The 144,179-nt window shown below is 32.0% G+C and overlaps 5 protein-coding genes across 12 annotated transcripts in view; 3 read left to right on the plus strand and 2 right to left on the minus strand.

Moving 5' to 3' along the window:
• Positions 1 to 5,306, plus strand: part of LOC115891724 (sodium/hydrogen exchanger 9B2-like) — a 16,093-nt gene extending 10,787 nt beyond the window's left edge. The window contains 3 exon segments of the mRNA XM_030912263.1: positions 13 to 283; positions 975 to 1,105; positions 4,458 to 5,306. Coding sequence (XP_030768123.1) covers positions 13 to 283; positions 975 to 1,105; positions 4,458 to 4,742 — 687 coding nt within the window. The 3' untranslated portion in view covers positions 4,743 to 5,306.
• A 7,153-nt stretch (positions 5,307 to 12,459) lies between these two features.
• On the plus strand, positions 12,460 to 69,580 carry LOC115891725 (advillin-like). 3 transcript variants are annotated; one of them, XM_030912265.1, is made up of 20 exons: positions 12,460 to 12,655; positions 18,176 to 18,529; positions 19,135 to 19,368; positions 19,487 to 19,727; positions 24,155 to 24,425; positions 24,501 to 24,631; positions 56,916 to 57,011; positions 58,632 to 58,745; positions 58,924 to 59,123; positions 59,399 to 59,612; positions 61,518 to 61,793; positions 61,954 to 62,176; positions 64,439 to 64,686; positions 65,321 to 65,501; positions 66,470 to 66,706; positions 66,897 to 67,025; positions 67,136 to 67,291; positions 68,765 to 68,871; positions 68,937 to 69,128; positions 69,194 to 69,580. In XM_030912265.1, the coding sequence occupies exons 1-20, from the start codon at positions 12,624 to 12,626 to the stop codon at positions 69,305 to 69,307; spliced, it is 3,750 nt and encodes a 1,249-aa protein (XP_030768125.1). In that variant the 5' UTR covers positions 12,460 to 12,623; the 3' UTR covers positions 69,308 to 69,580. The 3 variants fall into 3 exon arrangements, with proteins under 3 accessions (XP_030768125.1, XP_030768126.1, XP_030768124.1); XM_030912266.1 differs by lacking the exon at positions 12,460 to 12,655 and adding an exon at positions 14,500 to 14,790; XM_030912264.1 differs by lacking the exon at positions 12,460 to 12,655 and adding an exon at positions 15,735 to 15,930.
• On the minus strand, positions 28,413 to 40,564 carry LOC115891727 (tetraspanin-7-like). Of its 2 annotated transcripts, none has more exons than XM_030912268.1 (5): positions 40,280 to 40,564; positions 37,293 to 37,481; positions 32,810 to 32,986; positions 31,138 to 31,272; positions 28,413 to 28,648 (listed from the first exon to the last, which is right to left on the minus strand). In XM_030912268.1, the coding sequence occupies exons 1-5, from the start codon at positions 40,355 to 40,357 to the stop codon at positions 28,493 to 28,495; spliced, it is 735 nt and encodes a 244-aa protein (XP_030768128.1). In that variant the 5' UTR covers positions 40,358 to 40,564; the 3' UTR covers positions 28,413 to 28,492. The 2 variants fall into 2 exon arrangements, with proteins under 2 accessions (XP_030768128.1, XP_030768127.1); XM_030912267.1 differs by lacking the exon at positions 40,280 to 40,564 and adding an exon at positions 38,729 to 38,901.
• A 6,511-nt stretch (positions 69,581 to 76,091) lies between the features above and the next one.
• Positions 76,092 to 99,989, minus strand: LOC115891728 (rho-associated protein kinase 1). Of its 2 annotated transcripts, XM_030912269.1 has the most exons (13): positions 99,756 to 99,989; positions 99,383 to 99,620; positions 98,815 to 99,182; positions 98,550 to 98,760; positions 96,673 to 97,055; positions 92,082 to 93,057; positions 90,180 to 90,481; positions 87,624 to 88,376; positions 87,428 to 87,569; positions 85,559 to 85,727; positions 85,156 to 85,457; positions 82,875 to 83,100; positions 76,575 to 76,665 (listed from the first exon to the last, which is right to left on the minus strand). In XM_030912269.1, the coding sequence occupies exons 2-13, from the start codon at positions 99,561 to 99,563 to the stop codon at positions 76,575 to 76,577; spliced, it is 4,104 nt and encodes a 1,367-aa protein (XP_030768129.1). In that variant the 5' UTR covers positions 99,564 to 99,620; positions 99,756 to 99,989. The 2 variants fall into 2 exon arrangements, with proteins under 2 accessions (XP_030768130.1, XP_030768129.1); XM_030912270.1 differs by lacking the exon at positions 99,756 to 99,989 and having other exon boundaries at positions 76,092 to 76,665; positions 99,383 to 99,563.
• Positions 99,990 to 100,307: 318 nt separating this feature from the next.
• On the plus strand, positions 100,308 to 120,113 carry LOC115891730 (BTB/POZ domain-containing protein 6-B-like). 4 transcript variants are annotated; one of them, XM_030912271.1, is made up of 9 exons: positions 100,308 to 100,403; positions 100,547 to 100,814; positions 100,874 to 101,078; positions 101,139 to 101,337; positions 101,512 to 101,759; positions 101,874 to 101,894; positions 107,962 to 108,162; positions 111,924 to 112,112; positions 118,992 to 120,113. In XM_030912271.1, the coding sequence occupies exons 2-9, from the start codon at positions 100,549 to 100,551 to the stop codon at positions 119,238 to 119,240; spliced, it is 1,578 nt and encodes a 525-aa protein (XP_030768131.1). In that variant the 5' UTR covers positions 100,308 to 100,403; positions 100,547 to 100,548; the 3' UTR covers positions 119,241 to 120,113. The 4 variants fall into 4 exon arrangements, with proteins under 4 accessions (XP_030768131.1, XP_030768133.1, XP_030768132.1 ...); XM_030912273.1 differs by having other exon boundaries at positions 101,139 to 101,304; XM_030912272.1 differs by lacking the exon at positions 101,874 to 101,894.
• Positions 120,114 to 144,179: the final 24,066 nt, after the last annotated feature.

Below are 144,179 nucleotides of genomic sequence, written 5' to 3' on the forward strand. Positions count from 1 at the left end.
ATCTCCTTTCAGACTCACCTCAGAATCCTACTCCTGTTCGTCGGTTGCTCTGTTTCCGTTTTCGGAAGCGACACCATTGGATACGGAGGTGCCGGACCTCTGGGCTGCGTCATCGGTGCCTTCACAGCTCTGGTACTGTGGTCCAAGCAGGGTTGGAGCGTCGAGGACAACCCGGCCAATGAAGGGTTCGAGATACTGTGGATGGTATTCGAACCCATCCTCTTCGCGGTTACTGGTGCCCAAATCAAGCTGAACGAATTGGACGGACATATTTTATTGTTAGGTAAGCCAATGACTGTAGAATAAATAAACATACCTTCCTTAATACACCTTGTATAGAGAACTGGTTCAGAAACTATACTATTGGTTCTACAAATTAATATTAAGAGTCTATTTCGATGTACTGCTCGGGTCGCTCTCGGGGGTCGGGTAAAGCTGGTGTGTGGCCGAAGGAAATATATATTATATTTCAGAAATCTGCCTAAAGCTTAGCCCGATCCTGTCGTGTTCGTGTTAAGCCACATCCAAAATTCCAAACACACGTGCTTGGATTAGGGCATGATTAAGGCTTGCAGAGCTTCAGCATTTGCCATAAAATAGCGAGTAATTTGTTACAAAACTATATAAATTGTATATCACTGTAATCACAAAACTTCAATCTATTTCTCTATTGTAACAGAATTTTCAATTATATCTTTATTTTCGAGAAAATTTAGTCCAAACATAAGGAATATTTTGTTGATGTTTGACCATCAAAATCTTAAAAATGAAGAAGTTATCTAAAAGCGTGCTATAATAGCGACATAGTATAATCCTTTATCTTTAATTTCTTTCTTCATTTGTGTAAAAATACCTAGCCAGTTTTACATAAAACGTTAAATGCCGAACGCTTGTTTTGCTACTTTTTCGGATTAGTAAAATGGACCCTTGATTCATTTAAATGACTGATTCAAGTTTCACTGACTATTTTTCAGGTTTTGCAATTTTGTCTACCGGTATCATTATCAGATTGGCCGGAACCATAGCTTTGGGAATAGGATGCAAGCTGAACTTGAAAGAAAAAGTATTCGCCGGATTTGCCCTTATGTCTAAGGCCACTGTACAGGTACGTATCTATAGAAAAACCAGTAAAAGTTAGAGTCTGGTTCACATGAACCATTTTCATAAATATAACACTATTTAAAAGCAGCCATGTGTTGGTTTTCTTAAAAAAAAATACGATGTACTTAAACAGCCGTTAAACGGTAGCCTACTAAAATGCCGTTAATAGATATTATGACGTCGTTCATGTCGGCGGAAAGTAATGCCTAGCTATAAGCTTTATGCAAGAGCACCTGTGGCTCCGTGGCAGAAGCTATCGCTTCGTGAGCGAATGATCCGTGGTTCAAATCTCACGCCGACCAAGACTTTTTTATATATTTTTTTTGCTTATAGCGTGATCTTATTGCATTGGTTTCACTCTTTTTGGTTGGATTTTTTTTTAGAGTTAAGTTATTTGGCGGGTTGGTTAGCGTGGTTATTTGGAAGGTGTTAATTCATTGGTTAGTTGGTTATTTGGTGGGATGGATAGCGTTGGTTAGTCCTTATAAAATTCCTATATTTCATAAAGCCCTCAAGTGCGTCACATCAACGACGTCATACCTATTAACGGCATTTTAGTAAGCTACCGTTTAACGGCAGGTAAGTACAGCCAAAAAAATATTCACACATTTGTAATTTTCGGAGAATATTAAAAAATTTTACTCGAAATGGTACATGAACCAGACTATTAGTTGTGATTAATGGTTGCCACGGTTAGCTTTTTTTGCTTTGACTTTTGACAAGGGTCAAAAAAAATTTGATGATTAATACACAGTAAATTCTAATTAAATGGAGATATTAGCTAGTTTTCTCAATGGAAGCTCAAAAATGGAAATGTTTAATTGGTTAACATTAGTCTTCAATTTTTGTGAGATTCTATGATAGTCTGTAAACGGATATTGAGCGCAGCTGAAATATCTATGCGTGTAGTTTCAATAAAACCAGCAAAACTTAAGCAACAATATAATTTTTTACTTCACTAACACTGTTTAAGGGCAAAGGGGGCTCGCCATGATCTTTTTAGTAAGTAAAATTAGTGAAAAATATTAAAAAATTTGTTAACATTTCCTACTAATTGACATTTACTACCACTAATTTTGACGTTCTAAATGTTTACATTGATTAAAGGAACACACTTCTACACTAACTGAAATCACTAATTTATTCCACTTAAGCTTCATTCAGAACCTCGCAATTAGTAGAACAAATTAGTGGTTTTAACTAGTAGTAGTTTGTTCCTTTAATTTCAATGTAAGCATTCAGAACGTCAAAATTAGTGATAGACATTCTCAATTAGAAGAAAAGTTTTCAAACTTTTAACTTTTCCACTAATTACACTTCAAAATTTGCGAGAAATGTCATTTTGGCCTACCACCTCTCCTGTATATCCTTTATACAAACAATCTCTGCGAACTAGCATTAAATCATTAAATGGCATCATATATGGATATGCCGATGATACATGTTTAGTATATACAGAAACAGATCAGAACATCCTTGAAACAAACATCAACAAAGACCTGCAAAAAGTGCAAACATGGTGCTACAACAATCTCCTAACCATAAACGAACTAAAAACAGAATATATGATATTTAAAACCACAAAACAAAAATTAAACTTACAAATAAAACTACAAAACCATATTCTACGAGAAACATCAACAATCAATTATTTAGGGTTAAAAATACAAAATAATTTGAAATGGGATGGTCATGTAGTAAAGCTGAAAAATGAAAATATACGCACCATTGCAGCTTTAATAAAAATTCAAAAATTGATACCAAATAACATGAGGAAACCTTATATCACGCACTGTTTACCTCCAGGATGAACTATTTAATGAATATATGGAGTAATACGACCGAAAATAATTTAAACGCATTGCAACGTCAACAAAATAAAATTTTAAAATTAATATATAAATTACACAAAAGAACAACAACACACATATTATTTGATACAGTGCAAGAACTAGATATAAAACAATTAATACTTTTTAATAGCTTGCTAAATATTAAATTAAATAGAAACAAGGAAGTTTAGAATTACCAAACAAGGAAAAAGTCACATATTATGAAGTAAAAAATAAGACATTAACACAGAGACTAACAGCAAAAACAATTCAAACATTCAATAGTTTAGCAGAGAAGGTAAAAAAATTGAAATTTATACAATTCAAAAAGAGGATTAAATGGTTAATATTAAATAGAATCATACACTAAATCCAGAAATCGACGATAGAAATAATTACGAAAAGAATGCCTTCGATACCATCTGGCCAGGATCTGGTACCAACAGTAGGTCACTGATGCGACAGATGAAAAAGGACGACACCTAGATCTTCTATGATATGTATATGCTGTGCATTATTTATGTGTTGTATATATGTTTTATATGAGGGAATAACTAAATTGATTAAAAAAAACACAAAACACGTTAATATACAAAGAAAGGCAGTTGATGAAACAGAAATCTCAAATGGATACCCTCCTGACAGATATGTATGAGAGTAAGCATTTGGAGAATTTTTAGTTATCTAGCCGATAGCAAAAATTCTTTAAATCGCTCTCAAATGGATACTCTCTTTGGAGTGACTATCGACAGTCACTCGCACGAATTACTCTCAAATGGACACTTACCTTTAGGCTTTCTCTATGAATACAACTGACTACCGCAAGCTGTTGCTAGGATATTCTATTAATTTTAATTGAGTTTTTTAAATATTGTGAATTATCGTAAACTAATAGTTATTTTTTATACAAGACGATAAGATGGTATTTTATCGTCGTGTATAAAACAATATTTTTTTTTCCATAGCCGAGTTACGTTTTAAAAAAATATTCAGAAATTATTATTTGAAGGAATTTATTACGAGTAGAAAAAATATTGTGCTGGATTGGCGTTGATTTCTATGTAATTTGACAAATAAATAAAGCTCTCTCTTTATTTGTCAGTTTTGAGTCAATATTTTTTAATTCTTTTTCGTGTCGATTGCTGATTGAATTAGAGCCAGAAATGGCTCAAAACGAGATAAGTAAATTATCAACAGATATTCAGGCTGAGGCCATGTCCAGAATACTTCCATTTAAATCCCGAATAACTTAACTTAAAATTTTCAAAAATGGAAGCAATTAAAAAACGTGCGAGAAGAAATAAATAAGTTTTTAACATATCCCCGCTGTTAAAGTATCATTTAATCTACCCTTGCGGTTAAAGTACTATTTTATCACTATTTTTGATAGATATTAGGCAATTTTAACAGTTGCTATGGAAAAAAAGTATAAAGTGTAACTGAATCTACTAATTTATTCCACTAATTGCGAGGTCCTGACTGAAGCTTAAGATTTAATAATTTCTCTTATTGTATCTATTCCAGGCTGCCTTAGGCCCAGTTCTTCTAGTCCTCGCCACAGACACCACCTCCCCCCAATTCGAATACGCCCAGAAGGTGCTTATGGTGTGTATCCTGTCCATCATGATGACCGCTCCCGTCTCTGCAGTGCTCATGACCGTCCTAGGACCGATCCTGCTCCAAAAGACCACGACCCCCTTCAGAGCCGACGCCAGCCTCGGAGCCTCCCGCCACTCGATCAGAAGCCTCAGAAGTTTGACTGTTGAAAAGGACGTCGAGAACGATTTGTCTTCGCTGGAGGGGAAATAAATCTGTAGAGTTTTGTGATATTACCTCGTAGTTAGTTTAAGTGTAGTGAAGTTATAAGAAAAATGTCAATGTATTATTTGATTTGGTCCGAAATCTAGCAATTTTTGGCTAGAAGTAAAAAATATACGTAGTGTTTTACGGCGATTGTAGGTTAGTCGTTATGAAGAATCAAGGATAAGACTTTTTTGAAAATTTGAATTTTAAATAAATCTACTTGCTGCATCTATATCACATTTTTGGAAATTAAAGACTATTAAAGAAAATTTTAAGTACTTTCCTATATTAAGCCTAGTTCAGACACGCCTAGTAATTTGGTCGAGTAGCGAGGAATTTAGTAATTTAGTGCGTGCGGACGGTAAAAATTAGTAGAGTAGTTTAGTGTAGTAGTTTAGTCTAGGGGTCGTCATTTTCTTGACAACTTCTTTATCTTGTCTTGATTTCAAGACAAGATCAAGACAAGAAATGATTTTTGGTTTTCAAGACAAGACAAGAAATTACTTGTCAAGATGAAGATTTCTTGACAAGAAATCAAGAAAATCTTGAAATTTCTTGAAAATATAAAATAAAAAAGAAATACTAATTTACTTAGGTATTTGTATATTATATCCATTAATTGATGGATAAAAAAATTATTAAGCAAAAAATATTTGTACGAAGCGGCACTTCGTTTGATGTCCAATGTCCAAAGTTGACATAATATGTACGGTACTGTGGGCCAAATTAAATTGGAACCTTGTTTAATTCCTAATAATTTTTTAATCTTTAAATGTTTTTTTATAATTTTTTGGATATGTTGTGGCCTACGATATTAGAATAAAAAAAACTCTGCAAAGCGGGTCTACTACAGTGGCATACACACTTTTTGAATTAACGTAAAACTTTTAAAATAAAAAAAACATAATACATTTTAATGTACGCCACTGAAGTAGAGTAACTTTTATCATTGTTGTTTTGACTGTTTTTATCTGTAGTAGTATTATCACCGTCACTACTGTCAAAGTCACTAATTAAACTTCTACGTCCAGGTGTCTGAGGTGGTAGGTATTCTGAACCAGATTCAATTACGAATGGCTCAGATTTGCTGCTCAACGAACCATCACAAGCACCCATTTTAATGTTAGATAATAATAATAATAATTAACAAAATTATGTAAATCTGATGATTTTGGTTACTGTAGTATGAGCCAAAAGTTTTTGAATTTTTTGAAAATTAGATGCCTAATCCTCGATTTTACGCATAAAGCATAAACATCACATTAACCAATCTCACCGCGACTTTTAAACAGGGAGATCCCTTTAATAAACGAATTTTAAACGGGGGTTCCCCTGTTATCAAGATATCAAGAAATTTCAAGATTTCTTGAATCAAGACAAGAAATCAACTTTCAAGAAATGGTCAAGACAAGATTTTTTTTTAATTCTTGAAAATATTTCAAGACAATTTCTTGTCTTGTATTCTCGGCAAGATTTCTTGTCTTGCCGATCTCTAGTTTAGTCGACTGGATCCATCCGATTCTATTTTGACGGTCGAGTAGAGTCCCCCACCATGTGCTACTAACTACTAAACTGCCACTAAAACAAGTATGAACACGAGTGTTTAGTTCATTGTTTAGTTAAGTAGGTACATTAGTTGATGAAACTGTCGAAATGTCGCGTTTCTGATATTCTGATTGCATTACAGTATTCTACAGGATCTTCTAATTGAATAATTCTAATTCTCTTCTATTGATCCATTTTCTGACCCATAAACGCTTGAGTTTTTCAGATATTTCTTCTTCAATTTCTTTCAAAATAATATTTATTATGTTTTTTATAACCTTATTTAATTCCGTACGTCTTTTCTTGTCCATTTTAACAGTTTTGTCATTACTATTGCACTACTAAACTCAATTTCAAAACAGATATGAACGATAATCGGTAAGTGGGTACTCGCTACACGACTAAATTACTCGCTACTCGACTAAATTACTAGCCGTATCTGAACTAGGCTTTATTGATTGAGTGAGTTCTGTTTTTTTTTCGGCTTTTACTCATTTTTTCTTAAACTTTTCTCAGTTACGATCCCTTTAATTCCATTCCTTTGGACTGTTGAAATTTCTATTTTTTTACGCTATCAATTTGTATTTTACATATAGTGGAGTGCTTTAAGCCTTTATGGGATACAAAGCTCGGAATTCATTTACCTACCATTCTGTGAACGAATTTTTATAAAACTTTTTGCATTGTATTGTTAATAAGATATATATTACAAAGTTTATCCATTTAAATTCGTTGCTTTCACTTTAGTATTTAAATAAACACACATATACAAATGCATACATACAAGATGGCTCCGTATTCCGGAAAAGCTCTGTATCAGGATTCCTATTTGAGATTTTCACTCCAAACCTTTTACAAAATATGTGTTTAATGGTAGTTCACATTTCAAAAATATTTTTAGCGATATACAGGGTGAGTCAAATATATATCTATATTTGTTTAGTTCAGTAATTTTGCTATAAAATTCCGGTTCCAAAAATGTGTTTTTGAAAGTGGTTTTTGAATTATGACTACATCAATCTAGACGTCCAGGAACCTTCGTATGAGAACTTCTAATCAAGACGATCGACTTATTGTAAGTTTATCGCTAAGAAACTGCCGTTTGCCAGTCTACATAATTTTAGAAAATGCTTTAAATTGACTTACATAAACTCACAACATTTCACTTCAATACAAACTTTTGTTCTGTTTGCAAAAACCGCGTCGTATATTATGACGCGCCATCCTGTATAATTCGTTTTGAATCAAAATTTCAATGATTAGAATATAAGCAGAATAGGTACAGCTTATGCATTAGATTTATTTATTTCAATAAATTTACTTAGAAAAAGAATTAAAAAAATCAAAAAAATTTAGTAGAAAATTAAAAGCAACGAAAACAAATGGGTAAATATTTTAGTATTTTATCTATAAAACACAATACAGAAGGTTTCATATTAATACATTCACGGTAATTGAATTCCGAAGTAAAAGTCTCTGGGCACTCCACTAATAGGAATATTTTAGTTACTAATAGGAATATTGTTTTTTTTGTCAATTTTATACACATTTTATTTTTTATCTTGAAAGCTTTTAGAGATGGGTATAAGAGTTTCTAATAGAGAAATATTATAAGAAAAAAAGTAGTTTTTAAAAATATTATAATATACTGGGTTTAAATATCAGATATACTACTACTTTTTAAGTAACACGACTGACACTGATAACACTGCTTAAAAACACTAAAAATAATTTATATCGATGAGGCAGGTGCCTTTAAGAAAAATTTAACATAATAAAAATTTAATCATAAACGTCTAACCTACGATCACCGTGAAACACCCTGTATATATTAATATTATTCTAGATCTAGGGCTCAATATCAAGCTGACGAATCTATAGTATTATTTTATGTTTAAATAAATTAGATTAGTAAAGATCGTTAATGTTAGAATTGATACACATTTTTAGATCTTTGGTTATTACTGTGACAATTAATACAAACAATTATTTTGATCTCGTTAAATAACCTGGTCTATACAGAGTGTCACACAAATAAGTGCAAGTATTTTAAGGGGTAACATATTTTCTCTTTATTATTTTTAAAATAAATTGATAATAATCGAGTTATTTAACTTTGAAAATTTAAAAAAATAATGGCAACATTTTGAGAGCCGCCGGCAGCCATCGATAATCAGCCGCAAATACCAAACAATTACCAGAATCTCAGCTTGTTTGGCGTCAGTGTTGACACATCGACTAGAAATATTTAAAAACGACTTAGAAAATTCAGATTAAAAGTAAAAAACCTACCTAACATTAGAAAACGGGATGATAGATAGCAGATCGATGTAATTAGGTTAGAGCATCGTTTTATCACTTTACCTAAAACCGAAACTCTACACTTAACAACAGTTCATTCCACTGCAATTCTTGACAGAACTACCCTTACACGTGTATTTGACACAAAATACATTTATATGCCATCTGAATTATTTAGGAGTATTTTTTGAGAATTTAAACTTCGCTGTTTTTCTATCTCACACTCTTATCTTGTTTTTGCGTGAATAATAGTATATTATTGAACGAGCAATTTATGCTAGCCATTATTCGCGCAGGGTGAAGTTTGTCCACTGTTGGCTTTGTCCACATTATAAATTATAATAATTATGAGGGGTGTTTGAATTTGTATTTGTAATGTTAATCTTACTATTAATTATTGTATTCATATTTTAGTGGAAAATGTCACTATCTACTTAAAATTTGGCAATTTCAAACGTCAAAATTAACTAAAAGATAATAAAAACGTCAATAGCATCAGTTGCTATGCATCGAGAGTCGCAGTCATCTCGAACTATTCTATTACAGTTAATTAATAATTAATTTAAATATATGGGAAGTTTATTATTATGTGTTTTACGACATACCTGTATATTAGTACTTATTTCTACCACCTTTAGTAAAATAAATTTGTTGAAAAATGATAGATCGTACCCCAAGCAGCTGATTTTTTGTTGTTTTGTGTAACTAAAGTTGGTAATTTGTGTTTTATTTAAAGTTATATATGTATTTGAATTTTATTGATATTTTTTCAAGTTCTTTGCATGAAAATATCGTACCAACATTCTTTAGTCAGTCAGGAGATTGATTTTTGCTCCGTTACCAATGGCAACTAAATATACTAATAACACGGATTCGGTAAACGAATTTATGCCTTTAGCAATCCTCCAGTCTAGAAAGTTTTTATAGGTAGACATGTAATTATCCTTACACTTTTGTGGTAGCAATCCAAGACTGAGCAATCCAAGATTTGGCCGCCTCTGCTATCTTTGGTGGTGTACAGGGCTCATTATCATTCTCATAATTCATTTTTTGATTTTAAACGAGTTCTTGATATGCCATTTAATAATCACTACCTACCATATACAAAGTACTACCTACTTAACATTTGACAATTTTAAACGTCAAAATTAATAAAAAGAAAAGATAAGAAAAACGTCAAATCATCCACGCCGCGCATCGGGATGTTGTGAGTGTCACGTTGGCATAGCAACAAATGTAAAGTAAATGCAAAGTGTGATTTATCCATTTTTATTCATTGGATTTATCATAATTCACTGTTATCAGCTGTTATATTTCACTCTATTACAAATATGGGCACCATATTCCTTCAGCTAGGAAGTAGAATATTGATTTATTATTAAGTGGTCGTAGACAAACACCAAAATAATTGATATTTCTATTTGAATAATAAAAGTATTTTTACAGGTTTACCTTACATTTGCCTATTTTTTTAGTTTTGTCAGAGGTTTATTGTTTTGAGTAAAATCTCAAAATGGATTTTATAACCTAAAAATTCAATCTGCTGATCTGTTTAAATGTAGGTCAAACGTTGACTATTTACATAATAAAGAGCATTGATTTTAAAATATAAAAGCTGCTATAATTGCTCATTATTTAGTTTTATTATTTCACTTTACTAAACTGTAAAAAAGGTATTTAAAATATAGTAGAGGTTGCATTATACTTAGTAGTAACCTACAATGATTAAAAAATCTACAGTGAATAAGATTAATTTAATTTTCGGAAAAATTTTAAAATGTGGAATTATAAAACTTATAAACATAGAGAATAAGGGATGACGTAGGAGGTGGCAACATTGCATCTTCTCGAAGCACTGTAAACAAATTTCCGGTAACTGAACAAGCGGCACTCAAAAGTTTTTCAATATTTTCCAGAAAATGTTCAATGCCCGTGATTTTTCGCAAAAAAAATCACGGGTGTGTTTCTGGGGTCGAAATATACTACCATTTAAAATACTTGCACTTATTTCTGAGATACCCTGTATATTATTTCTGTATTTCTTCAGCGATACAGAGATATACTATTGAGATATTATGATTATTTTGCATTGTTGCGAGTTTTTATACCGAAATAAGTGATAGAGATGAACTAAATAATAAAAAATATTACACAATATTATTATTACAAATAATAAACATATTTAAATAAAAATAATAAAGAAGTGTATCAATTCACAACGTTAATTACGAGTACTATGATTAAAACGATCAATATTGACAAAAAGATACAAACAGTATGGTATTTACAGGGTGATTAAACAAAACAGTACAAAAATAAACAGAACTAAGCACGGCGTCTGTGAAGATAGACGGTGCATATTGTATATTTTCAGATTGTCTGATGGTAAAAAAGCAAATATACTTAACTATTAGCACCTAGGTATTTTATGGCGAGAAGATAGTAATTATTAGCATAAATTTATTTTTGTCATACGCTCCCAAAAACAGCTATTTTACGGACTCATTTCAGTCCGTAAAATGTTTCTTTTTCGGCCTAGGCCGTAAAGGTCGTCATGGCAACCTTTATGGACTAAAATGTCTAAATTGTTGATGAATTTGATTTTTGTGACAAATTTCGAATGACATGTCAAAAATGCGATGAAATAAACAAACTCGTTACTAAGATATGAATTTATAAGCCAACTTTTCTCCAAACATTATAATTTCAAATATGGAAAATTTGCAAATATGCGTTCTAAAAAACTGTAAAAAGCGTATGACAAAAAATAGTGTATGTAACACGTACCTAAATTATGTTTTTTAGGACTCATCTACTATTTCGTCCTAAAAAACATCATTTTAGGTACTAGTTACATAAATAGCTATTTCTAAACAGTATTTTGCAGTTTTTTGTATCAATAAGACGTATTTTTTAGTTTATTTTAAATCTTAATAGCATATAGTTGAAACTATTTTATACTAAGATTATATGGTAAGTGCATTGTATTTTTTATATACGTATTTGTTTATAATAAACATATATTTGTTTTAATTCTCCGTAACTGCAGTGTAGTTTCATTTCTACCCAAAACACGTTTTATTTATATCTTTAGTAAGGATATATAATCATACAAAAATGATATCTTATTTCAAACAAAACAGATAAGTATTACTTATACAGGGTGGTCGAACTGTATTCCGGAAATTTCGACAGCATATTCTACAGATAAAAATAAGTAAAAAAGTTCGTATAAATGTATGTTCTAAAATGCTTAGTTTTGGCGATACAGGGTGTGAAGTTTCATTTTTATTTCGTCTACCAACTAAGCATTTTAGGACACTTAACAATTACACGAACTTTTTTACTTATTTTTTATATGCAAAACATGCTGCCGAAATTTCCGGACTCAGTTCTGACCACCTGTATGCAGGTGTCAAAAATAGTGTATCTAACTTTGTTGGATACTTCTACAGATACAACAAAAAGTTTCTCTTAACATATCCCCTAAAATGATTGCCGAAAAATTTAGCCCTCGAAAGCGTAAATAAAAATAATATTATTTTGTTATTACAATTTGGCCCGCCCTGGTATATTAAATTACTTGTAAAATAAACATGAATTTATCTTAAATAAAATAAAAATAGTATTTTACAGACTTCTTCATCAGACTAAGAAGATTCTTTTATAGGGCAATCAATATTATCATTTCTTATAACTACTCCAGGAGAGAATTTATGCCAAAATTAGACGTAGTTATTATTTGTTTATATTTTAACTCCCTGTATCTGGACATAGATGAACAAGGACAGAAACACAAAAAGTTTATTTAAATGACATCGACACCTGTACTATAGAGACAGATTATAGTTCACTGATAAATATTTTTTGAGGTTAAGATTATTTTGAGATATTTTTGCACGCAAAATGTCACGCGATCTAGTTGTTTAATTAATGTACTTAAATCGAAATTTAATTTGTTTATTTAAAAATAGTTATAAAGCCTGGTTACTTAAACGGTATTATTTAGTTTGTTTGTAAAGAGTTCAAGTGCTTAATCCAATGTCAGCGCACGATGCTTTTTTGGAACAGGAGTAAGTGTAGTGCGAGAGCAAATGTTCTTTGAAACTTTGAATTAATACAGAGTTGTTCCCCACATACGACACGGAGTATTGTAACTAAACGATTAGATTTTTACAAATTGTAAGTTTTGGATTCGTTGAAGGACTATTTGAGCTACAATTTAAAAATAATTTTACAAGATACAGAGTGTCCCAAATAAGTAAAAAATAAAATAGTTGTTTTTTTTAAATAGAACATCCTGTATATTATTCTATTTTTAGATTCTACGATTGAAATAAAGGTAGATCAAGGTTTATCACACTTAAACCTTACCGTTTTTGAAATATTTTCAATTTTATGAAATTGTAGTAAAAATTTTAAGGTCTCATTTCTCCAAGGGTATCAAATTTTTTAATACTAAATGTTTACTGAAGATTATTTATTAATCAGATTTTGTGTTGCCATAATAAAAATTGTACTACCTAATACAGAGTGTCCAAAAATTTATATTAAATAATTACTAGCTCTAAACGGCAATAAATTGTTTAATATAAATGGACATCCTGTGTTTTTTAGGTGAATCAGATGCAAAATTTAATTGTCTATCAAATTGTATTGTCAAGGTGTATGTGGCGCTAAACTGTATTACTGGTTGCCTACCTTACCGCAACGTGTCAAGAAAAATGACGCATTCGCCAGAAAGTAAAAGAATATTACAGAATTCTTTAGAACGTTCCAGAAACACTCGCCAGAGAGTATATAAAGCCCGCGCTTGGCAGTTGGAAATTGTGAATCGGAAAATTTGGTGAAGGAATTTTATAAATAGTTAGTTATTGTGTGTATAAAGTGAGATAATAAATTCGTTAAGTATTTTATCGTGAGTTTAAATTAGTGGACCCACGGAATCCGTAACAGTATTATACCATTTTTTACTTATCTCTACAATTTTTCATAGAAAATCCATGTTCTTACAATTTAGACCTTATTAAAATCTAAAAGGTCAATATTCCATGGGTATAGTGATATACCCATGGAATATTGACATTTTAGATTTTTTTAAAGCTGTTAAGCTGCTTTAAAAAAATATACAGGTTGTAAAAATAATATTTTAAGCCCATATGTTTACAAATAGAAAACTATTTAAATCTTTGTAAAAAAGTATACCAATTAAATATACCACCATTAATTCCGGCGAAAAATTAGTTAATTACATTGGTACTTAATTGTTTTACTTAACAAATTATTCTAAATAAATGTGGATTTGACTCAGAAATCAATATAATAATAAATTATGATTATGAACGTCTCTGTTGTTATAAATAAGCATTCGTCAAAAAATGAAATTTATAAGGTGTTACTTTTTACCACACTGTCTAACACACATACAAAATTCAGTTTTTTAATATTTGGGTCAATTATAATCAACATAAACAGTCAATTAATGTAGTTCTTAGTCTTTGAAAATTTGTCACATCTTTAAAAATAATCTAAAATGTCAATATTTCATGGGTATAGTATTAAATGAGGTCTAAATTATAAGAAAATGCATTTTCTACGTAAACTTGAAGAGATAGGTAAAAAATGGTATACAATTTGATAGACAATTAAATTGTGCATCTGATTCTCGTAAAATATACAGGGTGTTCCATTTAAATTAAACAAGTTATTGCCGTTTAAAGCTATTAATTATTTAATATAAATTTTTAGACACTCTGTATAAGGCAGTATTTTGTTTATTATTGCAATACAATATCTGATCAATAAATAAACTTCAGTAAATATTTAGTATTAAAAACTTTGATACCCTTGGGGAAATAAAGCCTAAAATTTTTACTGCAATTTCATAAAATTGAGACAAAAAGATACAAACAGTATGGTATTTACAGGGTGATTAAACAAAACAGTACAAAAATAAACAGAACTAAGCACGGCGTCTGTGAAGATAGACGGTGCATATTGTATATTTTCAGATTGTCTGATGGTAAAAAAGCAAATATACTTAACTATTAGCACCTAGGTATTTTATGGCGAGAAGATAGTAATTATTAGCATAAATTTATTTTGTAAACAGTATTCTGCAGTTTTTTGTATCAATAAGACGTATTTTTTAGTTTATTTTAAATCTTAATAGCATATAGTTGAAACTATTTTATACTAAGATTATATGGTAAGTGCATTGTATTTTTTATATACGTATTTGTTTATAATAAACATATATTTGTTTTAATTCTCCGTAACTGCAGTGTAGTTTCATTTCTAGAAACACGTTTTATTTATATCTTTAGTAAGGATATATAATCATACAAAAATGATATCTTATTTCAAACAAAACAGATAAGTATTACTTATACAGGGTGGTCCGAACTGTATTCCGGAAATTTCGACAGCATATTCTACAGATAAAAATAAGTAAAAAAGTTCGTATAAATGTATGTTCTAAAATGCTTAGTTTTGGCGATACAGGGTATAGAAGTTTCATTTTTATTTCGTCTACCAACTAAGCATTTTAGGACATACAATTACACGAACTTTTTTACTTATTTTTATATGGAAAACATGCTGCCGAAATTTCCGGAATACAGTTCTGACCACCCTGTATACAGGGTGTCAAAAAATAGTGTATCTAACTTTGTTGGGTACTTCTGCAGATAAAACAAAAAGTTTCTCTTAACATATCCCCTAAAATGATTGCCGAAGAATTTAGCTCTCGAAAGCGTAAATAAAAATAATATTATTTTGTTATTACAATTTGGCCCGCCCTGTATATTAAATTACTTGTAAAATAAACATGAATTTATCTTAAATAAAATAAAAATAGTATTTTACAGACTTCTTTATCAGAGTAAGAAGATTCTTTTATAGGGTAATCAATATTATCATTTTTTATAACTACTCCAGGAAAGAAGTTATGCCAAAATTAGACGTAGTTATTATTAATCAATTTTTACTGAAGTAATACAATTATTTTGTTTATATTTTAACTCCCTGTATCTGGACATAGATGAAAAAGGACAGTACTTTACAGAAACACAAAAGGTATATTTAAATGATATCGACACATGTACTATAGAGACAGATTATAGTTCACCGATAAATATTTTTTGAGGTTAAGATTATTTTGAGATATTTTTGCACGCAAAATGTCACGCGATCTAGTTGTTTAATTAATGTACTTAAATCGAAATTTAATTTGTTTATTTAAAAATAGTTATAAAGCCTGGTTACTTAAACGGTATTATTTAGTTTGTTTGTAAAGAGTTCAAGTGCTTAATCCAATGTCAGCGCACGATGCTTTTTTGGAACAGGAGTAAGTGTAGTGCGAGAGCAAATGTTCTTTTGAAACTTTGAATTAATACAGAGTTGTTCCCCACATACGACACGGAGTATTGTAACTAAACGATTAGATTTTTACAAATTGTAAGTTTTGGATTCGTTGAAGGACTATTTGAGCTACAATTTAAAAATAATTTTACAAGATACAGAGTGTCCCAAATAAGTAAAAATAAAATAGTTGTTTTTTTTAAATAGAACATCCTGTATATTATTCTATTTTTAGATTCTACGATTGAAATAAAGGTAGATCAAGGTTTATCACACTTAAACCTTACCGTTTTGAAATATTTTCAATTTTATGAAATTGTAGTAAAAATTTTAAGGTCTCATTTCTCCAAGGGTATCAAATTTTTTTAATACTAAATGTTTACTGAAGATTATTTATTAATCAGATTTTGTGTTGCCATAATAAAATTGTACTTACCTAATACAGAGTGTCCAAAAATTTATATTAAATAATTACTAGCTCTAAACGGCAATAAATTGTTTAATATAAATGGACATCCTGTGTTTTTTAGGTGAATCAGATGCAAAATTTAATTGTCTATCAAATTGTATTGTCAAGGTGTATGTGGCGCTAAACTGTATTACTGGTTGCCTACCTTACCGCAACGTGTCAAGAAAAATGACGCATTCGCCAGAAAGTAAAAGAATATTACAGAATTCTTTAGAACGTTCCAGAAACACTCGCCAGAGAGTATATAAAGCCCGCGCTTGGCAGTTGGACCAGTTTGAAGTTTGAATATACCGCGTTTGGAAATTGTGAATCGGAAAATTTGGTGAAGGAATTTTATAAATAGTTAGTTATTGTGTGTATAAAGTGAGATAATAAATTCGTTAAGTATTTTATCGTGAGTTTAAATTAGTGGACCCACGGAATCCGTAACAGTATTATACCATTTTTTACTTATCTCTACAATTTTTCGTAGAAAATCCATGTTCTTATAATTTAGACCTTATTAAAATCTAAAAGGTCAATATTCCATGGGTATAGTGATATACCCATGGAATATTGACATTTTAGATTTTTTTAAAGCTGTTAAGCTGCTTTAAAAAAATGTACAAAATGTACAGGTTGTAAAAATAATATTTTAAGCCCATATGTTTACAAATAGAAAACTATTTAAATCTTTGTAAAAAAGTATACCAATTAAATATACCACCATTAATTCCGCCGAAAAATTAGTTAATTACATTGGTACTTAATTGTTTTACTTAACAAATTATTCTAAACAAATATGGATTTGACTCAGAAATCAATATAATAATAAATTATGATTATGAACGTCTCTGTTGTTATAAATAAGCATTCGTCAAAAAATGAAATTTATAAGGTGTTACTTTTTACCACACTATCTAACACACATACAAAATTCAGTTTTTTAATATTTGGGACAATTATAATCAACATAAACAGTTAATTAATGTAGTTCTTAGTCTTTGAAAATTTGTCACATCTTTAAAAATAATCTAAAATGTCAATATTTCATAGGTATAGTATTAAATGAGGTCTAAATTATAAGAAAATGCATTTTCTACGTAAACTTGAAGAGATAGGTAAAAAATAGTATACAATTTGATAGACAATTAAATTGTGCATCTGATTCTCGTAAAATATACAGGGTGTTCCATTTTAAACAAGTTATTGCCGTTTAAAGCTATTAATTATTTATTATAAATTTTTAGACACTCTGTATAAGGCAGTATTTTGTTTATTATTGCAATACAATATCTGATCAATAAATAAACTTCAGTAAATATTTAGTATTAAAAACTTTGATACCCTTGGGGAAATAAAGCCTTAAAATTTTTACTGCAATTTCATAAAATTGAAAACATTTCAAAAACGGTAAGGTTTATGTGTAAAAAAATTGTGTAATATATATGTGTAAACCTTAATCAAATTTACCTTTATTTCAACTGTAGAATCTAAAAATAGAATAATATACAGGATGTTCCATTTAAAAAAATAAAACTATAATATTTTTTACTTATTTAGGACACTCTATATCTTGTAAAATATTTTTAAATTGTAGCTCTAATAGTCCTTCAACAAACCCAAAACTTAGACTTTGTAAAAATCTAATCGTTTAGCTACAATACTCCGTATCGTATGTGGTGAACAACCCTGTATTATTTCGATCATGAAATATTTATTACCAAATTTTAACCTGCACCTTAGTGCGGGTGTCACATAGATTAATAAATTAAATTTACAGTTCAAACATCAAAGTTATGGAAGACCCACCTTGGCAACCAAGCTTCTGGCCAACAATATGCCCCTACCGTTTCTGTCCAACCTACCAAAAAACTGCCAGAGTAGTGGCCTTGATACTTATAGGATTGGTCACGTGGTACACCCTGTATATTACGGTGGGTGAGACGATGGCTCCACCTAGGGGTCGCCTGTTCCAAATCATCCTGGCCAGTGGATGTTCTATGCTAGCAGGATGGCTGGTCAGCTTGACCAATCTGCCTGGATTGATAGGGATGCTTGTGGTGGGGGTGGTTTTTCAGAATTGCGGAATTGTCGATATAGATTCGACTTTTGCGGGGATAAATAAGTTCTTAAGGTAAAAAATGAGTAGTTATTAATGTACAGGGTGTAAAAAATAGTGTGTACCTATGAAAAATATGCCCTAAGAGGTTTTCTGAAGAAGTTACAGCCCTCGAAAGTGTTGATAAAATAGTTATTTATGTATCAACGGAATTATAAAGGCTGTTAATTGCCGAGGGCAAATTTACTGTCCCGAGGGACAATAATTATTGTCCGAGGTTATTTACACTTTATAATTCCCGTGGTACATAAAACTATTTTTAATTTTTATCTGAAGTAATGAAGTTTGGCACTTATTTTTATCTGCATAATATGCTGCCGAAGTTTCCGGAATACAGTTCCGACCACCCGATATAATAACTTAGACATTAGAAAATTATTTTAATATCTATATATGTAAATGTTACGGTTAAAGCCTGATATCCGGTTAATGTCGACATTAACAGGTTAATGTCTGGGTTTGGTTATGTTTTTGGTTGTTTTGTTGTGTGTTATTCTCGTGATTAACCGGGTAATGTCGACATTAACCTGACATCGGACCTTAACCGTTACATAAATATGTAGAAAATATACAGGGTTCTACTTACTCTATAATCAAATTTATTATCTGGTACTTTTCAGAGGTGTGGCTTTACTGATAATCCTAGTAAGAGCTGGCTTAGGATTGGACTTAGGAGCGTTGAAACAGTTGAAATTTGACGTTGTCAAGTTGGGATTCTTGCCGTGGTTGGTTGAGACAGCAGCAGTGGGTGTGATGAGCTACTACTTTTTGTATATACCGTGGACTTATGGTTTTGCTTTGGGATTTGCTATATCGGCAATATCACCAGCAGTAACCATACCATGCCTACTCAGGTATATTGAGTCTCTATTTTTTAATTCCTAGAAAACTAAACACGTAAAAAACTATTTTTACGCGTAAAAACTTTACTCCATATTAAACACTTTACAACTGTTTTTCTTTTAATAATAGGCTAAAAGCTGAAGGTTATGGAGTGGCAAAAGGAATACCAACCCTAGTAATGGCTATAACAACTTTATCAGACGTTTTCTCTGTAGTCTGTTTTGGAATTATACAGAGCTTTATTTTTTCCACGTCAACATTTACCAACCTGATTCTACAATTACCTGTCTCCATCTTGGGAGGAATTGGATTTGGACTAGTTTGGGGATATATTTGCGGATATTGCCCAGAGAGTCATGATCCAATATCAGTAAGTAGTGTCTCCAAAAAAAGTCTTTGTAATGGAACGCCCTATACCGGGTGCGTCTTAAAAGGGGCTTTCCCCTATAACTTTTAGATAAAAATAGGAGATTTGTTATATTAGTATATGACATAAATTAGGATTGAATGACATATTCAATTGTTTTTGGTTACTTCCCGTTTCACCGGAAATGACTACAGCTTTTGATTTTTAAAGGGCATCCTCGGTATTTTTTGACTTAATTTGATAGAAAATTACATTCTGAATAGAATGGCATATCTATATTATATACATATATGTAAACTTTTGACATTCATATCCATTCCATGGCCATGTTAAAAACACTAATTCTTAATCAAGGAGCCTTGGAAAAATAGATTTGATCATCTAATGTTTTCAGTGTCTTATCCTGGCCAGTTAGAAAATGCTCAAATCGTATTTTCAATCATATCTCATTTTTTTTCAAATGGAACGAGGGTGGCTCATTAGCATATTTCGGAAAAGCATTTTTTAAGAATAATTTGATACCACACACTTGGTATTTTGAGTCAAATGTTTGAACCGCAAGTTATAATTTCAAATAAACCATATGCGAAAATATCAAAACACACATATGATATGAGAGTGTTATTTTCTCTAGAATAAAGTAAAAAAATACCGAGAATTCCATTTAAAAATCAAAAGTTGTAGTTATTTCCGGTGAAACAGGAAGTGACCGAAAATAATTGAATGCGTCAGTCAACCCTAATTTATGTCATATACTAACATACCAAATCTCGTTTTCTTTAACTGAAAAAATAAAAAAGTTATAGGGGGTGAGCCACTTTTGAGACGCACCCGGTAGTATTAATTGATTTTTTGATTCTATTAAAGAAATAAAATCTAGAAAAGTCTTCATCTAAAGGATAGGCAACCTTAATAGTATTTTGAAGAGACATGAATTCTCCATTGAATGTCGGAATAATATACTGGGTGTTCCATTTAAAATGAAAGTGTAATTGCTTTTAAAAGAGACCAATGTTTGATATTAATTTCTCATCGACTCTTTTCTCGCCCTGTATGACTTTTTGTTTTATTTTAACTGCACAAGGTAAATTACAATGTAGGTAGCTTCTACTAAAATTTAAAATGTGTACTTCATTTTTAGAAAATGCTGAATATGTTAAAAAGTTTACGTTTTAGTCATATGCATTTTTATTTAATTCAGTTTTATTTCCTAGAATTTGAAAATCAATAATTAATATACGGGGTGAGTCTTAAATAAGTGCAAATATTTTTAGGGCTACTTTCGACCCCTGAAACACGTCTATGAGTTTTTTTTGCTAAAAAAGTTTTGAAAATTTTGAGTTTTTTTTTAGTTTTTATTCATGGGGATCCTTACCTACCCCAGAAACCTGATGCATGGGATATCCCAAATACACCTGCACCATGCAAAAGGGTCTTCCGCCACAATCACAAGACTCTTTGAGAAAAACCAATATGTAATGGTACTAGCCCAGGAACCCTGGGTGTACCAGGGACAAATTAAAGGGTTGTCTGGAAAAAATTCCAGTGTAATATATGATAACACGCAGGAATTTCCCCGAGCCTGTATTCTTATAAGAAACAACATTAACTACACATGTGTTTCAGAATTTACAACCCGAGATCTTGTTCCAATCATGGTTCAACTTAATATCGAGGATTGTAGCAAAAATATCGTGATTGCCTCTGCATACTTTCCGGGTGATGGGCAGACACCGCCTCCGGAAGTAGAGGAGCTCGCGCGATTTTGCAGCCAACGGCGACTACCCTTCTAAAGAAGGGTCAGGAAATAGCTACACTCCATCTATTAAACATTACAAGAAGCAGCTTAGCGATGGGATATATACCAACCATCTGGAGATGAGCGAAAGTCATCTTCATACCCAAAATAGGCAAAACTGACTGGGCTAACCCCAAATCATTTAGGCCTATTAGTTTCACATCGTTCATATTAAAAACGATGGAGAAAGTAGTGGACAACCATATTAGAGTAAATCATCTACAGGTTAAACCACTGCAGGATAGTCAGCATGCATATAGAGCGGGCAGATCCACAGAAATTGCTCTGTACCAGTTAACTGAGCTAATAAAGGCAAGTCTGGATAGGAAAGAAACAGTACTTTGTGCCTTCTTGGACATTGCAGGGGCGTTTGACAATATACCTCAGAAGGTGGTCAAGCGATCTCTTGAAACAAGAGGGGTGAACAGTACTATAATTCGCTGGTTTTGGAAAATGCTCACAACACGAACAGCAGAGGCTGAGATAGGTACCAAAACTGTAGTTGTTAAGACAACGCAAGGAACTCCACAAGGTGGAGTGACCTCCCCCCTACTGTGGAGCTTGGTAGTAGATGAACTACTGGAAGAATTAACTCTAGCGGGAATACACTGCATAGGGTACGCAGATGACATAGTCATCATTGCACGGGGGAAACATGAAGGCACCCTGTGTGATATTATCCAAAGAGGATTCCGCATCGCTGAGAGATGGTGCAGGACTGTCGGGCTGAGTATTAACTCAGATAAAACCGCAGTAGTGCCATTCACCAGAAAGCGAAGTTTGAAAAACTTGAAAAGAATCCATCTAGATGGAAAGGAAATACTGCCATCACAGGAAGTGAAATATCTGGGAATAACCCTGGATAGTAAACTTCTCTGGAACAGGCATATTAAGAACATTACCAGCAAAGCCACAAAGGCTCTCATGATATGCAGAAGACTGGCGGGAAATAGGTGGGGCTGCGCCCCTAACATTTTGCGCTGGATGTATACCATGATAGTAAGACCCATGATTACTTATGGAGCAGTTGCTTGGTATACAAAACTAGAGCAACGTACAGCAAGGCAAACCCTGTGCAAAGTACAGAGACTGGCATGTATCTGCATCACAGGTGCCATGAGAACATGTCCAACAGCAGCAATGGAGGTCATTCTAGACCTAACACCACTGCATATTGTCGTCGGTAGTTATGCCAATGCGACAATGATTAGAATGGTCATTGACGGAAACAGTACTGGGAGAATTTTCAGGTCAGGGGCTTGGAACACCCTCAAAAAGAAAATTCCACTTCTCCAACTCCCAGTGGATGACATACCAAGAATTTACAACTTTGAGAAACACCTCACTGTAGTATTGAGTAATAAAAAGGATTGGAAGAAAGAAACGCTTACTCAGCATATAAAAGACCATACCATCACGTGGTATACTGATGCTTCCAAAACCAAAGCAGGGACAGGGATAGGAGTATTTGGGCCGAAAACTGAATACTCCGAACCAATGGGCACCTACCCCAGTATCCTTCAGGCAGAAATTTGCGCTATCGAAAGATGCGTACAATTTATCTTGGATAGGAACTATCGAAAACAGGAAATTGCCATCCTATCCGATAGTCAAGCAGCACTTAACGCGATCAACTCAGTAACCATCAATTCGAAGTTGGTCAAAGAATGCCTAGAGAAGCTCAATAAATTAGGCAAAGAAAATAAAGTCCTCCTACTCTGGGTGCCTGCTCACCAAGGGATAGAAGGCAATGAAAAAGCAAATGATCTAGCTAGAAAAGGAGCGAACACTACACTAACTGGACCAGAACCGTTCTGTTTTCCAAACGGGAACCAACTGAAAGCGGAACTGAAGAATCTCAACCAACGGTCTAAGACACTCGAAAAAGTTCCTTAGAACTTATGACCGAGAAAAATCAAAGGTTTTCCTTGATTTAAGTAAAAACAATCTTCGGATTGTCACGGGGTTTCTAACAGGACAGTGTCTCGTCAACGAACACCTCAGTAGGCTGAAACTGAGAAACGACGGCGAATGCCGATTTTGTGGGGAAAATGGGGAAACACCGGAACACCTTATCACTGAGTGCGCCGAGACGACGACCATTTGTGCCATGAACCTTGGTACGTCTGATGTCGAGGATGGAGAGCTGGCCTCTGTGGATCCGTCTCAGATACTGGCTTTTCTTAAAGCCCTGAGACTATGATGAGTTATAACTCGTTATAACTCAAGAAAGGGGAACACACAATAGATCTATAAGGTCGCGGTGATTAACTCCCCTCCTAAACATTCTACATTCTAGTTTTTATTCAAAAAACATAATCTATAATATCGCAACATAGGTAGTAGATTAAATTTATCCAGAAAAAATCCAGTGGTTCTCAAAATTTAAGCAAAAAATTATGTTTTCTTTTAATTTTTAAAGTAAAATAACTCAGTTATTTTGGACTTATTTGAAACAGTGAAGAGAAAATATGTTGTTTTTTTATCGAGATCTACCAACCCTGAAAATATTTGGACTTATTTAAGACTCATCCTGTATAGGGTGTTCCATTACAAAAAAATATGTTAGAGCAAAATTTGTCTTTTTTGTAATGTTTAAGTTGGTCCGTTACAATAGTTACTTCTTTTTTAGGCATCTCTTAGAATATTTCTACAATTTGCTGGAGGTATTTTGTCAGTATTCGCCAGTGACGCTGTTGGATTTGGAGGAGCAGGTCCCCTGGCCTGTGTAGTAGCCCCATTCGTGTCGGTCCTATACTGGACCAAGCAAGGCTGGAAACTGGGAGACAACCCTGTAGCTATTAGCTTCAGAATCCTCTGGTTCATATTCGAACCTGTTTTGTTCGCTATAACCGGTGCTCAGGTCAGGATTACTCAGTTGGATGGGAATGTCATGCTTATAGGTAAGTTTAAAAAAGCGACAGACAAAAGATTTTTCTATTCCTCAATTGGCATTAAGGTCTGCTTATTTTTCACAGGTTCTGGAATATTATTGGCTGCATTATTTATAAGGGTAATAGTAACAATCATTTTGGATTACGGATCTGCTATGAACTATAAGGAAAAATTATTTTGTGCAGTAGCCATGTCTACGAAAGCCACTGTTCAGGTAAATTCGTTTTAATATTTGTTTTTTACTAGCTTCAGAATCAAAATATCAAAATGTGTTTTTTCATAATCATAAAAAAACATTAATACATTTTATTCTAAAAAGGATTGGTCATAAAAATTTCGTGTGTTTTATGGAATGTCTCGTTTATCAGAAGAGATACAATGATGCGATTTCACATTACTTTGCTCCTTATTTATGAAACTAAATATGCTACACTTATGTTTGTCCTAACCTCCTTAGTTCCAGAAATACAGGGCGAATTTGTGATGCGCAATAGTGAATAGATGTTCAATACAGATAAGATGCACAGTAGGGAACGCAACGTCTACCGGCAGCCAGACGATACGCACGCTGTTCAGGAGCATAGCAAAAGATATATTAAAAAAAAAGCTTTCTTAAAATTCATCCTCGAAAAAGTTGCTAGCTCTTAGACTACAAGTAAAACAGCGAAATCCTTATGGAAATGAAAATATAAAATGACACCAATCATCAGCAAATCGTATATCCGATGAACGAAGGCATGAAAATTCAATAAATTTAAAAACTGCGTAATTTTTTAACCAATCGAAGTCTTTAAATTCAACCAGTAAAATTAATATCGTATCATCTTATCGTCGGATAACGGATGCATGAAAATCAAGCTTTACGCCCACAAATAAATGAACCACTGGCATTATCATCAAAATCATTAAGAAAAAAAATCGTAGATAGTAAAAAAAAGAAAGCTAAAAACTAAATTGGAGTTGCTTGCTTTGCATATTATGAAATGCTTGTTTTTATTTCTGACTGCAAAAAAAATCTAATTTTTAGGCTGCTTTGGCTCCAGTACTGATCGGTTTGGTACTCGACACCAAATCGGATGAATACGTTTATGCAGAAAAAGTAATGATGATCTGCATACTGTCCATCGTACTCACCGCTCCACCTATGGCGATATTCGTGGAAGTTTTTGGTCCAAAACTGTTGAAGAATGACACGAATGAAGTAGTCAAAAGGGATGATTTGGGAAATTCAGTCGAAATCAGAGATGTATACAGACCAGGACAAACTGATGTTAGTTGACACGATTTATAGTAGATAGGTATAGAAAAAAAGTACTTAGATTCTCGAATACCTCGATATTTTGATGTTTTAGTAACTAGGTGTAAGTACTTGTAGTACTTTAAGTGCAAGTTTTGTTCAAATGTCGTAATAAAGTAATTTATTTTGATTAGCAATAGTTTATATGTAACAATACCTGATAAAGAATCATCAAGCTTAGTTATTATATTCATGTAAACATTAAAATTTATTTATTAATAAAAATGCAAAATTATCTTTATCTATATAGAGTGAGTCTTAAATAAGTGCACATATATTCAGAGCTGGTAGATCTCGATAAGAGAAAAGCATTTTTTATTTACTGTTTATTTTTGAATAATAAAAAAATTGTTTAAATTCTCAGAACCAGGTACTGTATACTGTATTTTATTCTGGATTTTAGTTTCAATAAATTTAATATACCCGTACTATCTACCGGATGTTTCTCAAAAGTGGCTCACCCCTACAACTTTTTTTATTTTTTCAGATTAAAAAACGAGATTTGATATATTGCTATATGACATAAATTAGGATTGATTGACGTACTATTCAATTGTTTTCGGTCACTTCCTGTTTCACCGGAAATTACTACAACTTTTCATTTTTAAATAACACCCTCTGTATTGTTTTACTTCATTCGATAGAATAGAAATTTCTCTGAATAGAATTATTAGATATCATAATATGTCAACTTTTGACACTTTTGTATATGGTTTATTTGAAATTGTAAAATGCGGTTCATAACGACAATTTGGCTCAAAATACCAAGTGTGTAGTGCAAATTCCTCTTGTTCCGTTTGAAAAAATTGCGATATGATTAAAAATACGATTTGGGCATCTTTTAACAGGCCAGGAGAAGGTACAAAACACATTGGAAAATCAAATCTATTTTTCCAAGGCCCCTTGATCAAAAATTAGTGTTTTTAACACAGCCATGGCACTCTAGATTGAAATTTAATATACGATTTTTTAAGCGAAAATGTTGAAAGTTGACATGTGATATGTCATTCTATTGAGAGTGTCAATTTTCTATCGAATAAAATAAAAAAATACCAAAGGTGCCATTTAAAAATCAAAAGTTGTACTCATTGAAACAAGAAGTGACCGAAAACAATTGAATACGGCAAACAATACCTAACCTAACCTAACCATACCATATTTCGTTTTTTTTTATCTGAAATTATAATAAAGGGCCAGTTTTGAGAAACCATCCAGTATATTGCCAAATTATCAAGATATTATATTTAACTTTGTTTGATTATTGCTTCAACTAATATTCCTCTAAAATATAGCAACATTGCAAGATAGAAATTCAAACGTGATGTTTGTAAACAAGCATTTTGAAACGCCTCTTGGTTTACTTATTTCTCTGAAGATGAAAATATTTATTTAAATGTTTCTTACATTTTTTTAGAATTCCGATACTCACGGCATTCTACTTACCAAAGAAAGAGAAACAAGTTATGGAACATTCCAATAAAAAAATAGGACAATAAATAACACCATTAATTTAGAATAAAGCTTTTTTTAATTTTTCACAGTGTTTTTTATACATATACATAATATTATATTCCTACCTATATATTAAAACAGTCAAATACTCATAGCCTTTTTGTTAATTTAATTTGTTTTTTTCTTAATTTTTAGGCATCTTGATATATAAATGTGCGTGATATAATATATTTTTTCTGTGATATTTGATATATTATTCAATGACACATAATACATTTAATAAAAAATATTTTTGTTGTTTTTCAAAAACAATATTTACAGTATAATATATTATCACTTTTCTTTAACAGTAAATATATACTACAAATAAATTTCAAGAAAAAATATCATTTTCATATATTTTTTTCTATACTATTATGATTAAAAATCGCTATAAAATGAGCGTATATATACAGGGTAAAACACTGTTCTAAAAAAGAACTAATTTTTTTCATAAGATTTAGTAACCACATTAAGAAAAGTAGTATATAGTTGTAGGTTTACCAACCCAAAAACTACGCTAACATTGTGTCCAACTAAGTCTAATTTAAAATTAGACCTTTCTCGGCATAATGGTTCACCCTGTATAGGTGTATAGTAGTTCAAAGTTGTTAGAATAAATAGAATTTATAGAAAGATAATAATAACTACTTAGATACGTACTTCTTTCTGAAAATACAGTATGGTAAAAAATAAACGGCGTCGAGGTAAGCACAGAAATGACTATCGACAATAATTATTTTGTACGGGTTTGCAACTAATTTATAAAATTTTATATATAAAAAGGTTTATGTTTATCAAGTATAAAAAGTGTAATCTTAACTCGTAATAATAATACCTCGACATTTTTTTTTAATAAACAAGCCTGTCAAACTTAAACAACTCCGTTATTTTGGACTTAAATCAAAAGCGGTGAAGAGAAAATATTTTTATCGAGATCTTCCAGCCCTGAAAATATTTGCACTTATTTAAGACTCACCCTGTATAGTACAAAATAATCTAATCTTAACTCCCAATAAAAATGCATTCTCGACATTTTTTTAATGAACGGGCTTGTCATTTCGGTGACTACCATAACGCCGTTTTTTGTACCTACATACTTACTCTATGTAAAGGTTAGATACATTAAGAGTTGAAATATTCTTATGTATAAAGGATATAAGATATATAGGACAAAGTAGAAGAAACGTTGTTCTGAATATTTACCTATGTCATAATTATAAATAATTGAGGAATAAGTTGATGACATAGGTATATGGATAGAATAATGAATTAGTGCCTATTTGTTTATGCCATTTGTTCGTATTTCGTTTTGTTGATGATGCTGGCTAGGCAACATGACAGAATAACGCCGACCAATGGAAAGAACGCTATGCCGACAGCTGCTCCGGCAACTATGCCAATGTTGGCGTCCAAGAAGTCGATGACTTTGTTGTAGCAACCCTGAAAATAAGATTAATTAATCAAAACAAAATATAAAAAAAACAAAGTTATTTATATTTATTATTTTATGACGACAAAGAAAATGACAGAAGCCTAAAGAAGCTGAATAAATTAGGCAAAGAAAATAAAGTCCTCCTACTCTGAGTGCCAGCCCACCAAAGGATAGAAGGTAATGAAAGCATAGAGCACATAAAGCACTGCAAATCCACAAAATCCAAGGCTGGTGGACAACTTTAAAGCAGCCAGCAACACACTTCGAAGAAACCTGCGTCAAATAAAGGAAAACTGGTGGTCACAAAAAGCTCATCAGATTCAAGAGTACGCCACGCATCACGACTATCGTAAATTATTCGAGGCTGTAAAAGAAGTATACGGCCCAACCAAGAAGGTAAACTGTCCAATCATGGCACAAAATGGCGAACTTCTAAAATTGGGAGAGTAAATCAGAAACTGCTTGAAAGAATTATAGCCATATCCTTAATCAACAAAACAACCCCAATATGGAAGCACTAAACACAATGCCTTAGTATGACAGCCTCGATGTATTAGATACCCCAATATCAGAACAGGAAATAAAGGCATCCATAAAACAGCTTAAAAACAACAAATCAGCTGGCTGTGACACGATTCCGGTGGGAATCTATAAGTGTGCAAGTAAAGAAATTATTGGTTATATACCTCAGGACATTTGCAACGCGAATATAGTGAATATATTTAAGAACAAAGGAAGTGCATCAGACTGCGAAAACTACCGGGGAATTTCACTACTGGCTATCGGAGAAAAAATTCTTGCAAACATTATGTCAAACCGCCTGCACCCACATATAAAAAAACGAGTTTTCGCACGAACCGCGGCAACGTCGATTCCATATTCTCCGTCCGCCAACTACAGGAAAATGTAAAAGAGCAGCAGAGTAAACTTTATGTTACATTCATCGACCTAAAAAAGCCTTCGACTCTGTGAACAGAGATGCACTTTGAGCAATTATGAAAAAGTTCGGAGTACCCAATAAATTTCTTACAGTGTGTAAAAGCCTATATAACAACAAGTCAAGAGTGTCACTGAGCGATCCCTTCCTAACAAATACAGGAGTTAGGCAGGGATGTGTCTTAGCGTCTCTCCTATTCAACATATTCATGGCAGCGCTCTCCATTATAGTGGAATAGTGGACAACAAACTGCAGGAAAGAGGATTGGACATTAGACACAGATACGACGGTGGTCTGTTAAACATTAAAAGACTCAGGGCGAAATACGTATAAAATTCATCACAGAACATCAATACGCTGATGATTGCGCTCTAGTTGCAAAAACGATACAGCAATTACAAGAAATGTTGAACACATATACCTGGGCATACGAGGCTTTGGAACCTAAGCTGAACATCGATAAGACTAAAATCATTTGCATTCCCCGGAAGATCACAACAATGCTATAAAAATCGGAAAAGAACTATTGGAATATGTACCGGAATTCAATTACCTCAGCAGTTTGATTTCGGAAAAGGCCAATATCGACTCTGAAATTCAACACAGGATTAGCAGTGCCTCGAGAGCATTCTGGAAATTAAAAGACAGGGTTTTCTACAACCATGACTTGAGCACAAAAACGAAACTTGCAGTGTACCGAGCTGTAATATTCCCCACCATGTTATATGGAAGCGAAACCTGGGTGCCGTACCGCCGACACATGAACGCATTAAACAAGTTGTAACAGAGACACCTTAGACAACTCTTATGAATCAAATGGTACCACCATGTCTCAAACGTATCGGTCTTTGAAAAAGCTAGGTGCGAGAGCATTGAAGTCATGATTACAAAATGCGATGAAATCATGATAGTCATGATTACACAAGCGATGAAATCGCGAGTGAATTAATTTCGGGAGACGATAACGCAATTTTATCGTCGTGTATAAAACAATATTTTTTTCCATAGCGAGTTACATTTTAAAAAATATTCAGAAATTATTATTTCAAGGAATTTATTAGGAGTAGAAAAAATATTGTGCTGAGTTGGCGTTGGTTTCTATGTAATTTGACAAATAAATAAAGCTGTCTCTTTAGTTGTCAGTTTTGAGTCAATATTTTTTAATTCTCTTTCATGTCGATTGCTGATTGAATTAGAGCCAGAATTGGCGCAAAACGAAATAAGTAAATTACCAACAGATATTCAGGCTGAGGTGACAAACGCCATATCTAAACTATTTCCATTTAAATCCTGAATAACTTTTCAACAATTTTCAAAAATGGAAGCAATTAAAAAACGTGCGAGAAGAAACAAAGTTTTTAACCTATCCTCGCTGTTAAAGTATCATTTAATCTGCCCTTGCGGTTAAAGTACTATTTTATCTACTATTTTTGATAGATATATAAAGGCAATTTTAACAGTTGCTATTGAAAATTAGAAAAAAAACTACTATAAAGCTTAATTTTGATCATTGAATTAATAATTCAATGATATTGATAATGATGGCGCATTAGTACCCACCTGGGTGTAAATTTCTCCTCTGTCCACTTCCGTGTTGCAGCCGTCCTTGATGCAGCAAGATGGCGGGATTGGCAGAGCGTGAGGCAGCTCGAGCTCGAGCCAGTCGCTGGCCTTATGATTTCCGCAACAGTGCAGCTGGAATTTATTACAGAAAGAAATTGTGAAGAGTTCTAACACGCTTTTTACGCATTTTAGTCTGAAACATTCTGAATACAAATTGTTTTTTGTGAAAGCGTTTCGAAATTGACAGTTATTTTTTTGAGATTCAAAATGACATTCTTTTAGGCAGTAGTACCTAAAAGTGACACTTGTTTAGGAACTAGTGCCTAAAGGTAAAAAATGAAACGTTAGAAACAATGAAAATATTTATTATAAATCTTAAAGGTACAATTATTTAAATTATTAAAGTGAATACAAGAGGCATCCAACTTTTCGTCTCTAAGAGAAATGCAAGTTGTAGGAGTCGGAATAAGTAAATTTCTTGTACTGGCAATGCTGGTAGCTTCTGCTTCTACGTGAACTGCTTTTAATTTCTTATTTGGCGTATCTTTCTGTCCCATGATTCTTTTTGCTATTTCGATTTTCTGTTCAATTGAATTTTCAATGAAACCTTCAGCAACCGAGCTTGATCGCCAACCTCCATGTCGCTTTAAAACTGTTATGTCCTCTCCTGAATCTGCCAGCATTGTTGCAGAGCTGCGCCGGAAACAATGACCAGTGTATTCAATGGCGTTGGAGAGTCCAAGAAACTCCGCTATCTTTTTTGACATACCTCCAATTGTATTGATTCCAACTGGCAGGGTACAGCATTGATTTTTTCGATACATCAAGAAAAATCGCTGATGTGTCACATTGAGTGGTCGAAGTTTTGCGTACTTACGAAATACATGTAAGAAATTGATACCATCTATTGGTCCCTCAGTAATCGTAAACATTCTTGGAAAATGAGTTTTTGTGTTCGGAATTTTCACACTAATAAATGACTTACAATATTTATTGGCATCTACGGTCAAAAACGTGATTTCTTCCCTCCTATAAATACTCCAACGATTAAAACAACTTTAGCTAACAGGAATTCTTTGTCATCGACTTCTTTCATAAAGCGTTCTCTTTCCAGTTTTGTAAATACTTTTAATTTATTTGCCTGATATCCGGTAGCTTTTCTGTTTAAAAATGCAATAAGATTTGTGAATTTGCTAATATCTACGTTTCTGTTCAGGTAAATCATAGTGCGGAGCATCGAATATTTACACCACAGAGTTGTCTAGGTTTCAAAGTTGTTGTAGGTGGTCTCGTATAAGTTTTTCGACTTTTTGGGCACTAACGTGGATAGCGCAGTTTCAGCAGCTTGTTGAATATCCAAGGACTCGTCTGTCATTCATTTTTTCACAAACTTTGTAGGAAATACTGCGACGTTTAAACCTGACAGAACTTTATCATTAAATAATGCATAAGCAATGCCTTAGAAACCGATTACCAGAACATTTTAAAAAATGTTTAAAAATAGATAATAATAATAGCATGAAAATCTCAAATTATCCGCTTTCACAAAAAATCTTGTATGAAATTCGTTGCGAAAAGTGTGTTTTAAGCACTCGACGTCCCGTTTTGCGTCCCGTGCTTAAAACACATTTATTTCGCAACTTGTTACATAAATAACTATTTTACTTACCGTACTTTGGATCAAGTCAAGATCGGACGAAACTTGGGAACTGTTGGCATTGTGGTAGTTCATCATGGCTCTGGTCAGACCTTTATCGAAACCTTCCGTCAGTTTGGTTCGGTAGGCAAAGATGGAAATCCCAGCTCCCAGTTCCAGGACAAAGACTATAGCCAGGAATGCGCCATACTACAAATAAAGTAATATCTTGGTTATAAAGAACTAGCGTGTACCCGCGACTTCGCGCCGAATTAATCATTTGTAATGGTGATGATAAAGCAAAGCAAGAATTTCCATTAACATACTAACTGGATAAAATTTTCTCACATTTATGTCAGCATGAGAAATTCGTCGTATTTTATACGTCGACTTGACGAGTGCGTCACCGCAAATCGCTCCGCCCACTCATTTTATTGATGGGACGCGGCGTCTAATTTTTTACGAAAAACATGGAGAGAATATCGTTTCCCCTCTCACGGATAACCCGTAGCTACAGAACGAACAGACGTACTGTAATCACCATTGTCTTTTAGCTTCAAACCATTAAGCTGTTCATTTAGAACACAGTATCGTCTTAGGTATCCCATCACAATCCGGAGATTGTTCTCACTTAAATCAAGAAGAATCTTTGATTTTTCTCGGTTGTAACTCCTGAGAAACTTCTTCGAGTGTCTTAGACTGCTGGAGAGTTCCCATTCCAGGTTACGGATGTAGCCTTCCAAATTCTTGAGTTCCGCTTTATCTATACCATTTTAACTCAAAATTTTCTTATTTATTTTTCAAATTTCTACAGATGAAGAATATAAATAAAATAGACAGACGTTCATAAATACAGACCGTTGAACTCGTCCATAGTGAAACGTAAGTCGCGCTAAGATGAACAAGGTAATTAGTTCGGAATATCTGAGCAAGCCCCATCTTCATCCATGCGGAGAAAAATTACACGAAGTGAATTATCTATTAACAACGCCTTAAATATCGATAAACGCTCTGATTACGGGCTGCTATTTTAGTATTGAAAATACTTCTGGGCGCGTTTATATGGGACCCATCTTTGAAAAAGCGACATGCTAGATGCGATGTGGTACGGCCGAGTTCAATAACCTGCCTAATCATCAACTTGTCAACACGTAATAGTTTAGCCGGCGTTGCAAGGACGTTCGAGGGCCGATGCCGGAAATGAGGTCTTATCAGTGGGCCAACTATTTTATGGATATGGATGTTTAGTATGGGTCGGCGGATAAAAAAAGCCAATATTATGATTATGCGTCAAGGCATATGGATTGTAAGGTACAATTTGACTATTTTAATCTAACTCTTTCTGTATGCGAAGCAAGGGGCAAATTATACATGAAAGAGCGGACTCACATAAATAATAAATTTAGACTAATGCAATATTTTTTCTCGGCGCGTAGGATAGATAGGTAAATGCATTAAAGGGAATAATTAATTAAATCATGAGGTTCCAAAACATAATAACTCGGGTCTCATCGGATCTGCTGATACATTTTTCTAAAATTTAGGTTATTAGGACTTATATTTTTTATGATTATTATTTGTTTAATTAACAACTTAGGACAAAGAAAAAGCTTGCATGGTATCCACCGCCAACAGGCGTAAAAACAAATGAAGCCAAGGCGTTGCCAAATATTTATTGGGATAAATTTTTATTGTTTGAATATTGTTGTAAATAATAATTATCATTTAATTAGTACTAACTTATGAAAGTTCACAACACGGCGAAATTTCAACAAAATCGGCGAACGGATCTTTGAGATATTAATAAAAAAAGGTCTATTAGAAAACACCTTGACACCCTGTATCTTTAAAATTATACATTTCCGGACACATGTTTATATGAACTTTTTACCTTAAAAACACTCAAAGAATCACCTCCTGAAGTTTGGCCAGATACTTAATTAACGACCTGTATTTAAAAATGGCTAGCTAGTGATTTAGTAAGCTATGTTTATTTTAATGGGAAAAAATACATTTCATAAAAAATAAAAAAAAACTCATAATACAAATACTATACACTAATTAATTAATTTTAAATGTATCTAAATAGGCACTTTAATAATTGAAAAATGGACAGGAGTACTTAAAATCCCTTTATAGAATATACCAAATATGCAAAAAAACTCCAATAAAAAACCCACAAATGGCACATTAAAATCTGCATTATCTGAAATCAAACTATACCTAAACATATCCTAGACATCGATAACGCGATGAGCAGTTTTTAACAATTATTCCGAGTTATTATTACATAAGTTGTTTTACAATTATTGTAATACAGTAGCATTCCTTCAAATAAATTTTTATTTAAGTATTGTTAATGTAGTCCTATTAATGATTATAGCCCGTATGATATCTAAAATAAAAAATCAAGCGTGTTTTTATCAGAATTATTAAATGATTAAGTAGAAATAGTTAATATTTATTAACTTCGTAAGTGTTATATTTTAATATAATTATGGATTTTAATAATTAAATAATTATCTTAAGTTTAAATTGTGGTAAACTTGTATGAGTTTTAATCATTTATATTTAAAATTTTAGAGAAGACAATATAGATTTTAGGCAGGAGAACTCAAGGGAAGGACTCTGTAATTAGTAATTAAGACGTTACAATTTTTTTTACTTGCCATTTTTTTTTGTTGTTCACGTTGCACTTTAACTCTTTGTTGTGTCATACATAATCTGAATTTCGGATATGATATAGAACTGATAAATTGGACCAAATATATTTATTGCAAGGTATGCAAAGATATATTTTTGTTAACTTTGCAAATACTTAAGGCATGCAATAATTTTAAAAAAATTTGACGTGAGATTACTTCATAATTCTTGAAAGTTTTGAATGATAAAGATTTGAATTATTATGGGTCTGTTTTGTTTAAGAAGCTAACAAATCATTTCAAAAACTCAACTATCAAAATATAATGGTAGCAAATTTTTAAAAATATGCATAGGTATAATGTTCTATATTAATTGGACATACTGAATGTAAACTTTGTAAACTAAGTGTAGGGAAATTAAAACAACTTTGGGAGCACGTCATCAATGACACCATGCGTCGTCTTATGGAGTTTGCTGGTGGTCGTATTATGATGTGCAACCAAAGTTATTTTAATTTCCCTATAGATGTAGTTGTTGCCAATCGATAATATATTTTGCTGCTTATTTTCATCATAACAAAATCCGTTATGATGAAACCGTCAATACCGGTACTCATATTATGGGCACCTATGTATCTTAAATCTCATAATAATGTTTAAAAATACATAGGTACATACTATGAGTAGTGGTTGTGATGGTTTTTTATTAGGTATGATGAAAAGAAGCTGCAAACTAAATTATCGTTGAAGCCAATTATATTTTAATTTATTTTTATCTACAGTAAATATGCACGGTAGGGGTTCAAAATATGCCTATAGGTACTGTGAGGCAACTCAATTCGAGTATAAATTAACATTTACATTCCAAGTATCTTCTTGGTCTACCGGCACCCCGTTCACCCTTATTTCTCATCCGTTCACCCTTATTTCTTCATCATTTCTATAAAAAAATATTATGATTTATAACTTTTAATTTTTATTGTGAAAATTGGTGAAAAGTAATTTTTTTGTACGGCGAATTTAAATTTTATGAGCCATCCGTAAATTACATCTTAAGTTCGAATATTGGTTAAACCTAGGAATACCCAGGTAATAGCCCGAAATATGCAAAAGAGGGAGTGAGTTTAGGTTAGATTAGAATTTGGTTTTAGTTGGTTTTGCATTAATAAAAACATAGACCTAATCTAAACTTAATCTAAACTGACCCCCTTTTTTGCATAATTCGGCCTCCTACGTGAGTAGGAGCCCGTCATAGTGTCGTGACCGTGATCGTGACCATTCACGAATCCGCACACGTTCATCTCCATCATTAATAATTTCCTAACTAAATTCTTCACTTTTACAAAAAAGCCATTACGATAAAAATCAAATTGCGTTGCGAACGGTTTACTTGTTCATTATACGTATCTGGAATATATTTGTGAATGGCGATTAGCGATACGTTTACGTTAGACTGCCGGAGTGCTGACGTCACGAATATCAAAGTGCTTTCCAAACAAGGTTTAGTTCTTTTATATTTCTATTGAGCTCTTCCAAATGACGTCACAAGTGAATATAAAATGTAAAAAAACAGGTGATTGCCGGCAACCGCCGACTTGTGTCTGGTATTTTCAATACGCCTATGATGGTTGCGCATGTTGCAAAATCTGTGAATTTTTTCATCTCAGTTCTCTTTTAACTTAATTTACTTGTTTTATATTTTATGAGATATATTTTTACTGGAAACAGCTGAACAATTCGCCACTTAAAATATCTTAAAATTTTGATGATCGGTAGAATTAAAGAACTTTGACTAGAGATAATTCATAAACTTTATTTTTAGATATATTGGCAATTTAGCCAGTTATAGTATGTCCTCTTTTCTGGGTACTTACCACATAGAGAAGTACAGGTTGGCCTTTTACAGTACAACAACAAGCCAAAGAACCAATGAGTATGATAAACGATCCTGTACCAATCAGAACATAGGGTGCCGTACCACTAAATGCGGTACTCATTTCCATGTATTTATACAGTTCCACTTCCATCCATATTCCAATGGCCAAAATAGCAATACCAGAAACCTAGAAACAGTAAAATTTTACGTATGGTTATTTATAAAGAATTTCATATAAGTATAGTCACAAACTTTAGTTGTGGAAATTACTATATAAAAAAATATGTTCTTCTGTTTCAATACTAGTTATTTTTTATACAAGACGATAAAATGGTATTTTAGAGAAGATAATGGAATTTTATCGTCGTGTATACTTAAAAGAATATTTTTTTCCATAGCGAGTTACGTTTTAAAAAATATTCAGAAATTATTATTTCAAGGAATTTATTACGAGTAGAAAAAATATTGTGCTGAGTTGGCATTGGTTTCTATGTAATTTGAGAAATAAATAAAGCTGTCTTTTTAGTTGTCAGTTTTGAGTTGATGATTGCTGATTGAATTGGAGCCAGAAATGGCTCAAAACGAAATAAGTAAATTACCAACAGATATTAAGACTGAGGCGACAAACGCCATATCCAAACTACTTCCATTTAAATCCCGAATAACTTATAATAAGGAATACAAAAATTTTCAAAAATGGAAGCAATTAAAAAACGTGCGAGAAGAAATAAAGTTTTTAACCTATCCTCACTGTTAAAATATCATTTAATCTACCCTTGCGATTAAAGTAGGTACTATTTTATCTACTATTTTTTGATATAAGGCAATTTTAACAGTTGCTATGGAAAAAAGAAAACTAATTAACTCAGTTTACTTTATAATAAGACATAAGTATTAAAGGCAATATGCTTCACTCAATATCGTACAGTAAACATTGCCTTGACATTGAGAAATGAGCTTTTCTCGAAACATCGGCAAAACATCAAATTTTTCAAATAAAAATTGATATAATATATACGCTGTCCTAAATAAGATTACATACGTACAGGGATCTACAAATGGTTTAAATTAGAAAAAAATTGCGCCTTGTTGAATCTTATGTCATGATTTTAAATCTAAAAAAATCCGATTACTGCCGAAGATATCCGAAAAAAAATTAATTTTCAATACAAACTTAATATTTCTATTACTACTGCGATATTCATATACAAATATACACCTTGTATATGAATTATTTTACCTATAAAAAAACCCTGTATATCAAATTTCATAATGTAGCCACCTATCTGACAGTAAAGCAAATAGTAAGAAACTCAAATATAAAATATTAATACGTTAATAGTAATAATAAGATTATTTTATTAATAGATAATTATGACATTTTAACAATAAAAAAAAATTACAAAATATATTAAAAAAAATACAGACACTTACCGAGAATATAAAATCAAACAACATATGAAATGTCTTCAAACATGCCATAAAAGCCATATTTTGTAATAATTTCTTTTTCATTTTTAAAAATGTTTAAATTAAAAAAGGGTTTATTTAAGATATTAAGGAATAATGTTTTAATGACAACTGACAATCTAATGGTAAACTATATAACCTACCACCTCTGATAGAAAGCAAAATTAAACATATGTATATTATTTACGCTTTTTTGCTGATGTTTCAAATGAATATATTTTATTTATATTCTGATTTAATTTGTTTAAACTAACAGTAAACATAATTATAAATATGGGAGCGCAAATAATTTGTTACAATACAGTTGTACCTATTTATTTTATTTTCCTGTAGGTCAAATACAAGGATGATTTGGTTAGGTTAGGCTAGGTTTTTTTGAAGAACTTGTTAGTCAAATAGTTAATCTAGTGGTTATATACCGGGTGCGTCTCGAAAATGGCTCACCCTCATAACTTTTTTTTTAATTTTTCAGACAAAAAAAACGAGATTTAGTATGTTAGTATATGACAAAAATTAGGATTGATTGACGTATTCATTTGTTTTTGGTCACTTCCTGTTTCACCGGAAATGACTACAACTTTTGATTTTTAAATGGCCCCGTCAGTATTTTTTTACTTTATTCGATAGAAAATGACACTGAATAGAATAACATATCATATGTTAAATTTTGACATTCTCGCTTTAAAAAAATCGTAAGATCGACATTTAAAGAAATCTAGAATGCCTAACCATATGGCTGTGTTAAAAACACTAATTTTTAATCAAGAAGCCTTGGAAATATAGATTTGATGATTAGCATATTTAGAAAAAGAATTGTTTTACGAATAATTTGGTACCACACGCTTGGTATTTCGAGTCAAATTGTCGTTACATTTATGGCCATAGCACTCTAAATTAAGTTTTAAAATGCTATATTTTTAATTGAAAATATCAAAAGTTGACATAATATGCTATGTCATTTTATTCAGAATGTCAATTTCTGTCAAATGATTTAAAAAAATACCAAGGGTGTCATTTAAAAATCAAAAGTTGTAGTCATTTCGGGCGAAACAGGAAGTGACCGAAAAAAATTGAATACGTCAATCAAATCTAATTTATATCATATACTAAAATACCAAATCTCGTTTTTTTATATGAGAAAAATAAAAAGTTACACACCAATAACTTTTTATTTTTAAATCCACAACCACACCAAACCAAACCAAGCCACTTTTGAGACGCACCCGGTATAAAATATTAGATAAATACACAAAATATACTAAAAAATAATTGCAGTAACTATTAATTAATTACCTATAGGGTATTTATAATAATTTATACATTTTCTAATAAATATAAAAGTCGGTTACTGAAATAAAAGTAATGAAAATGATTTATATGTTGGCATATGTTGACTATGAGTTATTGAAAAAAAAATGGATGTGACTGAAACCACAAGGACAATTTAATGTATAATAAACATGATTAATAAATAGATTGGCATATTATATTGACATTAAAATGATAAACTCTTACCCAAAAGATGAAATTGAAAACCATAAGGAAACTCTTCATGCACGCCAGTGCAGCTACGGTTTGCAGATGTTTTCCCATTTTTCTCCGATTTTGAATAGTTATCACAAAGCAAAAACGTTTTTCAAAAAGACTGAGCTAGAAATTGACTTTGTTTCTTGATAAAATGATGTTTTAAGGTGGTTAGCTTTTACTACGACTATCACAATTTGTTTCTGAATGTTCGTTTGCCACAGAGTAATGTCGGGGTCTATCCAGTATCCAGACTTACTGGCAAAGGCAGGAGAGAGATACGTTTACATGGAGTTAAGAATTGATTTTTTAATTCTGGCACGTCTGCGTACAGTATCATTTTAAGATTCAAAGATTTAAAGACATAAATGACTTGGAAAATGTACGGCAACAGATTCTACTAATAAAAATACTTGATTCTTAAGTGGACTGTTCAACAGCCGGCTATTGTTAATAAAATAAAAATAGTTTGGGTACCTAGGTCGACCTTAAATGAGTACTTGGGATTCACAATCCTGAGGTAATAATAGGCGGTTGAAGCGTAGTGCTAGCCACATTACCTGCTTTCTTATATACCGAACGGATCTAGCATGGCAAGCTGTACCTTGCTACTCCTAAGGCGTTAAACGCTATATACGGGAGCTATTATTACATTATAACTCATTATACAGCCTCAGAGCTTTGACAAAAACCAGTATCTGAGACTTTGCAATGGCACAGATTTTTATCTAAGTTACATCTTAAAAGATGCTTCTAACTAATGAAGCTTGATTTTCATGCATCCGTTATCCGACGATACGATCTATTCTTAATCTAAGGATACGATGAATTAAATTATTCTGGGTGCCGGGCCACAGCGGCATCCAAGGCAACGACAAAGCCGATGAGCTAGCTAGGCAAGGATCATCGGCATCTTATCTTGGTCCAGAGCCAGTACTGGGAATATCCAAATGTATGGTCCGTAGTTCATTTAAACTCTGGATCAGGGAAAAGAAGAATGTCCATTGGAGAAACAGACAGGGGCACAGGCACAGCAAGGCTTTTATCCAAGGACCTAGCTCTAAAACAGCAAAAGAACTGCTAATGCTTAGTAGGAATAAAGTGCGGATTACAACAAGCCTATTGTCAGGACACATGGCTGTCAAGTGTTACCTGAACAAACTCAATCTGTATCAAGGAAGTATTTGCTACAGACTTTGGGATAAAGATCCTGAAACAGCGGAGCACATATGTCATTGCGAGGCTCTGGACCGCAAGCGACACTTTTTATTTGGGAAAGCTAGGCTAGAACCGGCGGAACTATGCTCCCATCCTATCAAGGAACTGCATAAGTTAGTGCAGGACACCGGGATAGGAGAATGGGTATAGATAGAGAAAGGGGACAAACACAATAGGTTTCACAGGTCACAGTGTTTCCGGCAGAGGACGGCCACTTGTTATGAAAAAAAAAGGATACGTTGATATGATATTAATTTTATTGGTTGAATTTAAAGACTTCGATTGGTTAGAAAATGACGAAGATTTTAAATGTATTGTATTTTCATGCCTCCGTTCATCGGTTATACGATGATTGGTGTCATTTTATATTTTCATAACGAATAATTTTGATTTCAAAAAGACTACAAATGCGAGAACGACGTGTAAACGATTTTTTCTCCAGCCAATCGATCTGTCTCTCTACAGGTTGCAGTGATATGCGTACAAAGCTTTTCAGCGCTTAACAAACTACAGGATGTTTCGCAGATAGTTATTGTTGTTCTTTATCCGTAATGAACAGTTTATCGCCTACGCTAAGTACACAATCATTTATTTCGGTTTATATTAGTTTATTTAACACACTTGGTATTATATTAACTTATATACGAGTATATATTTATTTGTAATGCAGTAATAATTCAGATAATTCTACATAAAATATAATTCGTTGTCTATTTTCATATTTTGAGATTTGTAGTAATCGATTAAATGCATTATTTTAGAAAGACACTATACAGTGTGGTCCGAACTGTATTCCGGAAACTTCGACAGTATATTCTACAGATAAAAATAAGTAAAAAAGTTCGTATAATTGTATGTCCTCAAAATGCTTAGTTTCCGAAATACAGGGTGTAGAAGTTATACTTTTATTTCGATTTTTTCGAAATAATTTCTGAAGTAACGTCAATATTTAGATGAAAATTTCACACCTCTACTTTTCAACCAATAACATGCTTTAATGTTGACTAGTTACCATGGCAACTGAAAAAATTTCCGGAAATTTTTTCGAGGCGCCACGAAACTTTAGTGGAAATTTTTTGACAGTTGAAAAGGTAAACATAAGATCTACAATCATAATGTGAATGAACTACAATGTCTATATATTGAAATATTATCCATTTGAGTTTTAGCAATACCTTGGCCAACTTAACAAATTGAAATTATTTTAAAATGTCATGTTGGATTAATATTTTTTTTTTCAAATTTAGGTGTGAAATTTTCTTACCGAATACCACGCAAGCTTAAATTATTCCTGGAATTATTCCTGGCTCTTGTGATATTATAAGTGAAAATTCGTCTCTGGTAATTTTTTGACATGAAAAATTTGATTTTGATGTCAATATGACTCCCATTTGTAGAGGGCGCCACCTACATGTGTTTTAACTGTTTTGAAGAGTAATAACTTTTCGTCTGTACCTGTATAAAAGTACTGAGTAAAAAAATATATATTTCCGTGACTTTTTACGTAAAAAATTTCTCTTGATAAAAATCGCTAGGAGTAACCATTCTCAAGATATTTAGAATGGAAATAGTCAATACATGTCATTATTGACAAAAAATAAACGCCTTGAGTAGAGATAGTTATGTGACTGAAATAATAAATTTCGGAAATTTTTATTTTTTTAAATTAATTCTAAATTTTTCTGTGAAGAAATAATGATAAAACAGTTTCTATTAAACTGTTGGCACAAAAGCATTTCAAATTTATGATTTCAGTGTAATAATTATTGTTTTTATTAATTTATGTCAATGATGACAGGTATTTATAATTTTGATTCATCTCGAGAACCAGTAATTGTAGCGATTTTTTCCAAGAGACTTTTTTTATGTAAAAATGTCGCAAGTGTATATTTTTTTACTCAGTAGTTTTATACAGGTACGGACTAAAAGTTATTAATCTTCAAACAAGTTAAAAAATATATAGGTGGCGCCCTCTACAAGTAGGAATCATAATGACATCAAAATCAAATTTCTCATGTCAAAAAACTCCCAGACACCAATTTTCATCGAAATATTTACCTTACTCCATAAATTATTTAGAAAAAATTGAAATAAAAATGAATTTTCTACACCCTGTATCTCCAAAACTAAGCATTTTAGGACATACAATTATACGAACTTTTTTACTTATTTTTATCTGCAGAATTAGCTGCCAAAGATTTTTTTTTCAAACGTCCCAAAAGTATTCACTTTTGCGACCTGATTAACAATATCTATAAAAAAATAATAAGTAATTTTAACACCTAGGCATAAAAATAAAACACTTTAACGCCTAAACATAACTACAAAAATATATTATTAAACTGACATAAATTGTCAAATTCAACAAGCAGAACCATAGTTTCTCGATATACTTATAATTACATACAAGGTATGACCTTTAAATCTTTTTATATTATTTGGAACATTTGAAATTGTTTAAAAAAATTATTTGTGGCGTTCAAAAAAAAATAGCATGTTGTCCTTCAAATCCTCTAATTTAATAGCTGTTGTTTCACTTCAAATGTGCGCACATAGTGCACAGACAATTTTTTTTTAGTTCAAGAGCTGTGTTGGTGGCATTTTTTATACTTTTTTGATGGGATCACGACATTCTAAACATACTTCCTGCATTATCGAGAATTTTCTCTTGCCCATCATCGACCCATCGTGAGATAAATTCAATTTTACGCTCCAGCGCCCCCTAGGCGTCCATTCATCACCGTTCTACTTTCCAACGGTTTCCTACGGTTTGCTGACTTATTAAAACTGCAAAATCGAACCAAACAAACAATGGAAGAAAGAGAAGTGGCTGTAAAATGCAAATTTCTTACTTTTTTGCCAGGCTTCCGTTGTACCTGAGCTAGTAGTGATATCTCTATCCGATGCGCTGTTAGAAATGCACTAATTACAATATACACAGTGATTTAACAAAATATAAGGATATTAACAGAGATGTGACTTATTTCAGATACAAATATTTGAAATACAGATATAAGATACAAAATATATAAGAATGAAGATTTTTTGTTGTCTATTTGCTAATGGGACACAGGGCACAGAATAAATTTTAATAACGCCAAAATTATAACGAAAGAAGCGATAGCCTCTAAAAGAAAAATAAAAGAGGCTTTTTTAATACAATCTAATAAATATAAATGTATTGCTCATGCATCTGTAGATGGTAGTAATGTATGGCAATCGTTTCTTTGATTTTAAAGAACATAACATAAATAAACATAACATACCTACGTAAAAATTAAAAATAATCATACAGAAAGTTTGGGGCTTTTTGGTTTTACCTTATTAAGTAATTATTATCAGGTAGGTAGTAATTGTTTAAGAATAACTTGATATAATGTCATTTTAACAGAACGTCAACGGTTTTTTGTAGACGTATCTGTTTTAAAAAACTAAAGTGTTCTCGAATAGTTGAATTTAAATATTTTAAATAGTTTTTTTTGTTTATCCTTGTATTTTTTTTTTGGTTTGGAGTAATAAAAAGAGTAATTGATACAATTTTTAAATTAAAAAACGTAAAAAACAAGCGTCGTTACACAATGGAAATAAGATTATGATCATAGATTATGACCATAGATAAAAGAAAATAATCTTCTATTAAATTATGACATATTTATGATTATGACAATATGATGACAATGAAAAGTTGGTTTCCATAACAATGTATAATTTGTACTTTCTAAACCGTATAAAATTGTGATTATTTTGAAAATACGTGCTTTAACTCTTTTAAAAACTTTTAATGCGCATGCGCAAAGTAATGTCCTCGAGAAAGACAAACCTATGGAACGTTTCATAAGTGCAATAAGAAGGTTTGAAAATGATATGTCGTGATGTTGGAAATATATATTCTAATGCTAAACTTATGGCGTTGATTTATCCACGTAAATATATATGATCTAGGATTGAAACACCCTGTGTATATAGAAAACTATAACAATCACGAATTAATAACAACCGACTGCAATCGCATTTAATAAATAAATTAAATTAATGCACACAACAAACTAATGATCGTTTTTTTGTTGTTGATTGTTAGGTATATGGCACCGTTTTCGCGTTGATTTTTCTCCATCGGCCATTGTGCAAGTCGCTTCGTGATGGTACTACCCGCAATTGCCCAACGAGTACCGTACCCATCTGGCGTGGTTCCGTTCCGAACAATACGGTTTGACGGAACAAGCACTAAAATTATTATTATTTTCCTGTAGATTATAATCTATGAGAACTGCTGCCGATGTCACGGGCGACACAGAAAAAAGTCGCGTTAATCTGTGAAAAAAGAAAAATATTGTTGTTAGAAACTATTGTTGTTTGGTGAGAGATGCCGAAAGATCCAGCACTGGCAGTACCAGTAAGTCGATATATTCTTATTAAGTTATTTGGGCAAAATTCAATTCACATTTTTTTTAAATTAAATTGCACAACATCTTTAACAGTACAGGGTGTCCCATTTTCGTGTGTGTTTACAGGGTTTCTCGTTTACGAGTAGAAATACAAAGATGCGGTTTTCACATAAACAAGGTGAAAATGCATTATTTAACTTTTTAAAATCGGAACCCTGTTTAAATTTCAAAATAATCAAATTATTTCATTCATGGAAATTGGATTGAGGTCGGGACTGCAAGAAGGCCATTCTAATCTTCGTAGTCCTACCTTGTCCACATACTCGTTAACTACTCGTATTTATAACTCGTTACTTAGCGCAATGTGGGTCCTGGCATTATCATGCATCAGTATAAACCAGGGTTGGAAAAAATCATGATTTAAAAAAATAAATTAAAAAAAATCAGATTTTTTTTATTTAAATCAATTTTTTTTTAATTTTAATTCAAACAATATTTAAATCGGATATCCAAATGGCTAAGACTTATTCCCAAAAGTCCTATCCTAAATGGCTAAAGTCCTATTCTAAATGGCTATATCTTTATAACTCTGCCCGATACCGATAACATTAACAATTCTACGGCGCATGTCAATTTTCCACATCGGTCTCCTGTATATTCCGCAAAAAAGTCACTCGCTTCAGATCAAAAGGATTTTTTTCAAACATCTCAAAAATATTAAGTTTTGTCATTTTAACGGCTAGGCATAAAAGTAAAGCACTGTTGTTACGCGTAAGCACAAAAGTACAAAAATATATTATTAAACTGATATTAATTGTCAAATTCAACGAATGTAGAACTTGTTGCTTGATTACTGGTCATATTATTTGTAATGTTTTAAAAGAAATAGTATGTTCTATTCGGAGTAAAAATGTACTTTTTGTGTCTCCCTGTAAATTCGGGATAGCTTTACGATGGTCCTTTAAAAGGTAAAGAAAAAAAAAAGTATAATTTTTACTCCTAATAAAACAATACACTATTGTTCGGAAATAGTCTTAAATCGAGAATGAAATTAGTATATATTATCTAATGTCAAAGTGTAAAGTATTTACTGCAGATCAAAATGTCGGTAGAAATTTGGAAACATATGAAAAATATAATACAATACCTTTTCTGACAATGATTATAGATTCTCGGGAATGAAGATATAGTCTCTATATCAGAAGAACCTAGTTCTGCACTAAACTGTGCGAATGATATGTATTCGAAAAGGGAATTTTTGTCACTTATACATAAATTTTAAAATAAATCGCTGCGTTTAGCCGTATAATGGATTCACACGAAATTACTTCAAAAATCGATCCAACCTTTCAATTGATGAATACATATTTTTATATAGTTTTATAACATTTACAATTATTTTTCGATTTATTATCTGTTATATCTGTTATAGAAATATTTTTTCTAGTTTTCTAGGGCACATTTTTATAAGTTTTATAGTTATTTTTTTATTTATTAAAAAGTTCCAATTTTTTTTTATTTAAATCACATAATTAAAATTAAAAAAATAATTCATCAATCAGATTTAAATCATGCCAACCCTGGTATAAACTGATTTCCAATGAAAGAAGCAAATGGAACAACAACTTCTTGGTGGACCTCCTCAATATAACGGTGGGCATTGAGAGCTCCATTTTCAACAAATTCAAGACTGTAAAAATATGAGTACTTTATTTAAAAATGTGTAGCTCATAAAAGAATAGAGATAATAGGATAATTAAAAAAATGTAATGTTAGGAACACATCTAAGATTACAGGAAAGTGTTTTTTATCCAGAATGTCCATCCCATTTTTTCTACAGGGTGTTTTGAATTTATTGCAAAAAACAAAGTTTTGATTTACCCCGGTAGAAACCTACCTAACCGAAATATATAAGACATTAAAATAATAAAAAATAATGCCAACAAATTTATTTACAAACTAATACTATAATCATTAAAATCGGATTACAAATTCAGAGGTTATGAAACATCAAGCGGAATTTTGTTCCGGAGAGTTTATATTTTACAGTTTTTTTTTACTCATTATAATCAGAAAACACATAATAGTATTTTTATATTTTTGACCCAAAGAACACAAAATATTTTATGGACATATAGAAAACCACATAGAACTTTTATAAAGTTGATGATTTTCAGTTAAAAATGTTTATAAACTGGGGTAATTTTGTCCCTATTAAGAAAATTAATTATAAACCTACTTTCTTGAAAGCTATAATTAGGTTTTAATTGAAATCCTTATTTGAGGCACTTGTAATTATGTATTAATTAATTACACTTGCAATTACGGATTGATATAAACTGGTTTACTGTTTTGCAGGCACCGATGTTTGTCGTAAATAATTTTAACTGCAATTTTTACTTATATTGGTTTAAAGCTTATTTTGATTAATTTTTATGAATCTTACTAAATCTCACGTGGGGGGGGGAGATTTTCTCGGCATGTATTACCGTAATTTTTTTCGTTTTTTTGTAAAAAGTCGATATCGGGTCGAGATAAATTTCACGATATGGAAGTATCTTATTAGTGCTGGAGGGGGTAAAAATCATCAAAAACGCATAATTTATGAAAGGCTACTAATATACAAGGTGTCAAAAAATAGTGTATATAACTTCGGTGGATGATTCTACAAATAAAATAAAACTCAGTTTTTAACTCAGTAGTTTTATACAGGTACGGACGAAAAGTTATTACTCTTCAAAACGGTTAAAACACGTGTAGGTGGCGCCCTTTACAAGTAAGAGTCAAATTGACATCAAAATCAAATTTTTCATGTCAAAAAAACCTCTAGACACCAATTTTCATTTAAATATTTACGTTACTTCAGAAATTATTTGGAAAAAATCGAAATAAAAATGGACTTTCTACACCCTGTATCTCCGAAACTAAGCATTTTAGGACATACGTTTATACGAACTTTTTTACTTATTTTTATCTGCAGAATATGCTACCAAAGTTTCCGGAATACAGTTCGGACCACCCTGTATATTCTAAAATGCTTCCCGAGGAAGTTACAGTCTTTGAGAGGTTAAATAAAAATAATATATTAATTATTATTTTTAAGAACATTGGTAAACCGTTTTTCTTGAAATTTGGTATTCTTACAAACATTTTAATGCCAAAGGGAATGGCGATCATGTAAAATTCCGTAATAGCCCTGAAAAACTGCTTTCCATTAGGGTAGAGAGGTGGTACTACTGGTGGTACTTATTTTATCCTTGTAGATACAGTAATTTCAACAAATGAAATAAAAGCTAGGGCTTTTTAAGCAAAAAAAGGTGCTCCTCATTTAGTTCGAAATGGTCTTGAAATGGTGAACGGTTTTCGAGATACACACACCGGAAAAATCTAGGGATATCATTTTATTAAAGTAATAAAAATAAATGTTTTGAATAAACAACCACATATTTGTAGGCCGATTCTTTCTACTTCGATTGAAAGGAAGTAGTCACACTAGTTATTTCTAAATTTGGGATATTTGCAGAAGCGTTTCTGCATTTTTTGTCAAATGTATAAAAAGCACCTAGCATCAATTGTTCGAATTTAACCTGTACTGGCTATGTTTTTATGATAACTGGCCAGAATTCATTCAAATAACTCTGTTTAGTATTAAACGACATTATGGAGCGTAAACATCTTAACAGAGACGAAATGCTAAGGGCCATGGATATGCTCGAAGGTGGAATGCGCCAAATCGACGTAGCTAGAGCATTAAATACAACGCAAAGTGTAATATCGCGATTAAGTGCACGCTACCGTGAAAGTAGTGATGTTGCTGAAAAGCACACAGGGCGACATCGCATTACTACCCTTCAGCAAGATCTTTTTTTACAATTAAATGCTCGACGCCGACCGACTCTTACAGCACCAGAGCTTAGTTTAATTCTCCAGGAAACACATAATGTAACCGTTAGTCCTGACACTGTTCGCAATAAATTAAGAGAGGTCAACTTAAGAAGCAGACGACCCTGGAGAGCTCAACCCTTAACGAGAGGAAATCGAGAGGTACGATATTTGTGGGCTCAAGATCATGTTCAGTGGTCGAATGGACAATGGGCCAATGTTCTCTTCACGGATGAGTCACGCTTTGGAATTCATCCGGATTCGAGAAGGTTTAGGGTAAGGAGAGAACTGGGAAATTTTATTCGGTTGGATCATGTTCAGGAAGTGCACCCTTATCAAGGTGGAACAGTTATGGTCTGGGGAGGAGTCCAGTTAGGCCGAAAAACCGATCTCGTTTTTCTTGAAAGGTTTCTAACAAGAACCAAATATCGTGATTTAATTCTTGAGCCTGTCGTGTTACCGCATGCCAATGATTTAGGGAGAAACTTCATTCTCATGCATGACAATGCACGGCCTCATACAGCCAGAGTGGTAAGTGAGTTTATCAATGCTCATCAATTAAACATCTTACCCTGGCCGGCAAAATCTCCTGACTTCAACCCCAACGAGCACGTGTGAGACGCGGTCCAAAGAAGAATTTTGAGAATGGGTATGCCTCGTGAAACTCGTAGGGATCTGGTTCGGGCCGTGAATGCAGCGTGGCAGGCTGTACAATTTTATTATTTGCATTTCTGATATAATAAAAATAAAATAAACAAATAGTTTACAGGACGTATTGGAAATAAAAATGCGAAATTTACCGAATTTTTCAAATTTACCTTGATTCTTATTGAACACAAAAAAATACACACATTTTTTTTTTGTTCTAAACTGTGAATTAAAAAAAAAAGATAAAACATTTTTACTTAATAAAGGGTATGGCCTCCTCTACTGTTCATTACAGCCCTACATCGTCTCTCCATGCTCCTAATCAGGAACAGTTTAGAACAAAAAAAAAATGTGTGTATTTTTTTGTGTTCAATAAGAATCAAGGTAAATTTGAAAAATTCGGTAAATTTCGCATTTTTATTTCCAATACGTCCTGTAAACTATTTGTTTATTTTATTTTTATTATATCAGAAATGCAAATAATAAAATTACTGACGATGGCTGGATAAAATTGTAATATCCCTAGACTTTTCCGGTGTGTGTATTTGTGTTTAAAAGTTACGATCGATTTTAGTATTAGTAAAATGATAAAATTTAAAGAAATTTTAAATAAATTAATCTCTTGAATTTCGCTGAAGCTAAAATCGATGCATCGGAACTTAAACGCAAATATCTCGAAAACCGTTCACCGTTACGAGCTAAACGAAGAGCACCTTTTTTACATAAAAAAGTCTTAGCTTCAATTCTCATTTGTTGAAATTACTGTATGTATAAGGATAAAAGAAGTACCACCAGTAGTACTCTCTACTCTAATGGAAAGTATCCTTTCAGGGCTGTTACGGAATTTTACACTATCGCCATTCGCTATCAATTTTCAAGAAAAACCGTTTACCAATGTTCTTAAAAATAAACAAAATGTATTGTTTTTATTCACCCTTTCGAGGGCTATAACTTCTTCGGAAAGCATTTTATGGCATATTTTATATTCATGAGAACTTTTTGCATTATTATAAACAGTCCATCTAACATGTGACTTTGTTTTATTTTATTTTTATTTAAATATAAATTGATTCATGAAATAAAATATAGCAGTTCTTTAGGACATAATATTTAAAAAAATAAAACAATAACTGCAGTGACAGAAAAAAACCATACTGTTCCGTTTCCCGTACAGCTGACGTCCGTCGGAAACTAAAAAGTACCCACTGAGTTCTTTTACTTCAACGATATACATAAGTACTCAGATTGGTGGGAGAACGACTTCTTCCTGTACCACCTCGAAGTACCGCCGCGCCGTGTCTTCAGTTCTTTCCCATAGTACCTAGTGGTTTTCTTAGCGGTTTTCTTCGAGTTCTTCTATACCATCGCGTTATTTAATATCACTTACAAAAGAGAAAAAAAGTTATATTGTGAAGTGGATGTGTGTTGTAACAAGATGCAAGTGTTCGACCTGTCAAACGATAATGTAATTATTTAATTTTAGTCTTTTCCTTAGTAATTTTAAGTGGCTTAAAAATGTTTTTGTCAAATTTCTCACAATTTTTATTTTAAAATTGCGATATTATGTTTGTATGTTGTTTCAAGGTGCTATAAAATACAGAGTATTCGTAAAATGCACGGTCAAATTTCAGGAGATAATTTCTCATCAAAAAATATGGAAAAAAGTTCCTATAAATAAGGGTCCGAAACAACTAAAGTAAAAAAATAAAAAACTTGATTACAAATTACAATTATTTAGGTATATTATTAATGTTCAGTGCTACCAAGGTGCTACCTACAGCAAATTAAAAAATATATTTAAGAAAATTACTTTTTTTAAGTTTTAACATCCTGTATCTCTAAAACTGTGCATTTTCGAACTCATGTTGAATTGACACGATTTTTCAACCCTCTGATCTTAGCTTGGTGCATGTCTTAAACATCCTGTATATTTTTTGTATTTTCGCAGTTATTTTTTTAAATATTTGATTATTTGGTTTAGTAAAATGATTTCAGTTTTTTTTTCTAATAAGAAAATAATATACAGGGTGATAAAAAAGTATGTAGTAAGATGTATTTCAGAAAAATATTTATAGAAAAAAAAATTAAAAAATATTATATTAACTTTTATAGGGTGGCTCAAAAAAGTATTAGCAGATCAGGTTGATTTTTTTAAATGGAACACCCTGTATTTGCATTTTTGGCTTTCTTTGAGATCACTTTACATAACTCTAAGATATGAGAAAATATTTTTTGATAGTTTCAGAGATATTAATAAATAAATAAAACATACATATTTTTCAGCTTTTCATAAAAAAATATTAAAAGCACAAGACCAGAAATCAAAACTATACATTAGGTATTTACTTTAGATGGACTGTACTTACTTTGCTATAAACCTCATAATCTTAGATGATACAGGATGTTCAAAATTCTACGCCAAACTTTCTAAAATATAAAATAATTTTTCTTCGTTTTTTTAAATGGAACACCCTGTATATTATTTTTTTAATAGATGGGGAATTAAAAAAACGAACATTTTTTGTATATTTCAAGAATATTTCAAAATTTGTAACGGTTTCGCAGATATTGGCAGTTTTATATTTTATGTGGCCCAATGATTTTTCTCTCGTATTTTACTGTTTAAAGAGCTGTTTGAAAAAATTCCCCAAGGATCTGCGAAACTTTTAAAAATTTTGAAATACTCTCTCTATTAATTGTTTAATTCTCTATCTAATAAAAAAATAATTTACAGGGTGTTCCATTTCAAAAAAAGAAGAAAAATTATTTTGTATTTTAGAAAGTTTGGAGTAGAATTTTGAATACCCTGTATTATTTAAGATTAGTATATTTATGGCAAAGTTAAGTCTAGACCATAGGTATAAAGTAATACTTTTGATTTCAGGACAGTTTTTGTATTTGTAATAATTTTTTTAAGAAAAATTTTTATTTATTTATTAGTATCTCTGAAACTAGGATTATATAAAATGATTTGAAAGGAAGCCAAAAATGCAATAATACACAGAGTGTTCCATTTAAATAAAATCATTCCGATCCATTCATACTTTTTTGGTCCACCCTGTAGAAGTTAAAATATTTTCCTGAGATACATCCTAGTACGTTACTTTGGGTTTGCACTTAAACAAAATTCCCAAGTTTTTTACTCTACAAGCTACCCTGTCGAAAAAAAAATGATAAACTCATAAGAGAAGAGGATACCTAACTCTGATAACAGAATTCATAAAAATGTGGTATCTACTAAATCACTTAAACCTGTTATTCTGTGCTATAAAAAGAGGAGTACCATTAGGTTCTCTAAAAATCAAAAGGAATATTACTTAACTTACTTAAATTTTGAATGTCATCTACACTATATGGTTTAAAACAGAGTTTAAAAAACAGTATTTTAAACAAAATCCCGATTTGCGAGACATAATCATGTTTAAAGCAAATAAAAAAGTGTTTTAAACCATAAAATATATCTGTTTTTATTAAAAATAAAAAAGCTGCTTTTCTAACTCTGATAAAAATTGATTTTCTGGCATCAATTCAAAGAGATCATTCATAAAAATGTTTTTATAACTACAAATCTCTCCATCTCCTCTTCGAAATCGATCTAGAATAGATCGAGCACAGAAAATCAATTAAAAAACTATAAAATCGATCTGAAAATATACCTAGCGTTACTTATTTATTATCATTACCGTTTTAGCTGCACTGCTGACATTTAATCAAAAGATTGTGAAAAGAGAGCCATTTTTTCTCTTTATTTCATTATTTTTTTAAACTTTTTATACTGGGTTCTTTTCTTGACGATGTGGTAATTATGTTATGGTACTTATTATGTTCTTTGTACCGGATGTCGGACATTATGTTACGGGCTATTAAACAATTTCGTTGTTTCTTGTATTCGGGTTAAAACACGCGGTGGTCCAAATTATGTAGTTTGTTGTTAAAATTTCTGGCTTGTTACGCATATACCGAAAAAAATATTCCTAATAAGTTTGTCCTTATAACAATTAGTTGATAATATCGCAATATACATAGGTAGTAGATTACATTTACAAGGAAGAAAACCCAGAAAAGATCCAGTGGTTCTCAAAATTTAAGCAAAAAATAATTTTTTTCCATAGCAACTGTTAAAATTGCCTTATATCTATCAAAAATAGTAGATAAAATAGATACTACTTTAACCGCAAGGGTAGATTAAATGATACTTTAACAGCGAGGATAGGTTAAAAACTTTATTTCTTCTCGCAAGTTTTTAAATTGCTTCCATTTTTGAAAATTTTTGTATTCCTTTTCATAAGTTATTCGGGATTTAAATGGAAGTAGTTTGGATATGGCGTTTGTCGCCTCATCCTGAATATCTGTTGGTAATTTACTTATTTCCTTTTGAGCCATTTCTGGCTCCAATTCAATCAGCAATCGACACGAAAGAGAATTAAAAAATTTTGACCCAAAACTGACAACTAAAGAGACAGCTTTATTTATTGGTCAAATTACATAGAAACCAACGCCAAAACCCAGCACAATATTTTTTCTACTCGTAATAAATTCCTTGAAATAATAATTTCTGAATATTTTTTAAAACGTAACTCGCTATGGAAAAATATATTGTTTTATACACGAAGATAAAATCGCTTTATAGTCTCCTGAAATTAATTAACTCGCGATTTCATCGCTCATGAATTAATCTTTTCGGTCGTCTTGTATAAAAAATACCTATTTTTATATTTAAAACTTAAGACTTATTTGAAAAACGGTAAAGAATAAATAATCTGTTTGTTTTATCGAGCCCTGAAAATATTTGCAGTTAATTAAGACTCACTCTGTATATACCTACTATATAACATAAACAGCAGAGATTTAAATTAATCAACAAAATTGATTGACACTGATCTTTTCAGTATTTCAGTGGAGCTGTTTCATCTTATAGACAGAGAGCTGGCTACATAAAAAACTTATCATCGTTACATGGCTAATTTTTCTTTTGAAGTATCCTTTAATGTAGCCATTATGAAATAGTCATGTCGGCCAGCGCGATCCCGGGGCTTAAAGCGGGGGCGGCCAATCGAAAGGGTGAAATTTTGACACTAAAAATATTATAAATTACACAAGTTGCCAAATAGCTTTTATTTATTATCAAGAAACGTGGAAAATTGTTTGCAAACATTTTTCTCGTGGCTAAAATGCCGGCAGACAACGCGAAAGAGGCATGAAATATTGAAAAAAAAAATGATGGAATACCGATTGGTGGAATGTTATATTTATTTACTTAAAAAGCCGTATGCAAAAGGGCAGACAAAAAGATTGTGGCTCAATCAGCGGTAGACAGTTATCAAAAGCGCGATATTACTCTACAGGGTGAGTCTTGAATAAGTGCAAATATTTTCAAAGCTGATAGATCTCTACGAAAAGAAACATATTAATAGAAAAGAAACATATTACTCTTTACCGTTTTCAAAATAAGTCCAAAATAACCGAGTTATTCAGCTTTGAAGATTTAAAAAGAAATTAATTTATTTTTAAATAATTTTGTGAGCCACCTGTTTTTTTCTGTATTTGCATCCATTCGTTTAGTGTCGTAACCATAGAGTAAAACCGTAAGTATGGTAGTTAAGAAAGATGCTTTTGATAACTGTCTGCCGCTGATTTAGCCACGATCTTTTTGTCTACCCTTTTGCATACGGCTTTTTAAATAAATAAACATGACATTCCACCAATCGGTATGCATTTGTGCGATAATTGTTTTTTCAAAATACCATGCCTCTTTCGCGTTGTCTGCCGGCATTTTAGCCACGAGAAAAATGTCTGCCAACAATTTTCCACGTCTCTTAATAATAAATAAATACTATTCTCGTAATTATAACTCGTGTAATATTTTTAGCGTCAAAATTTCACCCTTTCCATTAGCCGCCTCTGTTTTAAGCCCCCTGATCGCGCTGGCAGACATGACTATTTCATAATGGCTACACAAAAGGATACTTCACAAGGAAAAATAGCCATGTAACTATGATAAGGTTTTTTATGTAGCCAGCTCTCTTTGAGTTGTTTTAATTTATTGGTAGTGCCTTACCCAAGTTTATAATTGACGTTCTTTATAAAAGTAATTAACATAACGTTTTTAATGTAACCAAAATGTACCTAATTAACTTTTTTAGCGTTACAAAAAATGATTTTATGTTTGTTTACCGTTAGTCAAGAGATAAGCGATCATTACCTTGAAGCGTAATAATTCATTAATCGCTTTTGTGAATCCTACCAGAAAGAGATAATTTTTGCCGATTAGCATATTATAATTCGGCATAATGTAATACATTTTTCGTGATTTAGTGCAGAAAATTCTTGGTTTTGATGGAATTTCGGCATACAAAAGAACGAGTCAAGCATTACTTTAAAAATTTATTACTTAAATCAAAAATATCTTAAAAATTTTCTTAAAAAAATTATAGAATAAATATATTCTATAATTTTTAATTAACAAATAACAAAAACGATTTATCTGTTTTCAGGATGAAGGGCATTGCAATGGTATCAACGGCAATGTTGACATTGCCTTCAAGAAAATCAACAAGAACTACACTGATTTCCTTATGTGGAAAATTGAAGTAAGTTTACTCAAATATATCTCTCAATATATCTTTTTTAATTTTGACCTTTAAAGTGACACTTTTCTTCATACTTTGATATGTCATTTTGCAACAAGTGATGAAATAAGTGATTCTAATTAATCTAATTATAACCTTAGAGTAAATTGCAACTCTTGTGAACTGGTCAAGATGTATAAATTTAAACAAAAACAGAGAATTCAAAATTTTTAGGAATTCATAAAATTTATCTTTTATCGGAAATATTTTGACTGCAAATGTATTTTTTATCTCGCCAATATAGGAGACTTCTGCACAAAAAAATGAGAGTTACGAGACATAAAAACCAAACCAAATTAATTTGTTTTCAGTTCCAAACCATGAATACGCATTGATAAATCTATTGTCACTAGATAAGTTCTATTTGATGTGGTTTACCTGTCTGAATCTTCACAAAAATTTTAAAATATTAAATACTGCATATTATTTTGATACAAAAAATAAAAATTAGACATTAAATTAGACAGGTTCTTTGGACGAAAAAAATTGTGTTGTTAAATTTCCCTAAATTACTTTCAGGAAAATAATCTAGGTTCACTTTTATTTCCAGAAATCAATATGAAAAATAACTTTTTTAGTCTAAATATAATAGTATAGACTAAATAACATAGACCAAAAAAGTAATGGTATTACTATTGGTAATTTTATAGTACTAAATCATCCATATCAATTTCCCCCATAAAATAAAGTCTGGAAATATTATACAGGGTGAGTCTTAAAAAAAATATCTGCAGAAGTGGCATATCTCGACCCCAGGAACACGTTTATGAGGTTTATTTCGCAAAAAAAGATGTTGAAAATCGTGCATTTTCTTTTAGATTTTCCTGTATATTTTAGAAAACGTTTTTAAGTTCTGAGAGTATTTGTTAAGTGCTTAGTAAAATTGCCTGTTTACCGGAAATTTGTCTACGGTATAATTTCTCTGATGGTCACTATGGTTACGGCACTAAAAGGGACGCAAATAGAGAAAAAAAAATCCGTTGGCTCTTAAAATGTTTAAAAAATAAATCATTTTTCTTTAAGTTTTCAAACTTGAGCAACTCGATTATTTTTAACTTATTTAAAAAACGGTAAAGAGAAAATAAATCATGTTTCTTTTATCGAGATATACCGGCTCTGGAAAAATTTGCACTTATTTAAGACTCATCCTGTATCAACATCTCGCTCATACTGTAAAAGGTAATTTACCGAACTTATAACGTAAATATCTATTAAATCACTCTTTATAATATCTAGTAAAATGTGTTTAAATTGTACTCTTCTATATTTCCGGCATATTTTATAGAAATAGTATACCTAGATATGGAGCTTTTTTCGTACACTATATAGTTCATGCTGTATGTTGATTTATTATTGTTAGTTTTAATTTTAAAGAGAACGTCCATTTAGGTATTCAACGCAATAATTTTCAGGCAGTTTTTTCTTTTATTTAATAATTAGCTAAATTATACGGTTAAATGTGAATCACCTTACTGGGTTACCTTTTACTGGGTTCCGGTACAATCACCTTTTATTTATTTTTTTCCCAAGCTCTCTGGTTACAGGTGAGAATAAAACAAAAATAGATTTTTTTAATTGCAGAACATGAACGTCGTGGCTCTCACCAAAGAACAGTACGGGACATTCTATGATACAGAATCGTATATAGTCTATGCAGCATCCCAATTTGGACAGCCTTCTGGAATAGACTCTGTAGTAAGTAGTGTTCACCTACTGCAGTTACCCTTGTATCAACGTATCTTCGAAAGTTATTTTTATCCAATTTTGCTATCATTATATCCAGATCATATCATTTAGTCTTTTTATTGAATGATTTGAGCTAACTAATAATTAATAATTATTTATGGTAGATAAAAAATAATTCTTGTTTCAGAAAAGAGATGTGAAAGGTAAAGCTATCGAGTACCACGTCCATTTTTGGCTGGGGAAAAATACCACTCCAGAAAAATCAGGTGTAGCTGCCTATAAATCTGTGGAATTGGATACACTTCTTAATTGCTCGTCAACACAACATAGAGAAACTGAAGGCAATGAGAGTGACAGATTCTTGAGCTATTTCAAAAATGGATACAAGTAAGAACTAACTAAAATATCAGTAATGTCTACAGGATGTTTCAAGAAATATTTGCTATCCCTCGCGGGGATATTTCTCACGTAAAAATTATATTTATTTTTCATATCGACATAGGTTCGATTCTGTTATGTTTCGGAAGCTCTTCTTTTTTTCGATTTATTATCATTATTCAATTCATTACCTACCAAACCAAATAAAAACTTGACTGAAAACTTCAAAATTTGTATTTTTTTAATGAAGCTCAAGAAAAAATAAATAATTTGTTATTTTTCAGAATATTGCAGCCTGAACTGATCCAAAACAACAACCAAAACGAAGTAAAATTATACAGGGTGAGAGGAAAGAACATTCCAGCTTTGATACAACTGGATTGCGTGTCTTGGACACATTTTAGAAGTTCTGATGTTTTTATTGTGCAGACAAGTCAGACTGTTTTTGTATGGGTCGGTAGGGCAGCCAGTGTTGAAGGCAAAAGACACGCCGCCAAAGTAAGTGTCGCTTAATTTTTGATTTGTGTCATTAGTGTAGTTATAGCGGTATAAACAGTAATAATAAACACATCATCATTTTCAGCTTAATAAAACACTAAATCACCACAATACACCTTTTGTGTATTTTTTTACACATGTTAGCATCATCAGCAGATGATCAAGACTTTTTATACGATGTACTTAAACAGCCGTTAAACGGTAGCCTACTAAAATGCCGTTAATAGATATTGTGACGTCATTCATGTCGACGGAAAGTAATGCCTAGCCATAAGGCCTTAAGCATTTTGCAAGAGCACCTGTGGGTCAGTGGCTGAGGCTATCGGTTCGTAAGCGAATGGTCCGTGGATCAAATCTCACGCCGACCAAGACTTTTTTATATATTTTTTGCTTATAGCGTGATCTTATTGCATTGGTTTCACTCTTTTTGGTTGGATTGGCTTAGTTATCAGTGTCGAGGTTAATTGCGTTGGTTAAGTTGGTTATTTGGTGGGGTGGATAGCGTTGGTTAGTCCTTATAAAATTCCTATATTTCACAAAGCCGTCAAGTGCGTCACATCAACGACGTCATATCTATTAACGGCATTTTAGTAAGCTACCGTTTAACGGCAGTTTAAGTATAGCCTTTTTTATATACTCGCTCAGTGGGTTCCGAGTGGGCGTGGCAAGGTCTAGCCATGTGTTCTTTATCAACAATATGTTCAGTAACGCAAGATTTATCCGGTCTATCATATCTTATCTGAGCTAAATGTTCTTCAAATCTAGTTAATATTGATCTTCTAGTTTGCCCAACATACTTCTGATTACAGTCTTTACAAGAAATTTCATAAATACCCGACCTTTCCAGTGGAGGTGTTTTATCCTTTGGATTACCTAATAATTGTAATTTATTATTAGCACTATACACAAGTTTATAATTGAGATTTCTAAATAATTCCTTTTAGACCACGGGATAACTTTCTATCAAACGGTATTGAAAAATATTTTGACGTATCTTTCTCCACATGAAAAGTCGAATTTTCAAAAATGTAAAACTTATATCTACGTTTTCTAATTATCAACTAGTAAAGGACAATATCCATTACACTCAGCTACATTCCTAATGTATCTCTTTCATATCTTTCGTTGGTGAGTGGAAAACTAAGCAGTCTATGAACTAAGAAATTCAAACTAGCCATTTTATGTTCAACACTATGATATGATTCATTAGGAATATATTTGCGCGTAGTGGTATTTTTCCTATAAATATCAAATTCCAGGCAATTATTAGTATTTCTAATAACTAATACATAAAGAAATGGTAATCTGTCGTTGTTCATGTGTAAGTTTTAATGGAAGGAAAACGATTATTTCACTTAGAAATAAAATTATCTATGGTGTCTGAATGAGTGTCAAAAACAGCAAAAATATCATCCACATACCTAAACCATACTCTTGGAAAATACTCAAACTGACCCGCTGTACCTTCCCGCTGTTCAAAAAAGTTGTTATTAAATTGAAAAAATTTTGTTTCAGACATAACGATGTAAGCTATATATATTCAATCACCGTTTTGTTGTCGAAACCATTTGCGTTCAGTAATTCCTTCAAGTAGCATGTCGAATTGGAACACTTGGGAACAACAAAGATACATCAAAGGAGACCGAAATGTATTGATTGATGTATCTTCGTTGTTTACAAGTGTTCCAATTTCACATACTTTAGGCTACTTGAAGGAATTACTGAACGCAAATGGTTTCAACAACAAAACTGTGATTGAATATATTGAGCTTACATCGTTATGTATGAAACAAAATTGTTTTCAATTTAATAACAACTTTTTTGAACAGCGGGAAGGTACAGCAATGGCAAGAACTTCTCAAATATTGTACTGTAATAAATTAAATAGTGCAAATCTCTTTACAGCTCTCTCAAGACTTGAAAGATCGCCAAAAAATATCAAACGTTGTCTTCATTGATGATGGATATGAGAAAACCATTAATTCTGATACACTGAAGGAGTTCGGCAAATACCTACCCTTAGAAAAACGTGTAATTTTACCCGAATCTTCGCAAGAAAATGGAAAATCTGACAACAACAGAAACATTTTAAGGCTGTACAAATGTTCGGAAAATAGCGGTAAATATAGGGTGGCCGAAATAAAGAGTGGACCGATGTTTCAAGCGGACCTTACATCAGAGGTGTGTTAAAAAAAATATTGCATTAAAAAACATATTGGTGTTAAAATATTAAATAATAAAAAACCTGGAGGGAGCCTTATAGAGCTTGGTCTGTTTTTTTTTAAGAAATCTAATTCCCATATAGTTCTAATTAAAAATTTGATATCAATTTATTTTTTAGGATGTTTTTATTATCGATCAAGATACCAAAGGTATATGGGTCTGGGTTGGAAAAAAAGTAAACGAGAGAGAGAAAAATGAAGCTTTGAGAAACGCCAGAGGATTCGTCAAAAAGAAAAAGTACCCTAGTAACACTAGAGTAACCCGCGTCGTAGAAGGCCTTGAACCGGTGGAATTTAAGATGCTGTTCAAGTCATGGAAAACAGAAACTTCAAATTCCAAAAGTAAGTCTTTTTTATCTAAGGAGAGAACAATATTTTGCTGTTATCTTTTTTATCAAAAAATATAATAGCTCAAATTCTACCAAAACAAATTCAGAAAATACTTAGATAAAAATACCAGACTGTTAACAAGAAGCCAACTTTTGTTTGCATGGCCTTTTTGGTTTAGTGGCAATATTTTGAGATTAGCATCAAATGTTAGGCTACCTATTTATTTTGCTAGCCTTTTTGGGCATTTTAGATACCTTATTTGAATTTGAGAATCGTTAAAGTTTATAGCCTCTGCACAGATTTAATCTGTGGTAACGAAATACAATTTTGTTGGCACAAATCGTCGCATCTGTGTTTGAAAAAAGCTAATCTTCATCCATATGTAGAATGTAGAATGTTTAGGAGGGGGGTTAATCAACGCGACCTTATAGATCTATTGTGTGTTCCCCTTTCTTGAGTTATAACGAGTTATAACTAATCATACAGTCTCAGGGCTTTAAGAAAAGCCAGTATCTGAGACGGCTCCACAGAGGCCAGCTCTCCATCCTCGACATCAGACGTACCAAGGTTCATGGCACGAATGGTCGTCGTCTCGCCGCACTCAGTGATAAGGTGTTCTGGTGTTTCCCCATTTTCCCCACAATATCTGCATTCGCCGTTGTTTCTCAGTTTCAGCCTACTGAGGTGTTCGTTGAGGAGACAGTGTCCTGTTAGAAACCCCGTGACAATCCGAAGATTGTTTTTACTTAAATCAAGGAAAACCTTTGATTTTTCTCGGTCATAAGTTCTAAAGAACTTTTTCGAGTGTCTTAGACCGTTGGAGGACACCCATTCCAAGTTACGGATGGAGTCTTCCAGATTCTTCAGTTCCGCTTTCAGCTGGTTCCCGTTTGAAAAACAGAACGGTTCTGGTCCAGTTAGTGGAGTGTTCGCTCCTTTTCTAGCTATATCATTTGCTTTTTCATTGCCTTCTATCCCTTGGTGAGCAGGCAACCAGAGTAGTTTTATTTTCTTTGCCTAATTTGTTGAGCTTCTAGGCATTCTTTGACCAACTTCGAATTGATGGTTACTGAGTTGATCGCGTTAAGTGCTGCTTGACTATCGGATAGGATGGCAATTTCCTGTTTTCGATAGTTCCTATCTAAGATAAATTGTACGCATCTTTCGATAGCGCAAATTTCTGCCTAAAGGATACTGGGGTAGGTGCCCATTGGTTCGGAGTATTCAGTTTTCGGCCCAAATACTCCTATCCCTGTCCCTGCTTTGGTTTTGAAAGCATCAGTATACCACGTGATGGTATGGTCTTTTATATGCTGAGTAAGCGTTTCTTTCTTCCAATCCTTTTTATTACTCTTCTTCATCCAAATGTGCATTATTATTAATTTTTAATCCATTACAGAAGGTGCCCGGTGGCGTAGAGGTACAGCGCTCGTCTACCAATCTGAAGGTTGTGGGTTCGAATCCTACAGCCGGCATTTCATCAGCCTATTTTTAAAATAAAATAACTATTTTAAAATAAAAATAGTTTGGGTACTTAGGTCGACTCAGCCTTAAATGAGTACTTGGGATTTACAATCCTGAGTTAATAATAGGCGGTTGAAGCGTAGTGCTAGCCACATTAACTTCCTTGTATACCGAACGGCTCTAGCATGGCAACCTGTACCTTGCTACTCCCAAGGCGTTAAACACTATGTACGGGTGCTGTTATTATTATTATAATTCATTACAGGCCTTTTTAACTTGATAAATAATCATCCAGATCCATAAAAAAATATATTATATCCATTCACTTATTGTACTGTGTTCTTAAATTCATAATTACAATTCTAAACTTAGTTTACCCTAATATAAACTATAAAAAAACATAAGCATATATATGATCAAAGACGGGAAAAGCGGAACAGCAAAGAAACAAACGGTATCAATGAAATAAGGTTTGGGCAGGCACTCCAGCCGGAACAAACTATAAAGTCTTACTTAATAAGTCTTACTTACTAAATAATTAATGACGTGTAGGAAAATTTGAACGATTCAGGTGAAAGATTTCTTAAATAGTCAGGTACCAAATTATAGAGTTTGTATATGTTATAAGTAAACGACCTCTGGATGTTCTATGAGCAGGAGGCGAGATGCGACCTCCAAATCGAAGGTTGAGATTATGAATGTCGGTCCTATATGATATTTTCTGTTCTCTATATATTTTCTTAAATCCCTTACAGTATTATATTTCAGCATTTTCTTAAATGAATATCATCAACAATTGATTAATTCTAGATACGAAACTTCCTATGCTTATAACAAAGTTTGACCCCATCACTATGGAGGACAGACTTAGCCTGGCTGCTGAAACCCAACTGATCGACGATGGAACAGGAAGAATGACACTTTGGAGGATCAAACACTCAAAAATCGTGGAGATTCCGAAAGAAAGGCATGGGTACTTCTTTTCTGGAGATTGCTACATCGCATTGTATAGTTACCAAACACACCACGACGAAAAACATCTCTTGTATTGCTGGATAGTAAGTATTTAAAAAAATATATTTAGTCCCCTAAAGGTTTATAAACATAAACAATTTAGTATATAATATATACTAATATACTGTTTTATTAGGAGTAAAGGTTGAGTCTCACTATACCTTCCGTATCAGATCCCCTCCGTTTACATAAAATATTATATCATGTAAATGAATAGGACAATGCACACTATCCGATCCATATCCTTTCCTACCATACATTTTTTTTTGACGAACGGACTGAAGCGTATCGGAAACAGCATTGTCAAGTTCTTATATTTGTACCAGCTCTGTTAACATTTTGCTGATATTTGTTTATTCTTTCACATCTTAATTAAGTCTATTATCTTTTTCAAAAGATACAAATTTTTAAAATAAAATTTTCGTAATGATATAAATTGTAAAATAAAAAGTATGGAACTGATACGGAACGGAAACTAACGTATAGCGTCAATGCAGTAAAAAATACGAAACGGATATGGAATGGATATGGAATGAAAACGGAAGGTATAGTGAGAATAAACCTGAAAAATTACACTTATTATGCACTTATTGGAGCGAGGCTGTACGTTTTTGCAACTTGACGCCTCATATGTATTTTTACTTTGGTGTAATAAGCATAAGTATATTTTTTTTCAAGGGATCCGACGCATCACAAGACGAGATCAACATAACAACAACCAAACTGGACGAAATAGATGAAGAACTGGGACAATTAGGGTTCCAAGCCAGAATAATTGAAGGTCACGAGCCAGCACATTTCCTGCAATTGTTTAAGGGCAAATTAACAATATTTAAGGGCAACGGAACGGACTTTGATGGTAATAATCCTTTAAAAATATCATAGCTCCTTGACAAATTTTTAATTTGACCCATATTAATTATGATAAACTGTCACTGTCATATATTGTCTCGTTAGGCAGTTAGGCACACTATGCGTGTATTCCGTTGCTGATCTTGGTTATGGTTTTATGTTCCGTTTCTATCGGTTTCCTAAAAAAAATTTTATTACGGAACACAGTCATGGAACACGGTTCCTGAAAAATTCGGTTATAACTGTCACCCTGTCACCAAACTAATCAACGCGAGAAGGCTGGTTTTTCTGGTCTTGTTTGTCAATCATTGTCATTTATATGACGGAAATCAAGCAAATATTGGAAGTTCGAGTGAAATTCTCATTTAATTTCTAAAATTTGTAATATTATTTTGTATTTACATCCAAAAGCAATGGAGGTAGGCAGTAAAGGTAAATAAATTTCATTATCTAAATAGAATGACTTTTTAGGACCATTTAAACAACTTAACCATTTAAACAAGTTAAACTTATCATGCAGCCATTGTTTCTTAAGTCAGGAACATTTAAATAAAACATGAAAAACAAGACAAGTAATCGTAAATGTTTTGTAAGCTATAAAAATATAAATATTGATTAGATTTGTTTATTTATTATTGATCTGTTTTAATATTGGACCTACAAATCTTCACTTGAGCTGTCTAACCAGTTTAACAGTTATTAATAAGGTACTTTTCATTATTGAACTCCATTGAAAAGAAGAAGCAAACGTAAAATCAGAGAATTGGTACATTAAAAATGCATAAAAGATAAATTTTATAATAGAGGTATTGAAATTTAGAAAACGTCAACATTTGACGTTTCCAGTATTTTACCAAACCGTTCCGTATCAAACCGATGTTTTTCAGGAACCGCTCTTTACCGTAGTTTACCGGTCTGGTTCGCCTGGTTTTGCAACGGAATACAGCCTATATCTGTAATTTACCATAATTTCAGAAACGGGAAAGAACCTGAAAATTCCACACCAATACCTCCTGAGAGTGTATGGATCGACAACTTACAGTGCCAAGGCCGAACAAGTGAAATTAGAGAGTTCTTCGTTGGACTCGAATTGCTGCTTTGTCCTGAGGAGGGGCAAGAAGTACTTCGTGTGGTGTGGGAATTATTCGACTGGAGATCAGAGGGAAATAGCCAAAGGATTTGCTGGAAAGGATTTCGAATTGACTTTGGAAGGTATTAGAAAGAAATATTAAGGTATCACTAACTAATTATGACGGACTGTCCGTTATTTAAACGCAATGTTTATCCCCAATATTTGTCCGTCAAAAGATCCGTCTTTCAAAATTGTTCGTCCAAGTATCCGGCAATTGAATTCAATCTTTTTTGAGCTTTTGTACTATATGTATTTCTTTTTTTGATAAAGGCAAAGAAAAAGAAGACTTTTTCAATCTTCTGGGAGGTCGTATGTCTTATTCCACTAGAATGGTGAGGAATGATCAAGACAAAAAACCAGCACGATTGTTTTTTTGTACACCAAGTCAAACAAATACAGGTAAAACAAATCCTACTAGTTATTAATTTACTACTTAATCCTACTAGTAATTAAATACAGTTAAAACTAATCCTACTATAAATTTATAAACTTCTTCGCCTAAATTTTAGTTCAAGAAATCCCATTCTTCCAACAGAAAGATCTGCTTCCGGAAAACGTAATGTTACTCGATACGGAGGACACCCTGTATATATGGATTGGTAAGCTGAGCTCCAGGGAAGAACAGAGATTAAGCATACAAGCTGCTTTAAATTATTTACAAAATGGTATGTTGAACAAACAATTTCTCAAACAAATATTCTGGTATTACTGGTATTAACTTCCCAAGTAACATTTTCACGACTTGCGACCACATGTTTACTAAACACAACGTTGGATTAGTTATAAAAAATAGTTAGCTCCCTACCTTGGGTATTAAAATAAATTTAAACGTTTTTATAACGTTGTGCCGACGTTGGACTAGTACTACAGCAAAGTAGAAGCATCTGCGACGTCGAATAAACGTTGTCTTGTAACCTTTTTTGCTTAAGTGATCTTTAGGTGATTCGGACAACGTAGTTACAACGTTCGACAATATAGAGTTTTCCGACGTCAGTTTCAGGACCTATTCCAACGTTATGCAAACGTCGTCTGTTTTACTAATTCCAACGTTGTTTACATTTCCTTATTCTTACGTTGGTAGGACGTCGAGTCACTACCTTTTTGCAACTGTATTGAACCATAACCTTAAATTTTAAATTTTCACTTCATTGTTCTGTTCAGTCAGACAGTTCAGTGCTGTTTTTGTTTTTATAAAAAAACTTAATTAAAATGGGACATAAGAAAGGTACATATAAAACTAAATTTAAATATACATCGACATATATTACCGATAGTTTATCCACTCCCTCGTTTATTTATATTATAGAGGGCGGCACAAGCTAGACTCTAGGATGACTAAATTAGGCAATCTTGCGACTAGTATACTACCTGTTAAGGTCGAACTGCGACTTTATTAGTCCAGTATGCGACTACTCCATCTTAATCTCCAAAACAACAAAGTGAAAGCCGCCATGTTGTTAAATAAGAAAATGTTTCGTTCCTAAAATAGCAATTCCTGCTTTTTGAATACATTAACTTGAAATATTTGACCCTAAAAAACACGCGGAAACAATTTTTTCGACTGCGAATAAATTATTCTCATTTTACTAAAAAAAATTCAAGAAAATTTTTAAAACTTCTTTAATTTTAAGGCCCATTAGTATTTTTCAAAGTAGAAACAATACATTTATCAATAAAGTTGTTTGCGTTTAACTTTTTGCCTTGGGTAACGAGTTACAGAGTCGGTTAAAGTGTTTCAATAATTATGATCTTCAAACATCCTCCACACTTAAATACTTTTGTTTTGTTTTCCTTCACTGCCATCTAACATATGTCTCTAACTAAATCATAAAAAATAATATTTTTACTATAATTATCCCAATTTAGGATAAAACGTGACTTAGACGCCATATTAGTTTTGTATTTCTGTGAATTAGGATTTTAAACAACGTTGCAGTTTGTACTAAATTAGGCTTCTAGCCAACGTCGGTATCCAACGTCGTTTCGACCCAAAAATTATTCTCCAAACTAGTGCAGACTAGGGTTGGCACGAGGTTGTGCCGACGTTGCGCCCCGACGTTTGGTCGCGTGACACAACGTTGTCCCGACGTCCAAATGCTGCTTGGGTTCTATATATTATGTATATTCTTACATTCTAGACCCATCCAGCAGAGACATGAATATGACAGTAATCCACATAAAACAAGGAAAAGAACCACCAACTTTCAAAGGATTCTTTCCTAATTGGGATTCTAAATTGTGGAAGGTATAATACATATTTAAGACAGCTATATCTGGCTGCTAAATGATGTCATTTAATTTTGTTTTTAGCATTATAAAACGTTTGACAAAATCAAACAGGAAATCCAGATGAATAATACCGACCAAAAAACCCACAACGGGCATATTATTCAGCACAAATCGGAACACAGTGATTTCGATCACTACGAAAAGTATCCTATTTCGACACTAAAAGAACCTAATGATCGTTTACCATCTAGAGTAGATCCGCTCAACAAAGAGGTAAGTAAACATCTTAGATTATATTATATAAAATTTTAAACTACACTATTTTCTATTTCTTTTAGCTCCATCTCAGCCACGACGACTTTATATCTCTCTTCCAAATGACGTATGTCGAGTTCGAGAAGTTACCGCGCTGGAAGCAGCAAGAGATGAAGAAAAAAGTTGGTTTATTTTGAAGATTCTTTCTTATTTATTTATATTAATTTAGTAAATAATTGGCTTTAACCCCTTCCCCCCCTAAAACTAAAATATTATTTATACACCTAGTGTGAAATAAACCTTCCCTAAAAAAAAAGTTCCCATCAAAAACAGAATGTAAAAAAATGCCAAAAGTCTCGCAACACAATTCTTCCACTCTATAAAGTTGTGAGGTCTCATGTAAAATCAAGTCAGTTTATTTAGTCTCTCTTTAAGCACCTATTCAACAATTTTGTTATAATTTGTTAGAGTCAATATTAGTCATCTTTATTTCTGTAATAATTATTGTTGCGGACCCGTGTGGACTCGACCTAACCTAACTATATGTCCCGCCCTCAGATGACCTTAACATCGCGTTAAAGAATAGACACCGTAATTATTCATTCGAAGTTTCGAGAAGAATCGAGTTCCACTGGAATGGAGTAGTACATATGAGAACAATCGAAACCTTCTCTATGCACCTAACGATCTATTCGAGAAATCTTTAGCTGTGGGTATAAAAGCCGGCGGCTGGGGCCTAAAGAGGACAGACATAAATAGACGAGTACAGTTTACGCGCTAAAATTCAAAATAAATTCTTTGTAGATAAATAGTCATCAATTGTTTGTAAATAGTTCTTTAAGTCTTTTATCGTTATTGTTAATTAGTGTTAAATAAATTGTATTTAACTAAATTGTGACTTTCTATCCACACGGAACCGAGGAAAAACGTATTATAATGACTTGGCAATTGCACAGCACCAAAATTAGAAAATAATAATCTACCATCTCGATTACTAAGAAAATCTAAACAGTGCTCTTAAAAATAAAGTTTTTTAATTAGAATATACTATAATATCGTGCAATTGCCAATTCATTATAATTATTACAGAAATAAAGATTACAGATTTTTAATAAAAAATGTCTATATCTATTTGGGATTCATCTCTCCAAAAAATCCTATATGGGTATTTCGCCACTGCAAGAAAATCTACAAAATAAAATAGTTATTTTTTGTAAACACTTTTGCGTTAATCCAAACCTTTGAATAATAATCCAAACCTGTGTATTGTTATCATTGTGTCTATGATTTGGGGTTTGTATTTCGTTTAATGTAAAACTTTTGCTAGAGCAGCGCCATCTTAAATTAGTAGACAAAAAAAAACACAGCAATGCAATAAATAGAACAATTTATTTTGGAAAAACCTGATTTATATGTATACATATAATCGTAAAATATACAGAATCACCGTGATAATGTCGCTTATGATACAAGGTTTTGATATTTTCACAGACCTATAAAAATACAAGGCACACATCAACTAGGCGTCAAAAACATAAATCAATCTTAAAAAATATCAATTTTAAAATGGGGTTATGTATGATACAGGTCGAGAAAAAAAACATATAAAACTACTTTGTACAAATAATAATTATAATAATAATTAACAAAACTAATCCGAACAATGTTTTGTTGTATTAGTAAATAAAAGGAATGTCGCATGTCAAAAAAAAAATAAAAATAAAAACAGTATTATGTCAGCTTCTTCGATGTTTAATAATAATGATAATAATAGAGAATATAAGGTAAAAATTATACCTATATATATACCACAAGATTGGAAAATATTATTCCAGTTCATCACAGATGTAGTGATTTTTTTCAGTATACATATATATACAGGGTGATATTTAAGTATATAATAAAAACTTCAAGATTTTTTGAGCGATTTTAATAGAAAATGATTATTAGAAAATAGGTATTAAAAAATAAGAAATGCTTGCTTTTAGATATACACAGCGTGTTAATTTTGTTTAAATTAATCGTTTTGTTTTTCGTAAATATCCTAAAAAATCGTGCACCACTGCTTTTTAAATTCCTTTATTTTTCCCAGATTGAGCAACTAAAAAATGAACTTTTTGTCCCCTTTAAAGATTAATAAGATATTTAAGAAAAAAATATATATTTTTAAAAATTTAAAACCCTGTATATTAAAAAGAAATATTTTCTGACCTATACTAATATAAATTTTTCGTCTTAAAATCACCTAAAAAGAATCAACCCATGAAGTTTGACCACGTCCTAAAATAACACCCCGTATGTTAACAAACTTCTGGATATACCTAGTAATATTAAAAATTTTAAAATCCATATCTGTCAAAAAAATTACGTATACCGGGAACGTCTCAAAATTGGTTCACCCCTATAACTTTTTTTATTTTTTTTTCAGATAATAAAATGAGATTTGATATGTTAGTATATGACAAATTTGGGATTGATTGACATATTCAATTATTTTCGGTCACTTCCTGTTTCACCGGAAATTTCTACAACTTTTGATTTTTAAATGACACCCTTGGTATTTTTTTGCTTCATTTGATAAAAAATGACATTCTGAATAGAATGACCTAGCATATGTCAAATGTTGGCATTTTCAATTAAAAATAGCAATTTTGTAGAGTAGCCATGGACATAAATATAACGACAATTTGACTGGAAATACCAAGTGTGTGATACCAAATTATTCGTTGGGCATCTTTTAACCGACCAGGACAAAACACGAAAAACATTAGACAATCAAATATATTTTTCTAAGGCTCATTGATTAAAAATTAGCGTTTTTAACACAGCCATGACACTCTAGATTGAAATTTAAAATACGATTTTCTTAAGTGAGAATGTCAAACGTTGACATATGATATGTCATTTGATTCAGAGTGTCATTTTCTATTGAGTAAAGTAAAAAAATACCGAGGGTACCATTTAAAAATCAAAAGCTGTAATCATTTCCGGTGAAACAGGAAGTGACCGAAAACAATGCAATACGTCAATCAATCCCAATTTATGTCATATACTAACATACCAAATCTTGTTTTTTTTATCTAAAAAAATTATTAAACGTTAAAGGTGAGCCGCTTTTGCGACGCACCCGATATATTAAGTTGGATAGCATTTAATAACACTAAGATTTAGGTGTTTAGAAAAATGTAATATATCATTTCTATCTAATATATTCAAAAATTGAGCTAGAAAAAGCTTTTTTAAAGTCCCAAAAAGTGTATAACTTGTTTTGTTATAATAATTCTAAATATGTTATAAACTATAACAGTTCTATAATAAGAATACAGATTTTCATTGAAATCTGATATATAGTTTAAATATTACTATGACAGTTCAGTAATTTAAAAATTTCTTAAAGTTTTCTATAGCATAAGTTGGAAAAGTTTTTATGATTTTTTTCTTGTCGTTTTAGTCTAAGAGCTAGCAACGTTTTGGAGAAAGTATTTTAAGACGTCTGGCTCTTTGATATATCTTTTACTATGCTCTCTGGAACAGCATGTCTGGCTGCCGATACCCGTTGCGTTCACTACTGCGCATCGAAAGAAGATCCTATATTTTTTATTAATTTAGTCCTATAAATTCTAGTATTGAATATAAATCGAACATGCCTCCATAGCGCAGTGCGTAGAGTTTTCGACCACGAACCGATGATTCAGAGTTCGAATCCGGGTCAGGTCAAAGACTTTTTTATTTTATTTTCGTTTATATTTTGATAGTAAAGTATTAAATAATTCTGGTAATTAAAAAAAACATATATTTAATACTTTACTATCAGAATATAAACGCAAATAAAATAAGAAAGTCTTTGACCTGACTCGGATTCGAACTCTGAATCATCGGTTCGTTGTCGGAAACTACGCACTGCGCTATGGAGACATGTTCGATTAATATTCAATACTAGAATTTAAAGGACTAATACAAATATGGGATCTTCTTTCTGGGTTTACCGGCACACAGTAGTTCCCTCCCTTATAAAAATTTGGCCAAAACTCAATATATCGAAAAAAATTATTTTGATCATATATGATCAAATATTTTATAATCTATATTTAAAAACATGAAAGGTTTGTTATAAAAATATATTTTGGAAAAATGCACTTTAGAGCACCTATATAATAACATTTTATATACAATAGTCTAAAAAAGCATTTAACTATTTTTGTATCGACAATGAATAAATTACTCGCTTAGTGTTTTCAAAATAATATAAAATAGTGCATATTATAATTAGACTATATACTGCACGTATACTTTCCTCATATAATATCAGTTTTTGATAAATAAAATGAAAAAAAAATAATACTAACCATTTCAAAATATCAAAATATATTGTACCTTTGAAATATATTTTTATACATAACTAAATCAAGGATATCGAAGCTGAACTAAGTGATTGTTTTTAACTTAAATGAAACTTCATAATGTCTTTTTTAAGAACCATGTCAAATTAGCTGCTAATATCTGCTATTCAGCATAAATTGTCTTCGTAAACAAAAGTTTTATATAAATGTTGCATGGCTAAGAAATGTGCATTTAAAAAATTGAAATAGAGTATTTTAAATATTACATTGTTAGCCACGCCATAAAAAAATAACCGGCACACATTAATGTGAGTTTTTCTTCACAAATTTATTCTCGTTTCTTTGGTGTTAAGAAAATATTGGTAAAGTTCAGGGTATTAACATAGTATAGTACTAGATATTAACAAATATAAATTAACTTCAGGTTTTAACCAATTTTCGGATATATGTAGGTACCTACTATTATTAACCAAAATTTTAATAAAGAAGAAATAGCATGGCAACACCGCATAGTTTTCCAAATAAAAATAGTGTCCTATATGCACAATTTTATGCTGAATCGAATTATGTACAGAAAAATGGGAGCTGTGATTTAAAAAAGACAACGCTTTATCATTACTTTTTTTGATACCCTGTATATAACAAAATATTTTTAGGATATGCACTGTTATAAACCATGCAAATATCTATATAATACTTTTTTTCATATTTTCGTCTACAACGATGATATTGGACTTTCTCACACTAATAGGCCACTCTGTATCTATCTATTTATTAGCTTATGAACTATATACCGGTTATGTTCTAACCATTCTTCAATCTGTTTTTTTTTTCAATTTTTGTTAAATACCTTTATAAAGTAATACCCTTGTAATTATTGGTAATAAATAACACTTTTAAATTCTAATGAACCATCATCATTGAAAACGCCTAATGATAAAGAACTTTTTTTATATGTTAGGCAACTCCAAACGCCTAAATATTTATAGATTTACTAAAAAATATTAACTGATACATTCATTTTCACTGATATAATAAAATACAGGTTTTGGCCACGTACGTCCATAAGAGCGAACCAGTGTGCGGCAGCCAGACGGGCCGCATGCTGTTCTAGAGAGCATAGTAAAAGATATATCAAAGAGCCAGACGTCTTAAAATGCTTGTTTTTCCGACCTTCCTAACTCTCGTACTATTTAGTCATTATTAACTTCAATAAAGCGTATTATTTTCAAAAAGTACTTAATATAACTCACCCAATGGTCAAGACACTAATAAATTTAGTTATATAGCACCAATTAAGTTTGCTAGCTTATTAAAAAATCTAAATAGAATTTTTTTTAAATTTACTAATATTAATTTTACTTAAAATTGAGCTAGAATTTTGATTAGTATTTCTAAAAGTGTATATTTTGTTTGTTATTCCTAGCTAGTGTTTAAACTGTAAATTTTTCATGCTAAAATACTCTTGTGAGTAAAAAAACATCACGCTAGGCATTTATGATTGACATTTCTGTTGGAAATTAAATTCAATAGTTAAAACTGCAATATGAAAATATAAATTGTTTCTAAAATACTTTTAAATTTTTTTGTAGTGTTATTCTGAAGTAATCAAAGCTTGAAGAAACAAGAAAATACAACTCAATGCCTACCGTTACGTCGTGTTATTCAGTCAACCGTAATTTCAATCTAAAATATTTTCTGATTTGTAAAATTTCAAAGCAAGACATATATCGTAAAATTTTAACCTAAGAAATTTATAAAAAGATTCACACTTTTATACATATTGCATAGTCATTATACAGGGTGGTCCGAACTGTATTCCGGAAACTTCGGCAGCATATTCTGCAGATAAAAATAAGTAAAAAAGTTCGTATAAACGTATGTCCTAAAATGCTTAGTTTTGGAGATACAGGGTGTAGAAGTTTCATTTTAATTTCAATTTTTTTCAAATAACTTCTGAAATAATGTCAATATTTAAATGAAAGTTGGTGTCTGGGAGTTTTTTGACAGGAGAAATTTGATTTTGATGTCAATATGATTCCTACTTGTAGAGAGCGCCACCTAAATATTTTTAACTGGTTTGAAGAGTAATAACTTTTCGTCCGTACCTGCATAAAACTACTGAGTAAAAAAATATACATTTAGGTGATTTTTTACGTAAAAAATGTCTCTTGGTAAAAATCGCTACGAGCAACCGTTCTCAAGACATTTAGAATGGAAATAGTCAATGCATGCCATTATTGACCAAAAATACACATGTCGAGTAGATAGTTATTTATTTGACCGAAATGATAAATTTGGGAACTTTTCATTTTTTTTAAATTAATCATAATAGATGATAAAATAGTTTCTGTTGAATTTTTGGCACAAAAGCATTTCAAATTAATGATTCCAGTCTTCAAAACAGTTAAAACATATGTAGGTGGCGCCACCTACAAATAGGAGTCATATTAACATCAAAATCAAATTTCTCATGTTAAAAAACTCCCAGACACCAATTTTCATCTAAATATTGATTTTACTCCAGAAATTATTTGGAAAAAATTGAAATAAAAATGAAACTCCTACACCCTGTATCTTCTAAATGAAGCATTTTAGAACATACATTTATACGAACTTTTTTACTCATTTTTATCTGCAGAATATGGTGCCGGAATACAGTTCGGACCACCCTGTATAAGACAATACATACTAATTGAGACAGTTGGCTACACTGTGTTAGAGATTTTGGAATTAGCGATTGGTACTCATGCTAAAACAAATTTTCGATCAAAAAATGTTTATATAATCATGACTTATTTTCGTCGCAGTATCAAAACAAGCTTAGAAATTGAATCTAATCGGCGAAGTTTTTTTTAATCAAAACAGATTCGAATTTTTGAGCACAGTAATCTACTAAAATTTTTCAAACGATAATTTCCTTTTGCATCAGTATTGCCAACTATTTCATCATTGTAAAAATCACCTCGTAGTTTGTCTAGATGCAAGATATATAAACTTTCTTTTTGCGTATTTTAATTTTAATCCTAGGTATATCACCGAGTCACCTGCGTCTGTTCTTAGGCTGCGTGGACGTATCACTGTAAGAGTTCGTTAGTTTCAGTTTGAGCTGGCGAATTGTTCGTCATTTGTTGATCATGGACGAGTTGGCGGGCAGCGTGGCCGACCTCTGAGGAACGTTGAGGTAGGGCTTCAAGCTGGACCTCGTCGATTCCCTAACGTCAAAATAATGTAGACAAAAACAAACAAAAAGTGTGGTTTTAGATCAAAGATATAGAGGTGGAGAGAATGGGCTTCGGCGAGTGCGCATCCAAAAATTACCTTATGGCATGTTCGGTTTGGAGATATAGGGACATAGGAGATCAATAAGTAACAAAAACAGGCGATGACTTCTAATTTTTTTGAGTTTAATTTCGTCTTTTTTGAACTTATAGATAGATATAAACGACTTGTAATCTTCTGAACTATTTTTAGTAGCCCAACGTAGGGCGCCTGTTATGTTTGGTGCCCAACGTGGGACGCCTGTTACATTTGGTTATAAATATAACAGGCGCCCCAAATTTGATGATTTTTTGAAATCATCATGATGAAATAAAAAAATCAACTTGTTTAAAAACTTATGATAAATCAATAGATAACTGTAAAAATTATAAAAAATTTTCCTATAAAACTATAAAAAAGTATTTCTATATCAAATATACCCTACATCTATTCATCAAATAAGTACAAAGTTACACTTGCTGTTGTAACGTTTAAATACGTTAATAGATCGAAAAATAATTGTAAAAGATATAACATATAACAAATATCCTTAATATCTATTCATTTATTAAAATGTTGGACCGATATTTGAAGTTATTTCGTGTGAATCAATTACTCTTCTAAATAGCAGGGATTTATTTTGAAATTGTGAAGTGCCAGAAATCCGGTATTTGAATACATTTCATTCGCAAACTCTGTAGTGCAGAACTAGTTTCTTCTGATGTCAAGTTATATTTTAATTCCCGAGGACTAATCAATGTCAAAAAAAAGCTCGAGTCAAGGCTGTATTATACCTTTTTTACAACAGCTGAATGTTGATCAAGTAACTTCTGCCTTCCCTAATTTATCTTCTACTTTGGTTTGGTTTGGTTTCAAATTTCTACCGACATTTTGTTTTGCAATAAGTACTTTGCACTTTAAACATTAAATGGTACTAATTTTATTCTCGACTTAAGACAATCATGACTATTTCCAAAAAAAATCCCTTTGATCTAAGCGGCCGATTATTTTTGCGGAAATCGGGGCATCGGCAAAGTTTACAGAATAAAATATATCGGTGACCGACGTGGAAAAACGACACGCGCCATAGAAGTGTTATTGTCATTATCAGACAGAGTTACAAAGATTTAGCCATTTAGGATACGGCTTTAAATAGAAAATTGATTAAAATAAAAAATCCGATTAAAAAAAATCATGATTTTTTGAAATTGTGTTTAATAGTTAGTACATTTTGATATTTACCAATTTATGTCCAACGCACTCTTGCAGCGCCCCTTTATATTTCAAAACAAAAAGAAAACAACTGTACCATTTAAAAATTTGTTTATATTCTTGAAAATAAAAATACGATAAAGTAAATGGAATGCATCTAATATTTATATAGTTAACAAAATGCGTACCTAGAGTAAACAATGTAAAAAATAAATAGTAATAGTAAAGTCGTCTAATTAAATAAAAACTATGTTAAAAAACATATATATTCTATTGTCCCATATAGTAATTCTTAATTTTAATAGGCCAAAATGAAAATACAGCATATAAATCCATAAACATAGTCACTTATATTTCTAGGAAATATTCTGTAAAGATATTTATAATCCAATAGCTGCTCTACAATAAAGAAAATTGCCATCTCAAAAGTTCCAGTAAAATAAAATTCTTAGAACTGCCTATAGTGACTTTTAAATGGATTGTTATATACTGTATTATTAAGAAAATTCTACAAGTTCTAATCAGGCAACAAGCTATATTTGATTAATGCGCGAGCTGCCTATAAAAAGTGCCAAAAACAGACAACCCACAAGACAAATTATTATTGGTAAAAAAGTGCGAAAATCTTACAAATGCTATCTGTTTCCTAAAAGCCTGGCCTGTACTGTGCAGCATAATACTACTTGTATTTATTAAAGTACAAAAAGAATATCATATCACAATAAAAAAATTATTAGGAAAAAATTGCACCCTTAGTAGCTAGGAAGCCAGCGACCGTTTAGAGTTATTAATTATTATTTTAATTTAAAATACTACCACAGAAGATATATATGCCAAACCAAAACAAGTTCGCGACATAAAGGATAAATATATTATTCATATGTAACATTAAATAAGGCTAACAAAGAAGTCATACTATTTTTATAATCATGCATTAGAAACGGAGTCTATGTCATGGAATTACCTCCTTCTATACAAAATGATCGAAAAAAACAGCGTATAGTTGGCTTTGAAATGACGATCGATGATATTTATCATATAATTTTACATATAAAATGCCAGAGATCCTCATTTTCAAGTCTTCGCTGACGCCGTTTTTTTATCGTATGGTATATTGTGAGAAAACTGTAAAATAATAACTTATGTATTTTCTCAATAATTTTTTTTTGTTGTTTACAATATCTTTTTAAAAAGTTTGTAAATTATTAGAATGCATGGTTTAAAATAATATGTTTTATTTTCTGTTGTTTAGAAACCAATAAATATTTTTAAATTTCGCACGCCTCTAAATTAAATTAAAATGGAGGTAATTGCAGTACTATAGTAACTTTAAATATGTAAAAAAAAATATTGGCAATTTTTTTTAATTTTTACCTATTCAAATTTTTTAGGCATGCTAAAACCTTTTTTTCGATAACGCAATCATTTTTTGGCATACACTCTAACTAAGGGCTGGCAAAGGTTAGTTTTGGGTCGAGGTTTCCGTATGTAAGAAGAGTACAATGCGTTTATAATGTACTGAACAAAGAGGGAACAGTAAACACGTTGCCAAACGTATGAAATAAACCGAGAAACTGTGCACATTGCTAAGAGACGTGGAAGGGGATATAGCAGATTTGTCGCAGTCGACCGGTTGAACCAATCAGTAATCAGTACCTCTGTCAGTACTTAAAGTTCTAGGGAAAGGCGTACATCATGCGTTCATCTTCACGATTTAATTACGTCTCGTGATACTTAATTTGTTTATTTATTAACGAGTCGTTGTAATTTTCCCTATAGCTTAAAAATGTTTAAGTGTAAGTTAGAAACACTTGCATTTTTGGTAAAAATAAGTGGAATTGAGTTGGTGTTCGACAGTGGTCGCGCTATTAGACCTCTGAATTCAAAAATCGATATCTCGAAATCTATTGGAAATAACTGATTGTAGTTTTTCAAAAACTTTCTTCGCAGACAGTATGCAAAAATCTTTATAAATAAAAAAGTTACAAGATTGCTGAAAACTGCTACACACTAAAAGTAAATGGATGGGTTGTTTAAATTTTAGGATGGAAAAAAACCTTATCGAATTTTTCTTATGTAAACATACTGTAAATGATCCAATCTTCAAAATAAAAAAAGCTTCAAGATCTAAAGTGGTTCTTAAGTTATGGTGTGTTATGTGTAAAAAACTTGAGTTTTTAAATTATCGCGATTACTGATGTTTTCCCGTTATAAAAAATGGACACCCTAACGATATCCTTATAATTCCATTTCAGATGCTCAGAAACATATCTAATGATTTTATCTAGTTACCTTTGCGAAAAAAAGTCTTAAAAGTAAGCGGTTTGCAATCGTGATTTTACTTTACTTGATAGGGAAAAGCGTACAGGCAACAACGCAACAGCACACCGTCGCATTTCTCTCACTTCGACTTTATAAGATCCCTATGCGATTTACTTCCACACATGTAAATACCGACCCAAAAGTAATAGTTGCCAGCACGGTATAGTCACCAAAAGTGCATTTTAATATCTAGTGCTGGGAACATGTGCACCAATTTCTCATATATGACATAATAAATATGCAGGTTAAGGGTGCGACTCTTTCACAATTCATCTCTAAATAAAAGCACTATATACTGGTAGGAAAAAAGTATTACAGATCATTTAGATATAAGCATAAAAACTTTAATCAAATAATTACAAGCACAAACAGAATTTAAACCTTAAAAAAATATAATCAATATCGTAATACGTTTTTCTTAAGTTACCCTGTATAAAATTTTAAAAAAACTATCTATAATCAAGTACAAAACCACGCAACTATATCTAATCTACAGAGAAGCTCTAAAACCTCCTTCTAAGCAAATTGAGGGAAAAAGTATACAGGGTACAAATAAATAAGTTTGAAAAATATATATAATTTTTAAAAATTAATAGTATATCAAATAATCTGTGTAAGGCAACATGTTATATCACCCCTATTTTTCTGTACTTATTCATTTACATCCTGTAATAGTGTTTATACTATAAACTACTAGAAACTTGGTGCCATTTTGAGGAGTGTATGCATATAGATTGAGTAAATAAATATACATTCATTATTTAGGCAGATTGGCTTTTACAATTTTAAAAAATAGAAATAAGAAATTTATTTATAATTTTAAATTTATATTTGTTTAATAGATTCACATAAAACGTTCTTTAAACTTTCTGAACAATATTAACTGATATCAGACTCACCCTAGAACGGATATTAGATACAGGGTGGCCCATCGAAAACGTTCCGCAAGGCATAACGGCCAGGGTAATTTTTTTTTTCAGAAAATCCAAAAACACGTCAATTTTGTTTGTGAGGGGGGCAACTTTTGCCCCAAAAATGATTGCAAAATCTTCAACCCTCTAAGCGGGGGTGTCATCCCCCAACTTTTTTCAAATGGGAAGGGGAGTCAAGTGGCGCCGCAATGAAAAGAGCTTTTTAAAATCGGTAGAGTAATTGAGAAAATATGAAGGATTGAAATTTGAAAAGTTTACTGAAGCATTTATCAGAGTAAATAATAAGGATAAATTCCTTCGACCAATTTGCTTGTTTTTTCTTATTATTTCTAGATGTTTACGCATGTTTTCACTTGCCACAAGGTTGAACGATCAGGTGCGGTAGTTGCTAGATAGCTGTTCTGTGACTTGTGCGTTGAAGTTCTTCTCAATATCGTTAAACTTTTTAACAATTATGATGTACTCACTTGTAGAAAAAGTGGAAATAATCGAACTTTATTTTAAAAATAATGAATGTGGCAATCGGGTTGCGTAGATATTCAATGAACGCCATCCTGACAAACACCTTTATGGCAAAATTGTTCGCGAGTTAGTAGCAAAATTTCGTGAAACTGGTTCCGTTATGAATAAAAAGAGGCAGAGGGAAAATCCTGTAGTAAATGAAGCTATGGAGGTATTCGTATTGGGCCAAGTTGCCATGGATAGTACGCTGAGTACAAGAAAATTAGCCAATAAGACCGGCGCGGTGTGAATCGTACAAGTGTCCAAAGGATATTAAAAAAACACATGACACCCCCGCTCAAAGGGTTGAAGATTTTGCAATCATTTTTGGGGCTAAAGTTGTCCCCCTCACAAACAAAATTGACGTGTTTTTGGATTTTTTGAAAAAAGGAATACCCTAGCCGTTATGCCTTGCGGAACGTTTTCGATGGGCCTCCCTGTATATAACAGTGACGTAGTGTCGCAAGTATGTTGTACAGAGTATATGTGCGTTATCTCAATCATTTTTAATATCATTATGGCAAAAGCAGAATTTGAATCTTCACTAGATACTACCGATCATATTTAACGGATTATTGGGAAAATGTAACTGATCTTTCAGGATACCTATACTTAGGTGTCCTAGAAATAATTACACAGTATCAAAAAAATATCTATTCAACTGAAGCATCAGATATAAAGCATTATATTTAAGAAATGCAAGTTACCTATATCAAAATTTGACAGACCCTAGAACTTTCATCATTGAAACTTTTATCTAAAACCAATATTTACAGAATTTGCAAGTGTTATATCACAGAATATCAAATTCTGTAAATATTTTGGCTTTATTTCAAATACTACAAACGCATTTGTCGTAATTTTCGTAACTTTAGAACTGTAATGATCAAACTGAAGGTTATAGTCCGAATTTAAATTGCTTTTGTGTCAATGCAGTGCTTGAAAATATACAAATAAATGTCTAGCATCATCACTAATAATAATGTCTAGCACCATCACTACTCTAGAACCTTCAATTCAGTTACTTTTGCCCAATATCCCAAACGAACAACATCCAAGTTTCTACCATGCCTCGTTCCCTACTTGTTTCGCCATTGCGATCTCGTCGCTACCATCATCAGCAACCATATCATCAGCCAACTAGCTAACCGACCAAGCCAACTAGCAACGCCTCACCGATTCTCACTCTCACTCACCTAGGCGAGATCTTGGCCGAGTCCGTGGTGGAGTTGGCGTTGTTGGCCTTGAAGCCGCTGGCCTGGATCTTCCTGCTCAGTCGGGACACCCACTGCTTCTGTTCCTCGTTGGAGGACGCTAGCAAGAGCAATTCTTTGGCGTAGGAGGGGTCGTAATGGAGTTTGCAGGGGGGCACGTTGTCCTCCTTCTTATCCAGGTGGTCCTTGTGGATTTTTACGCGGCATCCTGAAAAAAAGACGTGAAAAAAATACAGTATGTGCCAAGTATTTTTTTTATAAAAGTAAATCGTATTTTAAGAATCTATTACGCTGTACTGTTCGGGTCGGGTAAAACGGGTGTGGTTGAAAGAAATATACATTATATTTCAGAAATCTGCCCAAGACTTATGCTTGATTTTCATACATCCGTTATCCGACGATACGACGATGCGATATTAATTTTATTGGTTAAATTTAAAGACTTCGATTGGTTAGAAACAGTTAACCAACCGAAGCCTTTAAATTCAACCAATAAAATTAATATCGTATCATCGTATCGTCGGATAACGGATGCATGAAAATCAAGCTTTAGCCCGATCCTGTCATGTTAAGCCACATCCAAAATTCCAAACACACGTGCTTTGATTAATACCTGATTAAGGTTTGCAGAGCTTCAACATTTGCCATAAAATAGCGAGCAATTTGTTACAAAACCATATAAATTATATATCATTGTAATCACAAAACTTCCATATATTTCCGTATTGTAACGGAATTTTAAATTATGTCTTATTTTCGAGAAAATTTAGTCCAAACATAAGGAATACTTTATTGATGTTTGACCATCAAAATCTTAAAAATAAAGAAGTTGTCTAAAAATGTGCTACAATATTATTACTACTACATAGATTAATTTCCTTCTTCATTTGTGTAAAAATGCCTAGCTAGTTTTACATAAAACGTTAAATTCCGAACGCTTATTTTGCTACATTTTCGGGCTAGTAAAATGGACTCTTAAGTTAGCGTCCCTTTTTTGCTGCTAAGGCTAATCTGGACGGGACCTCGCCCATATCATAGTCAAAGGCCTACCTAGGCTACTTGGCGAGTGTCTAAATGGACTCTTACTCACGAGATATCCGATCTAATCCAGCCTCGAACCGGCGTGAATGTGCAATGGGTATCAATAGATTTTACACTCTCGCCATGGAACAACAGCACGACAGATATTCCACACGGTCACCCGTCTATCCTCTTGCATCGTCTAACATCGCTTAACTTCGGTGATATATCGAGAACCGGTGTATTGAGGTAGCTGGGCCATTGCCCAGACTAACTGGATAGAATAAAATTGACTAATCTAATTATACCGACTTATGGTTCAGAAAAATACAATATACTGTTTATATCAGCGGTTTATAACAAACACCCTATTATATTTGGCGCCCAATGTAGGGCGTAGTATATTTGACGCCCAATGTAGGGCGTAGTATATTAGGCGCCCAACGTGGGGCGTAAAGTATATTTGGCGCCCAATTACGACCTCCCAAATGCAATGTTGTATACACTTCCCCAAAAAACGTGTATTATTTTTTACACAAACAATTAAAGAAATGAGTTTACACAATTGCCTCTTACAGATATTTTCTTTATTATTCAATTTTTGGCAAGCGTGCTACAACATTTTGCACTTGTATAATCATAACTTTTAGAAATAACAAAAAAAATCCAAATTTAATAAAATAAAGTTGATGGTATCTCAAAATCGAAAGAAAGATGGATGGCAAAGATTCCGATTCAGACTATTTTTTTTTAAAATTTAGCATAAAATTTGATTATCCAGAAGCACAATAAATAAACTTGTGAACTTGAACGAGAATTGGGTAATAACAGTTGAAAAAAAATGTGGTACTAATGAATATGAACCACCAGGTGATTTAAAAAATTATCTGAAAATACGAAGCACCTGGAAAAAATATCCACCAAGGTTATGAAGAAAGACTCATTATGGATGTGTATTGTACATAAGGGCAGAATATATCCAATATCTCAAAAGAAATCTGCATTGACTGTGAAATAGATTTAAGTATAGAATATAAATAGTATATTTATAAAATATGTGAGTATTTATTTTAGTGTATTTTGATGTTTTTTTTATCTTTTAAATCATTTATGGATAAATGTTTCTGAAAAAAGGAGTTGTTTTTGTTTGTACTGTCTTATACATAAAAGAATAGCATAGCGGTATGACAGAGTAGCATGTCCGCACATTAGCTGTTAAAGGTTAAATAAATTGAAAACTTACGTCGGCATTCCAGGGCCGGAGGCGGCCTGAACATGTGCCACATCTGTTTGGGACAAACCTCGCACGTGGTCGGCATATGATAGGAAATATTGAGGAATTCATGCCCCTTGTGGGACACAAACCCGGGCTGCTTGTCCTCGAAACTCCTTATGGACGAGTTGTCCAGCAATACATTGGGATCGTCCGCATTCTTCCTTGCTTCTCCCTCGCCCAAATAGAGCAGCTGGAATATCCGGGGAATGTCCCTGGAATCTGCCCTAATGACGTCACCCTGTGTGACCGAACGCACGTGAAACACTTTACTGTAAATAAAAATAACGATTTTAATATGTAATAATTTCGAGGTAACTTGGCGCTGTTTTTTTTATTTTTCTGTATTAAGGATCAATACGATAGCACTTACGACAAATCCAAAACGATAACGGGATCGGTGTTCTGCTTATCACCTTCTGAATTGTAGAAGATGATTTTTCTGCTCGATACCACGACGTACTGCTTCTTCCAGCCGTGCCTTCTCACGTTCACTTTCGAAGGTATCGATAACCAGCCCTCGAAAACGTGATCCGACTCACCTACAAAAAATTTAATTATTGAGAACCTTAGAGCATATTATAACTAGACACTTCTCGTAGTAAAGTACCTTGTAACCAACATGACTCGTTATATGACCTCACGTGAGGAAGTAAATATACTATTTTTATTCCAATTTTATTCAATATAAGACTATAACATTTGAGTAAAGAGTAGCGGTTTTTAGTTCAAACCTGGCGTTTTCAAACGCCCAATTTAAAAAAATAAATAAAATTTAATTCTTAAAAAAAAATTACAAACATATCAGTTACTAGACATATTTTTGCGTCCGCCTTTTGTAATCAACATACATACATAATAATTTTTTCTACAGGGTCGCTGTTATGTATGGAAACGGTCGATTATTAGGTAAAATATAAGAGGTACCGCAAAAAGTTAAATACAAAAGTTATAGGATTTTTAAATATCTATTAGCGAGTAATAAATTTAAGTATACAGGGTCGGTCATAAAGTCGTGGTACATAAAAGTTACAATTTTTTAAATAGAATTCCCTGTATATTATGGCATATTTCAATTCTTTCTTCAATTCTAAGCAAAAATTGAAATGCACATAATGTACCTCAAACCAACCGTTTCCGAGTTATTGACTTTTGAACATATCGTTTACACAATTTGATTTAATTAATTTCGATATGTTTAGTTTCATTTAATGATGCCACTGTGATACTGTTGTAATGAGTTTTTAAATGCCTATTAGCTACTAGTAAATTTAAGTATACAGCGTCGGTCATAAAGTTGTAGCACATCAAACTTTATTTTTTTTAAATGAAACCACCTGTATATTATTGCATATTTCAATGCTTCCTTCAATTTTAAGCAATAATCGTAATACACAATGTACATAAATTGAAGAATTGAAATGTTAAGAAAAGATTTTGTAATTTCCACTTGATATAATCTCATTTTATACATCTAAAAATGCTAACTTGAGAACTAATGTCAAATATTATTAAGTATCACAGTTTCCGCAGAATGGCATCGTTAAAAGAAACTGAACATATCAAAATTAATTAAATCAAATTGTTTAAGTGATATTTTCAAAAGTCAATAACTCGAAAACGGTTGGTTTCAGGTACATTGTGTGTATTTGGATTTTTTCTTAGAATTGAAGGAAGAATTGAAATATGCAGTGGTATACAGGGGGTTCTATTTAAAAAAATGAAACTTTGATGTACCACGACTTTATGACCGACCCTGTGTACTTAAATGTATTAGTCGCTATTAGATATTTAAATATCCTATAACTTTTGTATTCAACTTTTTGCGGTACCTCCTATATTTTACCTGATAATCGACCGTTTCCATACATAACAGCGACCCTGTATATTACTCTTATTTTGTGGATTTAGAAGCCCAAAAGATTTTTTTTTAAATAAAATCAGTCTAGTGTCCATCATAACCGAATTTTAACCCTTTTTTAAACATTTTTTTTAATTAATACTATTAGGACTATTAGGATTATACAAGTTTTAAACCAATTTTCAAAATCAAAGCGCATGAAAAAAGTTTGGAGAAGATCATGAATATAATGTGTCTAAAGAAAAAATATATGACAATGACACTTGTCTGTCATTTTAATTCAGAAGTCAATGGTTCTTCTCTATCAAATTACCAGATGTCAATAAAACCGCTTTATAAATCAAAATATTCAAATAAGTGAGGTTAGTATATCTAACATACCATCGTTATCTGCCGAACTTAACGAAGCAGTCTCGCTATTCATCGCAGCAAGTTTCATCTGGAGCTGTTCGATTTCCGCGTCTTTACTATCCAACTCCATTTGTAACCTCTGCCTAGAAGCCATCTCTTCGTTACATTGTATCTGGAAAACAAAAACCATTAACACACCTTAAACCACAAAATAAAATCCACTCACATTCAGGTCTTGTATATTTTTCTGGTAACTGGCGATCATTTGGTTGTATTTCTCCTTCTCCTGACTCAATTCTTGTTGTAACTTCTTCAAGTCTTTTTCTTTCCTCCTCAAATTCGTGCTGGACACTTTGGTTTTGCCTTGCTTCTCGATAAAGTCTTTCCTGTTCATGATTTCGTGCAGCTTGTTGACAGCCTGCTGTTTCAACATGCACTCGTTGTGTAATTTCGTTTTTAACTTATCAATTTCTTCGTTATTGAACGCTTTTCTGTTAAATTCTTCTTGAAGTTGTTTCAACTGCCTGGAGATATCTTCTTTCTCTTTCTGCAATTGGTCGTTCAGCCTTTTTAAGTCAGCTTCGCGCTCTCTCATGGCATTCAAGAGCGATTCTTTGGTATTAACGTCATTTTTGTGCTTGCTTATCAAGTCCTTTAATTCCAATTCCTTCATGGTCTTTTCCTTTTCAAGATCAGCGACTGTTTCTTCAGCTATGGACCTTGCCAAAGCCTCTGAGTCGGCTCTGGCTAGAGCCAATTGGCACTGGTGTTTCAATGAGCCACATTCTTCCTCCATCTCCTTGTTGAGGCGGACTTTTTCGTCAATCTCCTCTTTGAGTTCCTGAGTTTGAGTTTTGTAGAGTGTGGAGAAGTATTGCTCGGTTTCTAAAGAGTCTTGGAGCTCCTTAATTTGGAGTTGTTCCATCTGCCATTGGCGTTTGCTTTTGTATAATTCTTCTTCCAGAATTTTTTTAGATTCCTAGAAATATAATGATGTAAGTATATATATGATGAAAAAAGAACGGACCAATTAACAATGATTGAAATAGTAGGTCATATTGTTTTAGAGGGTTATTTGAGTTATACAGGGTTGTTCACCACAAATGACACGGAATATTGTAGCTAAACGAATTATTTTTATAAATTGTAAGTTTTGGGTTCATTGAAGAACTATTAGAGCTACAATTTAAAAATATTTTACAACATAGAGAGTGTCCTAAATACATAAAAAATATCAAAGTTGTATTTTTTTTTAAATGGAACACCCTGTATATTATTACATTTTTAGTTTCTACGATTAAAATAAAAGTAAATTTGATGACGGTTTATCACACTTAAACCTTACCGTTTTTGAAATATTTTCAATTTTGTGAAACTGCAGTAAAAATGTTAAGGCTTCATTTCTCCAAGGGTATCAAAGTTTTTAATACTAAATATTTATTGATCAGTTATTGTGTTGCAATAATAAAAATAATACTACCTCATACAGAGTGTCCAAAATTTTATTTTAAATAATTTCTAGCTTTAAACGGCAATACCTTGTTTAATTTAAATGGAACGCCCTGTATATTTTAGGAGAATCAGATGCACAATTTAATTGTCTGTCAAATTGTGTTATACCATTTTTACCTATCCCTTCAAGTTTTTGTAGAAAATGCATTTTCTTATAATTTAGACCTCATTTATCAATATACCCATGGAATATTGACATTTTAGACTGTTTTTAAAGCAACAAATGTACAAAATGTACAGGCTAGTAATATTATCGTTTTTAGCAAAAAGATAATATTACTAGCCCATTTGTATGTAAAAAGAAATTTATATAAATCTTTATAAAAAAGTATACAATTAATTAATTATACCACCCAAATACTAATTAATTACATACTTAATTGTGTTCGTTAATAAATTATTCTAAATAAATGTGGATTTGAATCAGAAATCAATGTAATAATAAGTTATGAAAACGAACGTCTCTGTTATAAATAAGCATTTGTCAAAAAACGAAATATCATTTCTGTCTAATACACATACAAAATCAGTTTTTTAATATTTGGAGCAATTATTGTTAATAAACGCGCAAACAATGTAGTTTGAATACTGGAATCATATTAATTGGTCCTCTTTAATAAATATTTAAACAGTTTTTTTTAGTTTTTTAATTAAATAAACGAACTATATCGACAATATTAGTATCTGTACTCTTTAAAAATTTGGTACATCCTTAAAAATAATCTAAAATGTCAGTATTCCATGGGTATATTGATAAATGAGTTCTAAATTACAAGAAAATGCATTTTCTACGGAAACTTCAAGAGATTGGTAAAAAAATGGTATAATACAGTGTGATAGACAATTAAATTGTGCATCTGATTCTTGTAAAATATACAGGGTGTTCCATTTAAATTAAACAAGTGATAGCTTTGCCGTTTAAAGCTAGTAATTATTTAAAATAATTTTTTAGACAGTCTGTATAAGGTAGTATAATTTTTATTATTGCAACACAAAATTCAGTAAATAGAAATACTTCAGCACAATATTTGGTTTTAAAAACTTAAATACGCTTAGAGGAATGAAGCATTAAAATTATTACTGTATTTTGACAAAAACCTAAATATTTCAAAAACGGCAAGAGAGAGAGAGAGAGAGAGAGAGAGAGAGAGAGAGAGAGAGATTCTTTATTGTGTCTTGAGAAACTTAGTTTAAATTAATAGTCGAAAAAAGGACTATGGATCTCTGACAGTAGAAGACAGAGAGAGAATTACATTGAAGCTCATGTTACCTGTAAATGAGTGATGTCAGTGCTCAACTGACTCTCCTTCACCTTGAGCTTGTTCAGTTCGTTCAAATTGTGCGATATCTCCGACTGGAGCACCGTTTTCTTCTGTTGTTCCTGCTCGACCTGCGACTGGAGCACCTTGCTCTTTTCCAGTTCCTGCCTGTGCTCGCCTTCCAACTTCTGCAATCGCTGCTGGATCTGCCGGTAGTCCACCGACAGCATCAGCATTTGGCGCTCCTTTTCTTGCGAGTTCAAGTCCGCTTTCTGTCTGGCGCTCTTTTCTTCATTCAGTTTAGTTTGCAAAGCTAGAAAATGTTCATGATTGTTTGTTTTTTTGTTAGGAAATTAGGCATTGTGAAATGATTATTATCTTAAGATTATCATATTGTGTAAAAATGATTATTTATCTGAGTTTATATTTATTTTTTTTAAATAGAAGTAAACAAAAATAACAGACGGCAAAGTAATTATTTGAGAAGAAATATATTACTAAAATACGGTATGATTAGCGATGAGCTAGAGTGGTCTTAATCTTGCACAAAAAGCATGTAAAATTAAAATAAATAATCAACAAATTATAAATAATACTATTAATAATAAGTATATTACCAGTAATAATTCTTCCCATAAGATCTGCGTGAAAAATTAAAAATTCAATTAATTAAAAAATCGTCTTTAAACGCGTGCAATGATAATGTCAAGGTTGATGAGATGCAACGATTTAAACCGCAACGTGTATTGCTGGTTGAGGACTATTTGAGGGCAATGTTGAAGCGCCATCTCTTAGCGAAGTAAAAAAGGTAATCAGACGGCAGAATTTACTGGTAGATGGCAGAAGGGTATAGAAAATTACAGATAATTTTAGAACATTCCAGAAACAGTAGCTAGGATATATAAAAAGCAGCGTTCGGCAGTTGAGTCAGTTATAGGATAGTGCTCTGAATAGAAAAATTGTGAACTATTTGCCGAAGGTGCTAGAAAATTAAGTAATAGTAGTTGCATAGTTAATCAGTTGTGTAAATTGTGTATACAGTGAAAAAAATAAATTCGTTAAGTATAAATCAGTAGACCCACGGAATCCGTAACAATAATAACGATTTTTTCAATTTGTGTAGTAAACAAATAGTTAGATAGTCATTCATGTAATTAATTGGCTGAAAATTATATATGTGATTTTTAACCATTCAGTTTGTGCCTAAAAAGATTGCTACAAACATTTTAATCAGGTAACAAGTTAGATTAAAATATCATAAAAAAATTAAAGAGAAAAAAGACACTTTTCACAGCTAGTTTTGTATGTCTAGGTACCTACTTAAAAAAATTGGCGCCGGGAGGCACGTATAGCCGCCCATACTAAAATATGTTAATATCTCGAAAACTGCGACTTTGACTGATTTTGATGTTATTACAAATTTTGTTGCAAATATTATTCCTAATCTTAATTTGAAAACCGCGTTTCGCTAGCTACTGTACTTTTGGAGTTACAATTTTTTTAAATTTTTAACCCTCTCCTATACCCCCTTACTAACCCCCCACCACCACCAAAAACTAATGGCCAGATTCTCGGGTGCCACAGTATTTTTGTGCCAAATTTGGTTAAAATCGGTTCAGCGGTTATTATCATACCTATTGGTATGGTCGGCTAAAAAATTAGATTGCACCTTTTAGAATCCTCATATGCATTTTTACCAAGAACTAACATTTAGAACAATTTTATCAATTGCAAAAAATAGTTAATCCTTGAATAATAATTAGTAATCATTTGGCTTAGTCCTTTGAAATGATTAATTTATTATATTTAATAAAGTATATTTTCTGATGCCCAATAACTGAAATAAATAACCAGAAGAATTAAAACCATCTATTTTAAACGAATTTAAACCAGTAAAAAAAGTCTAAACTTACCTTTTACCACTTCCATGTTAGCCTCTTCCCTATTCATCATCCTGCTCTTCTCAGTCTCCTCGTGAGCTTCAACCTCCTGCCTGTACATCGTCTGAGCCGTCCTCAGTTCAGAACTCAGTCCAGCATTCTCTTTTTCCAAAAACGACACCCTTTCGTTAAGTTGGTGATTATCAGCCGAAGTCTTAGCCTCCTTTTCCTTCACACTATCCAACTCCTTGTTTGCTGAAGATAGTTTGTTTTCCAGCATAGCTTGATGATCGGTGACTTGAGCTAGAGCATTCTTGGAGTCCGTCAATTGCTCTTGTAACTGTACTACTTCGCTTTGTAAAGAGTCTTTTTGGTTTTGAACCGATTGCAAGAGAGTTTGAAACTCGGTAACTTTCATTTCAGTACTAGACTTCGCCATGGTGAGTTCATTGATCTGTTTTCGAAGTCTCTGACAATTTTCAGTTTCAACTTTCAGTTTTTCCTGCATCTCACTAATTTGTTTTTCTAACGTGTGAATTTTATCGTTGTGCTGTTGGTTGTTGTTCATTTCTTTGGTCCTCCTGTTCTGTTCATCCTCAAACTTTTGTTTAGCATCCGCCAGCAATTTTTCGGTATTCTTTCTCAAGTCACTCTCACACTCAGCCTTCCTCTGCATCTCTTTGCAATTGTGCTTAAGTACAGTGACTTCTTTCTCGTACTGTGACAGTTCTTGTCTTAAATCGCCCTCTTTTTGAGCCAATGTGTCCAGTTGAGCGATGAGTATTCGTTGCTTGGCCTCGAGAGTCTCCACGTTGTTCTTTTCTTGTTCCAGTTGAGCTTCGAGCTTGGCGAGTTGAGCGGTGGTGTCTTTGTCATTGTAGATGTGGTTAGAGGTGGTTTTGCCACCGTCAACGACCGTTTGAGTGGATAGGAGTTGGTAGTCGGAGTTGTAGGTGAATCCGATGAAGGGTAGATGGTTTCCGACGAATGTGTTTGGAACAGGAAATATCTGAAAAGGACATTGTAACATATATCTCTGTTTTTTCCTCAGTTAAGATTTTGACAAACGATGACAGAAGAAAAGCAGATGACGTCTCGTACCAATCTGTTTATTTTACTAAACAAAGTTTCTAATATTTTTTAAGTTAACTATGGATGGGTTTAAATATAAATCCGTCATGCGTCGTCTGTTGTTGTTTTTAACCAGTTTTATTGGTTTATTTCAAAAATGACAGATCATATTTCAATTTTATTGGTTTGACGGAACGATGAACGACAAACGGAGTCTTGCCAAATTATAGGTTATAATTTTTTTGTCAAATTATGTCAAATACACTGCGTTTTGGATGATGATGTATTTTGATTCGTGTTATTAAGTGTGTTTTGTGTCTTTTGAAGTCAAGTGGAGGAAAAATCGAGGGGAAATTAACTGTAGACCCAGAGCACAGTTTATAGTTAATACTCGCTGCCCAGGCAGAAAGTCTTATACACAAAAAATAAAGTTACCATCAATGAAGTTTGTATACCATCTCGTCGTAGATAAGTGCATCTCGTATATATACTACAAGGATCGTACTAAACATATATAGTCTGTGAAACGTATAACTTTGAATTTGACAGTTCCCGCGCGCTTTTCTAGTGTTATTTTTATTAGGTTAGCAACTTGCGGCCATGCACGCCGTCTCTAATAGAACAGCCTCGGAACGAGATTTATGACGTCACGCTAGTTAGATACTACGGATTAATAAATATGTTGTAAAATACATGAAAAACATAATTATTCCTCGTATTTTTGGTTTGTATTTTAAAAATGATATAGTTTACATGAAATATACATAATATACAGTTAATAAATGTTTTAATAATATTAATTCATTATTATTTATTGTTTTTGTTTATTTTTAATATTTTGTTTATTTTTTAAAATTATTATTCTTAACACTAAAACATCTACATTGACTATGGCTGAAATTGTACTCCATCCTAACCTAAATCCCAAGAAAACAAAAATTTTAGAATAATTTTACATATAAAATGACAGCGATCTTTATTTTATAGCCATCGCTGACGCCTTTTTTCTATGATATTGTATTATTTACAAATATAATTTTTCGAACATTGGTACTTGCAAAATATACATATAAATTTTGTGAATGCAAATAATAATACATCACTATTTATAGATATTCAATGTTTTTTGTTAAATTAGATCGATTTTCAAACCCCAAAATTTAAAATATATTTTACATTTTACCCATTATCTTACGTACCTATTCATTATTTGTATATTGTAAAACATTTGCTGCATTTGTATGGTTTATAATTTATTTGCCAAAGTATTTATTACTATAAATAGGTATATATATTGTATTTATTAACTGTATATTATATATATTTCATGTAAACTATATCATTTTTAAAATACAAACCAAAAATACGAGGAATAATTATGTTTTCCATGTATTTTACAACATATTTATTAATCCTTAGTATCTAACTAGCGTGACGTCATAAATCTCGCTCCGAGGCTGTTCTATTAGAGACGGCATTGGTTTGATATTTAGAAATGTCATACGCTGATGACATTTTACTTTTGGCAATTATGACATTTCGGGTTGATTTTTGCAAGAAGAGGAAGAACTGTCACTTGTTTTATTATTTTCCTTTTCTATTTCACGAAAGTAAAAAAAGTAAAAAAAGTAAAAGAGTTACCTATCTGATTCGTTCAGGCACTCAATTTAAAGAATATCAGTAACTTTTTTGACAGAGGGATTTTATATTTGCCATATTGGTAAAAAATAACGGTCAAAATTCAAAGTTATTCATTTTATAGACTATACTACTGGAGTAGCTGTAAAATATCGACATCACACGATAGGTAAATAATGAATTTTAGTACTGCCAGAGGTACTGCAGAAAAATAATGTCAAAAGGTACTGATTTAAAAAAATTAAGATTAAAGTTAATTAATCAACCTTTAAGGTATAAAATTTATTTATTTTTATTTATTATCAACAGGTATAAAAAACGATTTATTTTAGGTATAGGAACATGTATACTCAAAAAATAACGAATTGGCAAACCTTTTCACCAGTGAAATAAAGAAGTGGGTTTCCATTTGAAAAAAATGATTTATGTTAATTTTTTTGTCGTTCAATTCCATGACAGCTACCGCCATTATTATATGACATTTGAACAATTTAATTTTTGAAATAGATAGCTACATGTCTTCTCTTTGTCACAGTGGCTGTGGTAATCAATAAATTTGACTTCTAGGCTATATAATTTTTTTAGACAGGCAGCTTTTTTCGTCCAAAAATTTTAAATATTTTTTTTCTCAAAAACGGTTAATGTCAGGTATAGAGTGTTTAACATCAATATTCATAAAATTTTAAAGATAATTTAAGTATGTAATAAAAAATGGGTGTACCCATTTAAAATAAGAAAGTTGCTGTGAACATCCGGTATTTCCGGAAGTGCCGCCATATTGAAAATATTTTTAATCGATAGATTACGTTGTAAGACAATCATATGCAAAAATATCTAGATATTGTAGTTCACTAGAAACTTCTAATGCACGCTCAGCCTGGGACACCCTGTATATGATCTAAAGATAATATACACTGCTGGCAAAGGAACATTAGCAATAGGTTTTCAATGCGATAAAAAAAGATGGTAAGGCTGCAAAATACACTGCAGTGCAACAGAGACGGATAGTGTCTTTTCCCTACCATCGTATAGGGGAAGTGATCATAGAAGTGATACGACGAGAGAGCCTCTGCAAGAGGGGGCGCCGGGCGGGTCTTTAAGACGCTTGTGTGGGGGCTACCGCCTACTAATAGAATAGAATCGAAAAAATAGAAACAGGACGTTGTTGCCATTCTATTAAATCGAAATTATATTGGCTTATCCCAAATCCTAAATCTTCTAATCCCATTATCTTGCCTGCTTAATGAAATATTAAATAAAGTACGAAACAATTTTAAGAATGTTTTCTCTAGGCACATAATTTCTTTCTAAAACGAAAAGTAACATGCAAAACTTTGAAATCATTTCTAAAATAGCAAGTGCAATTCTATGAAATGGCAACACTGTACGATCTTCCTAGCAGTCGCCCCGACACCGTCGGTCGGCGGCGGCGGTGGCAAAGGAATTAGGCCGAAAAAACTTTATAAGAAGTAGCCGAACAGGGTTTGTTAGATTATAATTCCATACGAGAACAAAATTCTCGGTAGATCTTCAACAAAAATCCAAAGTACAGAAACAAAATAAAATATAATATTTAAGTCCAATATTAGCATTCCTATGTGTCGTAATAATAGATCACTCAATAAAATAATGGCGATAAATAAAGGGCAGGGGGATGGGTATCATGAGTGGATGGGAGGTGGCGGAATTTCCAAAATTTGTTATCTTATTGGAGTTTGTCTAAGTAGACAGTCGTAGTGAAGTGGAAACGGGGAAGTTGTTGTCCATCTCTGTTTAAGCATAGACTTTTTATAGGCGTTTCATTCCAATGCATGTAATTCCTATGCCTAGAGATCTATTGCCGGGCCTGTATACCTTACAGGTACCAAAAATTCTTGTAAATTTGATTAAACAAAAAATAAATAAATCTACTTACTTCTTCTGGCGTATCATCTTTCTCGTAATCATCAAAATTCCTCGTATCATCGTCGCTAGCCAGCTCGGGCACCACAGGCGGCACGGCATCTCTGAGATTATCAAATGTCCAGCCCTCTCCATTGATGAAAAACGGGTTGTTTTTGATCTCGTCCACGCTGTTCCTACCCAAGCGCACGGTCCGGTCGCACAGAAGACCCTGTATGAGGGATTTGGCCTCGTTAGAGATCTCGATTTCGACGGGGAAGATGAGGTTGCTCTCGTGGTACATGATTTTGTTGTAGGTGCCCAGGAGGCTGTCGGCGTAGAAGGGTGTTTCGCCTACCAGCATTTCGTAGACGAAGATGCCTACCGACCACCAGTCACACTCTCGGCCGTATATTCCTGAGGAAAAAAAATGGGAAATAGTAATAATAAATAGTAAAATGTATAAAGAGGGATCGCCCCTTCATTATACGTTGCAATTAGTGTTGTAATACAGAGAATGTCCCCATTAATGACAAAGGAACGTTAATGATCATTGTGCGGGAATGTCCACTTATCTTCATTCTTGAGCACAAGCGAGCATGTACCGTATGATCGAGAAAAAACGGCGTAAGCGATGGCCATTGCAGTGCTTTCCATAAAATCAATAAAATAAAAAATATGCGAAATAATATACATGTACTGATTTCTATCGAAAATCGACAACTATGAAACTGTGATCCCTTCCCTGACACAAACTATACTTTGTGAGACAGGAAACTGTAGAGAGAAACAAGCCCTATAACATAGGATACAACATTTTAATGAATAGTGCTTTCCATAAAATCAATAAAATGAAAAATATACGAAATAATATACGTGTACTGATTCCTTTTGAAAATCGACAACTATGAAACTATGAAACTATGATCCCTTCCCCGACACAAACGATACATTGTGAGACAAGAAATTGTAGAGAGAAACAAGCCCTATAACATAGGATACAACATTTTAATGAACAGTGCTTTGCATAAAATCAATAAAATGAAAAATATACGAAATAATATACATGTACTGATTTCTTTCAAAAATCGACAACTATGAAACTATAAACTCTTCCCGGACACAAACGGTACATTGTGAGACAGGAAAAAAAAATTAGTAAGCTGGAAAAAAAATAAAGACCTTAACCCCCTGTAGCTACAAAACAATGCAGAATGGGACCTAAGTTGATATAAAAAATAACTCTTTTTTTACATATGTGAGGAAGCTCCCTACGAGTGATGGCACATGTTTTTTGAAACACCCTGTATAACATTATAAACAAAATCTGTTTAGAATTTCATATGGATTTCGAAAATCAAAAAATATGTACGTATGTAGGGTGTTCAATTTAAAATATGCAAATTGACCAGTCACTTACGGATAAACAAGAAGTACCAAACACTGAAAAATATTTTAAGAAAGAATAGCCAGAAATAACCTTAACTTTAACATTCAAATAAAAATTAAATATACAAAAACTTTTTTTTAAACAACCAGTTATATGAAAAGCATTGTATATTTTTATTTTCATATTTCAAACAAAAAATATGAAAGGCATTTTAAAAATATAAATTCCTTAAAAAATACTTTAAATAACCCAAAACAAAAAATTAGAAAGAACAATCAAGTCTTTTTTAAGCAGATTATCTCATGTGTATTTTATTATGATTTTAATACTGAGATTAAATTCATTCACCTTTAAAACTATTTTATCTAAACACTAAAATTCCTATTCATTTCAGCCTAATTTTGAATCTTAACTGACATTAGTCACTTTTTAAATATTTTCTAAATAATAAACAAATTCGAACAAAGCACTTTTTATCTACCCTTCTAGCATGTAAATATTTAAATTATTATGATTATTACCTTTTCCATGGCTCTGTAACACTTCTGGCGATATATAATCAGGCGTGCCAACAACATTATTCGACCTGACAAGACCATCAGAATCCATTCTCATACAAGTACCAAAATCAGCCAATTTTAAATGGCCATGCTTGTCTAAAAGCATGTTATCAGGCTTAACATCTCTATGAACAAATCCCATCGAATGTATTACATCAAGAGCTAACACAACCTAAAAAATTAGATTTTGTGTTAAAAAATACAATTATATATTAAAATTCTGTACCTCCATAGTGTAAAACTTGGCCCACGTCTCCGGTATCTCATAATTCGACATTAAATTAACAATATCACCCCCTGGCATATAATCCATAACCATATATAGATGTTTAGCGTCTTGAAAGGCAAAATGAAGCTGCACAATCCACTCAGACTTAGCGTGAGCCATTATATGTCGCTCTTCCCAGAAGAAAGCCGAATCGGAACGTTTTATAAGATCAGCTTTGCTCAATCTTTTCATGGCGTATACCTGTCTGGTATATTTATGGCGAACTAACTGTACTTTACCGAAAGCACCCCTTCCTATTACTTTAATATGCTCAAAATCGTCTGTCTTCATTCGAAGCTTAATTATATCACTCGCTATTTCATCATCTGAAAATAAACATGAATTTTCAATAAACTTATATCAGTAATCTTAGAAAACACACCTATTTTTGATTAAGATATGTTCAAATATTAAGTTTGATTTATAAATTGCATTAAGTAAATACCAATTATCTCTTTAGTAATCAAAATATAAGTAGGAATTAATAGTTACATTAAAAATAAACTTATCATATATAGTCGCTTACATCTATGTAAATATACTTCAATATTTTTCAGTTTCTTAATGGCAGGATGATCACAATCGGTGTAGAGAGCTTGAACGGTGTCTAGAAGGGAATCGATGTTGCCTTTGCCCTGTGAGTCTTTTATTCTGTTCTCGAGCTGGTTGAGCCTCCTTCGGCGATCTTCGTCCACAACTCCGTCCATTTTTAGCGATATAAACTTCAGTACTCACCAAAATATTGTTATTTTCTCATTAAACCTCTGAAAGAAAAGACAGATGATAAGTGACTACACTTCCACAAGTTATAGCGAATATAAGAGGTTAAAACAGAAAATTAGTAAGCTGGAAATAGTCTCACGAACTTCCAGAATCAGATTAGTTTTAAAGGAACGTACATTTTCTGTTAGTATCTCCCTTTGAACTTCTTTGTTGCAATATAATGGCGAAACGGACTTACAAGCACATAACGTCTTAATTTAACTAAAACTGAACGTACAAATTTCCATTTAAACTAATATCTGAACCGGCCTAACGTCTAAATGTTAGAAATACATGGTAAAAACATTTTATTTAAATAATGTAAGAGAGATTTACAGCCATATTATTTTATTAATCATCATCAAAAAGTCAAAATGTGACATGACATAACCGACTTTTAACTGAAATATTTTGTTTTAATCCAAGATCTTTCAAAATATTTGTATATGATTTGAGAAATTTAAAATTAAACCATATCTTAAATTATGATTAGTTTGAAAGAACTAATTTTTAAATTAGCAAAAATGAACACTGATCTATAAATAACTGTAAAATATTTAGCTAAACTCGTTGAACTAAACCCTTTAAACTAAAATAAAATGTATAAATATCATATATAAAAATATCTATTCTGGACCACAGATTATTTCATTATAATGATTTTTTAAAACGATGATCTCAATCTTACGTCAATGTCAATGCCAAGATAAAAATATCCAAAAATAAATATCAAAACAAAGATTAAAAATAATTTTAATAACTGTACAGAATCAGGACCGACAAAAGTACGTAGTGATGTAGTAATAATACTCCAAACTGCAATTTGTTTATATCTAAATAGTTTTTTATGTATATCATTCAATGAAACACCTACACATAAGTTTTTTATGTGGTAGTAGGAAAGAGAAATAAACTGCATACGTTTTAGGGATGAGTGCTCCGCCACCTCCGTGTGATTGGCAAACCACCAGAAAACTGGTAAAGGAGCGTGGACAATACCTTCTTGAAACTGGTATGTGGAGCGACTGTAGATTCATTGTCGGTTCTGAACCGAACCAGCAGGTTCTCGAAGGGCATAAACTATTCCTGGCCATGTCGAGCCCCGTTTTTGAAGCCATGTTTTTCGGTGGCATGGCCGAAAAAGACCCCATAGCAATTTTAGATGTCCAACCTGAAGCATTCAAGGCATTATTAGAGTACAATAACAAAAAATTTATATATATGAAGATCTTTGACTGTATTTTTATGTTTTCAGGTATATTTACACGGATAAGATTAATTTAACATCGTTTGATCAGGCTTGTGAATTATGTTATGGAGCAAAGAAATATATGTTACCTAATTTGGTTGAGGAATGTACTACATATTTGTGGTCTGATCTTTACCCAAAAAACGCTTGTAGAGCATATGAATTTGCAAAGTTATTTGAAGAACCACAGCTAATGGCTAAATGTATCAGGGTAAGTACCTTATTGATAATGTTTTTTAGTAATAAGTAGGTAACTTTTATCTTTATTTAGATTATTTGTGATCAAACGCAAGAAGTATTAACTGAACCAAGCTTTGAAGATGTTGAACTCAGCACTGTATTGACCGTTTTTGATCAGGATGAACTGAATATTAACTCAGAATTGGAACTATTTGCAGCAATCAGTCGATACGCTGCAAGACATAATCAAGGAACAGGTGCGAAGGTACCTAGACTAGATGAGGGGTTAGGTAATTTTTTTGTTGTGTCGTATATATGGGTAATGGGAAAAAAACAACTAATACTATGTTTAAGAAATACACTAAAAAATGCTATAAATTAAGAAGATTTCTATAATATTTAGACTTAGGTTTGTATAGGAAAATCAATTAAAGTGTAGTAACAAGTTGTTACACCTTTTTTAGCCCATGCTTCTGGAGATTGTTTCAACAGTCCAGGTCAACCATGCATTCGTGACGCCATTAAAAAAGTCAGATTTCTCACTTTGAGCCCCCAACAATTTGCCGAAAGCCCTGGGAAGTCCACACTATTGTCAGAAACTGAGAAATTTGCGATATTAATGAATATCTGCTCGACGAGTGCAGGCACTCCTATGCCTGACGGTTTCTCCACATCAAGAGTGACACGAAAAAAGACTCCCGACCCATATTATGTAAGTATTTCTTTTTTGATATTGGTATAGTATTGGTCAGTATTGAGCACCAACAGTTGAAATATGGCAAAGACAATAAATATATTGTAACTGATATATTTTTTGTTTTTCTAGCATTCTCCTAGTTTTGTTATGGTAAGTTTGGCTGTATTGATATAGTGTGTGCTCATAACAATACTAATTAAAACCATTTTTGGTCATAAACGACTACTAATCTACTAAGTCTCACACCTCATGTAATATATATTAGTATGCGAATATGTTTAAAATTGTTTTTAAATTTTAAAGAAAATCTGGAAAGGTGCAGTTCTTCCATATATAAATATCATATATTAATCTAAATAATAAAAAGATATGATAGTCGCTTAGGGATGGTAATAATATATCGATATATTTAAAAAATATCGATATGTTTCTCTATCGACAGTAGTGCATTACGATTCTTTTTAGTTAATCGAATTATACGATTCAATTCCTCATATTGAATGAATCGACTCCTACGATTCGTTCATTTGAACTAACCACATGCACAATTTGCCTTTCATAAAAACAAAAATCGTAACTTGGACTACCTACAAAAATCGTAACTTGGCGATAATTTGGTGGGACAATAAGGGACTAGAAAAAGAAACATACAGTTCTTTCATTTGTTTTTCAACGCTTTATGGCACTGGCATAATTGGATTGATTATTTTATCAGTAATATTAAATTAGCAATCCAATTTATATATACTATTTATTAAAGACTTCGGTATACCAAGACTTCTTAATACCAATTTAATATTTTTAATATATTTTAATTCTGATTTAATAATCATATAATAAATAATTCATAATACCCCGTGACTATGACCGAAAAAAATTGCGTCCAGTTGGCTTGGAAATGAACATCGATGACATACACCCTTTGCATACCCCTTTGAATAAGAAGACTAAGGAAGGAGCATATCAAAAATCTTAGGTACACCGCGATGGGCCTCAAATATGGCCGACTTAAATTCCGGTTTATCAGTATCGTTCTAATTTTATTTAAAAAATATAAAACTATGATGTAGGGTAGACGTGGGATAGACTCAATAATTTTTTGTTTTATTTTACGTTGTGAATAAATGTTGGTAGTTATTAAAATTGTTATAAAAATATATAATTCTAATAAAAATAGATAAGTTATAATAAGTATTTATTAACACAAACATCCGATACGCTACTGAAGCAGGTAAGTCAAATTAACGTATCTAAATTCTTTGACATCTAATCTTTGACAAGTAATAAATAAAAGCTAAAAAGCAAGAAAAATATATAATTTAGTTAATTTAAGTGAATTTCATCGGTTTACTACACGTACGTATATTATATAGTCACTTACTAGCGAAAAGTTGTTCCATTATTTCACTCAATTTTTGCCGAGATCTACCGCACGCTACGCAACCAACTATTTTAGAGTCTTTTTCGATAAATCGCGATAGTGTCACTGTTAATTTAAGTTCTGCCACAATTTCCATCTAGATTTACTACCTTTATACAACTATCAGTAGTAGAATAAATAATAAATAACATAAAATAAGCTCCGTAAAGACTGACAAATCCACAAAATTTCAAATCAAATTCAAATGTGTCAAATGAATCGTCAAACAGAACTGTCAAGGATCCCCACCCTAGAGAGCTTTTATGGTGGCTTTTCCGCCCACCATGCATAAATACATGGATCAGTGCCTTCTATTAAAAGATCAGCCTACGGGCGGACTTTTGTTTACTTCATCAGCTGTACATACTTAGATATTGGGTTAGATTCTGTTTCATATTTTGTCGGTTGATTTTTGGTTTTAACTCTTTGATTTTTGGTATTATTTATTATTGTAGTGCAAAAAACTAATTATTTTGGTGTTGAAGTGACATAAACTACTACCAGATATATGGTCACTCTCGGTTTCGCATAAAAAATAGAAATTTTAAAAATTACACGTTGTGCAAGTGATTTAACCTAAAAGTGCCCATACATTTTTTACTTATCGTGATTTTTGTGTGTGTTTTTAAGACTCTAACAATTCATCAATAAAGCTTAAGTGGAGTGTGTTATTGGTGCTATGCCTCATCTTTGTTGTGTTCCTGGTGGAAAGGATAGTTATTATACTAGGCAGCCTAAAGTGTCCGGAAGAGCAAAGAAAAGTGGTACGAGTTATAAATCAAGAGAATTTTATTGAAAATATCTTTAATAAATTTAAAAATAATTTTCTCCCATGATGGTATTAATGAAAACTGGACAATTATGTTTATTTTATTCATATTGTGGAATCTCCACTCCAAGTGTTGCTGGTTTAGCTTCGATAGATTCAAACACGTAAGTAGGTATTATGAACTAGGGAAAAATAAAGAATATGTGTATTAGAGATCATGAAAAAGATTATTATTTTGAGTTCAAATTTTAAAAAAGATTTTTGTAAAGACAAGGCTGATACAGTTTAAAAGAATAATGTGTTTTTGTTTGATAATATATAATGTATGTTAAGCATAACAATATTTGTTCAGTAATTTTTAATGAATAGTATTGATTATTTATAATACCAAATTAATATCAAATATTTAAGTGATGGCTGAATACAATATGAATAAAATAACAATAAAATTGGTATATTTGCATAATACAAAATTAAGTTTTAAGAATAAAGGTGTTACTAAAAATACTAAGAAATCCATATTTCTTTGTAAGAAGTAATTGGTCTTTCTTGTAGTAATTGGTCTAATGTTATGTACATTTTACGTAAGAATTATACCGTATCATGGAAAAAAATCGGCGTCTAGTTGGCTTGGAAATGAACATCGATGACATTCCCTAAATAACTGTACACATAAAATAATTAACTAGAATTTTACAATCTTGGAAAATTTGATATAATTTTGAACCTTGATTCTAAATATTCTAAATTTTTTGATTTTCTTGGAATTTAGGTTCGGGAAAAACGCTGATTGATTTTTTGTTTGGTTTTTCATTATTTTATTTGATTTAAAAAAAACGGTTCGGCTAACATTATAGCCTCCATCAGTGTTGTGTCATATGAAAAAAATAGTGTCGAATATAATCCAAAAATTGCATATAAAATATTCACACCACGCACATAATGTTTACTGCGTACTCCATAGTCAATGTAGATAATTTTAGTGTTAAGAATAATAATTTTAAAAAAATATGTGGTCATCTTTTGATAAGTTTATATTAGTTTATTAATTGCAGTAAACATTATGAGGTGTGAATTATATTGTATATGTAATTTTTGGATTATATTCGACACTATTTTTCTCATATGACACAACACTGTGAAGGCTATAGTTAGCCGAAACGTTTTTTTAAACCAAATAAAAATAATGAAAACCCAAATGAAAACTTAATCAGCGTTTTTCCCGAACCTAAAATCCCAAGAAAATCAAAAATTTTAGAATAATTTAACATATAAAATGCCAGCGATCTTCAGTTCATAGCCATCGCTGACGCCTTTTTAGATAATATTGTATTATTTGTAAATATAATTTTTCGAACATTGATACTTGCAAAATATACATATAAATTTTGTGAATGCAAATAATAATACATCACTATTAGTAGATATTAAATGTTTTTGTTAAATTAGATCGATTTTCAAACCCCAAAATTTAAAATATATTTACATTTTACCCATTATCTTATGTACCTATACATTATTTGTACATTGTAAAACATTTGCTGCATTTGTATGGTTCATAGTTTATTTGCCAAAGTATTTATTACTATAAATAGGTATATATGTTGTAGTTATTAACTGTATATTATGTATATTTCATTTAAACTATATCATTTTTAAAATACAAACCAAAAATCTGAGGAATAATTATGTTTTCCATGTATTCTACAACATATTTATTAATCCGTTATATCTAACTAGCGTGACGTCATAAATCTCGCCCGGAGGCTGATCTTTTAATAGAAGGCACTGCATGGATAGCATTATGCTCCTTCCTTAGTCTTCTTATTCAAAGGCATACCCCATATAATTTTAAAATGACAGCAATCTTCATTTTGTAACCATCGCTGAAGACATTTTTTTTTATCATATATTGATTAAAATCGATATGTAGATATATTAATAAAAATTCCCATCCCTACTAAAAATTTAAATCATTTTTGTTTTTTGTTTTGTTTATTCATCTGTGGATGATGATATGATATATGATGATAGTTCGTCGTCCGTCATAGCCTCACTTTTTCACTCCAGTTCTATTTTTTCGCACTTTAATTTAAATAATATTAAGCCGTACAAAATGCTTCTGAGCACGAATAATTATCACAAATCAGAAATTGAGAGTGAACCGCATAATCTTCTCGTCGATTTCTCGGAGGATTATTTGTTTGACGGTGTAAAAATAAGCCAGAAACCGGTACACGTTGGTCTGCCATATCCTATCGGAAATAACGTTATTTCTGCCACTAATAAAGATCCTTTATCAGATATATTAACCAAGAAAAAAGTATACCTGGAGAAACTTAGAATTGGACGATTGAGAACATCTAGAAATGATGTCGAAGAGTATTCTTCAGGAGGTAGCAATTATGTCACTATGCCACTAGCTTTGCTAGAACTCTACAATTGTAAAGACCCAGATCCCGATTGGGTAAACGACTCAAATGTTTATTATAAAGGTCTTTTAGATATTGTAGAAATCGATGGAAAAATCTATGTAATTTTTTATGTAGTTAGTGATAGAAAAATACTTCTCGTCGATGCAGAGAATCCTTTTGATACATTTTTATTCCCTTTTTCTCCAGAATCTAACGTATACTCTTTGAAGTGTTATACAGGGAAGTCTTCTTTATTACTTATTAAGGAAAAATACAAGGTAACTTTAATTAAAATTACTAGTGTTGAAGAGTTCAGTACTGCTTTCCAGTATGTATCAAATTGTGCTTTTATTGATACAAAAATCAACGAATATAACAATAAACATATTGGCTTTCTAGAAAAACGGAAAATCTATTGTAAGCATGTTAAATCGAAGAAAACAGTTTTCAAGTTAGATCTTTTAGATTTGACGAAAGAATATAAAGAATTTCGATTTTTTAAAAAGGATCAAATAATACTGATGGACAGTTTTACAGTTCAAATCATAAATTACAAGAAAAATTCTGTTCTGATGATGTATGATCCTGAATTGTTAAAATGCAATCCTTTATATAGCTTTAAAGTTCTGAATGAAACTTTGTTTCTTGTATCCCAACATTATGTAATTAAAGTGGATTTAAAAGACTTGGAAAAGAAATCGTTATTTTCTCATACCATGGAAAAAAGTCCTATGCTAGTGGATTTGTTGGAAGATGACACAAATACGTATCTATGTTTAGCAAGTCCTTTTTTAGATGGTAAAATTCTATTTGCTGGTAGATCCTTGTTTAGCCTACCCTATCAAGTTCCCGGAGTAGGTATTACATTACGAGAAACATATCTGAGAAATCCTGACTTACTGTTAATAGATAATTTAAAACAGACAGTCACAACTGCTGTAGTTGGATTAAAACTTTTAAATATAAACGATAGGGTATATATTTACTTTGTTACTTCGCTGGGATGTGTATATCGACAAGAAATAAGTTATGAGTTTAGTAACAATGAAGAACCTTGCAGTATTTTGGCAGCATGGACAAACAAACAGAAAGATTCACATGAACAACCAACATTGTACATTACAAATTTTGCTGATCAAAGCGATATGTTTTTTCTGTTCAACAGACCAGATACGAAAACTGAAAAAAAAGATGACAATGACAGTAAAAATTTAGAGAGGTTTTTGGATAAATTCAATCATGTATACACAAAGAAAAATATTAAAAGTGACTTGGCAAGGGGATTTCTCGATATTTGGGAGGATAGTGATAGTTCCGGTGATGAGAGGGATGATTTGAATAATGAGGCATCGGAAGAACCGTATTATGATAAAGTTAATAGTTGGATGGATAAGATTGGGGGTTTTGATAACTTTCAGCAGCAAGAGGGAGAATTTGAAGAAGATTTTAACCTTTAAGGGTTTATTTTGCATATATTATAACTAGCAGAATAGGACTGGAATGTTTTAGGTAATTTTAAGATGTTTGTGGTTAATGTTCTAATATATTTTTTTATAAAATGTGTTACTGCACATTAATATAATACACACCTTTAATATTTATAAAACTCTTCAGGCAGGACCAGCTCAAATGGACACATCTAGAACGTCCATGATCAAATTCAGTTCGTTGGCATCAGATTCTACAAACGACAGTTCGAAACGGATGATATGCAACCGTACACTGTTGAGGACGACGGAATGCATGAACACTAGTGTGCTCGACTGCGCTGTCACCTTCACGTGCGACAAAAACGTGTGCGTTTTTGGAATACAGGTAAGTAGTGGTGAGCAAATTCAAGACCAAGATTCCCTCAGTCGTTGTCTTGCAGTCTATAGTCTGTCCAACGACAAAATCCTTGACAATGATAGATGTGTCTGTCATTTTAGTTTCAAAGTAGTTTATTTTATTTTACAAAGAAATAAGTTGGTACAATTATTGGAATGCATAGCGGAAAATTAATATATTTAAAATTTGAGTGACAAGTGATTACTACAAAATACCGTATGATCGAATAAAAACGGCGTCAGCGATGGCCATGAAATCGATGACATTTTCCATATTATAATTTTAAATATAAAATGACAGCGATTTTCATTTCATAGCCATCGCTGACGCCGTTTTTATTCGATCATACAGTATTATGAAAAAAACTTGTATAAAAAATGAAAACTCTAATCGAGTTATTTTATTTAAAAAAAATATGGTATGTGTTAATACTAAACAAGCAAGGGGTGTATTTTATACAAAACACCACATCCACATACCAAAAAAAAAATGTGAAAAAGATTTCTTACTTTCAAGCTCAAGCAACTTCCTGCATTGATTATTACATATATCAATATAACTTATGTACAAATAAAAAAAATATTGCAAAGGATTCAATAAAAAATAAAAGACAACATACATAAAACAATATATTTTATTAATAATAACACTAACTGAATTTTATACCTTAAGTTGGTTAATTAAGTTTAATCTTTTTTTTAACCAGTATCTTTTGAGATAATCTCTCTGCAGTACTAAAATTTATTGTTTACCTATCCTGTAATGTTATTTTATAGATACTTCCAGTTTTGGTGCCCTATATGAGATGGTATAGAAACTTTATTTGTGGCTAATACAATTCTCTGGCCGTAGTCTCCGACAATTACGTTTATTTTTCATGGAATCTCTACTATAAATTTTAATGCATTTCGAACATGAAAAATGTCTCTCAACCCAAGTACTTGTCAATGGTGTAGTAACAATCAAAACAAACAATTTGAAAGCCTCTGGAAATATATTTCCAGGATTATTCTCCTTAAATTATTATTTTATAATCGAAATTATCATATCTATTATTAATACCTACAATTTATTCATTAATTTATGTTGGTCAATAACATTTTTTGTTTGTTAAATCAATATTAAATGCGTTGGAAATGTATCAATATAACAAGTTTGTTAATCAGATATTAAATGCGTTCACTGAACCAAAAGTCGACATAAATACAATGAAAACGTTCATTAATGTAATGAATTAAATCATTAATTTTGAGCCGATGAACGATTTCATTGGCAGAATGAAAAGTAATTCATTAACTCTATGAACTTTAAGTTCATTAAATCAGTAAACAGTGTTCATTAATTTGAAGAACACATTCATTGGTACAATGAACAGATTTCATTAATACAATGAAATAATTTCATAAACTATTTAGTTATACATTTAAAAGTGGACACTATTAGTAACTCTTGTTACACCGTATAATCGATTATGAAGATCGCTGTCATTGATATGAAATGTCATTGATAGTCATTTCCCAGCCAACTCCCTGAAATAATTCTACTATAAATAGATTTCCATTTGAACAAGCCCTTAGCTACAAAGGTAACAAAATTACTAATAGTGCCGACTTACTTACGAGCACAGTAAATTTTTCCATTAGGAATTATTAATAAAAAACAAGTGCAATAACCTAATAATATTTTATTAAACTCGATATAGCATATACAAATTAAAAATTAAAAAAATCGAATCGACGAAGAGAATAGTAATGTTATTATTAAATTTAGGGTAAATTATAATAAGAAAATTAATTTCGAAGAGAATAGTAATGTTATTATTATATTTAGGGTAAATTATAATAAGAAAATTAATTTACCAGTCGATATCCTGAGGGATTTCTATAAAAAGACCATTTCTTCATTATATTAGCTGTATCCTTAGACTTGATAACGTCTAGACGAATTTGTAACAGGCTTTCCAAGTCGCATCAAGTGGACCCGATGTTAAATTGTCGAATTTGAGGGCTTGAAGGCAGGTCTCAACATCTTCTTCCGGTTCTAAAAGACGTATATCAAAATAATTAAAATGCCTAATATTAAAAGAACATTCGAATTTAGCATAATCAGTTCCATGCCTCTACTTGTTACTATGTTTTTCTTCTTTTTGTTTTTATCTTCTGAAACATATTTGGAAACCGCTGTTTTAATGAATACCCACACCAAAGATCTCACACAGCGGAATTTGATTTGACAACACAACAAATTAACTACAATACGATAGGACTTTTATTTAGAATATTTAAAATATTGAAGAGAACACTTACCGTTCTAATGAAACTAAAGCCTCACTGAATAACTCAACCACACAGACGTTATTAAAGTGCCAAAGTAACGGATCAACATGGCGGACATTTAAGCCCTAATATTTTATTCATGATATTAATAACCGCATTAATATAATGTAGTGTGTTCGTTGTATTAATAACATTGTTCATTGTCACAATGTACAACTCATTAATCAATGATTTTGTACATTAATATAATGAATATGTGTTTATTAAAGTTGCAGCACTAAAATAATGAAAGCGTTCATTGGGACAATGAACGCGTTCATTACATTAATGAAAATCTTACATTAATTTAATAACCAGATTTTCATTATATTGATGAAATTAGATTCATAGTATTAATAAATCGGACATCGATCTATGATTAACAAATCATTATATTAATGAAAAAAATCATTGTCCCAATGAAACAACAGTTAATAATCAATGTTCATTAATATTATGAACAATATTTTTTTCTGTGTTGGAAATTTTTTGTAGGATTTTTTAAATTTCGGATTTATTAGGATAAATAAAAATAATTGGTACATACCAGTACCTATCTGCAAACCTTATTTTTTCTAAATGTATAACAATGTTATCTCAGATTTCATAAAATAACATTTATTAACATCTCGAATTGAATTAGCACACTGAGACTTTTCTGTAATATATGTTGTATCGTCTTCTTGCACCGAATAACGCGCTCTTTTCGGATTCTTTTATTTCTGTGGCGTGTTCTGAAAAATACAACCGGTTATATCATTTTTAATAACGTTTCCAATTTGTTTTAAACGGTTTTTTTTTTGAATTTTCATATAAAAGTTTTAAATGAATCATATGAAATACCCTCTAAACGAAATGTGATATTTCCCCTTATAAAATATCCGGAATATCCCCTTAACTACTAAGCCTACCGAGCCTCCACGACTTCATGCGGAGGCGACCGGAGATTTCGCCTAAGCCCTGCCTTAATACGATACAACTCCGACTTACGTCGCGTCGCTACCGCTCGATGAGTTAGACAGAGACAGAAGACTGCCGTATGTCGTGCATCGACTCTGATAGTAGGCGATGTAGAAATCGCCGAACTATGGCGTTTGTTCCAACGGTCAAAATTATTTTTTTTAGGTTTCTAACGCAGCGGACGCCAGCGGTAGTGAATATTTTAATATACAAGACGACAAATATTAAAATAATATTGATTATTATAACACACTTCCGTGTATTAACAGTATTTTTATGTATTGGCAACATTAATAGTAAATAATGTAAGGTAATAAACCGCTTAAATTTAACCAAAATTTTAGGGTAGGCGCCGCCTACCTTGCCTACCCTGACGAGCCGCCACTGGATCATATACTAGCTAGAAATTCATTAATGAAAAGAACAATTAAAAATATGATTAAAAAGATACTATTAAATAAAAAATCGTTACAGGTCCCTGCTCAGATTCATATGATGGACGAAGAACGGCAAATGCAGACGGTTTATCCAGAACTTCTCTACGCTCATCTTCTGGACGCCGAAGGAAGTCGTCTAACCTACACCCACTTCACCAGTCGAGTGAACTACACCTCCCTCATTGAAATTTCTTTTAATAGACCAGTGTATATTCAAAGGAATAAGGTAAGGAACCATTATGTAGGATTAAAACAGTACAGTTTGTTTTTCAATCTTTGACAGGTGTTTACGTATTTCCTGAATTGTTAATGCTCTAAGATGATGCCTGTCTTTTTTTCTATTCGTGCATAATAGACAAGGAGACACGATTTTTTTCATAATTATCGTGATCAATATATAGTTCATATAGGCTTGGTGCATTCTCCGCCGGTGCTGCCACCGCCCGAGAATATCGTAAATAACGAACACATACAAATACATGGGTTTAAATGGCGAGTAAACGAAAAAATTAGTATACAGGGTGTCCCAGAAATGAGTGCAGATTTTAAGGGGTGGTAGATCTGGTCAAAATAAACATATTTTCTCTTTACCATTTTTAAAATAAATTGAAAATAACCGAGTTATTTAACTTATTCCAAACCAAACCGCCGGCAGATATCGCCAACTACAGTCTGACAAACGGATCTGAAACAACGGGGCAACGGTAAGGGGATCGCAATTTTGTGAAATCATGACCGATTTCATTCATAAAATATCCAAAAGCGTGCGGTGTTTCATAAAAATATATCAGGAATTTTTATAATATTTTCCAGTAAAGTTTATAATATTATTTTACTTTAAATGTACCTACATTTTGTTTAGTCATTTGCCAAATATAGTAATATTTGTTAAAACGTGTGTACTAATTACAACAAGCAGAAATCAAGTTAAAAGCATAAAACACAATATAATACACCGCCACTGGATTTTTCAGTAGTAGTGGCTGTTTCTACTATTCCTAGAGAGGGGCATAAAGTTGGCGGTAATGGCGGCAAGACGTGCGAGAATCTCGACCAATCAGATTGGTTGAATCCGTGATGCCATGATGAATTTTGTAAGCGTTGCCAGCTTGCCCTAAGCGGACGTTATTTTTAGGAAATACTTTACCTTTTATAATAGGCAGAATGAAGGAGATCAGTTAATTAGATAAATATACATTAATACAATAAGAACAACGTCAAAATATTAGCATATATATAATTATGTATGCTGAAATGAACTAAAATATATTCAATTTATAGGTAATATTGAACCGTCGGCCAAGAGAGCGGCGCATCACTGGTAACTGCTCCTTTGTCGCGCCGCCGTGTCGATCTTGCGTCATGCGAGGTTGCCGTAGTTTCAACAATTTCAAATTCAACACACTCGAAGCAATCAAATTCTTATTAAATTTTAAAAATAAAACAGAAAAACATGAAAGGAAACAAACAAAACACAAATGAATTGGTTATTGATAAGATCACAAAAAAGAAATTTCTAAAATGTTTATCGTAATTCAGAATTCAATACATCGAAAACAGCCCGACGAATAATCAATTCATTTTTGTTTTGTTTATTTCCTTTCATGTTTCTCTGTTTTATTTTTAAAATTTAATACGAATTTGATTGCTTCGAATGTCTTGAATTTGAAATTGTAACTACGACAACGTTGCTTAACATCGTCGTCTGACGCAAGCCCGCCACGACGGCGCGGCGACTCAAACTCAAAGGACCAGTTCACACGTGGCAGTTCTTGGCTGACGGTTAGGCTGTCGATGGAATTGTCGAAATACATCGAAAAAATAGCGAAAAAACAAAATACGTTGTCAATAATTGTTGAGTGAAACATGTATTTTCTTAGATTGAAAGTAGTTCGTAAAGTGGCGATAAGAGACAATAATTCTCAACATTTATTCATTCAGAAAGGTATTCAAAGTAATGTGCGCTTTTCAAGGTGTTTTGTAAAACGGTGGTTCAAATAAAACAGAGAAACATGAAAGAAAACAAACAAATTAAAAATGAATTGATTATTCGTTGGGCTGTTTTCTAAATTTCTTGAATTGAATTCTAAATTACGATAAACATTTTAGGAATTTCTTTTTGTGACCTGATTGTGAATAATATGAATCATTTTATTAAATTTATTCCAAAATAAAGTTATTTTGCAGCATAACAAAGATTTTCGTAAACGTCATAAACGTAATGTTTTAGTTAATTTTCGGTGGTTTTTGTTAACTTTTCATTGAAAGGGTAAGTACTAAAAATAATTAATGTGTTTTTTTTTCTATAATTATTAATAATGAGCACTGATAAAAGATTAAATTTAACATTCCTAATTTTTTGAGTAGAAATTTGTCTATGAATTTATAAATGTAGAACTATGTTCCGCCGAACTATGTAGAATGTGTATAACATAGGAGGTTGCAACACTGCAAGGTTTAGATTACACCGTAGGGAAATCTCAGGTGAATAAACAAGTGGCACTAAAAAGTTTTTTCAAATTTCCCGGAAAATATCAAGAAAAATTTTAAATTTTCAACATTTTTTTTTTCACAAAAAAAAACCCATAGGCGTGTTTCTGGGGTTGAACTATACTACCAGTTAAAATATTTGCACTTATTTCTGGGACACCCTGTATAATTATTCTAAAAGTGTTGGAAAGTATAATTTGTGGAAATTCTAAACAAAAAAAATAAAAAGGTAAATATTTTGATATCTTCAGAAGGTCTAACTTGCATTATAATTTATTATTCCAGTTAAAAAAAATTTTTAGATGAGTTCAACTACGGTAGCGAGTATAGTTATAATTACCGGTTTTGCTAGTGGGGCATAATTGGAGTTATTTCGGCTATAACGAAATATTTTAAAGGTACATAATTATAATTTTAGAAGATGTTCATAAAACATTTAATCAAGTTGATTAAAAAAGTATACCATTAATATTGCAAATTATATTTCATTCTCTCAGTATATGTCTATTTAATTTTTTGATTATGTAACGAGCACTTTGTTTATTTACTTGTTTCGTCGAACTGCTTGAATCCATTTTTGCTATTGACTATTGATCAAATCGGTGTAAGAAATTATGAAGTTATAAAATGTTGTTTCGGGAGAGTTGAATATCCGGGAAAGTTGAGTTATTGAATGTTATTGCACCCAACAACGCCCTTATTACGCTCTCCTTTACGCGAACATTTTTTTAGGCAATTTTATTGACATTTGAAATTGTCACAACACAAGACGCCTAGTTCGAATTCTTTTTCACTTATTTTTTACTACCCGAAACAGCGTTACATCGCACAAACCTCGTACCTGAGTGTTTTATAGTCTCAATAACTGCACTAGCTGAAATACCTAAATATTTCCCCCCAGACAAAACCCCGATTTCAATATTATTTTAATGCGATCGACATAACGGCGCGGCGGCATGAACTATACAGGGTGGCGCACCTCATTCGCCTCGGTTGATTATACGAAAACGGAAAGAGGTAGAAACATAATTTTTTATGGGTATATGTAAAGAGGCAATGTGCATAATTTAAAATTATTTTCAAATGTACAGGGTGCGTCAGAACTAAGATCCATAGCAAAGCTATATTTTTTCTTATGGAACATCCGGTATTTTATTTTAGTTTTGGATTCTTGGACATAAAATAAGGCATTTATTATAAGGGTTTAATATGTTTAAAAGCTTTGGTTTTTGAGATATTTAAATATGCATGCTATAATAAAAAAAATTTCAACACCCTGTACATTGCTTTTCAGAGTGAACTCTAGTGCTGACTTTAAAGCCAGGGAAATAAACTTTACTAAAAAAATGTATTGCTTCCTTAAATGTATATAGGGGTATCAAAAATTTCTGGTCTATTTTAAATATTTATTTTACAAAAAAACTTCGTTATTTCAAATGCAACACCTTGTATTTTTTTAAATAAATCGAAGCAGATTTAAATGCTCTTTTAAACTATATTAGGGTTTCCTATACCTATCTAGCTCAGATTTTGAATAAAAAGCGATTTTTCAATAAAATGGCAATCAAGATGGCTGTTATCGCTATGGAAATTTGCTAGTGACAGTTAGTAGCTATTTTCAAAATCGACATTGTAGAATGTAGAATGTTTAAGAGGGGAGTTAATCACTGCGACCTTATAGATCTATTGTGTGTTCCCCTTTCTTGAGTTATAACGAGTTATAACTCATCATACAGTCTCAGGGCTTTAAGAAAAGCCAGTATCTGAGACGGCTCCACAGAGGCCAGCTCTCCATCCTCGACATCAGACGTGCCAAGGTTCATGGCACGAATGGTCGTCGTCTCGGCGCACAGTGATAAGGTGTTCTGGTGTTTCCCCATTTTCCCCACAAAATCTGCATTCGCCGTTGTTTCTCAGTTTCAGCCTACTGAGGTGTTCGTTGAGGAGACAGTGTCCTGTTAGAAACCCCCGTGACAATCCGAAGATTGTTTTACTTAAATCAAGGAAAACCTTTGATTTTTCTCGGTCATAAGTTCTAAGGAACTTTTTCGAGTGTCTTAGACCGTTGGAGGACACCCATTCCAAGTTGCGGTTGGAGTCTTCCAGATTCTTCAGTTCCGCTTTCAGCTGGTTTCCGCTTGGAAAACAGAACGCTTCTGTTCCAGTTAGTGGAGTGTTCACTCCTTTCCTAGCTAGATCATTTGCTTTTTCATTGCCTTCTATCCCTTGGTGAGCAGGCACCCAGAGTAGGAGGACTTTATTTTCTTTGCCCAACTTGTTGAGCTTCTCTAGGCATTCTTTGACCAACTTTGAATTGATGGTTACTGAGTTGATCGCGTTTAGTGCTGCATGACTATCGAATTGGATGGCAATTTCCTGTTTTCGATAGTTTCTATCTAAGATAAATTGTACACATCTTTCGATAGCGCAAATTTCTGCCTGAAGGATACTGGGGTAGGTGCCCATTGATTCGGAGTATTTGGTTTTCGGCCCAAATACTCCTATCCCTGTCCCTGCTTTGGTTTTGGAAGCATCAGTATACCACGTTATGTTATGGTCTTTTATATGCTGAGTAAGCGTTTCTTCCTTCCCAATCCTTTTTATTACTCAATACTACAGTGAGGTGTTTCTCAAAGTTGTAAATTCTTGGTATGTCATCCACTGGGAGTTGGAGAAGTGGAATTTTCTTTTTGAGGGTTTTCCAAGCCCCTGACCTAAAAATTCTCCCAGTACTATTTCCGTCTATGACCATTCTAATCATTATCGCATTGGCATAACTACCGACGACAATGTGCAGTGGTGTTAGGTCTAAAGTGACCTCCATTGCTGCTGTTGGACATGTTCTCATGGCACCTGTGATGCAGATACATGCCAGTCTCTGTACTTTGCACAGGTTTTGCCTTGCTGTACGTTGCTCTAGTTTTGTATACCAAGCAACTGCTCCGTATGTAATCATGGGTCTTACTATCATGGTATACATCCAGCGCAAAATTTTTGGGGCTCAGCCCCACCTATTCCCCGCCAGTCTTCTGCATATCATGAGAGCCTTTGTGGCTTTGCTGGTAATGTTCTTAATATGCCTGTTCCAGAGAAGTTTACTATCCAGGGTTATTCCCAGATATTTCACTTCCTGTGATGGCAGTATTTCCTTTCCATCTAGATGGATTCTTTTCAAGTTTTTCAAACTTCGCTTTCTGGTGAATGGCACTACTGCGGTTTTATCTGAGTTAATACTCAGCCCGACAGTCCTGCACCATCTCTCAGCGATGCGGAATCCTCTTTGGATAATATCACACAGAAAATCGACATTAGTTTATGGACTTTATTTAAATTTTTAACAGTTTACTTTTATTTAATTTACCTAGAATAGTTTAATAAATAAGTATTTATTATTTTAGCAAAAAAAATAAAGAATAGTTCTTTTTGATTTATATTACGATGACTTGTAGATATATTGGATTTTCAATAAAAGAACCAATTAAGGCAAATTCATTTTCTACACTTCCAACGACAGGTTTCTGCCTAATATTCATAAACCACACTACCAGCTGTGCGAAATAGGAAAAGTTGTTTTTCAAAGGAACGCTTGTCAAAAAAAAATCCTATTTGGATATATTTGAGGATAAACCCTTCAGGCTAACAAGCAATTGTCCTGACAAAATATCACTATTAACATATAAACCGTCCCTTCCGTCAGCAGATACTGCTTCATTTTTCTTGATAAAATAATAAATACTTACTTAATAACTTTATTGTAGATAAATTAAATAAAAATAACCTGTTATAAATTTAAATAAAGTCCATAAACTGATGTCGATTTTGAAAATAGCTACTAAGTGTCACTAGAAAATTGCCATGGCGACACCAGCCATCTTGATTACAATTTTATTGAAAAATCGCTTTTTATTCAAAATCTGAGCCAAATAGGTATAGGAAACCCTAATATAGTTTGAAAGAGCATTTAAATCTACTTCGACTTATTTAAAAAAATACAGAGTGTTGCATTTGAAATAACGAAGTTTTTATGTAAAATAAATATTTAAAATAGACTAACAATTTTTGATACCCCTGTATACATTTAAGGAAACAATCAAGTTTATTTCTCTGGCTTGAAAGTCAGCACAAGAATTAATTCTGAAAAGTAATGTACGAGGTGTTGACAAATTTTTTTATTTTAGCATGCATATTGAAATATCTTTAAATATCTCAAAAACCAAAGCTTTTAAACATATTAAACCATTATAATAAATGCCTTATTTTATGCCCAAGAATCCAAAAATGAAATAAAATACCGGGTGTTCCATAAGAAAAAATAACCAGTTTTCAAACAACATTCTGGCTTTTTGGTATGGATCTTAGTTCTGACGCACCCTGTACATTTGAAAATAATTTTAAATTATGCACATTGTCTTCCCACATGTACCCATAAAATATTTTGTTTCTACATCTTTCCGTTTTCGTATAATCAACCGAGGCGAATGAGGTGCGCCACCCTGTATATTGATATTTTCTGATTTCTGCCGTAGAGAGCGCTACGGTCAGAATAATTTGTTGAAATCAACTGAAATGCACCAGGCCTATAGCGACCTTAAATAAGTTTCTCCATTATCCCCAGGTATATAAGGTAGGCGTGGTTCTGAACAAAGTGGGCTGGTACCCCATCGGCAGCTACCCCAACCAGTCCACCTGTAACGGCGTCACGTTCACCTTCTCCCAAGGTCAAGGGGGCGAAGGTGGGGGAGTGCGCGACGGTCTAATACGGTCCATCATCTTCTCCATGCCCCCGACTAACAATACCATCAATACCAACCCCGGTATTTCCGGTATTCCGGGCGATCACAACATGCAGCCGAGCATCATTTAATATTTGGAGGACTATTGAACGTCACGGACGGAAGTTTGAAGGAATAAAAAGACGTTTTTGATTATTATTTCGGCATAAGGAAATATCTTTTTCTTGAAAATATTTTTTTGTCTCGTATTTTTATTATTTTGACAAGGTGAACCAAAAAGTTCGGAACAAATGGGTAATTGTTTTATTGATCAGTTGAAAGAAGTCCCTAGATAATATAGAGTAGAGATGAGCGATACCGTGATTGGGTCTTGTGACGAACAGGTCCCCACGATTAAGAGCTTTTATTTACAACCACATATGTAATACTGATATTAGATACTGACTTTTAAAAAAATTGAAAGTGTCAAATTATCTACATTTCTTCCCTCTTCCATTAAGTAGCCCGCTAGACGGCTATTCCAGCACTGCTTGATATACTTTACTAATGTTGTTCGTTTCTTGTTTATCATTTACCGCGTTGGTGTTTTTTTTTCGATGGTTATGGATTCTAACAGTTCCCTTTTTTTTTGTATTAAACTCAGACTTAATAATTTTTACCCCTTCAAAACACCAACGCGGTAAATGATAAACAAAAAACGAACAACATTAGTAAAGTATATCAAGCAGTGCTGGAATAGCCGTCTAGCGGGCTACTTAAAAATTAATTTCAATAATGTACCTGTATTATATGTTGTCTGTGTGTGCACGTTTGACTTTTAAAATTAGGATTAAGTTATAACAAAAAATAACAAATCTACGTTCAGGGTAAGTCATTATTGTTGTATTTTTGTATTCTAACATTATTTTGATATGTCAGTCTTTTCCCTTAATTCTAGCATTGTCTGTATCATGCTGTACGTAGCCCAAAGAGTAGATGGCTTTTTCTGCCTTGCCATGTCGCTAAAATATCCCATCAAGACTGTCTCCGAAGCAATATTCTTAGCATTTCATTCGGCACACCATTTTTCGTATACTTTCAATGCTATTTCATATCGCCCCCTACTTTTCTCTGGAAGTAAACTGGCTTCTGCTCTTTTTGCAGCTTCTGTAAGTTCTGGTGGAGTACCAGTATTAAAGTAGTCTTCATTATCAGAACTTTCCGACAACAGTCTGGCTTTCTATGTTATATAAATTCGAAAAAGCGAACGAGAAATTCCAAACTGTCACTTAGTTGTTTGTTTTGCTGTTGAAGGTTTGCGCCATAACAACCACTGGTACCGGTAACTATAGATATGGAAATGCCAAAACAGAAAACGACAAATTTTCGCATATTTATTTTTTTTTTCAAAATAAAATGCTGTCCCTATTTTTTAATTAATGATGTGGTTGTAAATAAATGTAAATGAAAATTTAATTTCTAGCACACAACCAGAGGATATTGGTACACAGGTACAGTATCAAGTTTATTATAATGATTTTCTTAGCTTTAAATCAAATATTTTTGGTGTTTGCGTTATCGTGCGATCGTTACCACTTTTCATCTCCTTAGCTCGTGTGTCACGGCCTTGAATTTTTATTCCCATGATTAATTAATAATCTTAATTTTTCTTAATTTAATTAATTTCTTAATTTACTTAATACTAATTTTTAAAATACTTTCGATAACATTAGACAAATTGATATTTTTTGAAAGTCCCTGTATATTTATGAAACTTAGGTACATATAAATTAAATCAAATTTTACTTTTCACTTTTGATATTCATGATTTAAAAAAATAAGTAAATTTAAGTGTAGGTGCTTTAATGTAAGTGTATTGTATAAATTTAAAAATTACAAATTTTTCTAACCAATTAAAGTCTAAGTTCAACCAAAAAAATTAATATAATGATAACTCAATAATAGAAAAAATCCATTTGTTCCAAACATTTTTGGTACACCTTGTATAATTGGTCTGTTCTCCGTAACAAAACATTCTACAATTTTTCTTTTAATACAAATGTAGACAATTTAAAAAAAAGAGAAGACGTTTATATGTCTCTAGTTAAAATATCTCTAACAATTTTTTGTTGACATTTCTTGAATAATTTTTCTATAGGTCTGATTTTTTTGCAGAACTTTTTATACATTTTTTTTTCAACAAAATGTTTCTTATTGCACATTTAACATTACCTAAACTCGTTCTTCTATTGGTTGATTCATACATTTGATCTGAATTCTAAGTAGTCAGGCTGGTTATTAATAGGCTGTGCTCATACCAACTTATTTTTATTAAAAAAAAATATGTAATAACTTTTAACTACTTTGACGGATCATTTTTGAGAAACTTTACGCGAGAAGAACTTTAGTTCTGTTTTTGCAATAAAAAACATTTAATTGAAAAAAATCGTAAAAGTTCTGCAACTAGAACAGCCAAATTATTTTTTCTTTGCATATTTCTTCACTGTATATTTAAGGCTGTACAAATTTTCATTTTCTATTAGACGTAGGACAAATATTTATTCGAATAAAATTATATACCTGATATATATTTTATTAAAAAGTTGACAAAGAAGTTCCGAATTTTTCAGACTTACTTTTGAATACTGGTATGTTAGATAAATCTGTGTAGCTTAGCTGGGTGTTTTTCCTTTGTGGTGGAAGCCGTGGAAGCTAGAATCTGAATGTTTTATCTTTTTTGTGAATGTGAATATATGACATAAATTGTGATTGTTTTTTATTTCATTTTATCCAGATTCTATCTAGGGATAACCACGATATATTATCATAATCCAATAAAATTGTCATTTGAAAAAAAAATTATGGGCAAGCTGATTTTTTCAGAGTTTGTCAGCGACTGTCTTCTGAGTGTAGAATAAGCAAAATCGGAAATTTTCCCCTTGCTGTTTTTGAGCAATAGGGGTGTTTTTTTTAAACTGTACTACAACTAGTGATGTTAATATTTCAGAAATTTTTGGTTGTTACTTGTTGAATTTTAGGAAATTTTACAATTTTACATATTTTTTGTTGATACAATAAAGGAATAAATTAGATAGACATTTGATACCAACATGTAAGTGAAAAAAAAAACAATAAACATAATATTAGTTGTTATATTTTAAATAAACAATACATACCTCAGAAAAGTCATAAACATAACACTTGCATAACACATAGCAAAAATTATTTGGTAAAATTTGTACTTTGTACATAAACCATGAACAATGACTATGAACTTTAAAAAAAAAACAAAAAAGCACGAAATATAAATTTAAAAAACGTAAAACACAAATAACTGAATTATTCTATTCCGGAATACTTTCAGACGCCGAGCTGGTCCCATCTTCATAGGGTATTATAGTAGTAGTAGTACTGTCTTCATCAGTTTCTATTTCCAAATCAGATATATTTATTTGATGTATCATCTGGTTCTGATTTCTGTTTCTGAAGGATGGACCTGTACCTCTACGGAGTCTAGTGGTTCTGGAGGAGTTTCATGTTGAATATCATGCGCCATATCCACTTTTTGTTTTTGTAGTAGTAATTCATTGTTATGAGCTACGAACATTATTTTGCCAGCTCTTTGTGCAGTTAAGCGATTTCTTTTTTAGTATGGATAAAACTGTAAGTACTGAAACTTCTCTCAGTGACTGCAGATGACGTTGGTAAAGTAAAAGTAAGAAATTTCCTGTCTAGCCTATGCTATTTGTATACGATTGATGAGTCACTAGACAAGAGAAGTGTTTACAGAATCGGGCCTCAGAGCAACAGCTAAATATTTCAACTAAGTATTTTTACACATTGCTAGCGACCAACTTAGACAGTCTACATTTTTAACTGACATCCAAAAGTAGTCCAGAGCCCATAAACCCGATTTGGCGCAATAATTTGTGACATCTGTAAAAATGGCTTCTTTATTATTGATAAACTGAGGATGTTTGTTGGTGATATTTAATTTAATTATGTAAGAATAGGCATACTTGATACACTTTCGTTAAATTTTTGCTCAATGTCTTGAATTTTGAAAAGAAATTTCTTACATTTTTGCGAATATTCGCGATTTGGGGACTGAATATTACGGAAATTTCTGAAATTTCCTGCAAAATTCGAATGAAAATATTCGCTACCAACATCACTAACTACAACAAAATAATTAGACGCAAATTGTACATAAGAACATTTTCTATAAGTTCGCCTAATGATTTTTTTTATAAGTTTATTATTTCCGGATTAGCGGCCGTTTCATGAGCCCTTTGGGGTGGTTTTCAAAAAGTTTGTTTTGCAGCAAATTGACCCTTATGAAAGTTGTTCATAATAAATGGGCAAGCAACTTTTCCTCATGATTTTTTTGTAGCTTCATTATTTTTGGAGATAGCGTCCAGTTCATGAATTGAGGTAGTTTCATAATTTTTGTTTAGTTCTACAAATTTACCAACTTAAAGGTGTTCATATTAAAATTACATGCATTTTTTCTGAACATCCACAATTTCAGCAACATTATCAATGATTCCTTGCAAATAAAACACGAATCCATTTTCCAATAGCACACGTGAATTTCCTAAAAAAAAAGACATTTAAAGCTACCACCACTTGTTCATGATCTGGGCGCTATCTCCAAAAATAGTCAAGTTACAAAAAAGTTCATAAGGCAAAGGTATATGTACTCTTATTTTGAATGGGTTTCCTAGGGTGAATGTGCTGAAAAAAGAGTAATATTGAAAACTACCCTAATTTGTTCATGAACTGGACGCTATCTCCAAAAATAATCAAGCTACAAAAAAAATTAATGAGGAAAAGTTGCTTATCCATTTATTATGAACAACTTTCATACGGGGCAATGTGCTGTAAAACAAACTTTTTGAAAACAACCCCAAAGGGCTCATGAAATAATAAACTTATAAAAAAAAATTCATTAGGCGAACTTATAGATTGTTCTTATGTACAATTTGCGTCTAATTATTTTGTTGTAGTACAGTTTAAAAAAAAACCACCCCTATTGGTCAAAAACCGCAAGGGGAAAATTTCCGATTTTGTTAATTTTACACTCGGAAGACAGTCGCTGACAAACTCTGAAAAAATCAGCTTGCCCTTAATTTTTTTTCACTCTATACGGCGATACAATTTTACTGGATTATAAATACCGTATGATCGAAAAAAAACGGCGTCCAGTTGGCTGGGAAATGAACATCGATGACATTTCTCATATAAATTTACATATAAAATGACAGCGATCTTCATTCCATAGCCATCGCTGACGCCGTTTTTTCTCGATCATACGGTATTTTAACGGTAATGGGTGGTAATGGTGTGGATCCGGTGGCTGACCTTGAAACGAGTTTTTGCTGCATATAGTCACAGACACTACGCATGCGTACATCTTCGATGTTGCCAGATTGCAAGTTATTTTGGAAATATTTTCAGTAGAAAACAAATATGTGCATTACAGTGTTTTTTTGTCAATATATACCGTATGATCGAAAAAACGGCGTTCAGTTGGTTGGGAAATGACGATTGAGGACATTTCCCATATAAAATGACAGCGATCTTCATTTCTTAGTCATGGCTGACGCTATTTTTTTCAATCATAGTACGCGGTATATTATTTATATTATTATTTTAATATTTCGCACAACACGTGAACGCTTATTATGTATTTTCATAGTCAATAAAATTAAATAGAAATAAAACACTAGATTCCTATAATTAATCTAATTGCTCTAGATTATTATCCTACGTTTAAAAAGGGCTTTATTAAAAATTCGGGAAATTAAAAGGGATGTGTCCAAGTTTTTTCGTTTCTTTTAATTTTTAAATGCTGTAGCTCCATGTCATGTTCATAATAGTTTTTTTAACATTCCATCAAAACTACGGAGGCCTTAAAAGGCCTTTTAACCTCCGTAATTAAAATTCTAGAATCAGCTTCAGCAACATTAACAGTTACCTTGTTTAATTCTGCTTATACATATATTGCATTTTTCTGCTACCTTAAGATTTCTCTATTCTTACACCTAATTTATATGATTTTCTTAGCATATATGATTTATAAACCATATTTTTCCTAATGGAAGGATGGAATAGGATATGCAAAATTAAGATATTTGAACATTTATTTTCCAAAGCATAATATAGTATTAAGATTAAGACATAACAAATATTATAAGAAAGATCTTAATATAAATCACAAACTAACTAAGTCTTAATTTGGTCTTGTATAAACACAGGTATTAAACTAATAAGATCAAAACTCAACCTTCACCATATTGTCAAGATTTGGCATTATAGGAAACAAGAAATTACAGTAGATTAAGAAAAGAATATCAAAGTACACGATATTAAATACTGTAATGTATTCTACGACAAAAAACATCTCCTTCTAAAGAGAAAAGATAAAACATAAAGCTTATTTTAGTCTTATCACCACACTCTTCGATAAAATATATGTCTAAAATTGCTATTAATCCACTAACTTGATATTTTTAAGAAATTTTGATACAAACATAATCAAAGTATATTATATTAGTAAAATTATAGGTAAAATCACAGTAAAATGTTACCTCTATCTCCCATTGACGTGTATTGTTCTATAAGATTCGTCATGGTAATACTTCAATACATCAGTACATATAATCAAAACTATTGTTGCCTGTAAATAACTAGAAATTAAATAACTTGAAAGAAATAAAATAATTCTAATAAGTTTAAAACCATTAAGAAAATATCCGTAAATGATAATTTTTAATTCTAATGTAAATATATAAATAAATATTATTATTACAATTTTATATATCATTCCTTAATTTTGGATATCAAGATAAGTCTGAAAAATTTAATTATAAAATTAATTATAGAATTTGTATTATTATTGATTAACACTCAAAAAAAATTTTCAACTGCAAATAATTCGAAAATAAACCGCAATTTGGCAACATCGACGATGTGCGCTTGCGTAGTATCGATGATCAAATGCAGCAAATATGGCTTCAAGGTCAGCCACCGGATCCACACCTTTACCATTTTAACTATATTGATATATTCTTGTATTGATTATAATCAAAGATTATAATAAAATACATATATAGATTAAAATTATATTTTGCTTATTCCTGGAAGCCCTCTATTGTATAGTTTATTCATGTATAAAAATATGATCAATAAATATATCGATATGTTTTTAAATTTCACCATCCCTATTTACAATATAATAGAAATCTTTAATATTCTATTACGGCTATTCCTCGCTAGATGGTGCTAAAATTTTACAGGTAACTTTTACATTTTTTTTTATCGATTGCAGTGCCATCTAACACAAATTACTTGAACCACCAATCATTCATTCTAAATATTTATTTTACTGCGTTTTAAATTATTTAAATATTGTGATGACCTCATACTCGCATAAAAAATTAATAAAACAACTGCGTTTTGAAATTATGCAGATAATTTTGCATGAATAGGAGTTATTGTAAAATTAATTTATGATAAAAATAAATCGGAAATAATCTGAATAATCTTATAGATGGCGCTAGTAATATCGATAATTAAATCAGCTGTGCCGTGACATGTTTTGTCATTATTTTTATTGTGTTGAGAATTTTCTTGATTGTTTTTTTTTTGAGTATCGGACTAAAATAAGTTTGAATCAAATATATTTAATGTGAAATACGGACAAAGTGCATCGGGATATTGTTAAAAAATGCCGTCAAGACGCCAGCAGAAAACGCCTGGCGACAAGAAGCCAGATAAGAAAAATGGGAAGAATGACAAACCAGATACCGGTGAGTTTTAAAAAATTCTAGAATTTTAACATTTATTTACATAGATTTACATAACAAACAGCGAGAAATGTTTGCTATAGAAGATAATTAAGGAATTAATTTATTTAAATACTCTAATACCAGTGAAAGTGTGAATAAAAAGTAAAAAATATTAAAACTAAACTATCGTCTGTATCATCATAAGTAAAACAATATTCTCTCAAGGATCTCAATTATTTACATTTGACGATAGATAATATTTAAAATTTATTGTCGCTAATAATTGTGTAATGTAACTAATTACCTATGCGGTAATAGAACAGAGTTATTGTAAATATTTGGTTGTTTTTTTGGAGGTTATGTCTATAAATAGAGCAATTTTGCTGGCTACTGTAAATTAGACAGCCGACAGCAGAATGAATGGTTAATATTTGAAATTTTTGCAATATTGGTATTATAACAAACATTTTATTATCAGCCTCAATAAATAGTTGTGTTTGATTTAAGCAGGATCATAATCTATTCAAATTTAACTGTTTGTCTTGTCAGAGAATTTGATAACCAAGTTAAAAAAAATTTAAAATAAAATATTTATGTAGTATTTTTTTAATGCGTTATGGTAATTAAATTATATTAATATAACTACGTACATATTAAGTACACAATTGACGTTATAAAAGCATTGTTTTCATATCTATTATCTGCAATGTTTAGCATTTTTTGATTACTCCTCAATTTAAACAAGCATTGTAAGCGGATTTTTTTGTAGGTATGTACATAAAATAATTAACTAGAAAGAAGTGTCAACTCTGTGTTAAATCGTGGAAACACGATACGCCACCGAAAGCCTTCGTTGTCGTCTGGAGAACTAATTTTGAATTGACAGGTTGACATGATGGCTTCATTTTTATTTCCGTTTCCGGTTATTCAATGGCGGGCACCTCTTTCAGTTTAAATGTATTTTGTACTCTTTTTTATCATAAATAAAACAAAATAAAAATTTATTCAAACATATTTATTTGAAATGTGAGACAACGTGACTAAATAAATATAAAAAAATAAAGAATTGAATGATTTCTATATCAATTACTTAATTATATGCAGTTTTAACGTAAATTAGTAAGGTATAAGCATGACTTACAGTAATTTGTAAATAAATACACGTATTCACAGCCTTCAGAAAGAGAAAACAGGGGGCAGGAACATGAAAACAGGAGCCTTATACCATAACAAACCAAACCTGAAAACAGAAAAACACATTTTTATACTAAAATTAACTATGTAAAAATATCAATATAGGTATAAAATATAAATATACTAATTAAAAAAGCTCCATCATTCCCAAAGAAACCTGGTTTATGAATCCAAAAGAAGTAAAAAGAGACTTTTAATCGGATAACAATCAGATTGTATCAGACAGATTGATTGTATTATTGACAATAAATCGCACATACTGGAGATAACTAATATAGGCTATAGTTAAAAATGATCTTACCTTGCTGTAAATTGTTTCCATTTTCAATAAAATCGCCAATCATAAACATATAACAAAATTTTCTTGCATCTAAAAAACATGGAAATAGTGTTTATTTACTACCTATTTTAAATATACATGGGACATACCTAGTACTGCAGAAACGTCTTTTTCTCCAGGATTTTTCATGTAATATATATTTTATATGCTTTATTACCTTTATATTTATAAATTTCCGGCGAAATATCAAATTGAATTTACAAAACAAAACTAAACGGAGAGAATTAAAATGGCGTCGAAATTTGTTCGATTTGTTCTAGAACAAATCTGTCAATTCTAAACTGTGAAGTTAGACAATAGTTAGACAGAAACATTGTTGTCCTTGTCTAGGCGGCCATACTTGTCGTCAGGAGATGACAGGAATGACACTAATGACTGTTTCCAATTTTCCTATTTCACTGTCACCCCCCTGGGTATGTACAAAGGGTATGTCAGAGGGGTATGTATATGAATTGAGACGTTGTCGTTGTCAAGTTGCAAAACCCGCCATATCCATTTTAAAAAAAATCCTAATGACATATATGAATAGTGGACCCTGAAATCTACATAAACATAGTCCCAAACTGCAAAAAAGTCGCCTATTCCTATATAAAATTCACTACAAATTACGTTACTGCAGCAATATCCGTCTTATCCACTCATATTTGCTTTTTATTGGCATTATTGTTACAAATCTTGCATTTTTGAAACTTTACGCGCATTGGAAGTAAAAATTCAAGGCCATGACCTAGGTAAAGCATCTAGCTCATTTGCCAGCTCAGAATTAGAATTTAGAGTTAGTAATTATCTTCATTTAATTCATTCTAGTAATATCTATACAGGGTTGTTCACCACATACGACACGGAGTATTATAGCTAAACGATTAGATTTTTACAAATTGTAAGTTTTGGGTTCGCTGAAGGACTATTAGAGCTACAATTTAAAAATATTTTTACAAGATATAGAGTGTCCCAAATAAATAAAAAATATCAAAGTTGTATATTTTTAAATGGAACACCCTGTATATTATTTCCTTTTTAGTTTCTACGATCAAAATAAAGGTAAATTTGATTAAGGTTTATTACACTTAAACCAAAGAGTAGATAAGACAAGAGACGACAGTGAACAAAGAAGTCGAATTTCGCGAGAGAGACGCAGATATATTAAAATTTAAAGGTCCCATGAAGTCCCATTTTGTCTGTTGCCAAGTATATTTCTTTGAAAAATAAACAAGATTTTCTGAAAATAAATTAATAATATAAGAAGGATATAAAGTAACGTATGTTAATACGGAAATGTAAATTTTTAGTTTAGGTTGGTTTAGGTTCAAGCCTGATTAGCACGCTAATCAGCTGTGCTAATCAGGCTTAAACATAAACAAATCTGATTAGTTGTTTTCTTGCATTTTTGCCTTTTTAAAGTGTGTTTTCAGAGTTTTTCGATATATTATCGTTTTGAGAGTTTTTAAGGTTTAATTTTAGTATCGTTTTTATTGCGTTCTAATTTGTAATTATTGTTAAATATGAATACTGAACAGGACACGAGTAGCAGGAAAAGACGAGATGGTGGCATTGTGTGTGCTTATAAAGACTGCAAAAATAGGTCTTGTTCTTCGACAAACATAATATTTCACTCTTTTCCAAAGGATCCTGAAAAGTATTTTTATAGAAATATACTATATAATTATGTTATTAAACTAAATGTAATCCATAGATCGAAGACATGGTTAGAAGCTTGTAATTGCGAGGATTTATTAAATAAAAATTGAGCAACTCTATTTTTTTGTACATAAACTCCACATTGTGATATTACACTTGTTCAAGTCCATATGTAAAAAAAATACACGTAAATAAAACATTTCTTACAAATCGACTTGGTCACTTTCTCTTGTTTACCAACGATATACAAAATATTGCTTTTATTATCTTTATTCCCCGACAAATATGTTTCTAATTATAATTTATTTTATATAATATTTAAAAACTCATTTTTTTTTTTCGTTTCTATTTATCTCTTTACCCACACAGTAACTATTTATAAGCTATACAGGCAAATTTTAATAATAGTCTATTTCAAATTTCCCGCGAAAAAGTTACGAAAATTTAAAGGGACAAGCGAGACGAGGTCACTCTCCCCACCACTCAAACATGAAAGGTACCGCGCGAACTGTCGTCTCTTGTCTTATCTACTCTTTGCTTAAACCTTACTGTTTTTGAAATATTTTCAATTTTGTGAAATTGCAGTAAAAATTTTAAGGCTTCATTTCTCCAAGGATATCAAAGTTTTTAATACTAAATATTTACTGAAATCTATTTATTGATCAGTTATTGTGTTGCAATAATAGAAATAATACTACCTTATACAGAGTGTCTAAAAATGTATTTTAAATTATTTCTAGCTTTAAACAGCAATAACTTGTTTAATTTAAATGGATCGCTCTGTATATTTTAAGAGAATCTGATGCACAATTTAATTTTCTATCAAATTGCATTATACCATTTTTTACCTATCCCTTCAAGTTTTCGTAGAAAACGCATTTTCTTCTAATTTAGACCTCATTTATCAATATACCCATGGAATATTGACGTTTTAGATTGTTTTTAAAGCAACAAATGTACGAAATGTATGGTCTAGTAATATTATCGTTTTTAGCAAAATGATAATATTATTAGCCCATTTGTATGCAAAAAGAAAACTATTTAAATCTTTATAAAAGAGTATACTGTTAATTAAATATACCACCATTATTTCCGCCCAAATACTAATTAATTACATACTTAATTATGTTCGTTAATAAATTATTCTAAATAAATGTGGATTTGAATCAGAAATCAATATAGGTAATAATAAGTTATGAAAATGAATGTCTCTGTTATAAATAAGCATTTGTCAAAAAATGAAATATCATTTTTAAGGTGTTCCTTTTTACCACACTGTCTAATACGCATACAAAATTCAGTTTTTTAGTATTTGGAGCAATTATTATTAATCAACGCAAACAGTCAATTAATGTAGTTTGAATACTGGAATCATAATATTAATTGGTCCTCTTTAACAAAAATTCAAACAGTTTTTCTTTATTTTTTAATGAAATAAACAAACTATATTGATAATATTAGTATCTGTACTCTTTAAAAATTTGGTACATCTTTAAAAATAATCTGAAATGTCAGTATTCCATGGGTATATTGATAAATGACTTTTAAATTACAAGAAAATGCATTTTCTACGAAAACTTGAAGAGATATGTAAACAATGGTATAATAAAATTTGATAGACAATTAAATTGTGCATCTGATTCTCATAAAATATACAGGATGTTCCATTTAAATTAAACAAGTTATTGCCGTTTAAAGCTAGTAATTGTTTAAAATAAATTTTTAGACACTCTGTATAAGGTAGTATAATTTTTATTATTGGAACACAATAACTGATCAATAAATAAACTTCAGTAAATATTTAGTATTAAAAAATTTGATACCCTTGGAGAAATGAAGCCTTAAAATTATGACTGCAATTTCACAAAATATCGAAAAATATTTCAAAAACAGTAAGGTTTAAGTGTAATAAACCTTTATTAAATTTATCTTTATTTTAATCGTAAAAAATGTAATAATATACAGGGAGTTTCATTTAAAAAAAAACAACGTTTATACTTTTTATTTATTTGGGACACTCTGTGTCTTGCAAAAATATTTTTAAATTGTAGCTCTAATAGTCCTTCAACGAACCCAAAACTTACAATTTGTAAAAATTTAATCGTTTAGCTACAATACTCCGTGTCGTATGTGGTGAACAACCCTGTATAGAGTTAGTATATCTATTCACTTTTTCATTCAAATATTATTGATTACCGCATAATTATCTACTTGTGTTATTCATTATACAAAGTACAAAGTGTATTATTCATTAATTCAAAGACATGGTGAATGGAACATCTTTAGTCGTGTCGAAGCTGTTACTATAAGAGAATTGGCATATTATACCTACCAAAACAGTTAAAGATTTTGTTGAAAAATATTTTTTTTAATTAGATATAATTGCACTAGCACAATTAAAAAATAATTACTTAATGAATTGTAGATGGTCTTAGCTACTGAACAGTCGGCTAACAGATGTTTTGAATTGTATAACATCATTTGCTTGTCATGTACGAATGATTTTACAATGATCGAATGAATACGGCGTCGTATTAGGCGTAGAATTAACATATTGGTTTTCTATAGTTCATAACAAATAAACTTTTAGTCACATGATTAAGCTTGACTGACACAGCATTGTCCACTTTTACTATTTTTTTTATCAAAAGGAGTTAAATGGAGGCAAAGTTGCGCAATTTGATGCTCAATAAAATGCCGTATTGCATGTTGAAAAATTCCGAATACTTCCGAATATAGTCGAAAAAAAAACGGAATTTTCAATTTTGTTTTCTATTGTTTCCTGGCTTTATTTGTTAAGATAATTTAAAATGAAAAACACATTTTCATGGTCACTTTTTCTGCTCTATAACTCTGTGTGATTAAATATTGACTTTGACGTTTCGGCTTCTGGCGACCATCATCAACTTAATTTTTTTAAATACGGACCTGATTTTTTTTCAATTTAATTAAATCCTTTCATCACTCTTAAAACACTATACAGGGTGATTCCTGTCAGTCGGTTATGCTTTCGAGGTATGATAGGGGACGTCGAAATATTAATTTTGATATAGCACACTATGGGTCGGAAATGCCTCTTACCCAAGATACAGGGTGTTAAAGTTTTTGAAAAATTAAAAATATTCTTTAATAGTTTTTTAACAATTGAAGGTATCGTTATAAAATTTCATTATAGGAATCTACCAAACAGAGACACTTTAAATGTAAAAAGAAGAGATTTTAGTTTCAACCGCGTAGATGGTGATAGGCATCAGGTAATTTTTTCAAAAAAAATAGTACGCCACTTATAAAAATAAAAAATTTCGGAGTTTTTTTATATTCTGGGTTTATTTCCAAGAAAAAATGTCTCTTGCAACTTTCTCCTGTCTAACACTATTTTGTCACAATTTAAAAATAAATAATTTTTTTAATAAGAATCTTAAATACAGCGAATTATTGTAACTAGAGAGCAAAAACACATGTGCATCGTTAGCTCCCTTCATCTTGGGTAACTTTAGTACTTTTTACTATTAGCTCTAAATAAATTTTTAAAAAATTATAAATTTAAACTAGAATTTTTTTTATTGTTAATAATAAAATTCGTAGTTTTAAGGTAGTTATAATAATTCGCATATTTAAGGTTCTCATTAAAAAATATTTATTCTTAAATTGTGACAAAATGGTGTTAGATAGAAGAAAGTTGCAAGAGACATTTTTTCTTGGAAATAAACCGAATAAATAAAAAAACTCCGATTTTTTTTTATCAGTAGCGTACTATTTTTTTTGAAAATATTACCCGATTCGTATCAAAGCTACGCCACTGGTTGAAACTAAAACCTCTTCTTTTTACATTTGAAGTGTCTCTGTTAGGCAGACTCCTATAATAAAATTTTATAACGATACCTTCAACTGTTAAAAAACTATTAAAGAATATCTTTAATTTTTCAAAAACTTTAACACCCTGTATCTTGCGTAAGAGGCATTTGCGCATATAGCACACCCATAGTGTGCTATATCAAAATTATTATTTTGACGTCCCCTATCATTCCTCGAAAGCATGACCGACTTACAGGAATCACCCTGTATATAGTCAGTTTGATATTTGCCGACGTTTCGTACAGAAAAACCCATCACTAGAATATTTTATACAAAAAAAAATAAAAATGTAATACGGCATTTTATTGAGCATCAAATTGCGCAACTTTGCCTCCATTTAACCGATCCTGGATCTCTTACGGTTTCCGAAATCCCAATGACGAGCGTCGAATTCGAGCCACCCTGTACATATATCAAAAAATCTAGTTCACTTCCTTCTTTATTTGATGATATTTCTTTTCTTTTTAATAAATCACATATTGAATTGATGATAACATTTGATTCTTTTTTAATATTTATTGTTCTAAAACAATCACTATCTCGACTATGAACAATGTCCTTTTCAGTGTCTAATTAAATCATTACCATTTTTTCTACATTATATATTTTATAATTCAGCTTGTAAAAATTAGAGCGATTGCTATTATCGCTTTAACAAATTAAAGAGCCGATTACGGATGTGCATGCACTCCGTTCGATAAGAAATGAACTAGGGATGTGGAATACCTATCGATACATCGAAATCGATATTTAAAAGATATTTTGATATTTTTATTTGAGGTTTAATAAAATAGCTTTATCAAAAACAAGAGATATCTACAGTTCAATGTGATTGAATGATGTTTAATCTTCTCTCGCCATTTTGTTTTCGAAAATAGACAAAAAAAATTGGCGCCGGGAGGTACATATAGCCGCCCATTCTTAATATTTTTTTTTATCTCAAAAACTGCGACTTTGACTGATTTTGATGTTATTACAAATTTTGTTGCAAATATTATTCCTAATCTTAAATTGAAAACCGCGTTTCACTAGCTACTGTAATTTTGGAGTTACGATTTTTTAAAATTTTTGACCCCCTCCCATACCCCCTTACCAACCCCCCACCCCCACCCCCACCAAAAACTAATGGCCAGATTCTCGGATGCCACAGTATTTTTGTGCCAAATTTCGTTAAAATCGGTTTAGCGGGTTTTGAGTTATCGTGTTACAGACGGACAGACAGACACCATGAAAATATTTTGTATTTAGGTCATTTATGACCCAAATAACTCATTTTGAGTGAAAAGTAAAGTAAAGATTTCAGTTAACGTCTCATTTTTGCTGCCAGGGCTAATCTGGACGGGGCCTACTTTGTTTACGCGGAATCCGAACCGCGGTCCTCGGCCATATCATGGTCAATGGCCTACCGACTTGGCAAGTGTCTATATCGACTCTTACTCACGAGATATCCGATCTCATCCGGCCTCGAACCGGCGTGAATGAGCAGTGTGTGTCAATAGATTTTACACTTTTGCCTTTTTTTGGACAACAGCACGATACAGAGTTTCGAACCGGTCACCCGTCCGTCCACTAGTATCGCCTTACGTCGCTTAACTTCGGTGTTCTAATGGGAACCGGTGTTTCGACGTAGCTAGGCCGTTGCCTCATTTTGAGTGAAATTAAAAAAACTTTTTTTTGCCGATCTTAATAGCCTACCATACCTGTTGGTAAATAGCTACGATATGGCAACCACTGATAAAACGCTCCAATACAGGTATTCTGTATGGACAGCCTCACTCAATGTTTCGAAACATTGTTGTCCAAGATGTTCCCGTTTTCAGCAGCCACTGTTTCTAAATGCGAAGAAACAAAATACCAAACTAAAATAGTCTATGTCTGTGTGTGGATTTCAAAATGAAAACAACCATCAACAATGGCGATCTCCGCCATAATTTGTTTCTCTTAAGATGTTTGTTTTCAATGCCCCTTCTATATATCATTATTTGTTGCTACAAAATAATTTTGCTTGAAATATAGATTTTTATTTTTATTTCTATATCATGGTTCTGAAAATAAAAATATATAAATTTAAATAGAACGAGTTCTAATGAATTTAAAAGCTCAACAGCCGTTAAAAACATATATTTTTAATTAAAATCAATAGCCAACATGGCGGAATTTTAATTCATTATTTTATAAAATGGACATGGAGTCGGACACAAATCATCTATATTATATCATATTTGTCTCTAAAAAGAAACTCGTGTTTCGAAAATGAATCGACAAAAAATAGAAACCTTATTGTTTCTAAAATGTTTCGATTTAGCGCTATCTGTGTAGAAATTTCGAACTAGTCACCTGTCAACAACGCCAATCAAAACTTCTGGTCAAAATAATTAAAATATTTTTATTACAAACATGTATTCCATTGTTGAAAAAGAGAAAAACGTTTGTTGGTAACATTTTTCTTCGGTCTCCTGTTGGGTATGGGTAGTGGCTGTTATTACATTTATTCCTAAAACGAGTCATCTTTGTAATGTGTATAATAAATTGTTATAAAATCGCATAAGAAAAATATCTGTATTTGTACTCACCATATGGCCTTCCTTCTGCTTTTTTAATACTACGAGTATAAAAACTTGAAGAATGCTTAAATGCATAAAAACAAATTCCAAACAATTAAAGTAAGGTTATGTTCTCATATTTGACAGAATATCAAATAAGTTATGGAAACTTTTCAGACACAAAACGGGTACGAAATCTTTGTAAATGCGAGCCACATCTGTTTCTTAAAAGTTTCGAAAAATTTGTGACTTATTATTTATTTATTCGTGTCAGAAGCATCATCAAGATTACATTTCATATACATATAATATCACATACAACAACAATAACAACAATAATTACATATAATAATAATAATAATAATAAGTAAGCAGTAAAATATATAGTTAGCAGTAAAATATATACATACCTGGTCACCAATAACATCCTACACGAAGAGCAAAAAGGTTGCAAAAGCAGGGCAATGGGCTCTAAGGAACAGCTTGTAATAGACTCGGTGGTTTTGGAGCAAGCCAGACATAACAAAAGAAATCTCTTCATGGGCTATATTGACTATCAGAAAGCGTTCGACTCCATACCACACAGCTGGCTGTTGCAAGTTCTAGAAATCTACAATGTTGACCCCAAAATCTGCCGATTCTTTAAAGAGACCATGTCTTCATGGACGACCTCCCTCAACCTCAGGTCTGCTCCCTTTGACATAACATCGCCAAAAATTCCAATTCGTAGAGGGATATTCCAAGGGGATTCTTTTAGCGCCCTTTGGTTTTGTCTAGCCTTAAATCCACTATCGCGGATAATCAATGAAACAGGTTATGGATTCTCACTACGAACGAGAAACAGACGTCATCTCATTACACACCTACTATACATGGATGACTTGAAGATATATGCTGCAACAAAAAACCAACTTGAAAACCTTCTGCGTACCGTTCATAAAATCAGCGCAGATATTGGAATGACCTTTGGTACGAGCAAATGTCAGACTGTTTCAATCATAAGAGGAAAACTATGCGAAACACCAGAATTGAATCTAGATGAGAAAACTATTATCTCCGCAATGTCGACTGAGCCGTATAAATATCTTGGAATGCTACAAACACACAAAATAGAACATGGAATTATTAAAAACCGCCTATCGACCGCCTTCCGACTGCGACTTACCTCCCTTCTAAAGACAGGTTTGAATTCTAAGAACCTCTTTAAAGCAATAAACACTTATGCCCTACCGGTTCTTACATATTCTTTTGGAATAGTCAAATGGACCCATACAGACTTGGAATCCCTAAATCGCCTGGTACGAACAACCTTAACCAATTTAGAAATCACCACCCAAGAAGCGCTACGGAACGGGTGACCCTCCCTCGAAATCTTGGAGGTAGAGGTTTACTGGATGTTGTTAATGTCTGTCGGGAGCAAATAAAGAGCCTCAGAGAATACTTTTATACCAAGAACAGCAACCTTTACGTCACGGTGTCTTCAGCTGATGTCAAATACACCCCCTTGAACCTCAGTAGAAACAATATGGTGCTTTTCCAACTCCTACATCAATCACTAATAAAATAGCTACTTGGGGAGCCAAGGAGTTACACGGACGGTACCTAAATGAGCTAGATCAACATCACATTGAAAAGGTGGAATCATTGCACTGGTTAACATCGGGTTATCTCTACTCAGAAACCGAGGGATTCATAGTGGCTATGCAAGACCAAGTTATTCCAACACGCAACTACCGGAAACTCATCCTAAAGGAGAATATATCAGACAAGTGCCCTAGATGTGATTCTGGAAGTGAAAACATAGAACACATTTTATCAGGGTGCAGTAATCTTGCGAGTACAAAGTATCTGGAAAGACACAACAGAGTCGCATCAATCATCTACTTGGAGATCCTCAAACAATTCAACATTGACCGAGAAATCCAAGAGCCCTACTACAAATATCATCCACCACCCGTAGTCGAAAATAATAGTTTTAAAATATACTGGGATAAAACAATCTTAACAAATAAAACCGTTAGAAGTAACAGACCGGACATCACGCCTATAAATAAAATTAAAAAAACAGTTTTACTAATTGATATTTCTATTCCTAACAACAACAATATACAAAGCAAGTTTACAGAAAAAACAAAGTACCTATCAAGATTTGAGAATAGAAATAAAAAATATATGGCAAATGGAATCGGTCCAGGTAGTCCCCTTGATTGTCTCAGCCATTGGAATTATCCCGGTCAACCTGAAAGAACAATTAAAAGTAATTGGAATACCTGAAAATACTTACCGCCTAATGCAGAAATCTGTGCTGCTTGATGCTGCTAACATTGTTCGTTCCTTTCTAGGTGATTAACAATAGCACCTTATCTTGTCCCCATGGACCGATAAGGCAGCTTTAAACCTGTTCTGAGCAGTGAAAAAAAAAAAAAAAAAAAAAAAAAAAAAAAGTAAAATTGCAAACACAAAAGTTATACATGAAACCACAGTACATTAAAACATAGATATAAAACAAACATAGCATGTATAAACATCATTTGAGACGGGAAACTAAACATGTTTTGCCTAGAAGCGGGCGACGTCAATTGCGTTCGACTTTGCTGCCATAAGGTCCTCTATAGTGCACTTGGCGGGGCACAGTGGGCAAGTATACATATGTTGGGTGGTTTGTAGTGCTCCACATTCGCAGAGGTTGGAGTCCACATGGTAGCCCCACTTGGCAAGAGTGTCTCTCGATCTCGCTGTGCCCGTACGCAGTCTGTTAAGAGCTCTCCAAGTTTCCCAGTTTTCGTCGCTTCCTGGTGCCAATTGTTCCTTCGGCTCCATCCAATTTTAATTTGTGACTAAAATCTTTATTGTTATAGTTTATATAGCGAAACCATATTTTGGTAAAATGTTTCGAAACAAAAAGCGATTTATATTACGAAACATATGTATCAAAAATGTAACGAAACTGTTTCGCAGTGTTTCTCGGCAGAGATTTTGTGTCTAAAAATGCTACTTTGGTATCGATTGTTTTTCTTAAATTGTACATCCCTACAGCGAACACGAATTAATAACTACTAATAAATAAACGTATTGACGTCGGGATGATAACGGGGAGTCAATAACCCCGTCATCAGACTCAACGATGGTGTTTGTTTTGTGCAGCATTTTTATCATGCAGCCGTACGACAGCACCACTAATGGCGGTCAGTCAAGAAACCAATTAAATTGTCTTTTGAAAGGAAAAACCGATACTAATCAGCTTTTAATTGTCTTTCTAGCCTCGTATAGGGTGGGCAAAATTCATTTCCAAACCAACTAAACGACTTTTTTCGATTCAGTACCTAGAATTTTTTTTTATATTTGCCAGAAAGCACTCTGAATCACCTAACTACTTTAATAAACATGTCATTCCAAAATGGTACTTTTCCAAAATGTCTTAAGACAGCAATAATCATTCCTCTGCATAAAGGAGGAGACAAAGATCAAGCTTCTAACCAGCGCCCAATTGCACTCCTTCCAACGCTATCTAAGATCATAGAAAGGTTGGTTAAAAGAATCTTTAACTTTTCTGTTTAAGTACAAACTACTTACTGAACATCAATTTGGATTTCTAAGCAACGAGTCCACAAATGACGCTATGTTTTCCCTCCTTAATAAAGTTTACTCCAGCCTAAATAACCATCATTCTACAGCAACAATTTTCTGTGATTTTTCTAAGTCGTTCGACTGTGTAAATCATAAGATCCTAATTAATAAACTGCAGCACTATGGGTTCAGGGGAACATCTCTCGAATGGTTTAAGTCGTATCCTGAGCAACAGAAGTCAACTTGTGAGGGTGGATACCACGTTGTCTTCTAACAAGTCAATAGAATGTGGAGTACCTCAAGGCTCAGTACTAGGCCCTATTTTGTTTCTTCTTTTGATTAACGACATTGCGAACATAAACATCAGCGGTAAAATATGTCTTTTTGCGGACGACACTAGCTTCACTTGGAGCAACAAGGACATCACGGCACTTCATAGGATTATATCAAATGACTTAATCACCATTAAATCTTGATGCGATTCGAACCTCCTGAGTCAACATTTCTAAAACTAAAGCTTTGTCGTATAAAAACTCGCTACAGCCATTTGTACTTAACAACACCACCATTAACGTCGTAAAATCTGTAAAATTCTAAAGACCAGGTCGCTGCTACCTGTAATACCATTAAAACAAATGATACAACGCGCACTAACGACTTGGCCGTTGGCTGGTCGTTGCGACCAGTAGACTGCACTAAAATATTATTATTTTCTGCCGCTTGTTGCCGCTTTTCTTCCAAATTAATAATTTTCCAGATGAAATCGAAATGAAAAAAAGATGATTGATATAGTGTTTTAGTGTAGTTTTTGCACACGTGCAGAAAAACCAAAGAATTAGTATACAGACTAGATAAAAGGGAAACTTAAATCTAGTCTTTTTTTTATCAAGGGTCGATTCTAGTAAAAATTCAAAACATTTTTATATTATGTATGTTATTATACCTTCGAGTTTCGATGTAAAAAATAAAAAAAGCATATTTAAAGTTTCTTTTTGATCTGCCCTGTATAATCTTTTTGTGCTTCCTCTACAATGTGTGAAAACTATACTAATTACCCTACTGTAATTACCATTAATATTTTAAATTCATTATTTATATATAATATTAGAACATTTTTTAATAAACTCATGAATAGGAACTTCGCTTTTTAGTTAACTCGGATATTTTAACATTTCTGAAAACAATATTTTCTAATTGGTAAAATGTTAAAAATCGTTACGCATTAAAATCAGCAAACAGCAAATGACTCAGCAACAATCGCTACAGAATTAAATCCAACGGCGCTTAACATTTTTACGCCCTTGATAGGTCAGTTAATTTTTTTTTTCAATTTTATAGAAAAGTATCAAAACGATTGTTGAAAATTCGTTTTGGCTACCGTGAAATTCTCGGACAAAATTAAATTCTTAATTGAATCTATTCAAGTACCTACCTTACTATTCGAAAAAAAAAATGTTTCTATAAGTACTTTCTTGGTACAATTAACGGTTATTTTGTTATTGAAAAGCTTACTTGAATTATTTTTTTAGAAATTTATTTTTTTTTCTCGTAGAGTGTTTAAAAAAATCTTAATAGGTTTTTCATAAATTTAATGAGGAAATTAAGTTCAATTATAGTCACAATCAAAGATATAACAGAAGAAAAGCATTTTTTTTTCTGTTATATATTTATTTTTTACGATACAGAAATTGAACAATGTTCAGGTCAATACCTCCTGAAACATCAAGCCCCACTGTTTCCAATATCACTCGATGTAGCATCATGTTTGTTTAAATTTTGCTGGTATGCAGGATCAAAACTTAATTGTGAATAATAATAATTAATAAATATTAACTCTTCCTTCCTTATTTATATTTGAATCCGTTTGCCTAATACGTAAGCATGTATCAGCTTCCCAAGAAAGGCCATCTCGCACTTATCCACTCAGGAACGCGGAGCAAGATCTTTATCTACCTATCCCACGCTCAGAGTTAGTTAAAAGTTCAATATTATACAACTCGAAAAAAATGCACAATCACCTGCCATTTGAAATCAAATCCATAACATCATTTTCTTCATTTCGCAAAGCATTGAACCAAACCAAACCAAATACGTAAAAACAGATGTACCACAAAAGTTACAGCATGGTACCCACGAGGAATTAAGAGACCTAGAAGAAGACCGAACCTGAGATGGGACCATGATATTAGGAAATTAGCAGGGATAACTTGGGCCCGCATAGCCAACATTAGACAACAAAGAGCTACACCATAATTGAAAATGGTCGAATAAGCTGAAAATGATGATGATGATGACATTAGATTGTCAGGGGGTTTTTAACAGGACACGACTGATATCGGAGATGGAGAACTAACCTCTGTCAAACCGTCTCAAATACTGGACTTTATTTTCTTTGCCTAATTTGTTCAGCTTCTCATAAATAATCGGACATCAGTTAGCTGACGCAACAATGTATTTGTTATACAAATTAGAAAACCACCTTAAACAAAAGGTCCTCTAAACACAAAGGTGCGAACTAGTTAGAGCCTTATTGAAGTGCACTCGCCGTATTCTAAAGCCTGCCAGTGCTAATCGGTCGTTTTTTACTGTTCGTCTAATAGATTAACAAAAAAATTGTTGTCATACTAGCCGCTCTTGAAAAATGCTTTTAGAACAATCAAAAGCGCTTTTTTTCGTTGCGATCCCATTAACGCCTCGTTAGACGAAATGCTATATTTAGAAGTGTAAAACGAGCAACAAATTAAATTGAAGGTGTTTAGACTATTGTGAAAAGGCAGGAATATAGAGATGACACGTTTAAGGAATTTAGCCCCAATCATATTAAACACATTTTGTCGTCAATATCACTAAGTGATGTAACTCATTTTTTGATTTTTTTCGGGAGAGCGAGCGGTTTAAAGCTTCTTACTACTTTTGTCACAATACTAACTAATAGTTATTTTTTATACTAGACGATAAAATTGTATTTTCTCGTCGACCCAAAAAGATTTCTGGAGACGATAATGCAATTTTATCGTCGCTCGTGTATAAAACAATATTTTTTTCCATAGCAAGTTACGGTTTAAAAAATATTCAGAAATTATTATTTCAAGGAATTTATTACGAGTAGAAAAAATATTGTGCTAGGTTGGGTTTCTATGTAATTTGACAAATAAATAAAGCTGTCTCTTTAGTTGTCAGTTTTGAGTCAATATTTTTTAATTCTTTTTCGTGTCGATTGCTGATTGAATTGGAGTCAGAAATGGCTCAAAATGAAATAAGTAAATTACCAACAGTTATTCAGGCTGCCGCTGAGGCGACAAACGCCATAAATATCCAAACTACTTCCATTTAAATCCCGCATAACTTATGAAAATGAATACAAACATTTTTAAGCAATTAAAAAAACTTTCGAGAAGAAATAAGGTTTTTAACCTATCTTCGCTGTTAAAGTATCATTTAATCTACTCTTGCGGTTAAAGTACTATTTTATCTACTATTTTTGATAGATATAAGGCAATGTTAACAGTTGCTATGTCTTAATAATAATAAATAAAAGAAATATTCATAAATCCACTCTACGCGGGTTGTTTATAATCGACCAGCGACTGCTATCGAACCGAAACATCGTCGCTTACAAAGATTATGTGGAGTAGGTTAGGAAAAGGTGGTCGACGAAGCGACGGCGGCAGTGTTTCACAAGCCAAAGCCAAAAGTCTTGACCAGTGGAACAGAAAGTGGATTCGGCAGGCTTTGCGCTCTATCGAACAAACCGAAACATTCGTGTGGTTTTTGGAGGTCGCAGCTTATTGATATTCTTAGCCAATTCTTTTTCTGTTGGTCTCGCTTTGATACCGACGATGAGCTGTTGAATGTATGTGTATTTTTTGTTCTTGATTTTTAATACTTAATTATTTTCCATGTGTTTTCTTTTGTCCTGTACTGTTTGATGCTATTTTATACCTGCTTCTCTTCTAATGTAGTAATTCCTTGTAGAAGAATGTAGAATGAGTGGAAGGGGTTAATCACCGCGACCTTACAGTTCTATTGTGTTCCCCTTTCTTGAGTTATATCTTATCATACAGTCTATATCTCATCATACATGGGGTTCTTCCTGTTGTATCTTCCTGTTGTATCTTCCTGTTCTCTATCTTCCTGTTGTAGGCTAGCCAGAAGGCTAGA

The sequence above is a fragment of the Sitophilus oryzae genome, unplaced genomic scaffold, assembly GCF_002938485.1.
Source record: "Sitophilus oryzae breed Bouriz unplaced genomic scaffold, Soryzae_2.0 scaffold_1191_pilon_pilon, whole genome shotgun sequence".
In the NCBI taxonomy this organism is placed as follows: domain Eukaryota; kingdom Metazoa; phylum Arthropoda; class Insecta; order Coleoptera; family Curculionidae; genus Sitophilus; species Sitophilus oryzae.

Coding starts and splice junctions, on each gene's coding strand:
- LOC115891725 (XM_030912265.1), top strand. CDS start 12,624: ATGTCAGCGCACGATGCTTTTTTGGAACAGGA. Junction 59,613..61,517: donor GCAAAAGACACGCCGCCAAA/GTAAGTGTCGCT, acceptor ATCTCTTTACAG/CTCTCTCAAGACTTGAAAGA. Junction 66,707..66,896: donor TTTCGAATTGACTTTGGAAG/GTATTAGAAAGA, acceptor TTTTTGATAAAG/GCAAAGAAAAAGAAGACTTT.
- LOC115891727 (XM_030912267.1), bottom strand. CDS start 38,809: ATGAAAAAGAAATTATTACAAAATATGGCTTTTATGGCATGTTTGAAG. Junction 37,482..38,728: donor TGTTTGATTTTATATTCTCG/GTAAGTGTCTGT, acceptor TACTGTTTCTAG/GTTTCTGGTATTGCTATTTT. Junction 28,649..31,137: donor GAGGAGAAATTTACACCCAG/GTGGGTACTAAT, acceptor TCTTATTTTCAG/GGTTGCTACAACAAAGTCAT.
- LOC115891728 (XM_030912270.1), bottom strand. CDS start 99,563: ATGGACGGAGTTGTGGACGAAGATCGCCGAAGGAGGCTCAACCAGCTC. Junction 99,183..99,382: donor TGAAGTATATTTACATAGAT/GTAAGCGACTAT, acceptor GTTTATTTTCAG/ATGATGAAATAGCGAGTGAT. Junction 83,101..85,155: donor TCCGGCCCTGGAATGCCGAC/GTAAGTTTTCAA, acceptor TCTTTTTTTCAG/GATGCCGCGTAAAAATCCAC.
- LOC115891730 (XM_030912271.1), top strand. CDS start 100,549: ATGAGTGCTCCGCCACCTCCGTGTGATTGGCAAACCACCAGAAAACTG. Junction 101,338..101,511: donor TAGACTAGATGAGGGGTTAG/GTAATTTTTTTG, acceptor CACCTTTTTTAG/CCCATGCTTCTGGAGATTGT. Junction 112,113..118,991: donor TGTATATTCAAAGGAATAAG/GTAAGGAACCAT, acceptor CATTATCCCCAG/GTATATAAGGTAGGCGTGGT.